This window comes from Camponotus vicinus, unplaced genomic scaffold, assembly GCF_025532165.1.
Source record: "Camponotus vicinus isolate PSW18456_S1 unplaced genomic scaffold, iyCamVici1.0 SCAF_6, whole genome shotgun sequence".
Taxonomy (NCBI): domain Eukaryota; kingdom Metazoa; phylum Arthropoda; class Insecta; order Hymenoptera; family Formicidae; genus Camponotus; species Camponotus vicinus.
In genome coordinates this window covers 15432148-15576326 of record NW_028141978.1, presented here as the reverse complement: position 1 = coordinate 15576326, position 144179 = coordinate 15432148, and the positions used below count along the sequence as shown (strand labels likewise).

The window sequence follows — 144179 nt, the reverse complement described above, 5'->3', positions numbered from 1 at the left end:
TGGGGCGGGTAATATAAAAACCTTGTAAATAATAAAAAAATTTGACGTATAGTTTAAATGTTCAATTAAAAGGAGATTCTGTTAAATTCGTTCTCAAGAATAAAATATTTCCTTCAATATACTAAATAGTTTTCTTCACCGTCTCATTTGGTAGATTCAATATATCTTCTTTGTAACGGTGCGATTTTCGGTGCAAAATGCGGATAGTTCATCGGATGCAGGGAAAGAAAGAAAATAAAAGAGAGCGCGAGAGTGAGCTATATATCGTGAAGTGGATTTATTGCAGCAAATTATGTATAAGGCTGACAGTGTACGTATGTGTGTGTGTGTGTGTGTGTTGTGTTTTGACGCGCTCGGGATCGGTCGACGACCGCGCGTATGCGTCGACGGTGTTTTGTCGCGTTTTTTTCCGCCGGGGAATCCCGGTGTTCCGAGAATCCCGGTATACGCCGAATAGCCGGTCGCTTACGGAGAAACGCGTATCGCTGGTGTTTTTGCGAATGCGACTGCGGGTGTCGCGTTATAATTTGAGCGCAACGCACGCATGAATGCAGCGGCCGTGATACAGAAAAGACGCGGCAGAAGATTTCGTCGCCGCGGCGGATGCTGCGACGCGCTTCGATATCTCGAACGACGGCGGTGAATGCCGCGTTACGTGGTAATTCGCGAGATAGGATCGTAGCGCGAAGGAATCGCGAGGTTCGCAGCTGGATTGAAATCTCTCGACTCGGGGAGGCTCTACCTCCACCTTCCGCGAATTTCCAGCTGGGGATGAGGGAACACCGCGCGGTATTGAGATCACTCAGCTAAGGAGGAGTTCTCTCCACTTTTCGTCTGGGGCGGTAGTGCTTCTTAGGATTCCCTGGATATTGCTCAGAAGCGTACGGCTTAGAGCGGATCGGGAGAATGATGATTAGGTGCCGAAATGTGACCTTTTTATACCGGCTAATTGCCCGCGTCGGCGCGCGGCGGTATCACCCCTTCCGAACGGTTTTTTTTTCGGAAACGGTGCGGTCGGGCCCGCTCGGAGGGATTCGGGTTGTGCGCCGAACGCGGGTTTTCGCCGGTCGGCGGTTCGGGCCACATCGGCTACGATCGGCGGTGTTCGGTCGATTTGAGCTTAACGGCTTAGGGCCGTATTTGCGGTGGATTAAAAAAGGTGGGCGCACCGCGCCCCTGCCTATGCCCGGCGGGTGTTCTGCCGGGCGGCAGCTTCCGGCGGATGACATTGCCGGGAAAACGTAACGATGGCGGGATGCTTCGTTACATCTTTCATCAGCGCAAGTATAACAACTTGTGCTTTTTATTATTATTACAATTACCTTTCTTTTTTTCATTAGTTTCTATATTTTTTGTGGAATTCCTTCCCGGAAATTTAGGAAATTGCGGAACGTTTACTACTCGCTCGTCTTCTGATTCGGTATCTTCATCGCCGCTTCGAACATATATGGCCCTTGTTTTTCTCGTTTATTTCAAAATCTCGTCTCTCTCAGAACCCGTAGGTACATCTGAGAAAATCTCAGCATCTTCATTTTTTGTCGAGCTTTCTCGTACGATGCTGAAAGTTATTTAAATTATATATATTTTAATATATATAAATTCGATAGAGCTCAATCTTGCGAGCAGAGATGGACAAAATTGTAATTAACTGAGCTAAAATTGACAATTATATTTTTAATGTGATTGGCAGTTGACATATTAAACATTACTATTAACATTTATAATTTATCACCGACTTATTAACAATTACATATTTAATTAAAATGGAAATTTTAATTTTGATTACATTATTTGAACAATTAAAAAAGTAATTGAGGCTTTTCATCAATTACTTATTAAAAAAATGTTAATTGGCCATAGATGAAATGTTAAGAAAGTAATTGATAATTGACGGACTAAATTGATACTGATCACCCTGCTTGCAAATATTTGAATCATTTGGTAAAGTATTATGAAGTTTAGAACGTTCGGTGAATGCGAATTTCGTAAATTCTTTTAGACGTTATAGGTTTTTTTAGAATGTTCAATTAAGACCGTAGATTTTACACGTCAAATATGACTAAAACTTATTTACTCATGCCACTTATTTATAAACTTTTTACAAACTTTATTTTTACCATGTTCTAAACTTCAATCGGACAAAAATAGTGACTTACACGTGCTTCCTATAATTCCCTTTAATGGAAATGTAGGCCATGACTTTTGCCACTCTTCCATTTCTTTGATTGCTTTATCGAATCGTTTATGTGAATGGAACGGTGGCCAACGAACTTTTGTTACGTCATCATCGATCCACGATTTGGATATTATCTGCATACCATCGTGAAATTCGGCAATGACATAATTTTGTAAATCAGTCATTATCCTGTAGTTACAAATAATAAAGCGAATAATTTAATTAGTATGTAATAGTGTAAATACTGCAAATTTATTATTCCAAGCCGGCAATTTGACGTATTTCTTTGTAATACTTGTCAACGGCCACGCTTTCAGCTCCGATAATTTATGGACTAAAAAAATTCCAATCTTCGAAGAATCACACAGTACGGAAAAGAGGTTTTCCTTCTTTAAAAACGCGTTATCAATAATTACATAAATTTGTTGCCTTGGACAGTACGCAATATTTTGTAACGAAACAATAGTTCCATCATTTAAGCCACAACAACCATCAGCGCGGGACTTAGCGCGTAATTTCATAGTAGCTGATATTATTACTTTGTATTGCGGATCAGTATAGCCAACCAGAAGCGGACCATCGCACAGTGGGCCAGGCGATCCAAATTCTTGGCCAAAATTCGCAATATCAGACGACTGGGCCATAAACTCTTACTCTGTGGTTTTGGGGTCGCTGTATCGGAATCTGATGTCAGATTTTCATAAACAAAATGGCGGATCCAATATGGCGGACCAAATCAGCAAAATGTTATTCTATTTTGAATGAATCCTCATACTCGGAGGTTTTTGAGGTTAATGAATCCGAATGTGATGTGAAAATTGTAAAATTACAAATGGCGGATCCAATATGGCGGAGCAAGAAGTAAAACATTTTGTTTGAATGAAACCTAACACTCGAGGGTTTTTGAGGTCGTTGCGTCGAAATCTAACAGATTTTCAAAATTCACAATGGCAGATCCAATATTGCAGATGAAAATTCGAAAAACACTTAGATTTCTATAAAAATTGGTATCGTTTGGTCTATCTTCTTGACGGTGTCTATCGTATATATGCGCAAAAATTAAAGTTTCCATCAGTATGTCTGACGCTAATATGCGTCATCATAAAAAAAAACTAATGATAACCGATTTCCAATATCGCGAATCCAATCAAACTTGGTTTCTCTGGGTTTTTGGGGTCGCGGAATCAAAATTTGTCTTTGAATGAAACTTGTCTTCCACATCATTTTCGCTCAACTAAACTCGATTTGTGTTTACTGAATTTGAGATGATATAGTTATCTGTAGGTCGGCATTAGCTGGAAAAATTATATAAAAAATATTTCTCGGCCCCGGAGTGTACCACCAGGTTGCCTAACAAAACACTCCATTTTTTCTTTTTCTTCTTTTTTTATATTTTAATTTTTTTAAAACTATTTTTTAAATTTTATTAGTATTTTGATTTTTTTGTTTTTTTTTACTTTTATATTTTTTGTTTTTTTTTATTTTAGAATATTTTTTATTTTTTTCTTTTACCTCTCTTTACCACTCTTCACCTGAAAGCTCTATGTCATCCAAACGATTTTGAGTCTTAGAAAGCTCTTCATATTCAGGTGATTCTTCTTCAGTATCTGACTCTAGCTCTAAATCTGTTTGACTAACATTAGTTACTTCTGAAACTGAAAGTAACTTTCGCACTGCTTTCGGGAGGGTCAGATGTTTCTTCATACGTAATCGAGATCCGATATTCATTGTAGATGCAATAGGGTCCGTAGAATCCATTGCTCTATTGAACAAATCTTCAAGATTATTCAATTGACTATTCTTTCTGCCATGATAGCGTCTGTATACTCTATAATCTTTATTTCGACTCTCAGAAGCTTCTTCCCCGAGTATTCCTACCGGCAACACACTATTTTTGATGATTTCTCCACTATGAATTAATATCTTGTGCACTGTAGAAGGCATGGGATACCAATTATAATGCAAAACATAAATTTTAGCAGTGGAAATGCAAAGATTTTCAAATTCAGTTGCATCGATAGGAAGTTGACACGACAAAGCTATCAAAATCGTTTGAAAATTTTGAATAAGCTCTTGATTCAAACCAAGAGAGTTAGCAAAAAGTTTTGGTTTACGAAATGCTCTACGAGCAGTGTTTCCATCATTCGTATTGCCACTGCCCCCTGCTTTTGGCTTATCGACTCGCAGACCAAAATTTTCCCTCATAACTTTCTGGATATAGCTTTTGCGGTCACCCAATTTCTTTTTATTTTCGTCGCCTATAATTTGCCACTTTTTGATGGTTAATTTATAAGAAATATGTAAGCAGCAATCTAGAAATCTAATCCATGCGTGAAGGGAAGAGATACCATAACGTAATGATTCCGAGTTTGAGGTGAAATATCCAGGCTTCCTATTAGACAGATTATTGAAATTTTTGGGTGTCTCATGACAAATTGGACAAGATTGGATTGAACGTGTATTTGTTATTATGTTTAATACTTTGCCATCAATTAGAGTCAGATGCAAAGAAAAATGTATAGTAATACGATAAGAGCCGGAAACAATTACAAAAGGTTGAAGCTTATCTATTTCATTTTCTACTGTCTGTTTTTGCTGCAAGATGACATCTTTGGATTCCTTTACATAACGTAACTGAATTGGACGACAAAATCGAGGTGACTGAGAGCTTCTGTTATTCCATACTACAACTCCATGTTCAGAGCTTAAGCGTAAAGGAATTAATGTGGTTGCGAATAAGCTTTCGTCGTTGATTGTATTTTCATTTTTATATTATAAACGTATCGCTGCTTATAAGCGGAATGGCCTGTACTGCCATCAAAACCTCAAGAGCATATTAGAGTTAATTTCGATTCAATATATTGTTTAGCATCCATAGCACAAAATATCACTTCTTCTTGCATCTGAACTATCCTTTCAGCAGTATGATTTAAAAGAGCTTGAAGAGGAACTTGAGCTACAGAATCATCGATATGGATCAGTTCTTTCGGAGGTCTAAGTTGCGATTTTGATTCACGGACTTCATTATATGAAAGCCATATATCTGCACCACACACCAAAGATTCTAAACGCAGATGGGTATATGTTGATTTCGTTAAATTGTTATCTAACAAAATTACCAGAGCTTCTAACGGAGTTTTTCTTTTTGAAACTGGTGCTGATGTTGAAGCCAACTTTCTCATTTTTGCAGAAGCTTCTGAATCGTTCGTCAGTTCATTAAGAACTTTTTTCAGGTTCTTATTTTTTGACTTATTTGCTGCGTAAGAAGAAGCCATCATCAATTTTTGAGTGTCATGATTGTGTTGAATACTAATTGCAGCAACTTCTCGACGTTTTGACCGCGAAGATTTATTTTTAAATTCAAGAAAAGGACGACCAGGACCTGAACTTGAACTGCTTCCCTCTATATCCATATCACATCTTAAATGAGGGATTTCAAAATCAGAATCAAGCTATCGAGCATTTTGTGATTCAAATCTATCTTTTATTCTGCGTGCTGCTTGAAATTTAGCATTACGTTTCGCATAAAGACACGAAACCGAATTTTTTAGCTTGGTCAATGACATGCGTCCTACATGGGAAATCGGAATATTCAATTTCTGAAGAATGTAATTGATAGCTGATTCGGTACTTCCATTTTCAGGATAAAATCAAGGATTTCTAGCTTCGTAAATTTTGACATTTTTTACCGGGAGTAGGATTTTATCTTATTTATGAGAAAAATAAAACAATTACGTCTCGTATAAATTTTTTATTACGAAATTGTATCGGTAGCCGAACACACTATGAACTCTTAATCTCTAAAGTACTGCTTATCTGGAACGTGAGTGAGATTTCTTAAAAAAAAAAAAATGAAAACGAGCAAAATTGAGCAGGTCAATGACAATGCACACATTTTATCGAATAAAATGATACTTCATTTTTCTCATTTGAGTGTGAAGTTCAAGTGTGGCGATAATCGGCAATACGCGTACATGGAAAATATCAATTTACGGGTGAAGAAATTTTACCAGACACATTAAAGTCGCATATTTCTTTATAGCTATTTTACTTATTTTATTCTTTTTCAACATTTATAAATGCAAAAATACAAAAAAAAACTGTATATGACAAAATTTTTCGAAAATATATTTTAGTCAATGCACTATGCTTCCTATTACTGATTTTATGTGGTTTTCTAAGTTCAAAGTGCCGCCCAATGATATTAATCGATGAATATGTACGTTAGAGTCGATTTTCAAGTACTCTATAGTACCTACAAAAACGTGAATAGTTTCTGTTACTTAAATTCCATACTTGGTTTTTGGCCAAGAATTTGGGTCTCCTGGCTCACTGTGCATCGGCGTGTACAGATTCGATGTGCGGGCAAAATTCGGCAACCATCGGTACCAGTGGTGTCAGTACTGATATATTCTTTTCCTTTTCAGCACATCTTCGTATGATTTGTTGTAGTGATTGGTTTGGCTTTCTCATCATTTTTTAAAATGTTTGCATATGATTTTCATATATATACGCACTAAAATGCTGAATCTGACCAAATTTCTTCACACAAGAAATGAGGTGCACAGCTTGGTGAACGTTTGCTGATACATTATGAGTTCCATACAATAATTTAAATGACAAAATAAAATGTTCCACGAGTTCTTGTGCATAATCTAATAATTCGTGGCATTTTTCGTCGCTCATAATTCATACTGCCACATGCAGTGTCATGTAATGGTTATAGATGTCGCTGTGCAATGGTCGCAATACCACTGGCCCTGTGTATAGAAGAATTTGTCTAAATTCAGTAGCCTTCCACAACTTGATAAATTTCAGTGATCTTGGCTTTCTTGCAAAATGAACTGGAATATATGATTCAATCTCACCCAAACGAGAAGATATCCGTTCTACTTCGATATGCGAAAGCCGATATTCCAAGTCGCCGTCTAATAATAGATTTAGCATTCTACGCATGATACCTAAATCTAGTAAATGCATGGGATCATGTGGAACGTTCGTGACTGGACCAAACCCCGGAATTTCTACCAAACAACTAGTAATCCCTCGGTGATGGTATTTTTCGTCGGTTTTATTTCGAAAATCATCATTCGTTCTTGCAGGAGCATGGATTTGTGGAAATCACACCCTTCTGTTAACTAAGTCGCCTTCGACAATGCAAGTAGGACAGCTTGAATACTCCGAATGTCCTTTAGTGCATAAAACAAATGACTTAGCGGGCATGTCACATATTAAGGAGTCGATGGCACATTGTATACGAATATTGTTCACAAGTATTCTTTCCATACATAATTGTTTCGCTTCAGTCACGAAATCTTGTAAAAAATCGTTACCATTTGTAGGTTTTTTTCTCCCCGCAATATATACCGATTACAAATACGTTTTTATACGGCTTTACTGATCCCAATATAGGCCACAACTGTTTTGACGATGATTTCGATAATGGTAGACCGTCGATATTGATGGATATTTTGATCATGCCTTCCGGAACAATCGACGTATGCTTTACGATAGATTCAACGCCCTTTAATAGACCTACATGGCAATATTCTCCGGGAGAAACAATTTTTGTTTCTGTATTTCTCGGTGTGTACTTAATAATGACCGCGGATCCGAAGGCAAATTTGCATGTACAGGATATCGTTTCAATTTCCGTAGCAGTGGTTTCAACGCTACGTGTGGTATGTTATACTGAACAGACCAATTCGAAAGAAATTTTTTCAAATTATTTTCTTCAAGAATATCGTAATCACTTTCAGACTCATCCGATGTGTCTTGCGCACTTTCATCGTTTACTGCATCCATTTCCTGATCATCATCAGCCGCTATCACTTCTTGCTCCCGTTCTTCTTCAAAATCCTGGTCTGCTTCCTCTTCTAGCTCCCTTTTAACCTCTTGAGTATTTTGCTGCTCTTCAATCCCTTCCATCTCCTGATCATCTACTTCCATACCAAGTTGTTCTTGCATTTCTAGCCTCTCATTGTTAACTGTAGTAGAACTAGTTTGTAATACATCCCGCGGAGGCGATTCAAAACGTGAATCCATTAATGCGTTAGCTTCTTGTTCTGCAAGTCTTCGGATGTGTCGGTTAGAAATATTCCAAAAACTTTTCCGCATTTTACCTATTAAATTTTATTGCGGTATAATCAAATTGGAATGCTATGAAATATGCTATGCTATAAAATCATAATGACTAAGTATTTGTTATTTAGGATGATAACAATGAGTTTGTATTTCTCATCACTATTCTATAGACAGGGACCACTGTACTCATAATGATAAGAAATACAAACTCATTGTTATTGTCCTAAATAACAATTTTCCGACAGATTTGTTTATTATATATATTTCCACTTCATCAATAATATTAAATAAATAAATTGTATTTTATTTTTTTCTATAAATATATATTCTCTTCTACAACATATAATTATTAATGAAATGATAAATGCAATTCTTAAAAATATAAAAGTTATATAATCAAAATATATTAACATATAATAATATTAACATATAATAATATTAATATAAAATCAAAATATATTAACATAATAATATTAATTGAATTTAATGAAAACAATTTTTTCCATTCAAAAAATAAATTTATATTAAATAATAAAAGTATTATAGTAATAAAAATATTATAGTATGAAAAATAAAATAATTCTATAAAATAAAAAGTTTTATAAATAAATAATATAATATAATAATTTAAAATTAAAATTAATATCTTTGATATTACAAATCAAATTTTTAAAAATTTAACTATTTAAATTGAATTGAAATATTTAATTCTAAAATTAATTTAATGGAATTCAATATCAAATTATTAATAAATATTTGTTAATTATAATTGAATAATTTTTATAATTTAAAAAAATGACGATGACTCACAATGATAATGTATATCGTATTCAGGATAACAATCATTTTATAATTCTCATCTTTGGGATTACCATGCCATATTGTGTAATGTAAAATGAAAGAAATGTGTAAAAGCACAAATATGTAGTTGTGGCAATCCAGGCCATAAACTATTGTTTTTTCAATGTTGTGGAAAAATTATAACCCAAAAAACCTGAAGCTTTGCTAGTAAGTCTATTCTTATGATCCTAATATAATGGAGGATTCACACTGCCTCCGATGGTACGATGACTGAAGCAGTTCAAATTGTACACGATTAGCAGTTCCATGTGGTCTTGTAAACTAAAAAATACATAGTGAAAATAACTAGATAGAAGCAGTGAATTGTCGCGACGGGTTAGTTTCGCTCTATTGATCGCAGTGTCGCAGTTTTTATTGTTAGCAAAAAATAAAATGAATAATTTAATACTCTTAAAAAAAAGAGGAGACTATTAAATTTGTTATTAAAAATAAATCAATTGAAAATTATTCAATTAAAAAATAAGTGCTCTAAAAAGAAAAAGAAAATATGGATTAGAACATGTATTCTTGGACGAGAAACGAAAAGAGAAGCTTCAACAATGGTGCAAGAAATGCGTTTCCGAGACTTGGAGTGGTATTATAATTATACACGAATGATGCCTGAATCTTTCGATGAATTGCTTAATTTAGTTGAACCAATAATACGAAAACAAGAAACAAATTTTCGAAAACCAATACCACCTACTATTCGGCTGTTAATAACATTGCGGTATGTTGATCTTACATATTTTATTTATTTTATCCTGAAATATATATTTATTTGTTTACTTTTATATAATGTCAGTATATACATATATTTACAGATACTTGGCATCTGGTGATTTGATGTCATCACTCGCGATATCATATCGTTTAGGTAAAAGTACCATTTCTGGTATCATTCAAGATACATGTCAAGTTATTTGGGAGGTTTTACAACATCGTGTTCTATTTCAACCCTCTCAACAAGGATGGAAGAAGATAGCAGATGGTTTTTTTAGACGATGGAACTTCCCACATTGTATAGGAGCTATCGATGGGAAACATGTTGTAATACAAGTATGACATATTATTAATTTTGCATAATTTTATCTATATCAATATATACTATCTATTTGTAGAATAAAAAAGTGTGAATTCGTCCTAACATTTTTTACAGGCACCACCACATACAGGATCGACATTCTATAACTATAAAGGACAACACAGCATTGTACTTATAGCGGTAGTATCAGCATCTTATGAGTTTTTGATGGTTGATATTGGCGCCCAAGCGAGACATAATGACGGTGGAATTTTTAAAGGCTCCATTATGGGACAGCGATTTGAAAATAAACAAATGGAATTACCACCTCTATGTTCATTGTCAAATTGCAGTTCTGTATTTGTTCCATACATGCTTGTAGCTGATGCTGCATTTCAGCTGAATGAGTATACCTTAAGAACATATCCCGGTAATCGATTGAATAAAACTAGAGAAATATTTAATTATAGATTAAGTCGAGCCAGACGTGTCGTAAAAAATGCGTTTGGCATTATGGCTAGTAAGTGGAGGATTTTCAGAAAACCGATTAATGCATCGTTAACAACAACCGAAAACATAGTTAAAGCAACCGTCTGTCTCCAAAATTTTTTGTTATCAACATCACAGTATGCAAATATTAATGATATGTATGAAAATGTAGAAGAAAATGCAGCTGCCATTGAAAATATTCGTTCAATGGGAAGCAATACACACTCACGATTAGCAGCAGAGTTTAGAGATACATTCGCTCAATATTTTGTAGAAAAAGGCTCTGTACCTTGGCAAGATATGCGTTAAATGCAGTAATTCAATATATTATATTTAAAGAATCACAATAATTACAAAAAAAGTACGACAAAATTCAAATATTTTCAAATATTATATTTTTCAAATATTATATTTTTTTCTTTTTTATTACAATTTCAAACACTCTATTTTTTTCCATTTTCTTATTTTGAAACATTTTCTCGTAAATAAGTCTAACTCTTATTTTGAAACATTTTCTCGTAAATAAGTCTAACTCCATTGTACTCTACCAATACTCTAACAATTATTGCAGTATGTATCGATATAATTTAACTGTAGAAATAATATAAAACAATAATAAAAATGTAGAGTATATTAGAATACAAAGACATTTTTATGAATACTACATATGCTTCTATAAATAATTTAACTATTTTTTAATCATTTACTCTAAATTATTCTATATAATATAGATAAAAAATTGTAAGAACATTATGTATTTAATAAAAATAAATTATGTAAAATAATATAAAAGAGAGAAAAACACCCAGAATATATATATCAACAGAAGTAATCATTTTAATATTTTTAAAATATTTCTTTTAGAAAAAAGGTATAAAAAAATGTATATATATTGTATATATAGGAAATAAATAAAAATGTTTTTCTGTAATAAATATTTATTTTAATATTATATTTATTTTAGGTAATATTTTTGGGAGGGCTTCAGTTGCCTAAATTCCCGATTGCCAACTGCTTCGTTTGCGCACAACATTTTGTCGACAGCTTCTTTTGCCGACATTCCCGATTGCCTACATCCCGATTGCCTACATGTATTATTGCACACACGAAAAAAATGAAAATACGAAAGTACGATTGCACACATGACATTATTACGCACATACACATTGCACACATGACATTATTGCGCACATACACATTGCACACATAATATTATTACGCATATACGCATTGCACACTGACATTATTGCACACATGCACATTGCACACATAACATTATTGCACACATAAAATAAGAAAGTCGCATAAACACTTTGCACACATGACTTTATTGCGCATATACACATTGCACACATGACATTATTGCACACATGCACATTGCACACATAACATTATTGCACACATAAAATAATAAAGCCGCATTAACACTTTGCACACATGACTTTATTGCGCATATACACATTGCACACATGACATTATTGCGCACATACACATTGCACACATAATATTATTACGCATATACGCATTGCACACATGACATTATTGCACACATGCACATTGCACACATGACATTATTGCGCACATACACATTGCACATATAATATTATTACGCATATACGCATTGCACACATGACATTATTGCACACATGCACATTGCACACATGACATGATTGCGTACATACACATTGCACACATAATATTATTACGCATATACGCATTGCACACATGACATTATTGCACACATGCACATTGCACACATGACATTATTGCGCACATACACATTGCACACATAATATTATTACGCATATACGCATTGCACACATGACATTATTGCACACATGACATGATTGCGTACATACACATTGCACACATAATATTATTACGCATATACGCATTGCACACATGACATTATTGCACACATGCACATTGCACACATAAAACAATAAAATCGCATTAACACTTTGCACACATGACTTTATTGCGCACATACACATTGCACACACGATATTATTGCGCATATGCACATTGCACACATGACATTATTGCACACATGCTGATTGCGCACATGACATTATTGCACACATGAAATTATTACATACATACAGATTGCGCACATGATATTATTTCGCACATACACATTGCACACATGATATTATTTCGCACATACACATTGCACACATGACATTGTGCACATGCACATAATATTATTTCACGTAACAAATAAAAATTAAAATAGACGTTCTCCATACATTACATGACCTTATTGCGCACATGCAGATTACACGCATGATATTGAACACATACACATTGCACACATAAGATAAGCAAATGGGGCTTTGCACAATTAATACCTATGACTAAAGTGCAGACTGATACCGAATTGATAGATACAAGGATTCATAGAAACTTTAGAGTCAATCTGATAAGTAATCTTAAGTAATCTTATAATTGAGAGAATTATACGTTTGTGAGTGATTATATGACAAGGTGAAAACAGGAACTGAATAAATAACGGTTAAAATTTCCATTTATATAAGCGATATATATTATGTATTTTCATAAAGAAATACAAAATTATACATATATATATAATAATAATAATAATAATAATAATAAAACAAAGTGTGTTATAATATATATATTGCGCTTCTCCCATATATATTAGAGCTTATAAAATATATTTTTTATAATACACATATATGAGATCATGTAAGCATATTGAATTCACTTAACATATAAAAAGGAAAAACAATATATTATCAGTCTTTGAAAGTAACAATGTGAATATTGATTAAGCGGATTACTATTTAGCTGCAAGCCAACTTTAAAAATAAAATTCATATTACTTAAATTCATATTCATTATTTTAACTCATATATTACTTTAAAAGTATTTTTAATATTACGTTACTTTTATACTTTAATATAATAAATAACAGAAATATAATTTTCCCTGTATTATTAAAATAAAAAATTCGTACTCTGTACTATTCACACTATGCAGAAGAAGAGAGTACTACGATCTGCATTCGATTTTTTTCAGCATTTTCTTTGTTTAAAGTACTCGAGGATACGGAATCAAAGCAAAAAAAACAGCATTATGAACATAATGATAATTTATTTTTTACTTAACTAACTGACTCCGTACTCTCGAATACTTTACAGAGAAAAATGCTGAAAAATCCTAGCAGCAATTGCAAAATCAATCAATCAAAGCAATAGGCATTCTCGCGGGTTCGGAAGATACCGATTTTCACATTTAACTCGTTATAGCGCGAATACAATTTGTGTATTCTCTTCGACATAATGGGCATCTGTGATCTTCCAATCGTTCTTGGCAATTATCGCAAATACATAAATGTCCACATGGAACAAATATGTACTCAACAGTGAAATTTAAACATGTACAGCATATACCATTAGCGCGTTCGCTTACTACTGTATCTGGCATCGTGGTAACAAGGTAGGAAGGCACATCTGTCTGTTCGTTATCGCTTAAATCAAGAGTACCTAAATCATCTGCTGGTATGCATTTTGTTCCCCTAACGATTAACATCAATATTATAATTTAAATATAGTATCACTTTTGTTAGAACTGTAAAAACTTAATCGGTATAAAGAAACTGACGCTACAGTACACAAAATGTATCAAATAAATGTAAATATAAAAAAATTATGCATTAAGATATATTTAACATGTAAAATTAACACAGTTTTATTATTAATGTTGTTTTAAGGAGTCGAACGAACTTCATTTTCAGAAATATACCTCATACATGTGTGTGTGCGTGCGTGCGTGCGTAGTATCTATAATATATAGATATATCTTGTAAGATATGTATATCTATATTTTAAAATATATCTATTAGAAGTTATAAAATTATATAAAATTTTGCATGTTAATAATGTTATAAAACTAAAATTATAAACATAGATATCGAAAGATATTGATAGGTTGCTCGTTCTTACAGTATCTTCATTGTCTAATGGTTCTGGCTCTGACTCGGTGATAGTCGGTGCTATCAATTGAATAAAAAAAAAATACCCATACAGCACAGGTAGATCCTGAGTACATACGCAGTATATCACAAACGTAGATTGTGTATATCCCATTAATATTCGAGATACGTACTATAATATTTTGGGAATGTACGGAGAATGTTCCTATGTCTGCCTTAGAAACCTACTCAGTATATACTGAGAATATTTCTTGGTATATTATAAGTATATTAATAAAATATTTTGAGTATATTATCAGTGTCTACTAAAAATATCTCTTGGTATATTATCAGTATATTTGTAGAATATTATAAGTATATTCCTAATAAATTATATATGGATATATAAAGGATATATAGAGGATATAGTTGGAATATATAGGTGTAAAATAGATTCTTCATGTAAAAAATAAATAAAAATGTGAAATTGTTTGTTTTATAAATAAAGCTTTAGATAAAAAATGTTATTTCACACTTTTTATTTATTTTTTATGAAGTATCTACTTTTTGACAGAAAAAATTTCTCATTTTTATATTGCACATATATTTAATATGCTAAATTTGTTATATTTTATAATATTTATTTAATATATTGTTATATATATTATTTTTATATATATTTTATATATATATTATTTTATATATATTTTATATATATATATATATATATTATTTATATATTAATATATTATTATATATATTCTCTGCATATTTATAGTAACAAAAAAAACATGCGATAAATTACATATTGTACGTAGAGCACGTATCGTACATGAGCAAACGAAGTTATATTAACAAGAAAAAATAAACTTAAGAACTTAGAAACTTTACTTTGAAATCAAAATATTACTTCAAACTTAATACTTAAGTAATAATAATAGGAACTTCCAATATATCACATGTAACAGTATTTCGAATATCACTTTTTTCTTTTGTAGCACGTTCTTTTGCATGTGCTAACCATATTTTTATGGGTGTTGATATTTCGTCATCTGTTGCATCTGCATGAGAGTTTCTTATCACACCTGTGAAACATATTAATTTTTATACATTAGTAATTTGTAAATATCATTTTCAAAATTTGTTTAAATTTGAATCGATTACAAATGTAAGAATAAGTTTGTTTTGATATCAATATATCAGTATAAATAAAATTACTTAAAATATCAATATTTCTGTAAAAAAATATTTCTTTACTTAATTCAATAAGTAAATTGCTATAGATATGTTTATAAATTTTTATTTTTATTTGTATACCAAATTATGCCATTAAATAATTCAAAATTGCAATTCTGAATTTATTGTACTTACACATAATTACTTTACATAATTGTAAGTTTGAGAAGATATTTTTCTTCTTTGCTCCGTACCAGCTATATTTCATTGCCAATTGGTTTGTAAAAATCTGCCTCATAAGTCGAATGCACGAAGTTTTCGTATCTTGGCACATAATTCGGGCCAATTGTTTAATCTGAAATATAATTACATTATTATCAGTTGGATGTTTTACCTGTCATTTATTGATTGATCTTTTACTTTAAAAAGCTTTTTAATGATGCTATAATGAAGACATACTTTGATGAAAAATCGAATCTTGAGAAATGCAATAGAAAATTATTAGGAAGAAAAACTTTATATATACAAATAAGCTTTTAGATAAGAAAAGATTAATATGTTAGTCTTAAAATAATATGCGATTTTAGAATATTTGTAATAAAATTATCTTGCACTAATATTTATCGATTTATATTATATATTACTTTTTTAACGTTGCAAACGTTTACATTATATTATCTCATTATTTTAATATTGAATTGTTTTAATGTTGAATTTATTTTAACTTATTGAATTTATTGAATTACAATTATTTTCATTTATTTTATTTTACTTAGAACATCAAAGCATAGACTTAAAGAAATAGACTGCGCATTCCTATACAAAAGACTGTCTTAAACATTAGAAAGAAAGAGCGATAGCGGTCAGATTTCTTTCTCTCTCGCACAATTGAAGGAGAGAAAGAGATCCGACCGCTATCGCTCTCTTTGTAATGTTTAAGACAGTCTTTTGTATAGGGATGCGCAGTCTATGTCTTTAAGTCCATACATCAAAGCTATATAATTGAAATTATTCTATATTTAAAATTAATTTATATAAAAACAGAAGTATAACTTACCATATGTTTTCTATAAGTTGAATTGTTGTTTAACTTTGTTTCGATTATTTCGAGTTCATTTTCATTTTTTATTGGTAGATTTTGGAAAATGTCTTCTTTTTCTTCTGAATCCACGGTACTAACTAATAGTTTCTGTGATATTGACTTTTGATGTCCTTGGATTATATTCATTTTTATCTCTAAACTTATCAATTTTCTGATAACAAATCGGCGAAAATTTTCAGTTACTGTAAATTAATAAAAATATGGTTCTGCTTATAAAAATATATGCTTATAAAATGTTAATTTTACACAATTATAAAATTCACGATAATTAACGAAGAAAATGTGACTATACTAAACAATATTACACAAAAATGAATATTACAGATCAAAAGTATATTATAAAGTATATTATACATTCAAATAAAAAAAATATAAGTTAATAATATACCTAAATCATCATCAATGTTTAAATCGGTAATTTGTTGCTCGCTTCTGGTTGACCAGTTTTCTAATGGTTGAAATGCTCCTGATTGTGATTCTGATTGTAATTCTGAAAAATAAAAGAATTTATTCTACTAATATTAAGAAAAGAAAGAAATTTTACAACATCAAGATAATTAATAAGTGTAATTCATATTGAATAAATTTTTGAATCTATCAGAAATTTCTAAACAAAAACTATACACCAATCAGCATTATTATAAAAAGCTGATTTGTATTGAATATAACTATTATTTCTTTATATTTATTCTGTAAATGTAAGAACTAAACCGATAAGATATTTTTTGTCGATGATTTTCACAAAAGTAAAAATAATGAAATTGGTCATCAAATTCTTATGCATTCTAAAAAAAAGTTTATATTTTGCTTAGTTTATAAAAAAGGATTAGGAAAAGTGTTACATAAAAGATATATTTAATATGATCATTGTAAAAAGATTTTAATGAGTTTTATCACTATTCAAGTCGTTATATATCATCTTCGAAACGAAATGAAAAAACAAATGAGACTATTTGTTTTCGTTAAAATGAGTTGAAGAGTCCTCCGATCGTGCGCTATTACATAGGATATATTACGATTTTAGAAATTGTAATACAATTGTATCAATTTATGTAGATTTATTTTCTGCTGCGGGGTGCAACAACATTTATCCTCGAGTACTACAGGTAGTACACGTTTTATTTGTTTTATATGTTATATTATTCTAATCATAGTGAAAAATATTAATGTATTTATAAACCTTGTACATTATTCTTCAAAGTATGCACATCTAATGTTGATTTACCAAAACTCATACATTGCTGTAATTCTGAAAAAAAAAATTTAATAATTTGACATCAGCTTATCTATTTTCATTATTTTATTTATTCATTATTATTTTATATATTCACTATCATTATTATTGGATTATTTTTTGATAATAATTTCCAATTTTTGTTAATTTATTTTTATTCCTTCTCTCTTTACTCTTTCCACTTTCATTATAATTTTACATTTCTGTATTTTCTTTAAAAAGGATTATACTTACGAAAATCTTTGTTTGTCATTTTCTTAGAGTACTGCTCGGTATCTTCCATTTCAAACATATTTTTATTTATTTCAACTTGTTTCTTTACACAAGAGACATTCGCATTTTCTATAAATTAATTTTTTAGTTTATTATATACTAAACTACTCATTTTTAATATCTATTATTGCTATATCATTATATTTTTACCTTTTCGCATAACTTTTCTTATTTCGCTATGAGTAGTTATTTGTTTCTCCGGAATTTTTGGAATATTTTTGAGTAATTCATCCATTTCAGATAATTCATCCAATTCATCACTACTATTCGATGAGTCACTCTTTGCTTTAGCAGCTCTGATTTTTCGTGTCTCTTTTAAATATTTTTCTGTTTCAGTGCAAGAATTTATATCTGATAAATCTTCGGCATCCTTTAATTTTTTCCTTGCCTTTTCATAGGAAGCTAAAAAAGAAAAACAATATTATATTATTCTAATCAATCTATTAACGTTTCCGACTAGACTCGATAAACTGTTAGTAAACTCGATAAATTGAAAATTATATCTCTTCGTATACATCTTGAATCTTTATAAGTTTCTTTAGACCATTGAAAATAACTCTGTTTATTAATATATAATATTTTAATGTAAAAAGTGTTATAATATAATATATAATAATATATAGCAACATTAAAAAAAATATTTATTTATACTTGAAATTACTATCACTTCTATTTATAAAAAGTGGAGAAAATAAGTTAAAACAAATAAATAAATAAAATATTACTTACAAAATGTCCCGAATATTCTTTTGATTGGGTGTTCCAACCATGTAGATTCCGGTAATTCCATTAGTTTAACTGCTTTTTCATATCTTTTATTATTTGTATAATGTGGCCAAAAAGCATATTTAAAATCTGCACTTAACCAAATATTTGGAATAACTTGGAGCCCATCTTCAAATTCAACGACTGAATACAATTTTTTTTCAGCCATCCTGATATCATATCAATAAACATATTATATTTCAATATGTAATAGTGGAAAAACTGCAAATGTATTATTTCCACAAGGTAATTTTACGTATTTCGTTATCACAGTTTCTAATGGCCACGATTTTAAATGTGACAATAAGTGTACACAATATATTCCAAGCAAAGAAGATGGACAAGGAACGTCAAATAGATCCTTTTTTTCCAAAAATTCATATCCTATAATCATAGGAATGTTTCGTTTTTTACAGTGCGCCACATTTTCGATACATACAATAGTACCATCGCTTAAGCCACAACAATTATTTGCTAATGTTCCAGCTTTGAATGTGATTCCATTATATTTAATAACTTTGTATTGCGGATTATTGCAATCAAATGTGAGTGGACCATCATAATGTAATGCTACTAAATCTGGATGTGTTAAAATAGAACTTGACGAAATATTTTGTAATAGTGATGTATCTAAGTTTATTTCTTTCTCTGTGCATCTCCGTACTACTTGTTGTAATGGCTTTTCGGATTTTCTAAGTAATTTCTTTAATGTTTGCATATAATTTTCAAATTTAAATGCGCTGAAATCGTCAAGTGGTCCAAATCTTCTAACATCGTCTACAAGATGAAGAAGACTATGCACATTGTGCGACACATTATGAATTCCATACAGTTTTATAAATGTCTTTATAAAAAAGAAAACTAATTCTTGCGCATAGGATAAATATTCATGTAAGTTTTTAGAAGACATAAATCTTATTATCACGTGAAATATCATAAAATGTGTATATACATTTATTTTTAAAATAGATTTGAAAGCCACTGGTCCTGTATATAGAAGTATTAATCTGTATTCTGTGGCTTTCCATAACCTTATACAATCCATCCCTCGTGGTTTTCTAACAAATTCTGAAGGTATCGATGGTTTTAATTGTGTTAAACGTGTAGAAATTTCTTTTACTGCTCTATGTTGCATACGAAAATGTAGATCTCCATCAAGCCAAATATATTAATTTGCGCATAATTCCCAAGCATATTAAATGCATGTAATCTAAAGGAACATTTGTGACAGGTTTAAAATGAGGTATTTTTAACAAGCTAGATGTTATATTTGGGTTATGATAATTATCATCAACCTTCTCTATAAAATCCTCATCTGTTCTAAGTGGCGCATCCATTTGTGGAAAACATATCCGATTTTTTATGTATTCTCCTTCAGTAATGCATTTAGTGCAACTGGAATACCCTGAATGCCCTTTTATACATAAAGCAAATGCTTTGGCTGGTGTATCACATATTAGTGCTTCAATTCTACATTGTATATTACAATTATCGATGCAAATGCCATTCTCACATATTTCTATTGCTTCATTAATAAAATCTTGTAAAAAATCATTTGCGTTGGCTGGTTTTTCATTTCCATAATAAATTCCGATGATAAACACATTGTTATAGGGAAGAATTGAGCCTAATATAGGCCAAAATTGTTGCTGTGACGATTTCGATAATGGTAATCCATCAATGTTTATAGTTATTTTGATACAATCAAAATTATCTTTTTGTAATGTTAATCTTTTTGTAATGATATCTGATATGATATTAAATAATCCAAAATGATAATATATTCCTGGTACTACTACACGTATCGTTTGTGTTCTTGGTGTTTTTAAAAATGATCGTGGATCTGTTAACAATGTTGAAAAACAAGAATGTTGTTTTAATTTCAAAAGTAGTGCTTTTAGAGCATTATGTTTAATTTGATACTTCGTAGCCCAGACAACAAGATCTTTTTTAAAATTGCTGTTTGCCAAATGTGCATTTTCAGATGTCACATGAACTATTGATTCTTCACAAGGAATTCTTGTAATGCATTGTGAGGAATGTAAATTGTGTTCATTTATATATGCATCTGTATTGAAATGTTCATAATTTATTAACATATCGTTATTCTTGTTCTTTGTAGAAACATTATCTTTTTCGATTACTTGTGCATCGTTTTCAATATTTGTTATATCAGAATTAATTTTTAAAATGTTTTCCACATTGTTTGTGCGCTTATCATTAATATTTGTATGTGATAGAGCAGTATTTAACACAGATTTAGAGATAAATTCTGATTCTTGTTTAATCAATCTATTTAATTGTCGTTTTGACATATGTAAGATGTCTTTCCTTGAACGCTTTCGATTCATTTTAACTCTGTTTAAGTATATTATTATAATCGTTATTATCTCACAATTATCATAGACATTATATGTATATTACGTAAAATGCAGTATTTAAAATGTTATGGCAATGATGAAATGATTATGAATAAAATGAAATTTAAAATATATATAACATATATATTTATAATAATATCAAAATTCATATTAATAAAATTAGAAACGGAAATATTAAACAAATGCAAGTATATTTTATGTAAGTATTGAACGTGAGAAATTAAAAATCAGAGTATTCCTTCTGGAATTATATTCTTATAATGAAAATATTTTTATCGATTACAAAATGTTACAACTTTAATAAATTTTAATTAATATTATTATTGTCAAATTTTTCAATACTATCACTAGAATTCTTTTATGTGAGAAATTCATGTACATTCATGAAATTCATGAAATTCATGTACATTTTTAAAAATGTATGACATTACAACAAAATTCTCTGGTTTATATACTCTGATTTTTCGTTCTTTAAAAAATATTTAAATAAATAGAATAAAAAAATGCAGAATAAAATAAATAGAATAAATAGAATAATTAAAAATAAAATGAATACGTTGCAATTACGTACAAGGTGTTTCAAGTTTTTCTTTATAAACTTTAGTAGCAAGTTCTATGAACAGAAATTTAAAAAAAAGTTACATAAACATAGGTCTCCAGAATAATTTATTAAAAAGTTATTACAGAAATACGAAATGTGTAAGAAACAATTTTATTTAAATTTGCATTTCAAAGTATTACCCGCTCATGTCAATATAAGTTATACATCAATATTGAATTTATCACTCTAGAACTTTCGTGAATTTATTTACTCTACAAATTTTGCTTTATCTTTATCTTTGCAGCTGCATACAAACTTTTAACTTTTTGGGACAATGTTCTACATGATACACTCGTTGCTATTATAGTTGCTCATATTCATTATCATGATCACCTATCATTTTAAATAATAAACACGAAAAGAAAGATAAGATAATCTTATTTATAATAAAATTACTATTTTTTCAATACAAAATTCTAACTTTTGCAATAACTTCCTAATAAAGTATTTTAAGACCCATGATTGTATAACATTCTTTTTATTTCTGCTTATAGAATATGCTACTAAAATTTGTACAGACAAACTTGGGATACCTTGTATATATGTATACAACGTGTCCGGTAATTCTCGTATCTCCTATCGTATGCAGATAGAGGGAATTAACTTCTGAATGAGAAGAAACGCATTTAAACGCGCATAGTCTGGCGCTAGCTTAACAATCGTTTAAACATAACTGCACAGGATAAATGATACGGAAATTACCAACACTATTTAAAAGATGTTAAATATTATAATATAAAATAATAAATTTTGTAGAATACTATTACATATTAAAATATTAACTTTGAAAAATTAATATTAAAGTTAGAAGATAACTTAACCTTTTATAACTGAAATTCTTTTCTGTGTCTAAGAAAGAATTATATAATAACAAACAAATATTAATCTTTGGATATAAGACTAATAATTAGTTTACGATTTTTAAATTACTCATAAAAGAACAATTTGTAACTTGGAATAAGATTTTATGTTTCAAGAAAATAATGTTTCCCATATATTTATCATTTTATATCATAAATCGTTCAACATAATGCAATAATGTATATTGACTTACGTGTCCACAATGCACCTTTAGTAGAATTGTTGATATAGTTTCTGCTCAAATATTTGTGGTAGTAACGTCTACACATATATAGTAAGTATCAAAATATATTTGAATATTTGAGTATCAAAATGCAGGAACTCCGCAAAAAGTAGTCTGACAACTTTGAAGAATGCTGCAACATAAAACATTTAAATTATATTATCGATACTTACAAACAATTGTGGTTCATGATTTTAAATGTTATTACATAAATAAATACTATGTAATATCTCTTGATTCAAACTATTATATACATATATAACTTATACATGTCCACAATGCACCTTTAGTAGAATTGTCGATATAATTTCTGCTCAAATATTTGTGGTAGTAACGTCTATATATCCAAGTATCTAAATATGTTTGAATAAACTATTTGAGTATCAAAATGCAAAAACTTTGCAAAAAGTAGTCTGAGAACTTTGAAGAACGCTGCAACATAAAATATTTAAATTATATTATCCATACTTGCAAACAATTGTGGTTTATGATTTTAAATGATATTATATAAACAAACACTATCACTGTATTTCCTAACTATTTTTATCAATTATTAAAGAGTGCTTGATTATTAATCAAATAATAAGTAAATCTTTCTATCGCATATTTTTAAATGTTAGAGCTTGAAACTTAGGATTGTTTAAAGCAAAGATTAAATCTTAAATCAGCTATTATAGATCGGGACTTATACGTAAATCAATTACACAAATATTATACTGCACATCATACTGCAGTAACTGATATTCACGTATGAAGTTAAATTGTATACTTTTCTTAATACATTTTAGAGGTTCGATTTATAAAAATTAGTAAAAAATATACAAAAACTAAGCCATTTGTTTCAAAATGTAATGGAATATAGAATTAGGCATAAAGAATTTATGATGCAACGTGATCGTTCTTAGAACACATAACCTAATTACTTTTAACAATGATTTGACAAGATATTAAATGAATATTGGTAAAAAAATATAAGTACAAATCTTAATTTGATTATCATTTGTATATATGTTGTACATATGAGCTGATTATTTAAAGAAGATAAGAAGATTACCTTTGATATAAATATTAACCGTCGTTCCTACTGTGTATGTCCTCATGAATCAAACCGGAAAAGAACTATCTCCGCATTCTCCGTAATACCATTGTCTATTTCCGTAAGGGCTCCTGCACACAGGACGCGGCAACACTTGCCGCGCGGCAGAAGCCGACGCGATAGCCAATCAGCAGATACGTAACATCTACCGCGCGTCAAAGTTGAACTCAATCCAACTTTTGTATTGGCTTATCGCGTCGGCTTCCGCCGCGCGGCAAGTGTTGCCGCGTTCTGTGTGCAGGAGCCCTAAGAAGTTTGCTAATTGATATCAAACAAATTGATATATATTTGTATTCTGTGTTTGCTGGGAATGCTTCATACATTCCAAAAATATCCGATAAAAAATGTAATATTGCTGATAATTTTAGTATATTCTGAGAATATTCGATAAATATACCAAATATTACTGATGAGTTTCGTATATTCTAAGAATATCAGAAAAGTAATATACTACAAAATACGTTATAGAGATATTATCTGTATATCTTATATATCTGTAGTATATTCAGTAGCAATTCAGTATATACGAATAATATCATGTGCTGTGTGGGTATGGAAAATGAGGGATTTCTTTTTATAAGTATACTTTAAAATGTAAATATATATCTCATACGATATCTACATATATCTCTAAATATTATTATAAGATATATATTTATATAACTTTATAAAATGCATAGATTGTTTTACCTATCTGCAGGTTGCGACCGCGTCCACGAGGTCTTCCGCGACTACGTAGAGGTAGGTTGCTCGTTCTTACAGTATCTTCATTGTCTAATGGTTCTGGCTCTGACTCGGCGATAGTCGGTGCTATCAATTGAATAGAAAAAAAATATGAAAAATGAGGGATTTCCTTTTATAAGTATACTTTAAAATGTAAATATATATCTCATACGATATCTACATATATCTCTAAATATAATATATCTTTTGTTCTTACGGAAAGGTTGTAAGTTGATTGGCTATCGCATCGTTTCTTGCCGCGCATCATCAACGCGTCCTGTGTGAAGGAGCCTTAATAGGTAGGCTTTGGTGCGACACGTGCGAGAAGCATAGGCGAAGAGAGATATATATTTTGTCTCAACTGTAGCAGTATAGTAACTATGTGCTTTGATTTCCTTTATTTCTTTAAAAGTTTTTTAAATGCGACATTTACTTAAATTTTGTTGTCTAATTAAAGAAATATATGTACAGTGACGATAAAACCTACAAGTAATGAAAAGTATGAAAATGAGTTCATAATACAAATTCTGATAACATCAGAAATGGTTAATACATAATTGTTTTATCATCATTGTACGTATATTTCTTTAATTAGACAACGAAATTTAACTAAATGTTGCATCAGGAATATTTACAAAGAAATAAAATAAAACAAAGTATCAGAGCATGTAGTTACTGTATTGCTACTTGAGACTTGAGACAAAACATATATCTCTCTTCGTCGATGCTCCTTACACGCACCGCCTCTCTATTACGATATACTCATGTTCCTGAAGGAGGAATCCTTCTCTCACTCTCACTTTCTTTCTCTTTGTTTCTCACGATTAGCGAATAGATTGTCGCGCCGTGAACAGAAGATTCGAAATAATAGCCAATAAATATGTGACCATATCCCAACTTTCGTTATGCGTTCTAGGTAAATATTATACCAAGACCTTGCAATTTCACACTCAGTACTCAGTACTTCCGATTTCCGATCGTCGTTCGCGAACGTTCGTAGTTCGTAAGAATATAACAGAGGTCTTATTGTAAGAGTTATAATTCTTCTTTCGATGATAAATAGTTTTGTTTTATTTAACGGTACAAAATATTTGTCGACTCTATTAATATAAGTATAGTTTCTCGTCTTAGTTTATCTCATAATATATGTACAGTACATGTACGTAAAATACACGTTCTATTATGGAGAAAGTTATGGGTAAACGTAATGGTACTGTTATATCTGTATACGAAGGACATGTTTATCATATCGATAAACGATGTAATGCTATATATCGGTGTGCATCGCGGCGAAGTCTGAATTGCTACGCAGTATTGATAAAAAATCGGGATGAGACATACACTTTGAAAACATCGCACAATCATCCAGCAAACGAGACAATGTTGCAAGAGATTGAAATGAAGAAGGAAATGCTGCGAATATCTCAAGAAACAATAATGAAACCGAAGGATATATTTGATATGATGTGCCGACGGTAAATATCTCTCACTCTCACTCTCACTCACACACACACACACTCTCTCTCACTCTCTCTCTCTCTCTCTCTCTCTCTCTCAATATGTTAAAATATGTTTGATTTATAAATAAATGTGTGCATATAAAATAAAATGTCTGTATATAAAAATAGTTAACGATAAGATTTATATAAAAAATAATTTCGATTTCTTGTTTATGTTATGAAATTTCAATACTATATTATTCAATTACAATACTAAACAAAAAATGACGATTCTACAATTAGAAAATCTTGATAAAGACGAAGGAAACGGTGTTAGAGTGAGTCTCGATAAACAAAAATCATTTTGAGAAAATATAACATATTTAATGCTTTCTATATTTTTGTTTGATAAGGATTTTTTATAACAATTTAATTTTAATTATTCACTATATGTATTATACATACTATATGTATAATATGATTTGCATTCCGAAATTACTATCGGTGCGTTGTCTTTGTTTAACATTCGGTAAATAATAAAGATGACAATATGCTGGCAGTTTCAAATTTCACAAGCCATGTTTTTTATTCAATGGACAAAGAATATTATTTTGCTAATTGATATAATAATGTGTGATTATGCATAATTTAAATGCGAAAGTGTTATAAGTTTTGTGTTACTTTAAAAATGGTTGGTGTTTTTTATGCATTTGAGGCAACCGGATATATATACGGAAATATATATTTAAGCAAATTCTAATCGAAGAAACACGTTTTACCGATCAGCTTTTTTTGTTACGTTTCTGTTTGTATTTTTGAGATATTACGCATCATTTCGGAATCGACTTCTTATTACTATATGACGAAACAATAACGGTTTTTTCTAATCGCGACATGAAATCTCCTGTTAAATCATGTTCGAATCGAAATAGATCTTCCGTTTGCACGTGAAGTATCGGAATTATTATTTGAAATTATTTAATTATTTCATTCGATCGAATCGAATATTATTCAATAATGTTCGTAATAAGATATTTAATAAAAAACATTCACGAGAATCAGAAAGTTCTTTTTAATATTTATACGTTATTTATAAATTATTTCAATATTTATTTTTTATAGGATATTTTGTAATACTCGGGACGTATTTCAAGAACAGATGAACTTTTTAATTATTTTTTGGTCCTATATTTGCATGCCTGAAATGAGTTATGAAATATCGTGTCAAGATAATATATATAACTTTCTAACAATAATCATTTTATTTTTTTTTCAACAATGCACGTGCAATCGCCTTCGGTATATATATATATATATATATATACATATATATATATATGTATATATATATATATATACATATATATATATATATATATATATATATATATATATACTTAATACTTATACTTAAACTTATTTTTACATTAGCATAATGTAACATTAAGTATATATATACTTAATGTTACATTATGCTAATGTAAAAATATAAAAGGCATTTCTTTTGAAAAATTAAAAAAATTTTGAAATGTTAAAGCTGAGGAATTATAATAATATTTTGTTAATCAAAATTAAAAAATCTTTATCTTTTTTATTCTAATTAATCAATTAAATCAATAAATACGAGGCATATTCATAAAGTAAGGGCCGTTTGGTCATTAAAAAAAATAAACTTGTGAGAAAAGGTTTTTATTGACAGTTTTAGTTTACTACATATCTACTTCACTTTTCCACATAATCGCCATTCAGTTCTAAGCACTTTTCGTAACGCTGCACCAGTTTCTTTAACCCCTCTGCATAGAAGTTCGCCGCCTGGGAATTGAACTGCGAAACGCTCACCAAACTGAGACGTGCGATCCAAAATCGACGACGCGAGAAACTGTCGTCCGGCGTAATCCTCCTTCACGACAACGCGCGTCCTCACACCGCTGCCGTAACCAAGAAGAAGATTCAAGATTTTCGTTGGGAACTTTTTGACCACCCTCCATATAGTCCCGACCTTGCACCTAGCGACTACTTCCTCTTCTTGCATTTGAAACGGTGGCTTGGTGGACAACGGTTTGAAAACGACGAGGAACTCAAGACTGCCGTTGTCAACTGGTTCAATTCCCAGGCGACGAACTTCTATGCAGAGGAGTTAAGGAAACTGGTGCAGCGTTACGAAAAGTGCTTAAAACTGAATGGCGATTATGTGGAAAAGTGAAGTAGATATGTAGTAAACTAAAACTGTCAATAAAAACCTTTTCTCACGAGTTTATTTTTTTTAATGACCAAACGGCCCTTACTTTATGAATATGCCTCGTATAAAATAAATATCAGGCAATTTTATTATTCGTAATATCAAATTAAATATCAAATCTTTCAACTTAGATAATTTTATTTATATTGCTTTTTTGCAGGAATCCAGAAGCTGCGAAAAAGATATCTTATCGTACCATGAGAAGTTTTCTCTATAGAGAACAAATACGTCACAGACCAGAAACACCACAGACCATTGTTGAACTTGAGGTAGCATTAATGAATTATTCGCCGATCGAACGATTTTATAAAAGTACCATATTATCCGATAATGGCTATAGAGCAGTTCTATTTACAACTGATATCCTGTTAAACGCTCTAGCAGCAGCTACAGAAATATTCATGGATGGTACATTTTCAGTGAGTAAAATATTATATACAAATTTAATAACTTTTGATCTGTTTGTGTCTAGTGATGTTTTTATGTTATAGATTTTTTGATATAGATTTTTGCTCTTTATTTATTAGGGTATACCTATCCTCTTTGCATTGTGTGAGAAGCGCACGATGGATGTATATTATGCGATTTGGCAAAGATTAAAGGAACTCCATCCGAATGCATTAGAAGGAGTGCACTCAGTAATGAGTGATTATGAGCGCGCGGCAATGACAGTTGCAAGGGAAATTTTTCCAGAAGCACGTATAACTGGTTGTTGGTTTCACTTTAATCAGGTATATATATATATATGTATATAATATCTGAAATGACAAAAACATCTAATAATTTTGTGATTTTTATAAAGCTTCTTTTTACATCTGCTCGTTAAATATGATTCAATGTTACATTCAATATTATGTTACGCAGGCTGTATTAAGACGTTGGAAAGCCTTAGGTTTAACGGCAGCCCCTAGGAAGGTTCTTGGGCCTACCATGGCCTTGCCATTGGCACCGGTCAATGCATTTGAGGAAGGATTACAAATCATTCAAAAAGAGGCTGATCTGATATCGACAAACTATCCCGCCGTGTTACAATTCAATTGTTTATTTAAGGCGCATTTGGCTCCCTTTAAAAGAAAAAATTTCCGTTTATGGCACGCCTATACGAACGAACAATTTTGTGGAGTTTCCATCACGTACTTTTTCATAGATTTGGTGGAGCTCATCCTAATATTTGGCAATTTCTTCGTACGTATTGTTTATTACATTGCAACAAATTGTAATCTGTACATTGTATAAATGTATTTCTACAACACAATCTTTTTATGTTTTATAGACAATTTAAATGAAATACTTCTCGATCAAGAGATAAATATTGAGAGATTAACGGAGGGATGTAGCGTAAAGAGAGTACGAGTCCGACATAATATAATACGCGACAAGCGCATTGCTGAAGCACAAGCCTCTTTAAGTTCAGGAAGGTAATTAAATATCTGCTTTAAAGGCAATTTTACTTAAAAATAGAAATAGAATATGAAGAATATACATATTTAAAAATTATATTACATTTTTTAAATACATATTACGTTAAATTATGGTAACTTCTTATTTGCGTATATTTTCTATTGTTACAGGCTTTCCTTGAGAGAATTTCTGCAAACACTCAATAAAACATCGGACATGCCCGAGGAAAATTTTGGTTTGTATTTAAATTTATGCTACATAATATGTTATAGTCCGAAAGACTATAACTTTATTTTACTTTACCATTAATAAATTTTATACGATTAAAATGCGATAGAATGTTCGCGAACCGCGTAAAACCGCTACCTCAGCGAACCACGCGCGAGTTCGCCGGAAACGTAAAAATGCCAACGAAAGGATTCGACTTTGAACCTCCTTCGTTTGCACTTGGACTTGACGGCCACGAAAATCTTCCATGACCATATATGATCATGTCGCTAGGCGATCCCCTCCAAAATACCCCTAAAAATGAGGTGTTAAAAACCGTCCACCGCGGGTCCGCGGCGGACAGTCGTTAATAGAAAATTAATCAAAGAAGAGTACGAATCCGGAGCTAACCGCTAATTTACGAAATCTAATTGAATTGCTAACGAGGCGACATAACGATAGTAAGGAAGAAGGCTTAATTGAAATCGAGCAAATTACTATAAGTGACTATATTTGTGAAAATCATAATAAAAAATTAATAAAAAGTGTAAAACTAAGTGACGGTCCGAGGCATTTTTTGCAATCTCCCGGCTACTCCACATCCCGTGCCGCTCCTGGCACAACATTTTTGGTGGCAGCGGTGGGATTGCCGAGAATGAGAACCGCCGAAGAAAAATTCTCCTGGACCTTTAACATCTGCAACAAAGAGAAAAAATAAAATTAATAAAGCGGACGGAGCAACTGCTATATTAAAGCAGACGGACTCAAGCAGACCGCAGCACATATAACGCATATAGCCAACAAGTGATAAATGACCACGGTCAAGCATCTGTATCTGAAAAGGAGCACCAGCGCCCAAGGACCAACGTCGATCTACGACCTTCGCCAAGGCAACGCATCGCCGACGGACAACGCATCGCCGACAGACAGCGCATCACCGACGGACAACGACCCGTATCTACTAGCAGCGTCAGCAGTCAAGCGAACCGATAAGCGACTATGCGATTCACCGTACTACTACTGTAAGTCGAAATTCAATTTAAATGTCGGAACCGTTAAACCGAGTTCGATTTAATAGCCCGCGATTTTTGAGCGTGCCAGCACGATTGGTAAATAGATTAGGTCTTGTAACACCGCTCCAAGTTGCGGAAGAAGCTACTCGCGATATACGAAATAGCGTGCGAAGAAATTTAGAGAACGAATATTCGAGTTCCGAATCTTCCGAAGCGCGCGAACAAGACGATAACGATAATTTGGAACAGGACCGACAAAGCGTTAGTCGAGTTACTGTCAGGAGAAATTATTCACCGATATCCGTCGATATTAGTCTCTTTGAGCCAAATCCCGCGATAAATATGGATAACGAAGCCGTCGATAGAGAAATCGAACGCTTGCGAGAGCAACAGGCCGGACAAAATGCAGCCGCGAATTATGAAGACGCCGGTCGTCCGGTCGAAAGCACTAGTAACATATTATTAGCCGAACTCGTACATAGTTTTCGCGAAATGCAAGAGGAAATGCGAGATTTACGCGAACAAGTGCGAAACGTACATATTAACCAAGGAAACTTTAACGAGCCACGAGCAAATATAAACGATGTCCCACACGACGTGACGTACGGACGTACCGAACGCGAAATTAGAAACAGACGTAGCGCAGCCTCGCACTATCTACCATTAAAAGAAGCGCGATCAATGATTCCCGAATTTGACGGATCATCGCGACAAAAACTACAAGAATTTTTAAACGCATGTACATACGCGGTACAAAATATTAATCCCGCGGACGAAGAATCGCTGATGCAAGCCATTCTATATACTAAATTAAAAGAAAAAGCCATGCAAAACTTCGAGACGCGAAATATACAAACGTTCGAAGATTTAAAACAACAACTTGAAACGTGCTATCAAGCGAAACAAAGCACGACACATTTGCAAATAGAGTTCAATTCGCTAAAACAAAAATCAAGCGAAACCGCACATGCATTCGGGCAACGTGTCGATACACTAGCTATGAAGTTATATGAGTCTATGGTGGAAGGAGAAGAACGACCTCCTTCATTCAAACAAGCTATACAAGAAACCATTAAAAAACAAGCTCTAATAAACTTCCAAATAGGATTATGCGATGAATTAAAAATTCTCGTGCGATCACAACAATATACTTCGCTCCAAGAAGCGATAAACGGCGCGAGCGCGGAAGAGAAGCTTATCGGACCGTCTGTCACACGAGCACCCGGCTTCTCTAATAAAAATAAATTCGACGCTAAACACACGCGACCAACTCAAGATACAAACATACAATGTTATAAATGCGGAAAATCTGGACACTACGGACGCGATTGCCGTAGCAGTAATAAAAATGCATTACCAAAACCGGAAAAATCTACGCGAATAAATATTATAAATAAATTCTGCAAATATTGCAAAAAATCCGGACACAGCCGCGACGAGTGCTGGAATTTAAATGGACGACCAAAAAATAATATTAAAAATAGTAAACAATCTAATAAAAACAATTATAAAGATAATACGCGTGAACAAAAGACTTCGCATCGACAGCGGAAAAAGAGCGCCGACTCTGCAAGTAATAGCGAAGAGGAGCAGGAAGAAACGAAGAAACAACCGCGACCTGCCCTAGAGTATCGCGTAACGCATGTTAAAAATATGCATGCACCATCGAAGGACGAATTACTACAAGTTACACTACCAATTCGCAAAGTAAAAGGAGAAAAAATAAACATGTACGATTCCGGATCAACAATTTCCTTAATAAAATTAAAACATTTAAAGGACGAAACATTAATATACGAGAAGAAGATAGCACTTATAGGAATAAGCGGACATAAAATATATACCTTAGGCAAAATGTACGCCACGATAAAAATCAACAAACATAAAATTGAACATGCATTTTATGTAATAAAAGACGATACCGCCATAGAACACGAGAGAGTTCTAGGACTAGACTTCCTTAAAAAACAAACAGCTAAATGTGATTATGAAACTAACGAAATAAAAATAAAAGACAGTACATTAAAACTCCATCCTTGCAACAAAATAATTTTAAATCCGCGTAGCGAAACAATAATAAAAGCTGCGACTAATCAAAATCGGATAGAGATAGTCCGAACAGAAGAAACCATACCGAGAGTATACATTGGAAGCTGTCTAGTAAAACCAAAAAATTTTTCATGTCCTGTGAGCGTAATAAATACGACCGATGAAACCATCGAGTTAGCAACTCCCATCGTCACATTAGAGGATATGGAAGACAAAATTAGCACTGCCAAAATAAATACAGTAAAATCAAGAACGAAGAATAAAACCAACACTCCGCGAGTCCAGCGCATTTGACAACTACTGCGAACTCAACACTTAAATAAGGAAGAGAGGCAGACACTCTTAAAAATCTGCGAAGAATTCAGCGATACATTCCACTTGGAAGGAGAACCACTGACTTGCACCGCGACGGTAGAGCATGAGATAAACACGCGTGCCGACACCGCGCTGGTGAACGTAAAGCCGTATCGTTTACCCGAGAAACATAAGACAGAGGTAAATAGACAAATTCAAGAAATGCTAAAGGACGAAATTATTCGAACTAGCATGAGTCAATGGAACGCACCGTTATTAGTAGTGCCGAAAAAAGCAGACGCATCTGGAAAACCGAAGCTCCGAGTAGTAATAAATTTTCGGAAGCTAAATGAATTAACGCGATTCATACAACGCGATAAGCGATTCATTTCCATTGCCTAATATAACCAATATCCTAGATCAGCTGGGAAATGCGAAATATTTCACCGCGTTAGATTTAGCATCAAGATATCACCAAATCCCAATGGCTAAGAGGGATAAAAATAAAACAGCTTTTTCAACTCCCTACGGGCATTACGAATTCAATCGAATGCCGTTCGGTTTAAAAAATGCGCCAGCAACATTTCAACGACTGATGAATTCGGTCTTAACAGGAATACAAGGACTTAGATTCCTGGTCTATCTCGACGACATCGTAATATACGGATCGAGCTTAGAAGATCATAATAAACGTCTAAAGGAAGTACTTCAAAGACTACGAAAAACTAATTTAAAATTGCAGCCGGATAAATGCGAATTTCTACGCAAAGAAGTAATTTATTTAGGGCATATTATTTCAGAAAACGGAATATCGCCAGACCCGTCAAAGTTAACTGCAATAAAAGAATTTCCAACGCCGAAAAAGGTAAAGGATATCCAATCCTTCATAGAACTTGCAGGAAATTTATTACAGGAAATTTATTGAAAACTTTTCAAAAATAGCTAAGCCGCTAACAAAATTAACGAAAAAATCGGAGAAGTTTGAATGGACAACGGAACAGCAAGCAGCATTTGAACAACTAAAGGAAAAATTAATGACTGCACCAGTGTTAAAGTACTCTGACTTCACACAAGAATTCATAGTGACCACCGATGCCTCCGACTATGCGATCGGAGCAGTGTTATCACAAGGAAAGGTAAGCAACGACCGACCGATTGCTTACGCCAGCAGAATATTAACAAAGGCGGAGCAAAATTATAATACCATTGAAAAAGAATTACTAGCAATTGTATGGGCCGTAAAACATTTTAGACCATACGTATATGGAACAAAATTTAAAATTGTGACCGATCACAAACCGCTAATATGGTTGTTTAACGTAAACGACCCCGGATCAAGACTAATCCGATGGAGATTAAAACTAGAGGAATACGACTATAAGATTATATATAAGGCCGGACGAGCAAACGCCGAACGCCGACGCATTAAGTCGCAACGCGATACCGGGACCCTCAAATGAAAATAATAACCATGAAGTCCTAATAATAGAAGAAGAAGAAGAAGACGAAGAAGAAGAACAACAAGACGAAGCAAGCAACGAACAAACAAAAACATATACAGAAGAGGAGAAAAAGCAAAAACTCTCCGAATATCATGATGCACCTATAGGAGGACATCAAGGAATAGAACGGACAATAAGAAGAATCCGACTTCAGCACAATTGGAAAGGCTTGAGAAAAGACGTCGAACGATATATTGCAAGATACGAATCTTGCCAAAAAAATAAATTATCGCGAAAAAATAAAGTACTGTTAATTATTACGGATACGCCTAATAAACCATTTGAAAAATGCGCGTTAGACATTGTCGGACCGTTAACGATTACTAATAATGGAAATAAATATTTACTAACGTTCCAAGATAACCTAACTAAATTTAGCAAGGCAATACCGATTCCGAATCAAGAAGCGAATACAATCAGTAAAGAATTTGTTATAAAAATAATACTTGAACACGGAATACCGGAAAAAATTCTAACGGACCAAGGAACTAATTTCATGAGCGAAATATTTAAAAATACTTGTAAACTATTAAAAATAAACGAAATTCAAACAACCGCGTATCATCCGGAAAGCAACGGCGCGTTAGAACGATCGCATCACACATTAGCCGAGTATCTACGACACTACATAAACGAAGATCAAACAGACTGGGACGAGTGGATACCGTTCGCGATGTTTACCTATAATACAACGCCGCACACCGCTACAGGATATACACCCTTCGAATTGGTGTACGGACATCAAGCCGAAATTCCGACAGCACTAACAAAACCGCCTAAACCGACGTACAATTATGACGATTACGCGCAGGAATTAAAAGAAAGATTAAGAGCGACAAATCAACTCGCGAAAGAATACATAAAAGAAGAAAAATATAAGGCTAAAAATCAATACGACAAAAGCACAAAGGAAACACAGTTTAAAGTAGGAGACAAAGTTTTAGTATATGACGAAACACTACGACGTGGAAGATCAAAGAAACTAGAATCACTATGGACAGGACCATATACAATTCTAGAGAAAAACTCCGATGTTAATTATACAATAAAAAGAGGAAGAAAAGCGATACGCATGCACGTGAATAAATTAGTTATTTATAGAATATTAAAAATATAAAAAGTACTTACCCAGGCGAGCAACCATGACCACGACCAATGGGGGGTACCCTCTCCCGCAGCCTGGGAAGAGGCACCACCGGCAGACGATAGCCGCCCACGCCGAGCCTTAAAAGTCGCTCAAAGCGACGACTTCCCCGCAAGGCGACAAAATCCTGGGCCTCCTGCGCTCGGAAAATGTCTAGGAAGTCCCACACCCAGTGCAGGGTATCCCTCGGGTAGGACACCACCTCACGCACAACACGTTCACCCGTATTAACATCTAAAATAATCCGCAAGGATAACGGGCCGCTCGCATAGACGCGCAGACACGCCCGCTCAAACCGGTCGCGCGGCAGAGGCGGGCCACACGAAATATCGTCGGATAACTCCTCCGACGAGGCGGGATAACTCGTATCAGACATCCTCACTGGTTACTTATAAACAACGAGTTTCTTAATGAAGAGACAGCGAGAGACTGAAGCTCGCAAAAGAATATAAAGTATAGTAAAGCTAGTCGAGAAAAATTAAAACCAATCCCACACTGATAAAACTAGCAAGAAACGAATAAATATGACACTCGCAAAGTGCATAATATAATACTTAATACATATTATTACAGAACACTAACACTAGGGATCAACCCCGTTCTCACCAAGCAAGACGAAACCCGTCTTCCGTTTGAAATTGAAGAATTTAAGCACAACCCAGGAATCTACTACGAGAAAATCGGATATCTACATCAAATTAAGAAGACTTAGAAATTAGTAATTAAATTAGACATAACTGAATTAAATGACAAAACCTGGCAAATAAATAAATATGTGCAACAAACGAACGAAATGTGTAAAAACATAAAATCCGAAGATTACATTAAAAGAACGTGCGAAAATTTAAACAGCATTATGTCAATAATGACTCCAATACACTAGCTAAAATAATAAAATGAATAAATAATCTGTATAAAACATCATCAGACAGACGCAGAGGTCTGATAGATGGAGTAGGCTCAATAACTAATACGTTATTTGGACTTATGGACGCGAATGATAGAAAACTAATAAATGAATAAATTCAACTATTACAAAATAATCAATAAACACTAAAACACGTCGCAAAAAATCAAATAAAAATTCTAAACACTACCATAATCCATTTAAATAAATTAGAAAATATGTTAAATTACAATGGTAAGTTAATGAATCACTATATTAGAGAATATACGACGCGAGAAGAAATAGACAAACATTTCACTGTAATTACAGCGATGATAACAAATCTAATCAGAGACGCGAAAGACATTTTGGAATACCTTACATACATACGTAAAGGCATAATGCATCCGCTATTAACACCAATAAATGAAATAATTTCCCATTTGAAAGAAGCCGTCTTACAGTTACCGCGAGGTTCGTATTTTCCGTTCGAAATAAAATACGACGAATGGTTAACAATAGAAAATTATATGAAAGTAAGCGCGTACTGCGACAAAACAACTATATACACAATACTAAAATTTCCAATAGTCGCGCAACCAATGTATGATATTCTGAATGTAATATCGTTACCAACATATAATTATGTAAATAAATTTGCGTACACGAAAGTAGAAAATAAATTAATTGCAATAAATAAAGATATGCGTATATATGTAATTTTAACAAAACAAAATCTAAACGATTGTATAAATAATAATAACCAATATCTATGCGAAAAAAGTCAACCAATATATCATGTAAGCAAAAATACACCGTGCGAAATTAAAATGTATATACGAGCACAAGATTATCGCGAACAGTGCAACATAGACTATACGATAACGAACCGCACTATATGGATTACGTTACAACAGCCACACTCTTGGCTATATTCGACTGCATCCGAGCAGCAAATTGTAATAAATTGCGATAACCATCCTGAGTATAAAAGGATACTCACAAAATCAGGTCGAATTATTTTAAACGACAACTGTAAACTGACAACTGCAGACATGACAATACAAACAGAAACGATTACATACAGAACGAATATAGAAACATTTTTACCAGAATTCAATATAACAATTTCCCGAAACATTAACGAATCAAATGACGAACGAAAATTCAAAGACGTAATCAATAATCCTCTAGAATTAAAAGAACTAAGTAACAAATTAGAAGAAATAAATAAAGATTTAAACAATAACAATTTCTTTAAACAAAAGGAATTCATTTACCCAATGGCTTCCAGTGGAATAACCACTATAATTATTATAATACTAGTAGTATGGATAATTGTCCAACACAAGAAAAAGAAATCCAAACGACCGACTGTCACAATAATAGACGAAACTGACAAACCATACGAAATGCCTAGACCAATACTAAAAAGAAGCAAGAGCACACGATTCTAGAATAAATAAATTTTAACTTAGAGATAAGAAACGATTATAATAAACATTGTAAACGGGGAATATATTGTATTTAAAACAGGGATAGATATATGTATAGAAAAACTCCGTTTAGAACCTCCGTTTTCTTTTTCCAACGGGGAAGGGATGTTATAGTCCGAAAGACTATAACTTTATTTTACTTTACCATTAATAAATTTTATACGATTAAAATGCGATAGAATGTTCGCGAACCGCGTAAAACCGCTACCTCAGCAAACCACGCGCGAGTTCGCCGGAAACGTGAAAATGCCAACGAAGGGATTCGACTTTGAACTTCCTTCGTTTGCACTTGGACTTGACCGCCACAAAAATCTTCCATGACCATATATGGTCATGTCGCTAGGCGATCCCCTCCAAAATACCCCTAAAAATGAGGTGTTAAAAACCGTCCATCGCGGGTCCGCGGCGGACAGTCGTTAATAAAAAATTAATCAAAGAAGAGTGCGAATCCGGAGCTAACCGCTAATTTACGAAATCTAATTGAATTGCTAACGAGGCGACTTAACGATAGTAAGGGAGAAAGCTTAATTAAAATCGAGCAAATTACTATAAGTGACTATATTTGTGAAAATCATAATAAAAAATTAATAAAAAGTAAAACTAAGTGACGGTCCGAGGCATTTTTTGGAATCTCCCGGCTACCCCACATCCCGTGCCACTCCTGGCACAACAAATATATAGTTCTTTACAACATATATTTTGTAAAAAATGAAAAGAGAAATAATATATTCTTATTGCAGATTTGCAAGACGATCTAGATGATGATACTTTAGGATATCAAGATGCATTAGAGAGCAGTCTGTTAGACGCATACAGGTAATGTATATATTTTAAATTTGTCATTTTTATCCAACTATACTTTAAAAAATGAAACGCAGTTTGTGTGTTTCCGTGTATGCGTGTGCGTGCGTGTATGTGCGTGTATAAACAATAGCAATTTTCCGTTCATGCACATATTCTGTTTTAATTTTATTAAGCTCTCTCTTTTATTCAATTTCTTTCTTTATCATTAAAAAACGTGCATATTATTAATTGTTCATTTTCTTATTAATCTTTTCTATTCAATTGATAGCGCCGCCTATCGCCGTGTCAGAGCCAGAACCATTAGAAAATGAAGATACTGAACGAAGAACGAGCAACCTACCTCTACGTAGTCGCGGAAGACCTCGTAGACGCGGTCGCAACCTGCAGATAGGTAAAACAATCTATGCATTTTATAAAGTTATATAAATATATATCTTATAATAATATTTAGAGATATATGTAGATATCATATGAGATATATATTTACATTTTAAAGTATACTTATAAAAGGAAATCCCTCATTTTCCATATTTTTTTTCTATTCAATTGATAGCACCGACTATCGCCGAGTTAGAGCCAGAACCATTAGACAATGAAGATACTGTAAGAACGAGCAACCTACCTCGACGTAGTCGCGGAAGACCTCGTGGACGCGGTCGCAACCTGCAGATAGGTAAAACAATCTATGCATTTTATAAAGTTATATAAATATATATCTTATAATAATATTTAGAGATATATGTAGATATCGTATGAGATATATATTTACATTTTGAAGTATACTTATAAAAGGAAATCCCTCATTTTCCATATTTCTTTTCTATTCAATTGATAGCACCGACTATCGCCGAGTCAGAGCCAGAACCATTAGACAATGAAGATACTGTAAGAACGAGCAACCTACCTCTACGTAGTCGCGGAAGACCTCGTGGATGCGGTCGCAATTTGCAAAGAGGTTAAATAATATGTATATCTTATCGAGTATATACATATATAAATATATTGTTAAAAGAAAAAAGGAATAAGCTCCTTATAACATGGACATTTTCTCTACGAGAAGTGATCCATTTGAGCATAGCGCTTCTATACGAGAGGCATTCTCTTAAGATGGCGCTTCTCTACGAGAAGCATTCTCTTGAGATGGCGCTTCTCTACGAGAAGCTTCTCAAGCGAGCTATCGTACTGATAAGAGAGAAGCGCTGCGGTCGCTCTCTGTATCCGTTGGCGAGTGACGTAATTCCGGTGTTCCTTCTTCTTTGTTCGACTACCGCTTGCTGAGCTCAAGAAACGACTGTTTTTTCTTCTAAATGTGCCTTGGATCTGTGACTCGAGTGCAATCATCAGGCAAGCTGAGATATCAAGCAAACTAACGTCAGAGACATCAATTCAGAATCCTGAATAAGAGCGGTACAAGAAGGACAATTCCATCAAACTGCCTGGACAGCGTATCAGCTATCTTGATACAGGAATCTTCTAAGGAGATATACTTATCCACGCCTCATACTGAGGATAAGATCGGGATAAAGGGAGTGCCGACCATCTCGTCTGAGGATCGGGGTGATCTTCTCGTCCGGAAGGACTTGATCTACGATCAAGTCTTCCAGACTGATCAAGTCTTACGGACTGATCAAGTCTTCCGGACTGATCTTCGGACGCGTGGCCAAGGCCCCCCTCTTCTTGTCTTTTGTTAACTGTTAAGCTCATCTCATAAGACTATACACAAAATTACTTGATTCCAATTCATATTATTAATTAAGTTAATTGCATTCATTTTCGTATTCGTTTTTTTATTTTATTAATGATGGTCATGCATATTGCTCAGTTTTCGATTAATGAAATATACAGGATGATTCTGAATAACTTTATGTTTTTGCAAAAACATAATCTTGACCGAATTCTAAGACGATTTTTCCTTTGGCAAAATTTCGTGCAAAGCATAGTTTTTGAATTATTAAAGGAAGTAGTTAACGTATGACGGGTCGAATACAAGAGGCAGGCAAGGGTGGCGTGATTCACCGTCAGACGCGGGCGCTCACGCGGGGCGCCTTCGGCGATCAGCTGGTCGCTATACTATGCACGGACATACATGCGAATACATACATTCTCTCTCACTCTCTCTCTTTCTCTCTCTCTCATTCGCTCACTTACCCGTGGTTTTTTTTTTTTTTTTTTACGAGGGGAAAATGCATTTTATGCATACTCACCGGTCGGTCCGGTGAGTTATGTGGGACTCGAGTACCAAGTCGAATTACCAACTCGATACTCCCTACCCACTAAAAACCCCTCTCTTTTCACGAATTTCCTTTGACACACTGTCCCTCTGACTTCCCGAGATCTGTTTTCACATAACGTCAAAAAATAGTTATTATTACCTTGTTCGATGACTTTTGATGTATTGCTGTAATTGCTTGAAGGAGAAATGAATTTTCCGATAGATCGTACGTTCTCAAATTTAACGTAGATATCACGTTGCAAAAGACAAGAAATCCACACTAAATTATTAACTGAAAGTTTTTCTTCTTTCATGAACTGTATTCTTTTATAAACTTTAACGTAATCACATTTATTTACTCACTCGATGAGACGAGAAATTTACTAATGACTCTATCACTAATCACTATTAATCACTGTCGAATAATAACTGTTGGCGATTAAAAATCACTCGATGAAAGAAACACGCGCGGACACGTTACTACACGACGCGACGACGCGACAATGCGACGATAATTACTCGGCGACTGCAAGCAGTTTTTTGTCATGGTAGGTTGCGGTAGGTTAAGGTACTACTGGCGCAATCGAACGCAATCATGTGTTCGATTGAAGAATGCGGTAAACATAATAAACATTTAACATATTAATATTATTATTATCATGAATGTGTGTGATATCCATACATCCTATGATATCTATTTAAAAATTAATTAGATTAAATAAGTGTTTTTAAAATATTTATTACTTTTACTATTATCTTAAATAAATATTTAATATTAAATATTTATTTAAGATAATAGTAAAAGTAATAAATATTTTAAAAACACTTATTTAATCTAATTAATTTTTAAATAGATATACGATGTATGGATATCACACACATTCATGATAATAATAATATTAATATGTTAAATGTTTATTATGTTTACCGCATTCTTCAATCGAACACATGATTGCGTTCGATTGCGCCAGTAGTACCTTAACCTACCGCAACCTACCATGACAAAAAACTGCTTGCAGTCGCCGAGTAATTATCGTCGCATTGTCGCGTCGTCGCGTCGTGTAGTAACGTGTCAGCGCGTGTTTCTTTCATCGAGTGATTTTTAATCGCCAACAGTTATTATTCGACAGTGATTAATAGTGATTAGTGAGAGTCATTAGTAAATTTCTCGTCTCATCGAGTGAGTAAATAAATGTGATTACGTTAAAGTTTATACAAGAATACAGTTCATGAAAGGAGAAAAACTTTCAGTTAATAATTTAGTGTGGATTTCTTGTCTTTTGCAACGTGATATCTACGTTAAATTTGAGAACGTACGATCTATCGGAAAATTCATTTCTCCTTCAAGCAATTATAGCAATACATCAAAAGTCATCGAATAAGGTAATAATAACTACTTTTTGACGTTATGTGAAAACAGATCTCGGGAAGTCAGAGGGACAGTGTGTCAAAGGAAATTCGTGAAAATCGAGGGGTTTTTAGTGGGTAGGGAGTACCGAGTTGGTAATTCGAGTCCCACATAACTCACTGGATCGACCGGTGGGTATGCATAAAATGCATTTTCCCCTCTCTCGTAAAAAAAAAAAAAAAAAAAAGAAACAGGTGAGTGAGCGAATGAGCGAGAGAGGGGGGGAGAGAGAGAGAGAAAGAGAGAGACAGACAGACAGAGAGAGAATGTATGTGTTCGCATGTGTGTATGTATGTGTATAGCGACCAGCTGATCGCAGCAGGCGCCCCGCGTAAGCACCCGCGTCTGACGGTGAATCGCATCACCCTTGCCTGCTTCTTGTATTCGACCCGTCATACGTTAACTACTTCCTTTAATAATTCAAAAACTAAGCTTCGGACGAAATTTTGCCAAAGGAAATATCGTCTTAGAATTCGGTCAAGATTATGTTTTTGCAAAAGCATAAAGTTATTTAGAATCACCCTGTATATCTTTTGTGTTGTGTGAATTAAAAGTTTTATTCTGCATTAAGCATTCATGTCTTTTCGCTGCTCTCCTTCTCTTTTTAAATCCTCTGCTTATATACTAATCATAAATATTTTTGGTCCTTCGAGCCGGATACGGCAAGCAGTTTGGAGAGCAGAATGAGAGTCGATCATATAGAGAGACATATCGAACAACAGATCACCCTTAAGGAATTGATTGAAAATGCTTACGACAATTTTGCAAAGGTTGGATACTCCAACATTACTTCTCATCGAGTACATGCACGACTCGCTTCTCTCAACGAAAACTGGGCAAAGTTTTCACTTATCCATGATGCCATCATATTGTCTATGACAAAATTAAGCTTAGAGGAAAAATCATGTTTAAAGAATCATTCTTACTTTTCAGAAAACTTATTCTCAAATACGCATGAATGCTATCTCGAGGCAGTCGAAAAAATATCTTCATTACTTGATTCTGAAAATCAAGTTACATTAAGAACGTCATCGACTCCTTCGGAGTCTCAAACCTCTGGCGTCCCTGTGTTTTTTCATCATGCGAGACTGCCTCGAATTGATATTCCCAAATTTAACGGAGCTCCAGCTGATTGGTTATCTTTTAAAGATTTATTTAGCTCTCTTATTCTAGCAAACCCTACTCTAACCTCTGTCGAGAAATTGCAATATTTGAAGACTAGTTTGATCGGATCTGCTTCTCATTTATTAAAAAACACCACGCTGACGGCAGATAACTTCCAAAAGGCCTGAGATGCATTAATTGCATTTTACGAAAATAAACGATTGTTGGTTAATGCAGCCCTCCATTCGTTAGTAACACTCAAGCGAATGACGAAGGAATCTGCTAATGAAATGGAACAATTATATACAAGCATCATGCAAATATATCGCACCCTGGAAACTTTACAACGACCTGTGGAGACATGGGACGATTTTTTAGTCTTTATCGCCGTACAGCGATTGGACTCAGAATCTGTCAAGGCATGGGAGCATCATCTAGGACCGTCCAAAGATCCTTCAACATGGAAGCAATTCAGTGAATTTCTGATAACACGCTTGCTATCACTCCAAGCTTTTGAAAAATCCCGGACAGGTAAATCATCATCTCAGAGTGTTATTAAGTCTCATTTTCAGGACAAGGCTAAAGAAAGCCATTCCAGCAAAGCAAATTCCTGTATAATCTGTTCTGCCAATCATTATGTGGCAAAATGTCCACAATACGTCTCCAAAACGATTCAACAACGATTGGCAATCATCGCAAAGCATCAATTATGTTATAATTGCTTAGGCTCTCATCGAGTCTCTGCCTGTCGCATAACAAAACGCTGCCAAAAATGTGGGCACAAACATCACTACGATCCACCAACATAAAGGAACAGCATCCGCTACTGGAATTAACCCTGAAATTCATCCGCTACAAATTCTAAATCCACCGAAGCTCATGTTTTGCATGCTGCAAAGCAACCGAAAACCGCGATATCATCTATACTTTTGGCTACCGCTCAAGTGGACATCATAGCACCGAACAAAGAAACCATAAGAGCAAGAGTTTTAATCGATCAAAGATCTGAAATTTCGTTGATTTCCGAACGCCTTGCACAAGTCTTGCGACTTCCAAGAATACGATCATCTATCCCGTTAGTTGGAATAGGAGGAAAAAAATCCAACAAAACAAGAGGTATCGTCTCCTTTAAACTCAGACCGCACTTCAGTTCTAAACCAGAATGTACTATGACTGCGCATATATTGCCAAAACTGACTGACACCATTCCATCCATTAAAATTGAACAGCGCAATTGGCCTCATTTAGAGGGACTCCAATTAGCGGATAAGGATTTCACTTCTCCAAATTCTATAGACATAATACTAGGAGCAGATGTTTACGGGCAAATTATCGAAAGCGGACTTGTAAAAGGAGACAAGAACTCCCCTATCGTACAAAAAACGAAACTGGGGTGGATCTTTTCAGGCCCGGCTGGATCAAGTGTGAATCTCAATAAAATACAAGGGTATCACGTCTCACTTAATCGAGAGCTTCACGATTTAATTTCTAGATTCTGGGAATTCGAAGAAATCTCGACAACCTCTACATCTTCTCTATCTAAAGAAGCTCAAGAGTGTGAACAGCATTTCATCACCACACACTCTCGGGATGCTGATGGAAGATATGTAGTTCAACTTCCTTTTAAACAATCCACAAACAGCCTTGGTGATTCTCGATCAAAAGCTGTTCGAACTCTCAATAATCTTTCTAAGAGATTAAAACAAGAACCTACCTATTCATCCTCCTATTCAGTATTCATGAAAGAATATGAAAGCCTTAATCACATGAGACGTGTTCCAGACGATGAGCCGGAACTTCCACTTTCGTTTTACTTACCGCATCATGGAGTGGTACGAGAAAACAGTCTCACCACGAAATTACGAGTTTTCAATGGATCAAGTCGCAGTAGCACAGGTGTATCCTTGAACGATTTGTTACATACGGGAGCAAAATTACAACTGGACTTATTCGACGTTCTTATTTGGTTTCGCCAATTTTGGTACATGTTTTCCACTGACGTGGAAAAAATGTATCGTCAAATAAAAGTACATCCCACCGATTGGAATTTTCAACGTATTTTATGGCTGGACGAGTCTCACCATATTGTTACTTATCAATTAACAACGCTTACCTATGGATTGGCCTGCGCTCCATTTTTAGCTCTTCGTGTACTGAATCAACTAGTCGCTGACGAAGGAGCAAACTTTCCACTCGCTGTTCCAGTTATACAACGTGGAAGATACGTTGATGACTTGTTCGGAGGGAGTAACTCAATTCAACATGTGTGTGATATTGTCAAACAATTAAATCAGCTCTGTATGGCGGGCGGTTTTCCCTTACATAAATGGATAAGCAACAACTCTGAACTCCTTGATTCTATTCCAGTTGAAAGAAGAGTTAACTCGACATGTCTACAAATCGAAGAGACGACTGCGATTCAAGTAGAGATTTTAGGGGGAGATTAGGGTTTGTGTTTTACATAGTGTAATGGTAATAATTTTTATGATTAATGGGGGTGGAGCAGAAGAGTTGAGAGAATGAATAAATAAAGTTTTAATGGAATTTATTTAAGTAATTAAATATAAAAAAAATTTAATGAATAAAAAAAATAATAATAAAGATAAATAGTTAATTTTTTTATGTAAACTTATTTGAATAATTTAAATATAAATAATTTTTTAAGATAATTTGATTAATTAAATTTAAATAATTTAATATAACTATTGATTAATATTTAAAATAATTGTGTATTAATGTGAATTAATAATAGAAAACTATTAGGATTATTAATAAAAATTAGTGCCAGCAATTGCGGTTAAACTAAAAATAATAAATAATTTTTTTAATTAATAAAATAAATATTATCTATTAAAGAATTAATTTTAAAATTAATTACTTATGGTGAAATATAGGTATAAATTTAAAAATTAATAAGAAAAATATTAATTTTAAAAAATTTAATTATAAATTAGGATTAGATACCCTATTATTTTTATTAAATTAAATTTAATTAATTATTAAATGTAAAACATTAAAAATAAAAAATTTGGCGGTATTTAATATTTAGAGGAACTTGTTTGTTAAATTGATAGTCCACGAATAGAAAAACTTAATTTTATAATTTTATGTATTGTTGTTGGAAAATTATATTAGTAGGTGAATAATTAGAAAATTTAATTAAATTATAAATCAAATCAAAATGTAGAATAATTAAGAATTTAAATGAGTTACAATTAACTAAATAATTAGTTTTTATAATTTAATTTATAAATAAAAGTGGATTTAAAAGTAAATTTATATAAATTTATAAGTTGAATAAATAATTTAAGTATGTACAAATTGCCCGTCATTTTCAATATATGAGAAAAGTCGTAACATAGTAAATGTACTGGAAAGTGTATTTAGAGGAATTTAAAATTTTAGTTTAATAAAAATAATTCATTTACATAGAATAGATTAATTTAATTTAGTATTAAAATTTTAATTATTGAAGAATTAATTAATAAATTATAAGTAAATTATATTGAGTAATAGGAATGGATTTTTAAAATTAATTAAAATTATAAAAAAGATAAATAGTTAGAGTAATTAAATTAAAATAATTATTAATATTATAAAAAAAGTAATGTAAATGAATAATATAAGTAAAGGTTATTACTATCATATAAATTAATATAAGTAAATTTAAATTATTGTATCTTTGGTATCAGAGTTAATTAAATAAAAATTTAAGATTTTAAAATATCTCGAAAAAAAAAGAGTTAAATAATTGTGAAAGTTAATGTTGTAAAATTATTTTAAATGATTATTTAGGGAAGATATTTTAGTCAAGTTTTTTGATATCTAGTTTTTTTTGATTAAATTTAATTTTAATATATAAATAAGTAATAAAAGGTTAATTAAATGTATATATTACATATATTATATATAATATATAGTTAATTAAAAATTATTGATAAATAAAAAGTTTAATTTTATATAATAATAATGATATATATTAAAAATTTACGGGATAAACTGTAAATTTATATTAGAATTAATTTTATAGAATGATTTTAAAAATATTCATAAAATTTGAATTTTTTATAAATAATTTAATAATTTATAGGGCTGTGCTAGGGCTGTGCTGGAAACCTGCGGCGGATAATTTTCAATTTACGCTTAATTTAGCATCATCCCCAGTAATTACAAAACGAAGCGTTTTATCAATCATAGCAAGGTTGTTCGACCCGCTCGGTTTGATATCACCAGTCATCATTCAAGCTAAAATCTTTATTCAGGAATTATGGACTATTAAGATTGATTGGGATGATCCGTTGCCTCAGCACCTCTCTGCTAAATGGATCAAGTTTATTGATCAACTTCAAACTACGTCAAGTTTAACATTCCCTCGTTGGTTGAACACTCAATCTAATCAATAGAATAGAGATTCATGGATTTTGCGATGCATCTCATCAAGCTGTATCTGCATCTCTATCCGAACCATCAACGACCAAGGGGAAACAATTTCAAGTTTAGCATGCTCCAAGACGAAGGTCGCGCCGTTAAAAAGAATGACTGTTCCACGGCTTGAACTTACCGGAGCCGTAATTTTAACAAAATTAATGTCTCATGTTCTTCGTATTCTAGAACTCTCAAATTCTCCATTATACAGGGTGAGCCATTTTAATTAACGCACGCAATTATTTCGGAAACAAAGCATTTTAGCGAAAAATGTTTCAGACAAAAGTTTTATGGTTTCGAGGGGGCCATAAGATAGTATCATTGGTTTGACACTGAAGAGTCATTTGAAGGTCACGTGAAGGTCACTTCAATTTTTTTAAATGGAACACCCTATATATTTTTGCACACTCTTGTAGCTTATCTCGAGAGCTTTCCAAAACACTATAATTAAGTACCTTTTCGTTAAGTACTTTTTGAGTTATGAGGCTTGAAATAATTTCTTAATTTTACATAAACCGTAAAATATCTTGTAAAATATTCATTTTTCGATTATCTTACCTTAATACTTTTACGTACAAAATAATGAGAGGAATCAATTGGTCTAAAGAAAACACATAGTTGTTTTAAAGAAAAAATATGTAATTTGCAATTAACAATTCCATATTTTTTCTTAAAAACAACTATGTGTTTTCTTTACACCAATTGATTCCTCTCATTATTTTGTACGTAAAAGTATTAAGGTAAGATAATCGAAAAATGAATATTTTACAAGATATTTTACGGTTTATGTAAAATTAAGAAATTATTTCAAGCCTCACAACTCAAAAAGTACTTAACGAAAAGGTACTTAATTATAGTGTTTTGGAAAGCTCTCGAGATAAGCTACAAGAGTGTGCAAAAATATATAGGGTGTTCCATTTAAAAAAATTGAAGTGACCTTCACGTGACCTTCAAATGACTCTTCAGTGTCAAACCAATGATACCATCTTATGGCCCCCTCGAAACCATAAAACTTTTGTCTGAAACATTTTTCTCTAAAATGCTTTGTTTCCGAAATAATTGCGTGCGTTAATTAAAATGGCTCACCCTGTATATGTGGACTGACTCTACCGTTGCATATACCTGGATCAATAACCATCCTTCTAGATGGAAAGACTTTGTTTACAACAGAGTTTGTTACATTCAAGAGACGTTACCACAAGCAACCTGGAAATTTGTTCCTGGTACTGAGAATCCAGCTGACTGTGCAACCCGAGGATTAACACCCTCGCAATTGTCTAAACACTTGATGTGGTGGACAGGACCTCGTTGGCTTTCGCAACCTCCATCAACCTGGCCGCAAGATCCGCAATTGCCATCTCATAAAGACAACCTTGAGGAGCGACCCACGAAATCCTACGTCATTAATAAGGCACAATCGATGGAACCTTGGAATCTTATTAATCGATATTCTAGCCTTACACGGTTGTTGCGCGTGACTTGTTGGTGCTTGCGAGCGATTCGTCGATTTAAAAAACAATCAAATATCAAGAGACACGGTAGTGTCTTTGCTAAGTCCCAGCGTAAGCAAAAAAATGCACTCCGTGTATTATTACGCGGGTCGGATTGAGAGTATAACTCGATATTTTTATTTCTCATATAACCACTCAACGGATCGAGTTCTTAGTAGAATTAATCGATAGCTTGGGTTTAAATTAAATAATAAAAGTGTTTTTATTTTTGCGCTACGTGCTCTGTAAACGGAGATATCATGATGCAAAGTCTGAAATGTGAAAATTTCGATTAAGAAACGTCGTCATAGTCATCGTCAACTCCTCTTAATGTAACAAAGAATATACAGAAATACGTTTCCAACGTCTGCCACAAGAATGCGCTAGCAGTGATTCACGCGACGCAGCGTTAGTAGCGCTCTGTGGCGTTAACGGTGCTTATAAATATGTTGTAAAAGGTTAAGTGTGTCACTTCAGGTAATTATATAAAATAATAATATACATATAACATTTATATATTTAGATTAGATTGTATCTATATTATTATTTCAGATTATATATATATATATATATATATATATATATATATATATATATATCAAGAGACACGGTAGTGTCTACTTCACTACAGCTATAACATGGACGTGGACACAGCGAGTGACAATACATCTATCGACGACAAGATAGATGACTTTTGCGAAAATCCGACGCGGGATGCATTAACGGAAGGTCTTATGAGTCTCTTGAAACCTACGGTGGATCAACTGGACGAGAGAATTCGCGCCACAAGGTGACGTCAAGTTTTCTGTTCAGCGCGCATGCAATAATAGTAACATTTATTTTTCGCGTTTCTTCTTGCAAATTTACGTATATTTATTATTCTTATATTTCTTTCACAGTACGTACTATTTATTGCAAAATATATGTTTATTCATCGAATTGTAACGATAAAAAATTGCGATTTACTTACACAAGCAACATATATATCTTATTGTTACCTATTTTACAAGAATTCTTGAGCATTTTGAAAATCATTTTCAATTTTCATATATAATTATTGGAATGTTATAAAAAATTGTGCTTCTATCATGTACTACAAGTTGCGTACAAAAGTTGCGAAGAGTATTATTTTTTATGCATAACTATTCTCTTTGTTATAGGATATGTCAAATAGAGCTGAAGCAGCGGATTGTTATTACTTAACATTGATTACTTTGCAAGTTTTATAAAAGAAATTTCTTACAATTTTCACCATAAATTATGGAAACTCCAGTAGTTAATTTATCAGATGAAGAACTCAAGACAGTTTATGATCCTTCTGAGGATTCGTATCTTTTAATAGATACTTTGGAAGAAGATTTAGACATTCTGCATGCGATGAAACCTGTGATTTGTTTAGAAATAGGTAGTGGTTCTGGTATAGTCATCACAGCTCTAGCAATGGCATTGAAAAAATATAATGCTCATTTTATTGCAGTTGATATAATCATTATAACATAGAATATTGAAATTCAAAATTTCAAAATTAAAAGTAGCTTATGCTTTGCAAAAGAAAATTAAAAATAAAAAGTAGTTTATGCAAAGCATAGAAAGAAAAAACGAAAAAACACATTTATAAAAAAAAATATTCTATGTATGATGATGTACACACACACACACACACATATTTTTATATCATCATAACATAGAGTATTGAAATTCAAAATTTCAAAATTAAAAATAACTTATGCTTTGCGAAAGAAAATTAAAAATGAAAAAAATGAAAAGTAGTTTATGCAAAAGCATAGAAAGAAAAAATAAATACTCTATGCTCTGATGATATTACATACACACACGCACACGCATGTACACATATACAAACATATTTTTATATCATCATAACGTAGAATATTTAAATTTTCAAAATTAAAAATAGCTTATGCTTTGCAAAAGGAAATGAAAAATAAAAAGTAGTTTGTGCAAAGCATAGAAAGAAAAAACAAAAAGACACATTTATAAAAAATATTCTATGTATGATGATACACACACACACGCGCGCGCGCACACACACACACACACACACACACACACACACACACGCACACGCATACACATTTAAATATTAATAAAAATTAAAAATATTATTTCTATAACGGGCTGAGGTTCTTGGATTGGAACTTCGGCCTCGGCCTCGTCCTCTCGACCGTTCCGCTCTAGCCCATCGTGCACGCGGTTGTTCTACAATAAAAGAAATATTTTAATGTTATTTTATTTGAATATAATATTTAAAGAAGAACTGCACGGATTAACTATATTGAAAGTTAATAAATCTAATTTTAATATATGTACATTCAGATTCATGAATTTAACATTACGCAAAATACTTTTAGCCTTTTAAAATATAAAAATAATTATTTGTGAATTAAAAATTTCTTTTGTAAAATATAATTTATACGACACAAAAATTCATGAAAATACAAATTTTAATTCTATAGAAGGCTAAAAATACTTTGGGCAATGTTAAATTCATAAATCTGAAAATGTAATAGATTTATTAACTTTTAACATAGCTGATTCATTTAGCTGATTCCTTTATAATTAACGTGCCAATTATATAATTCAAAATTATTTACCTCTTACTTGCCCCGCTGTCGTTATCGGTGACAGCGGTGACGACGCTGACGGCGATGGCAGCGGTGACGACGTTGACGGCGGCAGTGGCGGTGGTAGTGATGCCATCGTTGGTGGAGGCGATTCTTTTTGTGTTTCCATTAATTTTTGTGTTTCCATTAATTTTTGTATTTTTTTTTTTAAGTATTATATTTTCTTTTAAAGCCGCTTCAGCCTCAACACGTAAAAAGGACGACAATTCAATTTCTGGCTCCATTTCTTCCATATTGTAGGTTCTGAAAGAATGGAAACATATAAAATACATATTATAAAATATGTTTAGAAATGATAGTAGAAATGATAGATAATAAATGATTAATCTTCATTTTAATCTTTTATTGTAATGCATATATGTATTGTGTGTGCAACACAAATATGAATTACAATAAAAAATAAGTAATTACAATAAGTGAATTACAATAAAAATAGTAAAATAAATTTTTATTCCCTTGTTATCTATCATTCCTTACGCATATGTATTAATAATATAATGTGTTACACTTACTTTTTAGGATTTTCTTCATTTTCCTTTTCGTTAGATCTGAAAATAGAAATGTATAAAATATATTGTACAATATAAAATATTTTTATATTATGTATTACAATAAAAGATTAAAATAAAAATTAATTCTTTGTCATCTATTTTTATTATATATTTCTATATTTTTATTATATATATGTATTACAATATGTATTACAATAAAGTGTTAAAATAAAAGTTAACCAAGTATTGTGTGTGCAATACATATGCATTATAATAAAAGATTAAGATAATAAAATATTAAAATAGATTATAAAATTTTTATAATGAAATAATAGATTGTTATCTATCATTTCTATAAAAAATTTTATAATATTTTATTATTTTATATATTTTATTATTTTAATCCTTATTGTAATGCATATGAGTTGCACACACAATACTTGGTTAACCTTTATTTTAATCTTTTATTGTAATACATATATATGTGTTATACGCAGAAGTACATATAGTTACGTATCGCAACAACTAATGGTTAGTTTTAATTTTAATGATCTATTTTAATTTTTTATTATAATGCATTTGTATTGCGCATGCAACATATAGTAATATATATGTATTATAACAATCATTAGTTATTGCGATGAGTAATTATATGTATTTGTATGTATAATACATATATGAATTATAATAAGACATTTAAATAAAAGTTAAACAGTATCATGCGTGAAACATATATAAATAGAAGATTATAATAAAAGATTGAAATAAAATATATAAAATAATAAATTATATTATAAAATATCTTTATAGATATTATTAATAATCATTGCTTACCTTTTGTGAGTTTCATTATCATTAATTGTTGCTGGTTCTTTTTCGTTTCTGGAACTGTAAATGTATAATATAAGTTATAAAATATTTGTATAAAAATGATAGAAAACCCTTTCGATCAGTCCCATATAAAAGAATGTTGTAATGTATCAACAATAATTTCGTGAAGACTGCTTCATATTCTGCATTATTTATGAACTGTGAAAAAATATTTAGGTAAGTTGCCAACACTACCGTGTCTCTTGATAATTTGTCTTTATTTTCCTTACTATTAAAAATAGAATTAAATAACTCACTTTTTCTCCGTTCCATTTATATATTCAATGATGAATTAGATAAGCAAAGCAACGATTATTCATTAATGGATTTATAAGTATTAATTGTGAATAATAAATGTAGATTTCTAATGACATATTGATTTATAATTATCCGTTATTTTTGCAATAAGAATAGCAAAGAAGTTTGAAGGATCTGAATATCTATATAGTAAGCAAAGAGGACCGTCGAATTTTAATGAAATATGACGGGGGTGGTGGCGGGTTCTTTGCTCATTTATTTAAAGATGTTTAACATATAGTACAAAAAAGAGTGATATCCCTAAAAAAATTACCCTTTTAAAAAAAAGGTAAAAAAAGGTGCTAAGTCCGCGTAAAAAACAGTATATGTATTTGCAAAATAGTGTATTATTAACTGTAAAATACTATTGTAAAAAACCTGTCTCCAAAATAGTGTTATTTTAAAACTGTAAAAAACTACTGTAAAAAACCTATCTTCAAAATAGGATTATTTTAATCTACAAAATAGTTATTTTAATCTGCACAAAATAGTGTTATTTTAAACCGTAAAAAATTGTTCTACAAATTATTTTAATTTTGTGTAAAATTGTATATCCTACAAAAATAATGATATCAAAAAAATTGCGCTAAGTGAAAATAAAAACTTATAAAAATATTTTAACCAAAAAAAGTTATACAAAATAGTTTTAATTTTCTACATTATATCCTAGAAAAATGATGATATCCAAAAATTACGCTAATTGAAAATAAAAACTTAAAATATTTTAACTAAAAAAAATTGTACAAAATAATTGTTTTAATTTCCTACAAATAATATTAAAAAGTTGCGCCAACTGAATAAAAATTTTCACTATAAAATATACATTTCTTTTTTATTTCCAATATTAAAAGAAAAATGATATTAAATGAATTGTAATATATCTATTATAAAAAATCGTTGAAAATATGAACAATCATATACATTGCAATAATCATATGCATATATCGTGAAAAGTTTAATTAAAAAAAAAAAAAGGAAATGATAATACAAAATACAAAATTAAAAATTATTAAAAAAATTAAAAATTAGAAATTAATAAAAAAAAATAAAAATTTATTTAAAAATTAAAAATTAATACATATAAAAAAATTTTAGTTAAAAAACTTAGCGCTGCTAATTTCATTAGCACATTATTCAACGTAGCAGCGCTAAGTTTTTTAACTAAAATTTTTTTATATGTATTAATTTTTAATTTTTAAATAAATTTTTATTTTTTTTTTATTAATTTCTAATTTTTAATTTTTTTAATAATTTTTAATTTTGTATTTTGTATTATCATTTCCTTTTTTTTTTTTTTAATTAAACTTTTCACGATATATGCATATGATTATTGCAATGTATATGATTGTTCATATTTTCAACGATTTTTTATAATAGATATATTACAATTCATTTAATATCATTTTTCTTTTAATATTGGAAATAAAAAAGAAATGTATATTTTATAGTGAAAATTTTTATTCAGTTGGCGCAACTTTTTAATATTATTTGTAGGAAATTAAAACAATTATTTTGTACAATTTTTTTTAGTTAAAATATTTTAAGTTTTTATTTTCAATTAGCGTAATTTTTGGATATCATCATTTTTCTAGGATATAATGTAGAAAATTAAAACTATTTTGTATAACTTTTTTTGGTTAAAATATTTTTATAAGTTTTTATTTTCACTTAGCGCAATTTTTTTGATATCATTATTTTTGTAGGATATACAATTTTACACAAAATTAAAATAATTTGTAGAACAATTTTTTACGGTTTAAAATAACACTATTTTGTGCAGATTAAAATAACTATTTTGTAGATTAAAATAATCCTATTTTGAAGATAGGTTTTTTACAGTAGTTTTTTACAGTTTTAAAATAACACTATTTTGGAGACAGGTTTTTTACAATAGTATTTTACAGTTAATAATACACTATTTTGCAAATACATATACTGTTTTTTACGCGGACTTAGCACCTTTTTTTACCTTTTTTTTAAAAGGGTTGCAGTAACAGGGCCGATAACTACTCAAGAATTAGAAATAGCGAAATTTCATTTGGTTAAGATCACACAACAATCGTACTTTGAAGAAGAAATCTCCAGTATATCTAAAGGACAATCACTACCGAGACTCAATTCTCTTTTACGCCTAATACCCTTTCTCGATCCTAAAGGGTTATTACGTGTTGGAGGTCGTCTTCATTCGTCTCAATTACCTGAATCAGCAAAACACCCGCTAATCCTCCCCAAGAAGTCTACACTCACCTCTCTCATTATTGCTGACGCTCATTTAAGAACCCTTCATGGAGGAACTCAAGTGACCGTGACGTTTCTACGAACCGAATACTGGATTATTGGAGGGAGAAGTCCTGTACGTTCCTTCATCCTTAAGTGTGTACGCTGCTCTCGATACCGCCAAAGAAGAGCACAGCAAATAATTGGTCAACTACCGTTCGAGAGAGTTACACCATCTCGCCCATTTTTACATACCGGAGTTGATTACGCGGGGCCATTTCTGCTCAAGAATTGGAAAGGAAAAAATTCCCGAAAATACAAAGCATACATTGCTCTGTTCGTCTGCCATGCAACTTCTGCAATTCATTTAGAATTAGTCACAGACTATTCGACTGAAGCGTTCATTGCAGCCTTCAAGCGATTCACCGCTAGAAGGGGAATATGTGCCACTCTTAGAAGTGACTGCGGCACTAATTTCAAGGGAGCAGATTCTGAACTTCAGAATCTTTTCTCGACAAATTCAAAAGAATTAGGAGATCTGGCCACTTTGCTAGCGAACGATGGGACTCAGTGGCTATTCAATCCTCCTGCCGCCCCACATTTCGGAGGCCAATGGGAGGCAGGAGTTAAGTCAGTGAAATACCACTTGAAGAGAGTCGTCGGCGATAATCTCCTCACATATGAGGAAATGAATACGCTTCTAACCCAAATAGAAGCAGTGCTAAATTCTAGGCCTCTCAGTTCTCTTTCTGACGATCCAGAGGATCTTAACGCATTCTCCAGGACACTTTCTTACAGGAAGTTCTCTAACAACAATACCTGAACCGTCGCTTTTATCACTAAAAGGTTCTCGCCTTTCGCGATGGCAACTCACCCGCCAAATGCTGGAAAGTTTCTGGATACGTTGGTCAAGGGAGTGCTTGCAACGACATCTTGCCATTTATATAAGTGGAATCGAATTAGTCCTTCCTTACAGGAGGGTTCTATCGTTCTAATTGCAGATGAACGATATCCTCCCTCGAAGTGGCCCTTAGGCCGAATTATCCAAACTCATCCAGGAAAGGACGGTCAGGTACGAGTAAGTTTCTATTCGCACTCAATCCTCTATTATAAAACGACCAGTTGTCAAAATCTGCCCTCTTCCCATTTCGGTTAACTCTACCTAACCTTTTCGCCAACACTGGTTGACGAAGGCGGGCGGAATGTTAAAAGAAAAAAGGAATAAGCTCCTTATAACATGGACATTTTCTCTACGAGAAGTGATCCATTTGAGCATAGCGCTTCTTTACGAGAGGCATTCTCTTAAGATGGCGCTTCTCTACGAGAAGCATTCTCTTGAGATGGCGCTTCTCTACGAGAAGCTTCTCAAGCGAGCTATCGTACTGATAAGAGAGAAGCGCTGCGGTCGCTCTCTGTATCCGTTGGCGAGTGACGTAATTCCGGTGTTCCTTCTTTTTTGTTCGACTACCGCTTGCTGAGCTCAAGAAACGACTGTTTTTTCTTCTAAATGTGCCTTGGATCTGTGACTCGAGTGCAATCATCAGGCAAGTTGAGATATCAAGCAAACTAACGTCAGAGACATCAATTCAGAATCCTGAATAAGAGCGGTACAAGAAGGACAATTCCATCAAACTGCCTGGATAGCGTATCAGCCATCTTGATACAGGAATCTTCTAAGGAGATATACTTATCCACGCCTCATACTGAGGATAAGATCGGGATAAAGGGAGTGCCGACCATCTCGTCTGAGGATCGGGGTGATCTTCTCGTCCGGAAGGACTTAATCTACGATCAAGTCTTCCAGACTGATCAAGTCTTACGGACTGATCAAGTCTTCCGGACTGATCTTCGGACGCGTGGCCAAGGCCCGCCTCTTCTTGTCTTTTGTTAACTGTTAAGCTCATCTCATAAGACTATACACAAAATTACTTGATTCCAATTCATATTATTAATTGCATTCATTTTCGTATTCGTTTTTTTATTTTATTAATGATAGTCATGCATATTGCTCAGTTTTCGATTAATAGAATATACAGGGTGGCCCATTTTAATCCATCCAGTCGAATATCTCGAAAATCAAGCCCGGGAGAGAAAAATGTTTCAGACAAAAGTTGTTTGGTTTCGAGGGGGCCATAAGATGGTACCATTGGTTTGACCTTGAAGAGTCATTTGAAGGTCACGTGAGGGTCACTTCAATTTTTTTAAATGGAACACCCTATATATTTTTGCACATTCTTGTAGCTTATCTCGACAGCTTTCCAAAACACTATAATTAGTACCTTTTCGTTAAGTACTTTTTGAGTTATGAGGCTTGAAATAATTTCTTAATTTTACATAAACCGTAAAATATCTTGTGAAATATTCATTTTTCGATTATCTTACCTTAATACTTTTATGTACAAAATAATGAGAGGAATCAATTGGTGTAAAGAAAACACATAGTTGTTTTGAAGAAAAAATATGTAATTTGCAATTAACAATTCCATATTTTTTCTTCAAAACAACTATGTGTTTTCTTTACACCAATTGATTCCTCTCATTATTTTGTACGTAAAAGTATTAAGGTAAGATAATCGAAAAATGAATATTTTACAAGATATTTTACGGTTTATGTAAAATTAAGAAATTATTTCAAGCCTCATAACTCAAAAAGTACTTAACGAAAAGGTACTTAATTATAGTGTTTTGGAAAGCTCTCGAGATAAGCTACAAGAATGTGCAAAAATATATAGGATGTTCCATTTAAAGAAATTGAAGTGACCTTCACGTGACCTTCAAATGACTCTTCAAAGTCAAACCAATGGTACCATCTTATGGCCCCCTCGAAACCAAACAACTTTTGTCTGAAACATTTTTCTCTCCTGGGCTTGGTTTTCGAGATATTCGACTGGATGTATTAAAATGGGCCACCCTGTATATCTTTTGTGTTGTGTGAATTAAAAGTTTTATTCTGCATTAAGCATTCGTGCCTTTTCGCTGCTCTCCCTCTCTTTTTAAATCCTCTGCTTATATACTAATCATATATATTTTACAAAAAATATTTATACATGTTTAAATATTTATAGATTATCTAAAATTTAAAAATCTATAAGTAATCTATTATAAGAAAAAATGTATTAATTTTCATTTATTTTTTTTTGTATTTAATTGATAACGTCGATTATAGCCGGATCAGAGTTAAGTTCGAGGCCATCATTGGACAATAGAAGTACAAATAACTTACCCCCACGTCGCAGGAGGCATCGTAATCTGCAGAGAGGTAAAATAATCTGTATAAAATAAATATAAATATAATATAGATATAATATTGACTCAATATCTTTCGGTATCTATGTTTCTAATTTTAGTTTTATAACATTATTAACATGCAAAATTTTATATAATTTTATAACTTCTAATAGATATATTTTAAAATACAGATATACATATCTTACAAGATATATCTATATATTATAGATACTACGCACGCACGCACGCACACACACATGTATGAGGTATATTTCTGATAATGAAGTTCGTTCGACTCCTTAAAACAACATTAATAATAAAACTGAGTTAGTTTTACATGTCAAATATATCTTAATGCATAATTTTTTTATATTTACATTTATTTGATACATTTTGTGTACTATAGCGTCAGCTTCTTTATACCGATTAAGTTTTTACAGTTCTAACAAAAGTGATACTATATTTAAATTATAATATTGATGTTAATCGTTAGGGGAACAAAATCGGGATTATGTACAGAGAATGATCAAAGAATTTCAGTGCGAACTCTATAGAATCGATTAACAAATTTATCTGAGAATTCTTCTCTCAATGATTACCATTCTCTTTTATGGTTTTTATATTTTTTAAACAGTAGCTTTTTTGTCAACATTAAATTTATTGGCGGCAGAATTATTTGATATCAACATAAAACAGGCTAATGCTACACAAAATACATCGAGACCGACGGCGATTACATAGAAAAGTTATGTCTATGTTACAGCATTTATAATTTCTAACAAGAGGTTTTTAATTTTATATATTTTATTCTCGTGATCGATCGATAATAATTAAACGCGCATCGTGTATATATATGTATGTATGTGTGTGTGTGTGTGTGTATGTGTGTATACAGGGTGGGGCATCTAAAACAGGCCACCCGAATAACTCCTACAATTTTAGTGATAGGAAAAAATGTTTGAAGTAAAAACTTTGCAATTAACAATTACATATTTTTTCTTAAAAACAACTATGTGTTTCTGTACACCAATTGATTCCTCACATTATTTTGTGCATAAAAGTATTGAGGTCAGATAATCGAAAAATAAATATTTTATTTTATATAGATATATATACGTACACGCACGCCGCGTTTCCCTGACATGCATAAACATAATCTACAGTAAAAAATCTTCTTTGTCACACGTTATATTGTTAAGGAGAAACAATCTATAGTTTTTATGATGCGTGCGTGCGTGCGTGTGTATGTGTGTGTGTGTGTGTGTGTGTGTGCACGCGCGCGCGAGATTGTTTTTTTTATTGTAATGTGATATCTGGAAATAGAGCATTCTTTTACTGTAGATTATTATTATGTGTATTAATGGATATATTGGTTAGTATTGTCATTATTTCTCAGAAGAAACAAGTATTGAACAAAAAGATGAGACGGAAGAGATTGCGAACACATGCTACCAGAATGACATGAAGCATAATGAAAATATTTCCCATACATTAGAAGATTGGGTGCTAGAGTCTAGTGGAATAGGCCTACTGGGGAAACCATTTAAAAAAAAACGCACCAACAATAGTACCTTATGGGTAATGTAAAAACCTATTCTCCTTATTATATTATTTATATAATTTTTTATATATTATATTTTATGTAATTTTATTATTATTATTATTTATATAATTTATTTATGTAATTTTTTATATATTATTTTTTATATAATTTTATTATTATTATTTATATAATTTTTTATATATTATTTTTTATATATATTTATTATTATTATTTATATAATTTATTTATATAATTTTTTATATATTATTTTTTATATAATTTTTTGTTATTAGATCGCTACATTACATTTGTGACGCGCACGTGCCTGAGGTTACCGCCGCGCTCCTTAGTTACGAGCGTTCGGCAGCGCGATTGCTAAGGCGCGCGGTGAGAGGAGAGCGGTAGGCGTGAACTAAGAAATCCGGCCGAAAGTTGCAAATAATTGACAGCACTGATTTAAGCGGTAACGAACAGACAGATGTGCCTTTCTACCCTGTTACCACGATGCCAGATACAGTAGTAAGCGAACGCGCTAATGGTATATGCTGTACATGTTTAAATTCCACTATTGAGTACATATTTGTTCCATGTGGACATTTATGTATTTGCGATAATTGCCAAGAACGATTGGAAGATCACAGATGCCCATTATGTCGAAGAGAATACACAAATTGTATTCGCGCTATAACGAGTTAAATGTGAAAATCGGTATCTTCCGAACCCGCGAGAATGCCTATTGCTTTGATTGATTGATTTTGCAATTGCTGTTAGGATTTTTCAGCATTTTTCTCTGTAAAGTATTCCAGAGTACGGAGTCAGTTAGTTAAGTAAAAAAAAAATTATCATTATGTTCATAATGCTGTTTTTTTTGCTTTGATTCCATACCCTCGAGTACTTTAAACAAAGAAAATACTGAAAAAAATCGAATGCAGATCGTAGTACTCTCTTCTTCTGCATAGTGTGAATGGTACAGAGTACGAATTTTTTAATTTAATAATACAGGGAAAATTATATTTCTGTTATTTATTATATTAAAGTATAAAAGTAACGTAATATTAAAAATACTTTTAAAGTAATATATGAGTTAAAATAATGAATATGAATTTAAGTAATATGAATTTTATTTTTAAAGTTGGCTTGCAGCTAAATAGTAATCCGCTTAATCAATATTCACATTGTTACTTTCAAAGACTGATAATATATTGTTTTTCCTTTTTATATGTTAAGTGAATTCAATATGCTTACATGATCTCATATATGTGTATTATAAAAAATAGATTTTATAAGCTCTAATATATATGGGAGAAGCGCAATATATATATTATAACACACTTTGTTTTATTATTATTATTATTATTATTATTATATATATATGTATAATTTTGTATTTCTTTATGAAAATACATAATATACACTCACCCGCAAAAAAAGCGGTACACCTAAAATTTGAGAAAATTTCATCAAATTTTAAATGATCATAACTTGGTAAATAATGATGATAAAAATATGTTTAAAAAAACAAAATGAAGGCTGTAATGTCCACTTTAAGAATATTTAAGTGGCAATTATGCTCAGCCATTGTTTTCAAAATGGCGGATAAGGAAGTGAAAGGATGTAAAATTGATTATTAAAGGATCGAGTTTGGGACGGTGCACGGCGTAAATCAGGTAACGCAGCCCAATGAGACCAAATGCTCGTGAAAGTGTGGAGTGTTATCTTTAAAATGTTTTTTTACCGAGCTCGATACGATGATTTTTCGCTGAGTTATTCCGAATTTAATTAAAAACGCTCTTTTTTCTTCTTCAATTTGCAGCTCAGCGAATAATTATCGTATCGAGCTCGGTAAAAAAGCATTGTAAAGGTGATACTCCACACTTTCACATGCATTTCGTCCCATTGGGCTGCGATACCTGATTCACGCCACGCACTGGAGCAAAGCGGGAACCTTTATTTATCGGTTTTGTATGCTTTCATTTATCCGCTATTTTGAAAAAAAATGGTTGCACATAATTTCAATTTAATTTAGGTGTGTGTGTGTGTGTGTGTGCTCGTTTATATACCACAAGGATAAGGACCCCGTGGTTCGTCAGCTCCACAGTATTTAAAGACTCCAAACCCTCCTTGTGGCGTGTGTGTGTGTGTGTATGTGTGTGTGTGTGTGTGTGTGTGTGTGCTCGTTTGTATACCACAAGGATAAGGACCCCGTGGTTCGTCAGCTCCACAGTATTTAAAGACTCCAAACCCTCCTTGTGGCGTGTGTGTGTGTGTGCTCGTTTGTATACCACAAGGATAAGGACCCCGTGGTTCGTCAGCTCCACAGTATTTAAAGACTCCAAACCCTCCTTGTGGCGTGTGTGTGTGTGTGTGTGTGTGTGTGTGTGCTCGTTTGTATACCACAAGGATAAGGACCCCGTGGTTCGTCAGCTCCACAGTATTTAAAGACTCCAAACCCTCCTTGTGGCGTGTGTGTGTGTGTGCTCGTTTGTATACCACAAGGATAAGGACCCCGTGGTTCGTCAGCTCCACAGTATTTAAAGACTCCAAACTCTCCTTGTGGCGTGTGTGTGTGTGTATGTGTGTGTGTGTGTACGGGCGCACGCATGTGTGTATTAATAGTGGGTATGACCTCCTCGTGCGCGTATTACCTCATTCATACGATCAGGCATACTCTGTATTAGTCTTTTTATTTCATCCTGCGTAATTGCATCCCATGCATTTTGAAGAACTCTTTGAAGTTCTTGCAGTGACTGAGGTGCAGGTACGTGATTTCGTACTTTCTTGCCGAGATTGTCCCACAAATGCTCAATGGGATTTAAATCCGGACTACTTGCTGGCCAAACAAGTCGATTTATGCCAACTTCATCGAGGAAATCAAACACTCTTCTCGCAGTGTGTGGTCGAGCATTGTCTTGCATAAACAAGAAGTTCTCTCCGATAAAGGGTGCATACGGAACAACATACGGAAGGAGTATGTCTTCCACGTATACATCTGCGTTCATGTTCCTGTCAAAAAAGTGCAAATCTGTATGAGCGTCCGCTGAAATACCTGCCCAAACCATCACAGAGCCTCCATTGTAGCTGTACCTTTCACTTACAGTACAATCTGCAAATCGTTCTCCACGACGACGATAAACTCGTTCTCGTCCATCTGGAGAATAGAGACAAAAACGAGATTCATCGCTAAAGAGTACTTTGCCCCAGTCTGCGTAATTCCAGTCTCTATGCGCAACTGCAAAATTGAGTCGAGCTACGCGATGACGACCTGTAAGAAAAGGTACAGCCGCTGGCCTGCGCGAAAACAGATTTTGTTCCGCTAATCTTCTCCGAACGGTGTCAACGGATACATTGCAATTGTGGACATCCCTTAAATTGTTTCGAATTTGAACAGCTGTTCGATGTCTGTCTCTTAATGAATTTAAAACAATAAATCGGTCATCGTTTTCATTGGTACGTCGAGGGCGCCCAGAACCAGGCCTCCTCTTGAAAGAATTGGTGTCTAAGTACCTGGCATAAGCACGTTGCACAGTTGACACTGACAGATCAAGTGCCTCAGCAACGTATCTTCGACTTCTGCCATCTTCAATTAAAGCAACAACTTGAGCAGCTTTTTCTGGAGTTATCGTTGCCATAATCGAGAAGTAATTTCGAGAAGAAGTAATTAATTATGGTTTCAATAGATGAAGTCGCAAGGAGCAACGCGTCTAGAGAGCTAGCAAATCAATCGCATAACTTGTACTATAGTCTTTCAATGTTTTTTCCGTTTGAGACGTGCTTATGCCAGGTACATTGAAAGACTATAGTACAAGTTATGCGATTGATTTGCTAGCTCTCTAGACGCGTTGCTCCTTGCGACTTCATCTATTGAAACCATAATTAATTACTTCTTCTCGAAATTACTTCTCGATTATGGCAACGATAACTCCAGAAAAAGCTGCTCAAGTTGTTGCTTTAATTGAAGATGGCAGAAGTCGAAGATACGTTGCTGAGGCACTTGATCTGTCAGTGTCAACTGTGCAACGTGCTTATGCCAGGTATTTAGACACCAATTCTTTCAAGAGGAGGCCTGGTTCTGGGCGCCCTCGACGTACCAATGAAAACGATGACCGATTTATTGTTTTAAATTCATTAAGAGACAGACATCGAACAGCTGTTCAAATTCGAAACAATTTAAGGGATGTCCACAATTGCAATGTATCCGTTGACACCGTTCGGAGAAGATTAGCGGAACAAAATCTGTTTTCGCGCAGGCCAGCGGCTGTACCTTTTCTTACAGGTCGTCATCGCGTAGCTCGACTCAATTTTGCAGTTGCGCATAGAGACTGGAATTACGCAGACTGGGGCAAAGTACTCTTTAGCGATGAATCTCGTTTTTGTCTCTATTCTCCAGATGGACGAGAACGAGTTTATCGTCGTCGTGGAGAACGATTTGCAGATTGTACTGTAAGTGAAAGGTACAGCTACAATGGAGGCTCTGTGATGGTTTGGGCAGGTATTTCAGCGGACGCTCATACAGATTTGCACTTTTTTGACAGGAACATGAACGCAGATGTATACGTGGAAGACATACTCCTTCCGTATGTTGTTCCGTATGCACCCTTTATCGGAGAGAACTTCTTGTTTATGCAAGACAATGCTCGACCACACACTGCGAGAAGAGTGTTTGATTTCCTCGATGAAGTTGGCATAAATCGACTTGTTTGGCCAGCAAGTAGTCCGGATTTAAATCCCATTGAGCATTTGTGGGACAATCTCGGCAAGAAAGTACGAAATCACGTACCTGCACCTCAGTCACTGCAAGAACTTCAAAGAGTTCTTCAAAATGCATGGGATGCAATTACGCAGGATGAAATAAAAAGACTAATACAGAGTATGCCTGATCGTATGAATGAGGTAATACGCGCACGAGGAGGTCATACCCACTATTAATACACACATGCGTGCGCCCGTACACACACACACACATACACACACACACACGCCACAAGGAGAGTTTGGAGTCTTTAAATACTGTGGAGCTGACGAACCACGGGGTCCTTATCCTTGTGGTATACAAACGAGCACACACACACACACACACGCCACAAGGAGGGTTTGGAGTCTTTAAATACTGTGGAGCTGACGAACCACGGGGTCCTTATCCTTGTGGTATACAAACGAGCACACACACACACACACACACACGCCACAAGGAGGGTTTGGAGTCTTTAAATACTGTGGAGCTGACGAACCACGGGGTCCTTATCCTTGTGGTATACAAACGAGCACACACACACACACACACACACACGCCACAAGGAGGGTTTGGAGTCTTTAAATACTGTGGAGCTGACGAACCACGGGGTCCTTATCCTTGTGGTATACAAACGAGCACACACACACACACACACACACACACACATACACACACACACACGCCACAAGGAGGGTTTGGAGTCTTTAAATACTATGGAGCTGACGAACCACGGGGTCCTTATCCTTGTGGTATACAAACGAGCACACACACACACACACACACACACACACACACATACACACACACACACGCCACAAGGAGGGTTTGGAGTCTTTAAATACTGTGGAGCTGACGAACCACGGGGTCCTTATCCTTGTGGTATACAAACGAGCACACACACACACACACCTAAATTAAATTGAAATTATGTGCAACCATTTTTTTTCAAAATAGCGGATAAATGAAAGCATACAAAACCGATAAATAAAGGTTCCCGCTTTGCTCCAGTGCGTGGCGTGAATCAGGTATCGCAGCCCAATGGGACGAAATGCATGTGAAAGTGTGGAGTATCACCTTTACAATGCTTTTTTACCGAGCTCGATACGATAATTATTCGCTGAGCTGCAAATTGAAGAAGAAAAAAGAGCGTTTTTAATTAAATTCGGAATAACTCAGCGAAAAATCATCGTATCGAGCTCGGTAAAAAAACATTTTAAAGATAACACTCCACACTTTCACGAGCATTTGATCTCATTGGGCTGCGTTACCTGATTTACGCCGTGCACCGTCCCAAACTCGATCCTTTAATAATCAATTTTACATCCTTTCACTTCCTTATCCGCCATTTTGAAAACAATGGCTGAGCATAATTGCCACTTAAATATTCTTAAAGTGGACATTACAGCCTTCATTTTGTTTTTTTAAACATATTTTTATCATCATTATTTACCAAGTTATGATCATTTAAAATTTGATGAAATTTTCTCAAATTTTAGGTGTACCGCTTTTTTTGCGGGTGAGTGTATATCGCTTATATAAATGGAAATTTTAACCGTTATTTATTCAGTTCCTGTTTTCACCTTGTCATATAATCACTCACAAACGTATAATTCTCTCAATTATAAGATTACTTAAGATTACTTATCAGATTGACTCTAAAGTTTCTATGAATCCTTGTATCTATCAATTCGGTATCAGTCTGCACTTTAGTCATAGGTATTAATTGTGCAAAGCCCCATTTGCTTATCTTATGTGTGCAATGTGTATGTGTTCAATATCATGCGTGTAATCTGCATGTGCGCAATAAGGTCATGTAATGTATGGAGAACGTCTATTTTAATTTTTATTTGTTACGTGAAATAATATTATGTGCATGTGCACAATGTCATGTGTGCAATGTGTATGTGCGAAATAATATCATGTGCGCAATCTGTATGTATGTAATAATTTCATGTGTGCAATAATGTCATGTGCGCAATCAGCATGTGTGCAATAATGTCATGTGTGCAATGCGTATATGCGTAATAATATTATGTGTGCAATGTGTATGTGCGCAATAATGTCATGTGTGCAATGTGCATGTGTGCAATAATGTCATGTGTGCAATGTGTATATGCGTAATAATATTATGTGTGCAATGTGTATGTGCGCAATAATGTCATGTGTGCAATGTGTATATGCGCAATGAAGTCATGTGTGCAAAGTGCTAATGCGGCTTTATTATTTTATGTGTGCAATAATGTTATGTGTGCAATGTGCATGTGTGCAATAATGTCATGTGTGCAATGTGTATATGCGCAATAAAGTCATGTGTGCAAAGTGTTTATGTGACTTTCTTATTTTATGTGTGCAATAATGTTATGTGTGCAATGTGCATGTGTGCAATAATGTCATGTGTGCAATGCGTATATGCGTAATAATATTATGTGTGCAATGTGTATGTGCGCAATAATGTCATGTGTGCAATGTGTATGTGCGCAATAATGTCATGTGTGCAATCATACTTTCGTATTTTCATTTTTTTCGTGTCTGTAATAATACATGTAGGCAATCGGGACGTAGGCAATCGGGAATGTCGGCAAAATGTTGTGCGCAAATGAAGCAGTTGGCAATCGGGAATGCAAATGGGACCCCCCCATATTTTTTATATAATAAACTATTATATAGAATTTATAATATAAAATTTATGTATGAATTGTTAACTTCATTTAAAAAGAAAACTGTATTTTTAACAAATCATTTTTTATGAAAAAAAAACTATTTTTAGTGAACTTAATTGTTAATGAAATAGAAAAAACTGTAAACATAGATAATATGCACATATTTAGTAAATATTCTATGTTATTACTCAACGTAAAATAATTGTATGTTTGACTCTTAAAGCTCTTGTAATTATAAAATTATGAAAATAAATATTTTTGCGAACTTTGCACATTATAAACTTAACATTTGGTTTTTGATTTTATATAATCAATTTATAGATATTTCTCAATTATCTTGAAGTTCAAATACAAATGACATTTTCCTTTGACATTTCGTAAAGGCATCCTGAGATAATGTACGAAGCTGGGTTGTTAAATAGTTACAAAAAGCCATCACTGGATCAGATGTATCATTTATAGATTTATCTGTCGCTTTTATTTCTGACATTATAGATTGTTGAAATAATGATAACTCATCATTCTCTTTGTTAGTATTCATACGTCGCTTCTTTCCTGCTTGTAGATATTTTAACACACATGCACACATAAATATGTCATTGGGATATATACAAAATAGTAGGGATGTAAACATTCATACCTGACAGTAGATATGGGCCACTATGGTGCGTCAAAACAAACCCCCACCATTCGGCCCCTGGCGCCGTGGGCGTGGCCAAGTGAAGTGGAGGGAGGCGTTCTGATTGGTGGAAACAATGCCCCACCTCCCGAAGTCTCGATTTTGATTGGCTTGCACCATAGTGGCCCAGAGTTTGATTGGCTTGCACCATAGTGATCCAGAGTTTGATTGGCTCGCACCATAGTGGCCCAGAGCTGCGATTGGTCGACGCCGGCTGTGTCGCCGATTTATCAAATTTTTATTTCCCTACCTCCGCGGTACTAGACTCGAAGAAGCAATCCTCCTCCCACTCCAGCCCTGGCCCATCTGTATAGGGTTCCGAGTCAAATTCCCGTTACCTAGCCCTTAGTCGCTCTCGCTACGTCTTGGCAGAACGAACCCCCCCCCCCACCTACCGACTTTCGGAGGGTAGCCGGCGGTATATGTCTCGAGGAAACAATCCTTACCTCCCCACTCCGTCTCGGGGCCCGCTATGGAATATCGAAACAAGCCCCCTCCGCTCGAACGGTTCATGACGCACTTTATCGGAAAAAGAGACAAAGCATCTCAGTAGGAGACAATAATTATTATAATTATTATAATTATTATAATTAGACTACATTGCACTACAGAGGTAAAAAGATGAACATGCGGATGATTGAACGCGAGGCGGGGGTGTTATAAAGGAAGAAGGGAAAAGTTAAAAGTATTAAACACGAATTAAGATAAAAAATTTTCACATTTATTAATATACCCGCATACAATTCGTAGTACTTCGCAAAAATTTTTTTTATATCTTCTTACAATTAAACACGCTATTAATTAACATTATATTTTTCATGTTTTTTTTCGCGAAGAAAAATTTTATAAAATAATTCTACGATTAAATGATCGTTATATTTGCAATTTTCGGAAAAAAGACTAAGAAATCCATCGAGATCGTAACCGCTGCACATATAATATAAAAATACACAACTGTAGAGTCCGCAGGTTTGAGAGAAAAGCCCTTGTAGTTGTTCGGTATTCCATCGATAAATGTTGGAATTTCGTCGGAGACGTAGGAAAAAATCCGGATACAAGGGCGGTATTCCGTAGCTATCGAAGTATGTCCCTGTACCGTCTTCGTCGAGGAAGAAAGCGATCCAGTGTTCTCCAGGGCGATTATGATTGTCCGTATTAGCGACGATGGCCGTCGACCTCGTCCACGCCATCGGCAATTTGTCGGCAGGATAGACTCCCACATGTTTGACATCTAGCTGGCGCAATGCTTGCAGAATTTCGCGAGAGTCCATTTGTTTGCAGCGAAGACGAGCGAACAAGCGGTATTATTTGAATAATTTCTTTTGGTAGCTTGTTTTCGGGTTGTACAGCTAACGGATTTTCTGTTTGCGCGGGGCGGTTAATAGCCGCACGTTCGATTTTTTGCAGATTTTTCTTCTCTATTTTATTATTTGATTGTGCTTTAATATTTTCATTTTCATCGTCGTCGTCGTCGTCGCTTACTATCAAAATTTCGGGAGAACTGCAAGTCGTTTGAGTAATGCTATCTCCGTCGCTGCTGAAATTATTTTGCGCAACAATCCAGCTTTTTAATTTGTAAGCGTTGCGTAATGCACAATGAAAGATTCCGAATTTTCGAAATCCGTGATGTCCGCACTCTTCTTCTACCGTCAGATTTTTGAATGCCGGTGAGATGCCTTCCAAATTATATATATTTCTAGAAAGTAGATTCCTCAAATAACTCGCTTTCTCGTTTCCTCTAACATAAATGTGACGCACGCATCTTGTAATTTGCCGCAGTTGCGATGTAAAATATTTCGGATTAGTTTCGCCATCGAACCATTCAATGCCGTGATGATTTCGCGTGAGCCAGTTGTTTTCTTGTCTTATTTTTTCAGGTAATTCGGCAAACGAATGCGTCGGTATCATAATCCAATGATCGACGATTGGAGCGTCAATCGCTACAACAGCAACCTCCTTAGGGATAAACTTTTTCTTCGCATCGCGGAAACCCTGAATATCGACGACTATATCCATCTTACGAAAAAAACTTATGTGATTCGACGCGAGGCTCTATGTAAAACAACGACGCCGAGCGTGTCTCCAACGAAACTGAATATTTTTCGAAACGTTGCGCACTGATGTCGGAGTTTTGAGCGAAGTAGAGGGGGGACAATTTTAAGCGTCTATAAAAAATTTACCCCGAAAAATCGACGATGACCTGACGAGACGAGTCGATTTCTATGACATTATCGAATTCGGCATAGATAATACAATTAATCGTCTCGGAAAGTGCTCTTACGAATCGCACTTCTAATCGTAAACTACCATGTTTGACGAGATTCCAATGTCCAGCGCAATTAGCGGATAGATCGGGAGTAAGATCAAAAGCGAATAAAGTATACCCTTTGAAATAGTCGTCTCTGCTTATAGAATTTCCCTCGTTCAAAAAATGAATACCTGTTCCCGAGAAAAGCGTTTGATAAGCTTCGATGTAAAGCGGTTCCTCCTCGGAGAAAGCTGGTTGCAAAGACCTACTGGGGATTTGCGTGCCATCGACGTACAGCGAGAAGAAATTTATTCCGTAGTTCTTGAAATTAAACGGATTTAATTTTCTGTCACCGTTAAACGCTTTATTATTAACGAAACCGACTATTACTCGCTTCGGTAATTGACCGAGTATTACATTATCTAACGATTCACCCATAACGCCGCTATGAATCGTGAATGTTTTAACCTCGACTCTCGTGAGCGGATACTTGGCTGTAACTTTACTCATCATTCTAGCATGCGCGAGTAACAAATCCGAGCTTATTTTCGCCCTTCTAACGAGCAAGGTAGCGTCGAGAATGTGAATTTTCGATGTTCCGCTACTTTCCATGAGACAGAACGAATCTTTCGGACGAACGAATCTCAACCGTACTTCTACACCGTTAATTAAAAATTTGTCTTGATTGAAAACGTCGCAATGGAGATGTCCTACGAGATCTAACGCCTTTCCTCCGGAAATGTAACGAGCGCGTCTCGCGAGAGCGGGATTGCCGGGATTTGTTTCCAACAGATCGTCCATGTGTCCGGGTGCATCCATGTCCCATAGACAGGAAGTTAGATGGGAAGTTTTTGCGGGTGAAGAATAATTTAACAACGCCTCTATGTACGCTCGGTACGCGTAAGCGTTGTTTGGAGGCGACACGAGCTTTTGATTGAAATACACGTCGATTTGATTGAAGATAGAATGAAGCAAATGATTTACAGGGCCTACGGCTATTCTTTCGGCGCTTGTTCCTGAAGCCTGTCTCGCGGAATCGGCGTTTGTTTCTACACGTAGACGAAGACTCAGCATGGTGTGCGTGAGATCTAAATATTCTTCTCCGTGTCCGGGGATGACGAATTCTATCGGCGAGTTGTCCGAGAGAAAGGTCACGGGTTTGTAATGAATCCATTGCGAATTTTCGATGCTAGTTTGCGTAGGTGGTAGAGAGAAGAGATCTAGTTCGCTCTTTAAACACTCGCTCGAATGCGTGTGAAGAAAAGACATATTTCTTTATCGCAAATTGCTCGCTGTCGTCCGTCGCTCGCCACCGTCGTTAAATTAGAATGCTCCGAATATAACCGCTTAAGAAAATATATCGGATACGGTACGTTTTTTACCGATTTTACGTCGTTTCGCAGACGTCTTAAGTCTTTTTTTCACAACCGTACGACTTTTCTTCTTCTTTTTATTTCTCTGCGCTTTTGTACTCGTTCTTTTTTTCCCAACCGCTTTGATTTTCTTACTCGTCCGTCGTCGCTTGCGAGCCGATGTTATTGCGGATCGTGCGATGTGATTATCAAGCCCGACAAAAGGGAACTGAGCTACATGCATTTTCGCATCAGACTTATATCCCGAACCCTTCATTAGACTACTTATTTTTTCTTTGGCTTTTCTCTTGAGTTTGTCTCGCGATTCTTCAAAACGGTGTTTGGCCGCTACCTTAAATGGCGTATTGTTTTCGACGTCTTCGATTACATTAACGCCAGCCCGTAAAGCTTCTTTTCCCACAGCTCGCGCGGCTTTACCTAAATATGGTAGTACGCGTCTGAATAATCCCCCGAGAAAACTGCCGATTCCGTGACCGCGCTGATAGGGCGATCCGACGAAAACTCGCGGGATTCCGCCGCCGCGACCGCCTCCGTTCTGTAATTCGTCGCGATATACCGAGTAATAGTCCATTAATAATAATAATAATAATGAACGGTCAAATGCGTTTTTCTCTTTCGCGGATTCCGTGTATTTTATAATATCTAATCGATACACCTAAAATGCAAAGTTACCGTCAACGTTCCGAATTCGAATGGTATGCTCTTCCCCAGCTGATCTCTTATATCTATTTCGATCGTACGGAAACTCGTGAATCGTATCTGAGTGGATGCAAACGGATAATCGTTTCGTGCATCGTGCGCGACTATTCGAAGAAGAGGCGATTGTACATCGCCCGTAATATAAGGTTCGCAAATGTCGCAGTAGACGAAAAGTTTGTCTGGAATACCTCGCAACAAACTAGCTGGTATGTCGGCTATTATATAGTCGTCACACGTGAGTACAAAAGGAAATTTTGGAAAAGCAATGCTCGAAGAAGGAGGAATGTCAGGATTGTAGTAGATCGGTAGTAGATCGTTCGAACTTCCACAGCGTGAATCAAAACCGAGCATACGACAAAGCTTGTCGGAAAAATGCACATGATGTTCCATATCGCCTTTCCTCTCTTTGCAGGAAAGTCTCATAACAACTTTACCACCAGCTTTTAATTCCCAAACGACATGGGCTTTTACGGGTTTGTACGCGTCATTCATTGTCTCTATAATATCGCGTACGCTCGAATAAACGCCTGGTGATACTTCGACATCCGCATGAAAAAACGCATCGATGCTCTTATTAATATCGATAAATTTTATTGTTCTTTCTCCAGGGCGTATATATAAAAAGCTACACGGAAACTGGATCTCCGTGAGCGCTATTTCCCAACGACCGCTTAAGTCTATACGCTGAGGTAATTCGGTGGTGAAACACGTTGTTTTATTTTCCGGAAAGTAGCGCATGCTACTATTACTCGGGAGGATTATGTGAAATTCTTCCCTTCTCATTTTGATATTAAACTCGAGGCTGATATCCAAGAATCGAATTTAGAAGGATATCCCCGCCAACTAACTAGTAATTGTTTATTGTCGCCCCGTCCCTTGGTTTTTATCACGTGGTCTACGATAAATTCTCCCTCTCGTAAGTCTTTAATAACTTGCGTTAATTCCTGCTCGTAAAAAATCCCGTCTATAACCTCGCCCTGTAAATCGCTTAGTTCGTATACAGGAGGTCTTCTCCATTCGAGAACGCGATGAATTCGAAATATTTCTTCACTCCATCCCGCCTCGTATCCTTTCTCAAACGCTGCTTTTGCTCTACTAATGCGTACGAGCTCGCCCGCTCTGTATTTACACTTTTGTTTGCGCCCGCGATTTTTTCTTCCTTCAGCATCTTCGACATTGATATTCCAACGTCGATTCATATTTTCTCGCGCGATACGCGCATTTTCCAACGTAACGATCGCTGGTTGCATTTTAATGCTAGAATGACGAGTATGATTGTAAGCGTGAACAATATCCTGCAAAATATCGATATAACGGCGAGTATTTTTATGTGTAAAATAGCGCCACATCCTCTCCTTAAGTGTTCTATTGAAACGTTCGACTATAGCTGCTTTGATATCGGGATTTCGCGCTACACGAAATCGGATGTTTTTTTCTTTTAAGAATTGTTTTTGTATTTTGTACAGCGCTCGCGATAAATTCTTTACCTTTGTCGGTTTGTAGGTAAACGGGTAAACGTTTTTTGTTTCTCGAGAATATGTTCTGAAAGGCCTTTATCACGCACGCCGAAGTTTTATCGCACAAAGGTTCTACCCAAGCAAATTTGCTAAGTACATCGATAACCACCAGTAGATAGGAATATCCGTCGTTATAACTCTTAAGATTACGAAGATCGATTAAATCAGCCTCCCATAAATCATCGATATTTGTCACGTTATAATGTAAACGCGGAAATTTTCGTCGTACTGGATGATGCAGCGTGTACGCGTCTTGCGATTTAAGCCAGTCGACAACCTCGTTACGCGAGAAATTCGGCTTAGCCGCTCGTGATAAATTGACCGTCGCTGAATAACCCGCGTAGTGCGAAGGATCGTAATATAATTTTTCGAGTTCCATCTTATTAGAATTTGCTCCAACCGAATAAACCTCTTGCTTTCTTCGTCGGGGAATTCTCGTCCTTACTTGCTAATGTTTTATCGGCCTCATCCTCATCCTCATCGGCAGATATAAATACCGTATCTCCTTCGGATACAACTGTCTCGTTTAACCTGCTGCGTGAACGACGAGTTTTCGGAGTGGAAATAACAGCTGCTAATTCGCTGCTTTTAATACGACGAGCTATTTTGCCTACGTGTAAAAAACTACGATTTCCTATGAGACTGGAAGGTGTGTTTATGTCCTGCAGTAATCGCGCAAACTGAACTCTTCCGATTGCTTTTACTGTTTTTCTCTCGCGTATCGCGTCATTTATGAGATCGCTAATATTCGAACCCGTTACAACCGCACCGTTTATAGTCACGAGTCCTTGTCTATCCCAACCGATCTTTGACGACGGAGCATCGAGTAAATATTTCAATAGCGTGTGAGCTTTGTAGCGATAAGTTTTCGGCACACTTTCGATTATATTTTTAATCATTTCCGCCGATTGATCGCGTTTTTTTCCGAAACTATTAGCGTCACCTCCTCCTCCATCTTCAACACTACTAATTAAAGTACGCGTAAATTCTTCGGTATCGTCATCTTCCAAGTACATGTCCTCGTCTTGCTCAGTTTTATCATCGGCGTCGCCGTTTAAAGCCCCACGCGAATCTTTGCGAAAACGCTTTTTTGCATCCCGAACAAAGTAAAGATAACGTTGAAGTACTTCTTTATACATTTTCCATCTTTCACCCTCGTCGGCGGGAGTCGAGAGATTGAGAATACGACACATCTCCGCATCGAGTCGCGATAAAGGGGTTCCCGGTGTCCGTACAGATTTATTATTGTCATTTTCCGTATTATTAACATTTTCCGACTGTTGATTTTGCTGCTGCTGCTGCTGCATTCGTTGCATTTTTTCGAGATTTTCCGTAGAAATTAAAACCATTTTTTTAGCCTTTTCCATTTTTAATACTTTTCCAAATATTATTATTTTTCCTCACAAAGAATATAAAGAATTGTATTTCTTTTCACTCGCCGATAATCCGTGATAATAAAGCTCCGAGTATAGGACCGATAATATAGGGTAAAAATCCTCCGCGTTGTACCAATAGTTTTCTTTTAGTCTTCAAATTACCCCGCTTTGCCGCGATGCGCCGTAAAGTCGTTTTATGCTTGGACAAGCGCTTTTTTTCGCTAGATTCGAGCGGTACGTTACCTTCGAGCGTATTGAAAATACACTCCTGAATACACTTTACAAATTTATTGTCGGCATCGCGTAAGAACGCCGCTCTTTGATTTTTTTTCAAATAGCATAGAGTTTTTAAGAGACACAGGTTCCTCTCTCCGATGCAACGTTTTGCAGTCTTTATTGCGCTATTCGGTAAATTCCTCGCTGTCGCTGTCGATGATGTTTTGTTAGGGTCTGCTTTTTTCACCATTGCGTCGTAATCGCACAACTACAACTCGCGGCTGCGAATACCTTTCTTTTATACGCTTCCGGCTCTAATGACAGATTTACGTGGTATGTAGACGTAATGTAGAGTATCCTCCGGAAAGATACACGTGCGAAATCGGTATTCGTCTGGAGTCGATTGTTTCAAATCGAGCAATAAATATCCATGCGGCTTCGAGGTAGCGTCGTAGTACGCTTCTTCCATAAATTTTGGATCGTCGGGATATACCTGACGCGCTAAATGACGAATTTGCGCACGATCGCGCGGATTTTTGAAAACTACTATATAATTCGCGTTGAGAGATATGTCGCGCTGTCCACGTCCCTGATGGAAAAAATTTTGCGAAATGAGTATAACGCTGAGATTCTTATGATGACTTCCTTTCGTAAATAGATCCACGATAGCGTCGCACGAAGACGATTCCCTCATAAGATCGTCGATTATCACCAATTTCGGAGAAAGCGCATCGTTAGAATAATCCTCCGGACGCGGTAACCCTTCGCGAAATTCGATTATATTTTTCCTCGATTTTATTAAAGCATTATCGCTATATTTGCTCTCGCTTTTCTCTTCTTCTCTCTCTCCCGTGTCGCAATGTAAGCACTGATACGCATCTTGCCACTCGGCGTAATAAAATAAAATTCTCTCGAATCGGACATCGGACATGCGGGATAAATGTCGAAGAAATGTTTTCACGAAAATTGTTTTCCCGCATCCCGTAGGACCGCAGACGATCGACGTCCAAGGATGTTTCCAGCGCACGTCCATTACACAAAATAATCGATTTCGCGTTTAGGAACAATCTCATAAATAAAAAAGTAAACGACGATATTTAACAACAATAATCTAAAAAAGAAAAAAATGCGCATGCTCCTCGAATATTATACAGGAATGTAAGAAGAAAATAAGCTTATTCGCGTGGGGCCCCATCCGCGCCGGCCACGTGCTCGCGCTAGCGTTCTCTGTTACGCGTGCGAGCGGAAAGCACCGCTGATTAGATGATACACGACGCGCGACCGCGAGTAAGCGTATTCGCGCGAGGGTAGGCTCGCATCGGCGACTTTCGCGAGCACCAACGCTAATGAGCTTATAATTGATTCTCCATATACGCTTATAGTAAAAATAAAATGCTTAAATTCTGGAAAATATATTTTAAATCGATGTATCGCCTAAATTACAAAATACCTGTACATACTCGTATTTTATGAATCAACTGATAGCTGACTCAGACAAACACTATCCCCCCGTGATATAATAATAATATCTAGAGATTCTTAAAACCCTAAACACACGTTAAAAAACTAGAGACATTCAATAAAATAATCTCATCTTAAGATAACCGTCAATGGTTTTCATTTTAAAATAACCCCGCTATATTTGCAATAGTGATTAAGAAAACAATTCTGTTTCCAAATAATTTAGGAAGATATGGAAAATATTCTCACCTTGAATCTACCCTAGCGAAACCCTCATCCTAAATCCTCAACCTATTTTTTTCTCATGCTGAAACAGCATATATACCGTATCGACTAAGAAATCTGATAAGATTTCACATTTTTTTTAAATTAAACATTCAGATATACCCCCGCCCGTAATATCTATAAATTTATCATTCGAATCTTCCTTAATAAAACATCCCCTAAATATTTTTCCCGTGGTGAATCACTCGAGATATAGCTTAGAGAAAATTTTTAGAAGTTTCTAGAAACGTATATAGAAGTTTCTCGGTATTTTTCTTTGATTATTGTAAAATATTTTGTTTGAATACGCATTTATGCTCACTTCTGCCCATATTATTTCCCCCCACTCTTTTTGCTTAGATTTTTTTTAGGTGGGAGAAGCAGTAATATAAGCGCGAGGACAAACCGTGTATTCATTCGAATTTCGTCGTTAACAGAAGTTAAGTCTCGAGCGAAGAAGAAAAATTCTACGCAAATACGCTAACGTTGTTGTTGTGATTATTTTTTGCACAGTACATTTTTCGAGTTTGTTTCGAGTGGTTAATAGTAATGGCTGGAACGACGGAAATAGCCAGTTTTGTGAAATCCTCGCATGTTTGCGATATTAAGGAGCCGGGAAATGGAGACAATAAAATCGGCAACGGTGGAAGAAACCGACATTTGTTGCTATCAACAACATACGGACTTAATTCATCCTTCACTAAGAAGATACAAGTGGGATTGCAATCGACGAAGGAAGACTGTTTTGTTCCAATTGTTAAATTAACGAGCAATAATGCCGATGGGATTTGTCTCGACTCCGACACGTGGCAGCAATTTCAATCCTGCATGGAACATATGAGACAGTATTTGAACGACGATCAAAAAAGAACGGGAGGAATAAATCCGATTATTATTAACAATATCACCATCAACTTTACCAGCGCTTATGGCTCGAGGGCTATTCTAGTGGCATACAAGGAAACCAACGAATATTCCGCGAGTAATGTCGAGAAGGAAGAACAACCTCCGTCGAAGAAACGAAAAACTTATAACACCGCTATCGTGATGCAGAAAGTTACTTTCCTCGGCTTGGAAAATATAAAATGCATAGATACGCATTTGTCGCAATTAATTAATATCGTTGATACTGTCAATACATGTGCTAACTATATAATAAACGAAATAGAATTAAAACTTCCCTCAACGTACATAGATTGCGAAATTATAAAACTCACAATTAAAGGAAATTATGAACAAATCGAACAAAGTGTTCGAACTCAAATTAATAATTTAACATTTTTAGATGTATATTTCAGCATTATATTTGTAGAGATACTTTCGCTTAAATTTAATGAAATTTCTCGTGCGATTTTACAAAAACGAAAATTTTATGAAAACCAATAAATAAATGTACATCGATAAAATATAATAAATAACATGACAAGTTTTTCTTAAAAAAAAAAATTCACAGAGTACTTTTTACTACGTTTTCAACATATTTCCCGATATCTCCTTCTGTCCTTTACTGCGAACACGCAGCAACACGTCGTGTATTATTATTATTATTAGCATTAAACGTGTATTTTTTCTTATAAAGAAACAAATAATTTTAAAAATTTATTATATTCGTGCAATAGCTATGGTCGACGCAAAATAAAAATCTTTGACAAATAAAATAATTACAAATTTTTTTTTTATTACGCCTAGTTTTTAAGAAATCATATGCGTAAACCATTACTTAATTAAGGTAATTAGCAAAATGTTTAGCGTCAGTTGCTTTCTCGAAAAACAAAATAAGAAATGAAATAGATTATTCGCGCTACGGTGAAAAATATAATTACAATACGGTATATACGACTACAAGAAATTTCAAACTTCTACATTTTTTATGGACTTCTCCGTGCGCTGATAAAGGTTTGTTTGATTTTCCTTTTTGAGTGGGGAGGAAAATATATAAAATGGACAACGCTTAACCGAATATAAGCATTTTCGAGATTTTCTTTGCCCGAGGAAACTTGTACGATTTTCACTCGTGTGTTATTCCTTTAAGAAAAAAAATGGCGTGTAATAAAAATTTGATATCGAGTTGTGCAAAGTTGGCTGCGAGTTTATCTCCAAAGATAAATTCCGCGAGCTACATTTCCAAATTAACGGAAACAAGTGAACATAATTACAGCGTATTTTCGAATTTCGCGTGTGCCTGCTCCGATACATTGCTTGCAATTTTATATAAATTGGAGCATTTCGGCGGCGACGCGAAATTACTAAATATTGCCGGCGAAATAATTAGTGCACGAAGAGCCTTGAGCGAAGATGAAAAATATGAAGAAGAGGAAGATGTAGGTGGACATATAACCTACCTACTTCAAAACTACAGTAGGATCCAGTCGACGGGTAATTATTTTACTTATTTTATTTATTTTTGCTTTCAAAGAAAAAATACGAAAAATCGCGATTATAAAGTTAAATATTTAATTACTAATTAATCACAGGAAACAATAATCTCGCGAGAACAGCGATAGTGCGACCTTCACGTAGACGCCGCGCAGAGGAAGAACCCGAGGCAGGTCCTTCGCGTAAGTTTTGCACGTAATGAAAACGAGTGCTAATTTTTCTCGGATAGAATGTTCGGTAGTAATAAAAATAATCAATACTAATAAAAAATATTCTACATTTCAGGAAGACCGTGATTACTCGAGGAAAATCCGGCGATTCCCGTTGTTTTTGACGACGACGACGACGAGGAAAACATGAACGCTGACGACATCACATATGCAATCAGTAGCCCTGATAGCGAAGTGTTCTCGCCGGGTAAAGATGATGATTATGTAAAAAATAGGCTAAAACGAAAATTCAAATATAAAAATAATTTTAGAACTGTTTTAAATTTTGTTTCTATAATATTAAATATTCGAATCTTAAAATATTATTAGAATTTCCGCGAGAGATGGAGGAGCGCGAGAGAGTGGAGATTAACGAAGAAGAGCCAGAAGAGAGTGGGGAAGAAGAAGAAGAAGTGCAGGAAGAGGAAGAAGTGATAGTGCTGGAAGAAGAAGAAGAAGAAGAAGAAGAGACTGTGAGAGAGGAAGAAGAGGAAAATATATACACTCCCTCCAGAGAAGGTAACTTTAATAATTTATTTCTCGATATATTTTTATGCTCGAATTTAATCCAAATTCTTAATTTTTCTTTAGAAACTCGTCGCTGGGGGATTAGCTATTCCCCAGAATATTAGTAGCGGAATAAAAAACAACAAATATTGCTAAAAAGGTGAGATTATTTCGTTGTATTATAATATTTATAGTACGGATTACATTCGAGTATAAAAATATTAAAATAATAAAAATAACAAAAATAGTATTTATAATTTATACGGTTTTTTAACAGTACAATACGGAGGTGGTGTTGACGGCCAACAAAATTCAGCGCTCTCCCACACCAATGAGGAAGAAGAAGCGGAAGAGGATGAGACTGAGGGGGAGGTAGCCGAGTTACCCCGCTCGGAAAATATTTCATCCGAGACCGAGGAGGGTGAAGAGGACGAGGAGGAGGAGCATGAGTACCAGCAGCAACAGCAACAACAACAACAACAACAGCAATAATAACAGCAACATCAGTAGCAGCAGCAACAACTTCACCAACAGGTCGGAAATAATAATTTTAATTTTGTAAATTTAATATCGGAAAATGCGCGACAATTTAGAAGATTCCGGGTAATCGGTAGAGAAGCGAGTTTCGCGATACGTCCGTTGACTGAAGGCAACGATATATATCACTCGTTAGAAAACGCGTTTCGCGAAATTCACGCGTATGCGTTAAATTCATGTGAACCGGGCGATTACGTAGGATTATCGTTTGATTCGCCGAATTTATCGCACGGTCCTGCGGGTATATCTTTTCGTCCGGCGCGTGATTTGAGTTACGAGGACATTTGGAGACTTGTGAGTTCGTTAGCACAGAGCGCCGGTGGTCTCGATATCGCCGACCAATTTAACATACGGGTTTATAATGTCTCGATGCCTTCGGGTCGCGGTCGCATCACGTTAACACGGGAGGATGTCGCGAAACGTTCGATAGTCGAAATTAATAATTCCGATAACCTGTGCTTCCTTCGAGCTCTCGTAGTAGCTCAAACTTATAGCGAGCGCGGTAATATCCGTACGGGTGAGCTGCATGAGAAATGGAACGCGATAAGATATCAGCATTCTTCGTTATAACGCGAATGTGCATTGCAATTAACGAGAAATGCCGGTGTCGCAATACCGGAAGAGGGTTGTGGAATTCGTGAAATCGAACGTTTCCAGCGTTATTTCGCCGCCGACAATATCGCAATTATTGTGTATAATTTTAATACTTTCGGTCGCGGCGAAAAACCGATGTATGACGGTGCCGAAATACTCGCTTCTCTCGGACGCGAGTCCTCGCGGCGATTAAATATCATGTATTACGAGGATTCGCGACATTATAATCCTATTTTAAATTTAAAAGCCGCCGCTGGTACTCGCGATTATTGCGTAGCGTGTAATGTAGGCTTCCGAAACGATAGACCCAATAGTCACCGGTGCTTAAATAAATGCCCGCGATGCTTATCCGCACCACCGTGCGATTCCACTTACGCCGAAATAAAATGCGACGCGTGCAATCGGCTATTTTACGGTGCAAGGTGTTTCGAGTGTCATCGTAGCGAGAAATCGTACGACGGTAGAACACGCGCTAATGTTTATAGCATCGTGCGATTTTGCGATAGTTGCGGGCGTATCGTTAAATCGAATTTAAAACACGAATGCGGCGTTTCTTATTGCAAATTATGCCGTTCACAACAACCGCGCAATCATATGTGTTATATGCAACCTCTTCGACAACGTGTCGATATTTCCTCTGCCGGGCCATCTTCATCAGCGATGGTACCGGATGAGGTAGATATATCTAGCACGAGAGAAGAAGCACGGAACATATGTGATAACGCGGAAAAGAACGAACGTGCATATGAACGCGGAAAAGGACGTGTGGCTTTCGTATTTTACGATTTCGAAACGCGGCAGGACGAGACGGTCGAAGGAACGGGAAATATAAAAAAACATATTCCGACGCTATGCATCGCGCAACAGATTTGTGAAGCATGCGTGGGGGAAAATAACATGTCCGTGTGGTGTCGTTGGTGCGGAGTGCGAGAGTTCGTATTTCAACGCGATCCGGTTAAACAGTTTGTAGATTTCGTTACGCGTCCGGTAAAATATTTTAAACACATAATTTGTATAGCGCATAATGCGAAAGCGTTCGACGCGCAATTTATTTTGAAATATATCGTGGAAAATTGTAGGGATATTGAACCGAAAGTAATTTTAAACGGCACAAAAATTATTCTTTTAACCGCGGGACATACAAAATTCATCGATAGCGTTAATTATATCCCGATGCGCTTATCCGAATTACCTAAGGCTTTCGGGCTAAAGGATACTGAGGATAAGGGCATTTTTCCGCATTTATTTAATACTATCGAAAATCAAACGTACGTCGGACCGTTACCCGATGTACAATATTATTCTCCGGATAACATGAAATCGCAAGAGCGCGAACGCTTTCTCACATGGCATACCGAAATGAGGGAAAAAAATACCGTGTTCGACTTCCAACGCGAGATAGTGCGCTATTGTCGTAACGATGTTGATATTCTTCGACGAGCGTGCGTAGCGTTTAGAAAAATTTTCCTAGATCGCGGAAATGTATGCCCGTTCGAGGAATGTACAACTATTGCTTCGACCTGCATGACGGTTTTCCGGAAAAACTTTTTGCAAGCCGATACGATAGGCATTATTCCTACGGGGGGATACAGATGCGCGAGCAATCATTCGCGTAAAGCCTTACAATGGCTGATATGGATGGAGCGCGAACTCGACCGCCGTATAAATCACGCGGGGCGTGCGCGGGAATATCGCACGATCGAGGGTACGCTCGTCGATGGTTATTTCGAAACGTCTGTTGCGGGAAGGACGCAGCGTCACGTGTTGCAATTTCACGGTTGCTTTTGGCACGGATGTCCAACTTGTTTCCCTGTAAATCGCGATAAAGCGCTTTCATCGGGGGAGGATCGCGGAGATACATTAAATTCGCGATATGAACGAACTCTCGCAGTTTCATGGCGCCTTCGTCAGCGGGGATACATAGTGTCGGAAAAGTGGGAGTGCGCCTTCGACCAAGAAATGCGCGACAATCGCGTAATGTATGATTTTCTCGCGAATCATCCGATGGTAGAAACACCACCGCTCGATCCTCGCGACGCGTTTTTCGGTGGGCGTACGGGAAATATCGCAACTCAATACGAAATCACAGGTACGGAGAAAATACGCTACGTCGACGTATGCTCATTATACCCGTTTGTATTGAAGACGGGCGCTTTTCCGATCGGTCATCCGGAAATTTACGTCGGCGATGAATGTAGCGCGTTAGTCGGAAGGTCACCGAATTATAATTTCGACTCGCTCGAAGGCCTCATACGCTGTAGAGTACTCCCTCCTCGTGATTTATTTCACCCCGTACTTCCGCATCGCGTACGAGGAAAATTACTCTTCGCGTTATGTCGTAGTTGCTGCGAAACATTTTCTCAGACACCGTGCACTCATAATGATAGCGAGCGTGAATTCGAGGATACCTGGGTAACCTGCGAATTACGCAAGGCCGTCGAGAAAGATTATTTCGTAACGTCGGTAAGCGAAATTTGGCAATATAGAGTTAGCCAATACGATCGTGCGTCGCGGCAAGGTGGATTGTTCGCCGAATATATTAATACGTTTTTACAGCTTAAACAGGAAGCCAGTGGTTGGCCGAGCGAATGCGGGGAAAACGACGATGAGGCAAAAGAGCGATACTTGAGGGAATATGAAAAAACTGAGGGTATCGTTCTTGATAAGCGAAACATCGCGCGGAATCCTGGTTTACGCTCGGTTGCGAAACTGTGCTTAAATTAATTCTGGGGAAAATTCGGCCAACGATCCAATTTGCCGACTACCGAAATCGTAAAAACACAACAACGTTTCGCGACATTACTAACGAGCGCCGAATACGAGATAACCGACATATTACCCGTGAATGACGAGGTAATGTATGTTTCGTGGCGACTGCGACAAGAGGCTCTCGTTCCCTCGCCGATAACAAACGTCGTGATAGCAGCGTATACGACTGCACTAGCGCGTTTAAAATTGTACGAGTACCTAGAACCTTTAGATCGTCGTGTATTATATTACGATACGGATTCGTGTATTTTTATAAGCACCGGTGATTCGAACGAATACATGCCGCCTACGGGAAATTTTCTAGGCGATATGACGGATGAACTCGAAAGCTACGGCCGCGGTAGCTATATCGAGGCGTTCGTGTCCGGGGGCCCGAAATTTTACGCCTACATCGTGCGAACACCGGAGGGTAATACTCACGAGACTTGTAAAGTTAAGGGTATTACTCTCAATTACGAGAACTCGCGACGAATTAATTTTAATGCTATAAAAAAGCTACTATTAGCGAGAGAAAAAGACACACAGGAAAACGAAGAAGAAGAAAATAACGAAACTTCGATAAATCTACGCTTTAATGCGATTCGACGTACGGCGTTTCATGAAATTGTTACGCGAAGTGAAACAAAAATATGTGCGCCGGTATTAGTAAAGCGTAGATTTATCAATAGCAGATATTCGCTACCATACGGATATGTGGCGGTATAGCAATATTCTTATTTCTTGGGTGACTTTTTCTTTTTTAAATAAAAGTCGCGCATTTTCCGATTTTATTTTAAAAAATAGAATTATAAATATTGTAAGTAGCATAAGAAAAATGTAAAATTTATAACAATATAAATATAATTCTTCTTTGTATATATTTCTGTATATTAATAATAAGCAAAAATTTTATTAAAAAATGGCTGGTTTTGAAAAATATTAATAAATGTAAAAATTTTTTATCTTAATTCGAGTTTAATACTTTTAACTTTTCCCTTCTTCCTTTATAACACCCCCGCCTCGCGTTCAATCATCCGCATGTTCATCTTTTTACCTCTGTAGTGCAATGTAGTTTAATTATGATAATTATAATAATTATAATAATTATTGTCTCCTACTGAGATGCTTTGTCTCTTTTTCCGATAAAGTGCGTCATGAACCGTTCGAGCGGAGGGGGCTTGTTTCGATATTCCATAGCGGGCCCCGAGACGGAGTGGGGAGGTAAGGATTGTTTCCTCGAGACATATACCGCCGGCTACCCTCCGAAAGTCGGTAGGGGGGGGGTTCGTTCTGCCAAGACGTAGCGAGAGCGACTAAGGGCTAGGTAACGGGAATTTGACTCGGAACCCTATACAGGTGGGCCAGGGCTGGAGTGGGAGGAGGATTGCTTCTTCGAGTCTAGTACCGCGGAGGTAGGGAAATAAAAATTTGATAAATCGGCGACACAGCCGGCGTCGACCAATCGCAGCTCTGGGCCACTATGGTGCGAGCCAATCAAACTCTGGACCACTATGGTGCAAGCCAATCAAACTCTGTGCCACTATGGTGCAAGCCAATCAAAATCGAGACTTCGGGAGGTGGGGCATTGTTTCCACCAATCAGAACGCCTCCCTCCACTTCACCTGGCCACGCCCACGGCGCCAGGGGCCGAGTGGTGGGGGTTTGTTTTGACGCACCATAGTGGCTCATATCTACTCCTGACATTTTAAGATTTTTTATAGCTGTATTCTTACAGCTGCTATTTGGTATATTTTTAGATATTTCAGTCTCTTCTATCTTCATCATCGAATTTACATTTTGTTGTGTTGATGAATAATCTGATGTTATTGCTCTAAATTTACGTTGGTTACAATAATCAACGTTTTCTTGCAAAGAACTTTCTGAAGCTCCTGTATCACTTAAATTTGGACTTGATGTTATATATCGGTTTCCTGAGAATGTACAATTTTTATTACTGTTGCTTCTGCAAGTTGTTAGACTCGTATTACTATTTAGCTTTTCTAATTGTTGCTCTATGTAACGTTTATCACTATTAGTACTGCAAGATGCAGGTGGGCTTATGTTACTAAATGTCCTGGAAATTAATTAATATAAACATATTTACTTAAAGATTATGATATCATATAATGACTATGATATTATTTACGTACTTTCTACGCATTACTGTTGGTCTTAAAAATCCTAACAGTTCAAAATATGGCCATGATACTTTAGGCTTAGCTTCAGCAGCACTTCCACTTGGAATGTACTTTTTCTGTTCACTTAATTTTCTGACATAAGTATCTCGTAAATTACGCCATTTAACATTCGCGGTACCTGGACGTAAATCTTAAAAAGACATTTATAGCAATTTTAAAATATAAAAATATATTCTTTTTCTTCTTTAAAAATTGTAAAAATTGAACAACTTACTTAGTCTTTTATCAATCTCTGACCATAACAATTTTGTCCTGGCTGGACCTCGTTTTTCATAAGTAAAGTACTGTCCCACAATGGTGTTCGCTTAAAGACTTCATTAATTAATTCTTCTATATTTTGGACTTCGGTCAAAGTTGTTTCAATTGGTGACGATACCAAATTTGAATTATCATTGTTTGTATCCGGCAATTCACATTCATGATCGTCATCAATTGGATATTCACCACAATCTACGCAAAGTTTGAACTAAAACAAAAAGACAAATTAAATGTTACGTAAACTAATCCATTAAATAATATAGATGTAAAATGACAAAATAAACATAACCTAGATTTAAATACATTATTTTATATTAAACTTTATTAATTACCATATCGTCCTCCATTATGTAATCAAAATTACGCTTTCTGCAAGATAAATATTATTACTTTCTTTCAAAATAGGTATTAATAAACGTTTTACGTCGAGTGAATGTCTCTTCTTTTAAGCTATATATTATCCATCTCTTTTGTGACTAGACAGTCGTATGACGTGCTTCGTTGTGCCTGTCGTACGAAAAAGTTAAATCTTGACAAAGTTTTTCGTACGACGAACAGTATCGTACGACAAAATATCACTAAATAGAGTTTCTAGAAATCTCATTCTCTTATTGGATATCGGATGTCGTACGTCGGACATCGGAGGCAGTGTGAATCCTCCATAAGACATACGCAATTGTAAAAAATTACAAAAATTGTAAAATTTTGAGCGCATTCGATGCACTTTGACGAAAGTTAGGCCCTGCACACAATAGAGGAATAAATATTAAATATTAGGAATAAGAATTATTTTAAAATAATAAAATCAAAAAAACTGATATACAAATACAAATTTGAGTATAAAGAGTTCTTATTAATTTATTAGCCCTTTATATTCAAATTTGTATTTGTATATCAGAGTTTTTTCAATTTTATTTATATTAAAATAATTTATATTCCTAATATTTAATATTTATTCCTATATATTTTCTCTATTATGCGCAGGGTCTTATGCTCAAAAAACCTGAAGGTAATATTTGGCCGGTATTAAATATGTGATCATCAATTTAGACAAAAATAAAATTTATTATCGCGATTGTATAATATCACTAAACGTTTATCAATAATGGTTCTTCTAATTTATCATGATCGTAATAGATGACAATTAAAAAGCAATTAATGTATAAGCAACAAATGTAAAATAAGTGATTCAAACATATTTTACAACATATTTTGATTCATTAGATTATTAGATATACACAAGTGTGTATGTATGTCCTAAGACATTTAAAAAACAAAGAGGAAACTATATATTATAAGAAAAAAATGCGAAAATTATTTTTCTCACTGTGTTCTTCCCGATTTATTATCTCGTATTGTTTATAATATATCTATTTGAGACAGTCTATTTTGCACTTCTAATTCACGCAAAGAATAAGAAACACTTTCTGCATTGCTGCTTTCGCTTGAATGCTGTTAACAAGAAGTGAATCATCCTTTTAAAAACTTCAGCGCATACGCTTCATGTGTTATCATTTTTCAAGGATAACAATTAAATGGTCTCTGTCAGGATATGGTAAAGAGGATTCAGCGTTATTTTTAATGCAATTGATGGAAAGAGGACTCGGGACTCATCTATCGCGACTGTGAAAATTCTTCAAAGATACTTTGCAATTTGTGATACAATCCTTTCCAACGATCAGCATCTATAATAGATCATGAAAACGTTACGGTTGAATCATCCGAGGAACGAGATTGCGTGAATGATATTAGTGAAACATGAGAGAAAGTCAATGAGATTGATTGATTGACCTTTATTAGCTTTCTCAGCTATTTGTAGTATACAATATAACATTAAATAATATATATTCCTTTAACATTCGCTTAAATGATTCGATCCTATCACAATGTTTCATTTCGGCTGGTAAATCATTATATAATTTCACTCCTTCATAAAACATACTCTTTTGCGCACTTCTTGTTCTGCGAAATTGTATTGCAATATCTCCGGCCTGTCGCGTTTGTCTTTCACTTACATTTCCTACTATTTCTAGTCTATTTCGTAGCTGCTCTGTCAGCAAATTCCTTACAATCTTAAAAATAAGTAAACATACATTATAGTATAGCCTCTGTCTTACGGACATGAACTGCAACGCTTGCAGCATACCCAGATAGCAAAATGATGCAAACTTTACGTAAAGTTTGCAGCAAATTCGAGCATGCCTTTGTAGCAAAATTACGACAAGGTGTGTCCGCAAAAAGTTTATCTTTTGCTGACAATGCTTGTCGCAATAGCATGACGCATATTTTACGTAAATAATACGGCAAATTTTGCGATGTATAGTACAACAGCAAATTTGTAGCAAGAACAGGGCAAACCTTGCCACGCACGGCAGGATAACAAATTTATGGCAAGAATAGAACAAACCTTGCCTTGCATAGCATGACAGCAAATTTGTGGCAAGAATAGAGCAAACCTTGCCACGCACGGCAGGATAACAAATTTATGGCAAGAATAGAACAAACCTTGCCTTGCATAGCATGACAGCAAATTTGTGGCAAGAACAGAGCAAACCTTGCCACGCACGGCAGGATAACAAATTTATGGCAAGAATAGGACAAACGTTGACTTGCATAGCATGACAGCAAATTTGTGGTAAGAACAGAGTAAACCTTGCCACGCACGCCAGGATAGCAAATTTGTAGCAAAAATAGACAAAGCTTATCGTAATAATGCGGATCGTATAAATTAATGAGTTCCATTAAACAGGTTTTAATAAAATTAATTAAATTTTACATCAACAAATAAATAAAAATAATTAGATTAGAAATGTTCTTATTTTTTGTTTTCTAATTTAATTATTATTTTTATTTATTTGTTAATGTAAAATTTAATTAATTTTATTAAAACCTGTTTAATGGAACTCATTAATAATTTATACGATTCGCATTATTACGATAAGCTTTTATCTATTTCTGCCACAAATTTGCTATCACGCCGGGTATGACAAGATTTGCTATTTTATATATTGATAAGAATTATATTATTGATAAAAATAAATAAATAAATATATATATATATATATATATATATATATACTTTTCAAACACACTATGTGTGTGTATGTATGTATATAAACATATGCATATACACATACAATGCTATCATTTGAAGAATATTATATCTAAAAAAAGGCATATTATAACAATTAAATAGAAATCAGAGATACTATAACTAGGTACATATAGATCTATACATCCACATTAACATATTGCGTAACTTTTACATCATATCTATATTTTATTTTTTTCTATGTAAATAGTTATAAATCTCATGGAGAATTATTATAGATTCTGCTGCATATAAATTACATACATTATTTAAAAAATGCGACTTATATTTAACACATTATGCTGTTACAAACTTCCTCTTCAATGGGCTTAAATGTTATTGTGTCTTCATTATAAATTTTTTAAAAGTGAAACCTTTTATCCCTGCAGATTTGAATTTTCCTTGATAATGCGTGCCATCTTCGAATATCATTACTCCATGACCCTTCAACAGACACACACAATGTCAATATATATATTTCAATTATCAATATAATTTATATCTTCAATGTTTCTTATATTAAGAAGAGATTCGTGAATGTATAGTCACCTTAGGACATCTTGCGTAAAAGCTCCTTCATAATAAATGCCATCAAGTGTTACAATTAAACCATTGCCATGTTTCAAATCGTTATTCCATAATCCAAAATATTTTTCGCCTGTAACATCATTGAATAATAATTTCGATATTGTAATTTTAATTTATCTTAAAAATCATATCAGATTATTATTATTATATTATATATATTATATATATATATATATTATATATATATATTATATTATATTATTATTATTATATTATATTTATTTCCAGGACCATGTTATATTTTATTTCTTTTTTGTACCTGTCATGATATCATCCGTTATTCCACAGCCTTGTTTAACACCAGCAGCATTCTCCAATATAGATGCAACTAATGCCATAAATAAATGATCTTCTTTTTTGACACCATGCATGATCATGAGATAATCCATCTTTAAAGTATCTTTTATAAAAATCCCCATTAATGTATCTAAAATATTGCATATAATTAATGTTTTACGAGAATATAATAAAATAAATTTTTTTACATTATGTTATATGACATATAAAAGATATATATATATACATATATATATATATATACAATATATATATATATATATATATATATATATATACGTATATTCGCGCTACGTGCGTTATTTATTTCTGCAGCACACATATATATAAAATGCATTTTTTAGTCATGACTTTAAAAAGTGCCGATATAAAGAAAAGTGATTTTCCTGTTAGTGGCTCTGAAAAGTGTCGATATAAAGCGAATCAAGCGGTATTCCATCGTAAAATAATTAAAATGGCACTTTTCAGTGCTTATTTAAAAGCCAATGAAAAGTGCTAATTGGCATTGAAAAATGCCGTTTTTTTTATGTGTCTTCATATCAGGTCACTCCGCTTCTGCTTTTTCTTCTTTCTTCAACCTGTAATATTAGGAAAAACGTATATTGCAAGGTGTTGCTGAACAGGCTGAGTATTTCTGCACATACGCATGCGCAGAAAAATCCAGCCCGTCCAGCAACACTGTGCAATATACGTTTTTCCTGCAATACCTGTAACAGAGTTGAAAAAATAAATCGGTTATTAATATTGCAAAATGTAAATGATAAATTAGAAGATAAACACTGCTTAACAATGATATGTTCAAATTTTCTAACAAATTTATATATGTAAAATATATATATATATGAATTCTTTAAAAGAATGGAACTAATCATTGTCAATCGGTGAACAATATACGGGACTAAATGTTATATAAAATGTATGTTATAAAAGATATATGTATATTCCTACAAAACTGACCTAATTTTCTTCTGTTCCTTCTGATTGTGCTATCTCATCCTCGTCCTCGTGTTCGTTGTGTTCGTCGTGTTCGTCGTTCCACAGATCGTGTGCTCTTTTATTTTGATGGCCTCTTTGTGCACGATCTAAGTTGTTACGGACTTTATTTCTGTTTCTTTGTTTGGCTGTTCGCACAGCATCCCTCATATACATTTGGAATGTAGCCCGCATCGGCTTTTCAAAATTTTTATTTTCGCATACAGCATCTGCAAAACATTGTATTAAAATATCATTGATAACTTAAATTTAGTATCAGTATAATAATATCATACCGTAAATAGCTTTAATCAAGCGCCCAGCAAACACATTTTATAACTATGTTATAACGGTTACATAACTCAGTGTAACCGAATGTAACAAGTAATATTACAGGATTATAACATGTAATACTCTCATTCCTTGTAATTTCCCACTCAAGGAAGCAGCAGTGTTATATAATAGTTACACATTTAATTGTAACAGTTATGTAATGTAATATTATTGTTACATTAAGAATATAACTGTAATAAAATTAAGATATAACATTATTGCTATTGGTTTGACATTTATATAATTATTATATAAATGTTACATCATAATTTTCAAATGTTTTTGAATATACATGTAATATTTATATAACAACTATATAAATATCAAATTAGTAGCAATATTATGTTATATATTAATTTTGTTACAGTTATGTGTTTGTAATGTATCAATTTATATAATTGTTACAATTAAATGTACACACACACACACACCACGCATCTCTCAAGAAAAAAAACCCTAGTAACTCAACAATTTTATAAATTTCTTTTGTTGTAGAATCTGAATGTGAAAACATAGTGCACGATATCAATATAGCTTTTCTGTATGCATGTTTCAAAGAATGTACATTTTATAAGAAAGTTATGTTGACATCGTGCACTATGTTTACATTCATATTCTATACAACAAAAGAAATTTAAAAAATTGTTGTTATTACAATTTTTTCTTCTTGAGATGCGTGATATATATGTATATGTGTGTGTGTGTGTGCGTGTGTGTGCGCGCGCGCACGCACACACGCGCATATATACATTAAAACATAACAATCTTTTATTATAATTACTTTTCAAATTTCGATACTATACAAAATTATGCACATATATTAAGATTATTATAAATAAATCATTTAATTGGTCTATATATTAAACTTAATACATAATATTAATTTAATTTAATACATATCTTAAAATATAAAATCTTTTATATCCTTTATTATTTTTGAAAAGTAATTATAGTAAAAGATTGTATAGATAAAATATAGGTCGTAAATTATATTTGGATTTATAATTTTCATAGACAAAATAAAAAGCTTCTAAATACGTTATATTATTCTTATTATTATAATTGTGATGAAATGAAACAATTTTATGTGTGTACCCTAATGATGTGTCCACAAAAACATTATATCACAAAAATGATAATTATATATACAGGGCGATCCTGAAAAACGTTATGTCTTTAAAATGACGTATTCCTGACACCATTCTAAGACAATTTTTCCTTTACCAAAATTTGATTTGAAGCGTAGTTTTTGAATTATGAGCAAAAATAGTTAGTAAATCACGCGTCGGGTACAGAAGGCAGGCAGGAGCGGCGCGGCGTGCCGCGAGCGCGGGCGCAGCTGACCGCCCGACGGGTGATTATCACCGCATGAGTCGCTAACTATTTTATCTTATAACATAAAATTATGCTTTAAATAAAATTTTGGTAAAGAAGAAAATGTCTTAGAATTACGTCAGAAATACGTGTTCCTTAAAATAACGTTATTTTAATAATGAAAAGTTGTTCCGGATCGCCGGCCGTCCGACGTTGCAATCAGCTGATTGCTACACGCGATGTGTGTATGGCGGAGTGTGTGCGTAAGAGAGAGAGAGAGAAAGAGAGAGAGAGAGGGAGGGTAGGAGGGACAGACATTCATACACACGCACGCACTTTTTTCTCGCTCTCTTTCTCTCTTTTACGCAACACTCATACACTCTCTCATTCAGTCTCTCACTCACACTCTCTCGGTCACTCACTCACTCACTCACCTGCTTACTCACTTGCTCACTCACCTTGTAACAGCGTAGCGAATCTTCATGCTATGTATTGTTGTTATCTGCTGCACGGTTATGATTGCTAGAGATGCGCGACACATCGAAATTTTTTCGATTATTAATCGCACACTCGATTGACACAATACAGATTACACGATAACGAGTTTACTGCTTATTCACTCACTATTGATTTATCGATACCAAAAATTACTTTCAAAGAAACGCGAATGCAAACAACACATGACTCGACGCGAAGCGACGGACCGCGGAAACTGCGCGACCACAAGAGTTATGTTGCCAGAAACGCGACACGCGACATCTAACAAACGACTTGCGCGTGGCGCGTGATTGACGCGAGATAAGACGAACGATCGGCTAAAACCTTCGCATTGCGAATGCGGTAGAAAACATGAAATGTATAATGACATACTTAAAAAATTAATTATTTATTATAAATAATAACTATTTCTAATTATAATAAATAATTATTATTTATTATAATTAGAAATAGTTATTATTTATAATAAATAATTAATTTTTTAAGTATGTCATTATACGTTTCATGTTTTCTACCGCATTCGCAATGCGAAGGTTTTAGCCGATCGTTCGTCTTATCTCGCGTCAATCACGCGCCACGCGCAAGTCGTTTGTTAGATGTCGCGTGTCGCGTTTCTGGCAACATAACTCTTGTGGTCGCGCAGTCTCCGCGGTCCGTCGCTTCGCGTCGAGTCATGTGTTGTTTGCATTCGCGTTTCTTTGAAAGTAATTTTTGGTATCGATAAATCAATAGTGAGTGAATAAGCAGTAAACTCGTTATCGTGTAATCTGTATTGTGTCAATCGAGTGTGAGATTAATAATCGAAAAAATTTCGATGTGTCGCGCATCTCTAGCAATCATAACCGTGCAGCAGAAACAACAATACATAGCATGAAGATTCGCTACGCTGCTACAAGGTGAGTGAGCAAGTGAGTAAGCAGGTGAGTGAGTGAGTGACCGAGAGAGTGTGAGTGAGAGACTGAATGAGAGAGTGTATGAGTGTTGCATAAAAGAGAGAAAGAGAGCGAGAAAAAAGTGCGTGCGTGTGTATGAATGTCTGTCCCTCCTACCCTCCCTCTCTCTCTCTCTCTTTCTCTCTCTCTCTCTCTCTCTCTTACGCACACACTCCGCCATACATACATCGCGTGTAGCAATCAGCTGATTGCAACGTCGGACGGCCGGCGATCCGGAACAACTTTTCATTATTAAAATAACGTTATTTTAAGGAACACGTATTTCTGACGTAATTCTAAGACATTTTCTTCTTTACCAAAATTTTATTTAAAGCATAACTTTATGTTATAAGATAAAATAGTTAGCGACTCATGCGGTGATAATCACCCGTCGGGCGGTCAGCTGCGCCCGCGCTCGCGGCACGCCGCGCCGCTCCTGCCTGCCTTCTGTACCCGACGCGTGATTTACTAACTATTTTTGCTCATAATTCAAAAACTACGCTTCAAATCAAATTTTGGTAAAGGAAAAATTGTCTTAGAATGGTGTCAGGAATACGTCATTTTAAAGACATAACGTTTTTCAGGATCGCCCTGTATATATAAATATAACGAATTTTTCTGAACAAATGTAACATATATAATCCTTCTATATATATATATATAAACTATATATATATGTATATATATATATACATATATATATATATATATATATATATATATATATATACAGGGTGTCCCTGAACACTTTATTGTGCACTTGTTAAGGAGGTAGAGCGCAGTAAATTAAATAAAGAAATCCTATACCGTTTAACAATTTTTACAATAATAATAGAAATATTAATTATTAAAATCGGACGAATGAGAGAAGCGCTCGATCGCTCGAGCTATAGCACGGCCTACCGTGTCAGACATTGCCTGCCGACGTGCGGCGAGGGGAAGGACAGCGCGCCGCTACCCGTGGTTACCGTCATCGTCATTTTCACGTTTCGCGCGAAAGATGTAGATTATTACAGATTATTTTTTTTTCTTCCCGCGCTGCTCGTTGCTTAGCAAATCGGAACCATTCCGCAACGGTTATATCAAATTCGGCTTCAGTTAAACCTGAATGTACAGAGCATATGGTATCTGTAAAATAAGTTAAAACTTAATTAACAATATTAATGTGTGTGCGCGTATATAAAATAAAAATCACTTTAATAATTAAATAGTATCTATTAGAATAAAAAAAATGTACGTTTGTGTAATCTAAAAACTGAGAATTTAAGAAAATAGTTAAATATAATTTTAAAATATTTACCACGTATATTCTTAATAAATGTTAAATTACATATTTTATAATTTAATCGAACGCCTTTCCAGGAACAGTTCATAGCGCATTTATTGCTGATAATTCGTTCTAAAGCACGATGAATGCTATTTCGTGAAGTGTTGCCTCCAATTTTTAGAATCAATTTTTTCTGAAATTAACAATACGTTTATGTAAATAATATACAATAAAGACAATATCATATCAACTATATTAAATTCAGAAGGAAGTAGTTTGATATTTATTGAAAAGTGTATAAAGTGTCTGAAAGATTATAAGAATGGTTCTATATAAAAAATGAAAAAGTTCTATATAGAAAAAGAATGTAAATTACTTCTCTTTACTACTTTTTACTTCATTTTTTTCAAAAAGTAAACCGATTCTTATTCCATGGATAACTGCATTCACTGCAAAAGATTTGATGATTCTATAACTCAATCTATATTCATTTTTCTATATGGAACTTTTTTGGTATAAAAATGAAGTAAATGATAGACTATTTATTTCATTTTAATATCAATAATATAGATCTCCATACAGATTTGGAAATAGTTGCAAATAAACATAACTTACAAATTGCGATGCAGCAACTTCGTTTGATATGATTAAATTTTCGAATTCTTTTATGGATTCCACTGTTTGTAGTGGCAATAATGGTATTATCATTACCATATCATTTTCTGTCAATTCTGCATTATTACATTGACGGGATTCCAATTTATTTAATCTTTTCGAGACTCATTAGCTCAAAATTGGTAGTAACGTTTGCACGTTTGCATAACTTTATCTAAACCTGCTGCAATTAAAAAGAAACATATAGCACGTATACATATATTTTTATATATAATTATGCAAACATTATTTATAGTTGACACGCGCGCGCGCGCACACACACACACACACACACACACACAAAGCTAAACATTTATTCAAAACTGTATGCATATAATATAGGTAAATAATTTACTTTCTATCCGTTGTAGAATATTGTAAACATCTTGTACTTCTGAAATTTCTAAAATAGGGATACTGTCAATATCCATTGTAACGGACGATGAGAACTTATCAGGATATGGAGTTTTTTGAATTACTCTTTCATTAGAACTACATTTGTTGATATCTGCAAATTACAATTGTCTGTTTTAATATGTTTATACATTTATATTATTGAAGTTGTAAGGTATAAACTTACTTGTGCGTGATGATGAAATCTCAGTATCGGTATTTTTGGAAACAAAATTTAAATTTTTATCGGTACTGGAAGCATTGACAGATTGGCAGCAATTATCTATTTTCTGAGAATTGTATTCAGGCATAGGATTAATAAAAACAGGCGGACGACTAATACCTGCAAACAAAGTAAAATAACAATAAGAAAAATAACAAAAATTAAATAAGCATCTCAAATATTCAGTATATTATATAAATTTCAAATTCAAAGTAAATGTCAAAACTTACTATGTTTCAAGTATTTAATTGATTTTTTTGAAGTATTTTTTTCATTATCGTAATTTTCTTTATCATACACATTTCTTTCTTCATCATTCGAATCATCAGTATAATCCTTTTCATCGTGCTCCTGAGAAAAATAGTATTCATTTTTCTTTAACTTTCTTTGCCCTCGGCCACATTTTTCATCGTCAGTCGTAGTATAGTGAGCATCTGCAGCTGATTTTCGCGCCGATGCAAGTGACACTACCCAAATAATAATAACATCCGTAATAGTAATCATAATAATGTTAATTTGACATATAATATAAATAATATGCATTTACACGTTAAGAGATTAAATAAAATAATGAAAATATTGGAATTAAAATATAAAGTTTATAAAACTATAACTTACAACAATATTTTATCACTGTTATGTCAAATATTGACCATAACTTCTTATCCGGTTCAGCTCGATTTTCAATAAGCAAACTGATATTTTTTGTGTTAGGCCACCAACAAATGAAGCCATTATTTTCATCATTTTGATGAATCCAATTTGTTGGAATCTCTGAGAAGGATTCATCAATTGAGAATTGCACAACTGTATACAATTTTTGTTCGGACATTTTCTTTGAAAAAAAGAAAAATTATATATACAGGGTGTCCCATTCGCACACTACTCGTAACGTTCAGATTAAATCTAGAAAAGTCATCTCGTTTTGCTATTTTTAATGATTAACAAGAAATTAATTTTAAAAAATCGGCGAATTCGTGCGAGTAGAAGTGCACGGCGAGAAGACACCTCCTGCTGTAACCTGATACAAAGCGCACGGCGAAGCGATGGGAGGAGGCGCTTTACAAGGACAATAGTTATGTCTATGAGTTTGACGCTCCACTCGTATGTGTGTACACTGTCCGACAATAATTTGTTCCGTTTATATAGGATGTTACACAACCTATATAAACTCGCTAGGGGAATGGAACGAATTATTGTCGGGCAGTGTACATAGCTACTGTCCTTTGTAGAACGCTTTTCCTATCACTTCGTCGCGTGCTTTGTATCAGAATATAGCAGAAGGTCTCTTCTCGCTGCGCGCTTCTACTCGCACGGATTCGCCGATCTTTTTAAATTAATTTTTCGTTAATTATTGCGAAAATAGCAGAACGGATGACTTTTCTACTCGATTTAACTTGCTCTACCTGAACGTTACGGGTGGTGTGGGAATTATGGGACACTCTGTATATATATTTTACTCGTACACGGTGGTAATGTCTCAGCACAATATGAAGTTTATCATAAATTTTCGCAGAAAACCATAAATTTTTTATAATACAAGTTCGTAATTGTCAAATTTTTTATATAGTTAAAAATAAACTTTAAAGTTATAATAATTCACAGAAAAAAGCTATTAAATAATAAAATACTATGAAACTGGATAATTATTTTATAATAAACAGAAATAGAACAAATATAGAAATAAAAATAAGTAGGAGACTTGGACTATGTCAGTGGCTGATGAGAAGGTTTTACGGACTTTCGAACGAAAGGTATTAAGAAGAATATACGGGCCTATAAAAGAAAATAAAGGATGGAGAATAAGAACAAACAACGAAATAGAAGTAGCCCTAGAAGGAGAAGACATAGTCAGGTTTATAAAGTCACAGGCTGGCCTGGCTGGGACATGTAGAGCGAATGAACGAGGAGAGAATCCCCAAAAAACTCTTGCATACGAATGCGACAGGGAGGAGAAGACGCGGAAGACCGAGAAAGACATGGAAGAAGGATGTGGAGGAGGATTTGAGGATCATGAGGATTGCTGGATGGCGGGAGAGAGAGCGCAGAGCAAGGAGGAATGGAGAGACATCGTGAGGGAGGCCAAAGCCCACCTGGGGCTGTAGAGTCGTGGAACGAACGAATGAATAGATATAATATCCAAAACATTTATTCAACTTCAGCTAAAACCAGGCATACACAGCAACATATTAAAATCAAATCGAAAAAGCTGCAGATTATTCTTTAAAAAAACACACTTGCCTTTAACTTGGTAAAACCCATTAGAAAGAACATAAAACCATTGCAAAATAAGAATAAAAATCAAAATAAGAATAATTATGTGCATGCATGTAAAAGTGGAATTATAACAAATGTGTCTTGCAACTCAAGATGTTTTAATTTCAAACATTTTGTTTTTATGTTTGTTGCCGGCAATTTTTCAATGTTAAAAGGACTTGTTTCCGTAAAAATTTGTATACCTAGTAGTTCCTTAGAATCACATGGAATGCTAAAAAATGGTTCGGTAATTAAAATTCGCTTTACATTTATGTATGGAACATCATTACTATCGAAAATTATTTCTAAAATAAATGCCAAAGAATTGTCGGTTAACAAACAACAGTTTTCATTTTCTTTTGTAAAAATAGTGAAGCCATTGAACTCTAAATGAGATATAACATTAGTGTTTTGAAGTGTTTTTTTTTAAATGAACAATAGGATATGACTTTAAATAATATTTTTCAGATGGAAGTTGGTTTAATTCGAAAATTCTATTAGAATATTCCTCTAATGGTTTGCCACAATTTTTTATTCGCTTTTTAATTTTTTGCATGTGATTTTCAAATTTAAAACAACTAAAAGCGTCTAAACATCCAAGAGTTTTAACATCATTTGCAAGATGTTCTAAATTATGAACGTTATGTGAAAGATACTCGAGTCCAAAAGCATTTCTGTAGTGTGAAATAAACCAGATTATCAAGGAATGTGCAAAATCGTTAAGAACTAAACATCTTTTTGGATCTGCGAATATACGAATAGCTATAATTAATGATAAAAAATGATTATAATAGTCTTTAGACAAAAATTGCTTTAACAAAACTAAACCTAAATAAAGCAAAAAAAGGCGAACTTCCGTAGCTTTCCAACTATCAATATATAATAAACTTCTTGGCATTCTTGCAAATTCTTTAGTTATAAATTTTCTTGTGTCGAGTAGATGTTTATTAATGGAATCAATTGCAGCATTAGATAATCTTATACCTTTCTTGCCCCTGACATAAAATTGTAATAAACGTCTCGATCCTAAACAAACAAGATGCATGTAATCCAAAGGAATTTGTGAAATCATATCTATAGGAAGAATTTCTAGAATTGAATCACTTATATGATGCTCATCTTGACTACGAGTACGAAATGATTCGTTTGTTCTTAATGTACAATTAATTTCCGGAAAGACAACTCGATTACATACAAAATTACCTTCTTGCAAGCATTTTGAACATGAAAAATAACCTGTGTGACCTTTAGTACATGTGATTAATGATTTTGCAGGAGCATCGCATAATATTGCATTTAATATGATTTTACAATGGAAATTATTATCTAATAATACACCTTCTCGAAGAACAATTTGTGCTTCATTAACAAAAGGACGAAGAAAATCATTTACATTATTCGGTTTTGACATCCCGTGAAATACGCCAACTGCGAAAGGTTCGGTATAAAGATCGTTAATTTCAATTGATGTAAGAATAGGCCAAAATTGGCTACCTGAGCTTTTAGTTAAAGGTAAGCCATCGATATCAATATTTATTTTTACTTCACGAGGCATAATTTTACAATATTTTGATATAGAGCGTTTTATTCCCGAAGCTAATCCAAAATGAATGTATCTGCCACCACTAACAGAAGATATATTTCGGAAAGTATTACGTGGTGTTTTCATTAAAGTTCTACACGTTTCGGGTAAATCACTATGACCATGTTTCTGCAGAATTAGAAGAAGTTTATCTACAGTACCTTGAGGAATACAACATTCTGAAACTAAGATTTGCAAATCTTCTTGTAAACTTAAATTTTGTACATCTTGTACCGAGATTTCATTATTAAAATCGATTGATTTGGTAAAAAAATTAGATAATGAAGAATTATCTTGATCTGATGCAATAGGAATATCGAAAGTATTAGATGTTGAAGAACTATAATTATTCATTGATAGATTTGGGATATTATTAGATTCGGATGAATCGAAAATGTTATTACTAAGAAGGATATTAGTTTCATTTGAAAATGTCGTACTCTCTGAATTAGAGTTACAGATGATTTCTACATTAGAATTAGTTTTAAAATGTTTTTTGGGAACATTTGATGTAATTGTAATTTTATGTAATTGTGACATATCAAATGAAATTAATTGATTTTTACGCCTTTTTGATTGAAATGGTGATATGTTTTCGGCATATTAATAATTTATCGATTATTAAAATTAAAACAAATAATTATAATAAATTAAGTTGTAATTTAGTTGTTAGCAAGATAATAACAAAATATTAGGAAAAATAATCGAAGTATTAGTACTTAAAAAGTAAAATTTAGATAGAAAGAATATAAAAATGTATGTAAACAGACAAATATATAAAAAATGAGTATGGAAATGTTAAAAAAACAGTAAATTAAATACAACTTGAAAAATACTAACTATAAGAACTAAAATCTTATGCAAATATCAATAATGAAATAAAATAAGTAATAACTTTACGTACAAATCAATTAATTTGAAACAAAATAAATAGATAATAAAATGAAGTATATGCAAACTAAAATGAGCTCTCTTAAAATGAGCAGCTTTAAAAAGTTAGTATACACTTGACAATGACCTACTATACGATAAATATAAAAACCAAATAAAAATGTTTATATCTCGATGCTTCGAGGAAATTTTATAAATGATGAATAAAATATTATTTTACTGATTGAATCTAATGTTAATATAAAACATATACAAATATTGATAATTATAAAATAAAACAATATATATATATATATATATATACAGGGCGATCCCGAAAAACGTTCTGTCTGTAAAATGACGTATTCCTGACACCATTCTAAGACAATTTTTCCTTTACCAAAATTTGATTTGAAGCATAGTTTTTGAATTATGAGCAAAAATAGTTAGTAAATCACGCGTCGGGTACAGAAGGCAGGCAGGAGCGGCGCGGCGTGCCGCGAGCGCGGGCGCAGCTGACCGCCCGACGGGTGATTACCACCGCATGAGTCGCTAACTATTTTATCTTATAACATAAAATTATGCTTCAAATAAAATTTTGGTAAAGAAGAAAATGTCTTAGAATTACCTCAGAAATACCTGTGTGTTCCTTAAAATAACATTATTTTAATAATGAAGAGATGTTCCGGATCGCCAGCCGTCCGACGTTGCAATCAGCTGATTGCTACACGCGATGTGTGTATGGCGGAGTGTGTGCGTAAGAGAGAGAAAGAGAGAGAAAGAGAGAGAGAGAGAGAGAAAGAGAGAGAGAGGGAGAGAGAGAGGGTAGGAGGGACAGACATTCATACACACGCACGCACTTTTTTTCTCGCTCTCTTTCTCTCTTTTACGCAACACTCATACACTCTCTCATTCAGTCTCTCACTCACACTCTCTCGGTCACTCACTCACTCACTCACCTGCTTACTCACTTGCTCACTCACCTTGTTGTAGCGTAGCGAATCTTCATGCTATGTATTGTTGTTATCTGCTGCACGGTTATGATTGCTAGAGATGCGCGACACATCGAAATTTTTTCGATTATTAGTCTCACACTCGATTGGCACAATACAGATTACGCGATAACGAGTTTACTGTTTATTCACTCACTATTGATTTATCGATACCAAAAATTACTTTCAAAGAAACGCGAATGCAAACAGCACATGACTCGACGCGAAGCGACGGACCGCGGAGACTGCGCGACAGAGCTGCCAAGTCCGAGACGCAAGCAACGGGCAACACGTAGTGGAGGGGGTAACGGGCATGTACGTGTGAGCTCGGCGCTTCGGCTAGCTTCGGATAGTAGAAGAGGACAGAATACAGTTTTCTGTCTCCTTCCTACCAAACTGGCAACGAAAGACGGGCGACGCTGCTCGCGTCTCGATATCTCAATACGATAGCGTTAAACGTTTTTCTCGTTCAGCTTGTTATATTAGATATTTTTTATAACTGATAAATATATTATATATTTGCTAATTGTAAGAAAATATATATTATTCATATTAAAAAATCAAATCGTATAATTCTTAAAAATGAATATATGTATATATATATATATATATATATATTTGTTTATAAGAATTATGACATTTAATTTTTCATATGAAAAAATATATCGATATTTTCTTACAACTGATAAATGTATAATATATTTATCAGTTAAAAATATATTAAATATATTAAATATATTTAATAGATTAATATTTATCAGATAAAAAATACATTTATCGGTTAAAAAATGTGTATAATATAAAAAGCTGTAAGGAAAAAACATTTAATGCTGTCGCACGCATTGAGATATCGAGAAGCGAGCAGCGTCGCCTGTTTCCGGCTTGGTAGGAAGGAGACAGAAAACTGTATTCTGTCTTCGTCCTATCAAGCAGACAACGAAAGCGACGGGCGACGCGCGACGCGCGACGCGCGACGCTGCTCGCTCCTCGATATCTCGATATGCGCTCGATCGTTTTTCTCTTACAGCTTTCCTTTATGTTATAAATTTTTTACAATTAGTAAATATACATATATATACATATGTATATATAAATATATATATACATATACATATGTATATATAAATGTATATATGAAACGTAAAAATATATTGTAAAGCTATAATATTTAATATAAATATTTTTAATATAAATATTTGACTTTTTTTTTACATATATATACGTATATATTTAAAATAATAAAATAATAAAAATGAGTGGCGATTTTCCACACCACCCACGAGGTATCACCAATGGCGCGTTAGGTTTCTTTTACGTGGACCTTTGCCTGGAGCCCTATTGTACCACATTGTATTGTATTATATTATCTAGAAGGAAAAAAGGATAAAGAAAATATTTGGAAAGGAAAAAATAAATATTCCCTGAATTATTTTTTAATATTTATTTTCACAAAAAATATAATTAATAATAATAATAATTATTTATTATATTGCCTCCCCTGCCTCGGCCGCCTCCCCTGCCTCGGCCGCCTCCCCTGCCTCGGCCGCCTCCCCTGCCTCGGCCGCCTCCCCTGCTTCGGCCGTCTCTCCTGCCTCGGCCGCCTCCTCGGCCTCTTCTATTTGGGGCGCTTGCGCCGCCCCTGATGCCCGTGTTCCGCCAGGCGTACCAGAGGACACGGGATTTCCCGCCTCCTCTTTTTTTTGGTTTGTTTTCTGAAAAACAAAAAATAATAAATTATAACAAATAATTAATATATAATAAACATAATAAACATAATAAACATAAATAATAAATAAATTATAATAATGCATATATATACATATATATATATATATATATATATATATATACATATACATACGATCAAGCGTATATCGAGATATCAAAGAGCGAGCAGCGTCGCGCGTCGCGCGTCGCCCGTCGCCCGTCGCTTTCGTTGTCTGCTTGGTAAGAAGGAGATAGAAAACTGTATTCTGTCCTCTTCTACTATCCGAAGCTAGCCGAAGCGCCGAGCTCACACGTACGCTTACGCGTACATGCCCGTTACCCCCTCCACTACGTGTTGCCCGTTGCTTGCGTCTCGGACTTGGCAGCTCTGCTGCGCGACCACAAGAGTTATGTTGCCAGAAACGCGACACGCGACATCTAACAAACGACTTGCGCGTGGCGCGTGATTGACGCGAGATAAGACGAACGATCGGCTAAAACCTTCGCATTGCGAATGCGGTAGAAAACATGAAACGTATAATGACATACTTAAAAAATTAATTATTTATTATAAATAATAACTATTTTAATTATAATAAATAATTATTATTTTAAAAAGCATGTGTTATACGTTATTACGTTTTCGAAATTATTGCATTCACGATGCGAAGATTTAAGTCAATCGCAAGAATAATGTAATTAAAATTACATTTGGAAAAATTTATTTTTATTCTGCTGAAATATTCCAACGTGAAAATGTATTGGTCGCTCTGAAAAGAGCGGATTGACTAAAAAAAATTTTAAAGCAGATGCTCAAAATGCCCGCCATCCATCCTAATGCAAGCTCTCATGCGTTTTAATAAGTTTCTTTCGACGTTTTCCATTATTTCTTCGTCAATATTCCAAATAGCGAATCGTAATCTTGTCTCCAGATCTTCAATATCTTCGGGAAGCGTTTTATAAATTACTTCCTTGCAGTATCCCCATAAGAAAAAATCTAGAGGATTGAGATCCGGAGATCTTGCGGGCCAACGTATCGGGCCGTACCGACTCATCCAGCGTCCGGGAAAATTCTCGTTTAAGTAATTCGTAACGATCCTGGCGTTGTGTGGCCCAGCACCGTCTTATTGGAAGATAATATCGTTTCTTTCAAATAATGACACATCTTCTAAGAAATGTGGTAGATTTTCTGTTAATAAATCGACGTAGGTTCTTCCAGTTAAAATATCTGGAAGAATAACTGGACCAAGTATTTCAGTGCCCATTATTCCAGCCCATACATTAATCTTCCAACGAGTTTGAAAATTTCGAAATCGCGTGACTCTGGGATTTTCTTCGCTCCAAAAGTGCATATTATGCACATTAAAAATTCCTTCTTGTGTGAATAGCGATTCATCGCTGAATATCACACGAGAGGAATATCTGGGATCTCGATCGACGTTTCGCAGAAAATTTTCGCAAAACGTTCGTCTTGCAGGGTAATCTGCTGGTCGTAAATACTGCACGCGTGTATAATGAAACGCGTGTAACTTTTCTTCTTTTAATATTCTTTGTAATCTGTATTGTGTCAATCGAGTGTGAGACTAATAATCGAAAAAATTTCGATGTGTCGCGCATCTCTAGCAATCATAACCGTGCAGCAGATAACAACAATACATAGCATGAAGATTCGCTACGCTACTACAAGGTGAGTGAGCAAGTGAGTAAGCAGATGAGTGAGTGAGTGAGTGACCGAGAGAGTGTGAGTGAGAGACTGAATGAGAGAGTGTATGAGTGTTGCGTAAAAGAGAGAAAGAGAGCGAGAAAAAAAGTGCGTGCGTGTGTATGAATGTCTGTCCCTCCTACCCTCTCTCTCTCCCTCTCTCTCTCTTTCTCTCTCTCTTTCTCTCTCTTACGCACACACTCCGCCATACACACATCGCGTGTAGCAATCAGCTGATTGCAACGTCGGACGGCCGGCGATCCGGAACAACTTTTCATTATTAAAATAACGTTATTTTAAGGAACACGTATTTCTGACGTAATTCTAAGACATTTTCTTCTTTACCAAAAAAAATTTTATTTAAAGCATAATTTTATGTTATAAGATAAAATAGTTAGCGACTCATGCGGTGGTAATCACCCGTCGGGCGGCCAGCTGCTCCCGCGCTCGCGGCACGCCGCGCCGCTCCTGCCTGCCTTCTGTACCCGACGCGTGATTTACTAACTATTTTTGCTCATAATTCAAAAACTATGCTTCAAATCAAATTTTGGTAAAGGAAAAATTGTCTTAGAATGGTGTCAGGAATACGTCATTTTACAGACAGAACGTTTTTCGGAATCGCCCTGTATATATATATATATATATATATATATATATATATATATTGCGACGCTTTTTTTATCTTTAATTTTTCAATCCTCCTCAGGTGTTGGAGAGGAGGATGTAAAAGGGGGAGCGAAAACGCCGTCAAAAAAAAACACAAGGCGGATAGAGATACTCGCACTCGGAGGAACTAAGATGGAGGGTGTTCTCGCGCGAGCCGCGGCGAAGCGAAGGCCGTCTCGAGATCTCGAAGTTGGGCACCAGATACGGTCTTTCACGTATCAATTCGCAAAATCGTCAGAATAACGCGAAAAACGGTAGCCTGTTTCGCCACGGGCCGACTAGCTCACCTAACGGTAGAGGGGCAGGGTCCGTTGAAAAGGATATTGACTTATTTTATGCGAGGTTGTCGGTAATTGCAAAAATTGATAAACACAACGGAATTTAACACTCACGAAAAACGAACACTCAAATAAATTACGCGAATTTAATATAAAAGAAAATGTAACAAATTTATTCAAGAATAGAAATATAATAAAAATAAGAATATAAAGGAAAAAAAATAGTGAATCCCAGAAAGAAATAATAATGACAATAATTAGCAAATCAGAATTAACGAACTATAACTGCGGTTAACATAAATTCGAAAATTTGAAATAACGTACAACAGATACTTCTTCGACAGCGGTGATAACAATAACAATACGAGATCGAGATCATAAGAAAGCTGTGATATTTATCGTCCTCCAGGCCCGTTTTTATGGCCGGACTTTGCGAAACCGAACGGCGTTTCGAGATCGTAACGGAAATTTCGACAATCTCCTTAATGACTCAATTTTACCGATCTCTATGCATTATTCTTTCGCTCGCTCATTTAGTCGACAGCAATAGGTTCGAAAAGAGGCTTAACATTTGAGCGAGAACAATCCAGCAATCTGCGAAGACGAGAAATTGTCGCTCGCGACGAGCGCGTTCGATTCGATCAATACTCGATAGCCGTCGGACGCCGCTTCACTTCTTTTCGGCGTAACGTTTTTTATCTATGCGAAACCTTCGAATTTCGACACTTTCTTAATTCGCTGAAATTTATTGTACACCGCGACACACTCACACGTACGACAAATACCTCGCGATAAACGCAATTCATACAAGTACCGAGTGCGACGAAGACAGCACTACATTTGCCACGTCGCGATACGCACACGGTCACACACTCACATACACGCTAATTACTAACGAAAATTGCCCGAAGATCGATTGCGGGGACGTCTTACGCGGTTTCGACAACTCTTTTCGACAGCACGGATAGCGAATGCATTCCCCGCGATTTACCGCGCACGTGGTCGATATACGAGAGCCGGTCACTACGCGTTTTACGACACCCCGAATCCCGGAGAAAGACGAACGGTTCCTTATCAGTTACGGCCGACGTTACGATCGTCCTTGATGCCTCGGTCGCTTGTCTCCGGTCGCCCGAAATACACGAAAATCGCGAACTCGGTACAAAGCCCGAGCGACAACGAAACACGAAAATGGCGACGGCGACAGAGCGGCCGGTCCGCGAACAGAATCGCGTACGTGGCTTACAATTAGCGATGGGCAACCTCACCGATACTTTCTCCCGTGACCAGGGGATGATCCTCGGCTCGTCCTCTCAACTTGATCTCCTCGGCGACAACGACACGCTAAACGATAACGACAACGACAGAATCTCTCGAACACGACTATCTGTTGAGAGTGCCCGCACCAGAATGATTCTCTGGATCTCGCGATCCAGGGTCGATAGCGGCGTCAATCCTGCGCGCAGGGGTGTGCGGATTCGCGGCCAATAGCGCCGCGACACGCGAGGTATTACTGCGCCCCGCGACAACGCTGTATCGGGGGCCGTAACGGCCCCGATAATTTAAAATTCTGAATTTCGGCGACCCTGCTATTCGTGGTCTTCCGGAGGCAGGTCTTTCGTCCTCTGTCCTCGGAGGGTGGCGCCGATCCGGTCCGGTTATCCCGGTTCAAGACAACTGGTCCTTTGCCGCTTTTCCGCCTTTAATTGAAGGGGGCAAAATCCACCCGCGACTCTGCGCTGCCCTGTTCCTCCGGCGTCTTCTCCGTTCTCAAATCGGAGGCAGGAACTGTCGTGTCGGTTGTCGTATCAAGGATTCCTCTTGGGCCTTTTCCGGTTTCCTTCCGGCGGGTTGCCCGACGTAAAGAAAATGATACAAAAAAATAAATTAACAACAGCGCGAAATATACTAATGGCTCGTCTCTCCGGAGATTTCGATACGGCTCTCCCAATCTTTTTCTGGCGCGGCCGCTCGGCTCGCACCCCGTCAAGATTTCCGGGGCGGATGGACGCGCGTCGGGACGGCAACGTCACAATATATATATATATATATATATATATATATATATATATATATATATACAGGGTGAGTTTTAATGGTTGTGTCAATCTTTTTATCATGCGGGAGATTACCGATCGCAATTTTAACAAATTGATCGATACATAGATGTCAGTTAATTGGATCGACCGTATCGAAGGCCGAAATATAATGTATACAATTAAAGCAAGTTAAAAGCTGAAATTATATAGTATGGATTTATTATTATTGTTAAAGCTACGCACTTATTATTATTATTATTATTATTATTATTATTATTAAATATATATATTATTATATTTATTATTATTATTATTATATTATTATTATTATTATTATTATTATTATTATTAAGCTACGTATACATATATAATATATTAAAGCAGTAAGAATACATATTTAAAAATTCAGTTCAAATTTAACACTTTAACGTTTTATGTAAAACTTTATTTCAAATTCCGCATTTATTTTTATGATAAAAATTTTTAATATTGTTATACGCTAAAGGTATGTAGTATTTCTGCCTTCTTGAAATAAAATCACGCAATTGTTCCACAAGAAATACATTCTTATGAAACAATTGCGTAATTTTATTTTAAGAAGGAAGAAAATTTTTTGCTCCATATTTTTAGCATATAAAACAATAAAAATTTATCATAAAAATAAATGCGGAATTTGAAATAAGGTTTTACATAAAACGTTAAAGTGTTAAATTTGAATTGAATTTTTAAATATGTATTTCTTCCGCTTTAATATATCGAATACGTATAATAATAAATCCCTAATTTGATCACAGTAAAATAATAATAATAATAATAATAATAAATATAATAACATATATATTTAATAATAATAATAATAATAATAATAATAATAATAATAATAATAAATGCGTAGCTTTAATAATAATAATAAATCCACACTACATAATTTCAGCTTTTAACTTGCTTTAATTGTACACATTATATTTCGGCCTTCGATACAGTCGATTCAATTAACTGACATCTATGTATCAATCAATTTATTAAAATTGCGATCGGTAATCTCCCGTATGATAAAAAGATTGACACAACCATTAAAATTCACCCTGTATATATATACAGGGTGTCCTAGACCACCCGTACACCCCTTTTCTTTCAAAAACTAAGCATTTTAGAGAAAAATGTTTCAGACAAAAGTTGTTTGGTTTCGAGGGGGCCATAAGATGGTACCATTGGTTTGACCTTAAAGAGTCATTTGAAGGTCACGTGAAGGTCACTTCAATTTTTTTAAATGGAATACCCTATATATTTTTGCACATTCTTGTAGCTCATCTCGAGAGCTTTCCAAAACACTATAATTAAGTTAGTTTTCATTAAGTACTTTCCGAGTTATGAGGATTGAAGTAATTTCTTAATTTTACGTAAATCATAAAATATCTTGTAAAATATTCATTTTTCGATCATGTTACCTTAATACTTTTATGTACAAAATAATGAGAGGAATCAATTGGTGTAAAGAAAACATATAGTTGTTTCGAAGAAAAAATATGTAATTTATAATTAACAATTACATATTTTTTCTTAAAAATAACTGTGTTTCTTTTACATCAATTGATTCCTCTTATTATTTTGTACATAAAAATATTAAGGTAAGATAATCGAAAAATGAATATTTTACAAGATATTTTATGATTTACGTAAAATTAAGAAATTATTTCAAGCCTCATAACTCGGAAAGTACTTAATGAAAACTAACTTAATTATAGTGTTTTGGAAAGCTCTCGAGATGAGCTACAAGAATGTGCAAAAATATATAGGGTATTCCATTTAAAAAAATTGAAGTGACCTTCACGTGACCTTCAAATGACTCTTCAAGGTCAAACCAATGATACCATCTTATGGCCCCCTCGAAACCAAACAACTTTTGTCTGAAACATTTTTCTCTAAAATGCTTAGTTTTTGAAAGAAAAGGGGTGTACGGGTGGTCTAGGACACCCTGTATATATATATATATATATGTGTATATATATAAAGTTATTTTAAGCAAGTGAACTGACAACGTACTACAGAAAATATCGATTAAATGCAACAAATAATCAATTGATATAACAAAATGCAAATGAACTAACAATGTGTTGAGTAATTGAGAAATTAAATAAAAACTATTCAAAATCTAATATTATTTTATTACTATAAAATATTACTGTAAAAACTCTATTAAATAAAATATATCAAATCTATTCGTTGATAATAAAACAAACTAAAAACGTATAAAACTTTGCTAATTAAATTAAATGAGTGACAATGTAAATATTTATTTTTTATGAAGAAAATTTGCGAAAATTAACTAGCATATCTATTATAACCCATAAAAGTCTGCAATATTATGTTGTTTTCAATTAATAAATAATATTTATACTTCCCGGCTTTCTCAATATTGTGATTCGATAAAAATCAAAACTCCATACAGCATTCCACAATAATTCTGTACTTGATAAACAAACCGATGAGATAATAGCTCAGGCTTGAGACAATGTGGCAATCAATTATTACTTTTCTGTAATCTTTGAATTTCTGGAATCTTTTATAGGAGAGTTTAGTCTTTCTATAAGAAAAAGCATAGGAATGGCGAACATTAGTTACATAGATATATATACATCTTTTGATAAACACTTTAAATATACTTACAATCTTTGGCTTGTGTAAAGCGTTCTACAAAATTATTGTCTGTACAATTATTATCTTTGTCAGACAATTTGTTGCAGAGTTATTAAGATCAAAAATTCATACAGCACATTCAACACTCCACAATACAATTGTGTACTTAATGGAAGAAGAGTAAAAAAGATAACTCTGAACTAGTGCGCACTAGTTTTTTCTTCGAAAACGAACAAATCTATAGTCTTTTGTAAGAAAAAGTGTAAGAATGGAGAACATCAGTTATATCGATATATATACAACGCAGTCAGAGTCTTTTGATAAACACTTTAAATATACTTACCAGTCTTTGGCATGTGTAAAGCGTTTTCTAATTAATTGTCCGTACAATTATTATCGTTGTCAGACAATTTGTTGCAGAGAATTGAGACAAAGAGAACAAAAAAAGATCGCACCGAGAAAGAATTCAGCACACATACATATATTTCTGCGATATACGTTAAGAATACTCTGCTTGCTCTCGCAGAGTTCACTGCAGAGTATTAATAATTAAACACACAACGGTCAACGGACTCTGAGCATCAAATAATTCTTGATACAACCGATCACTTTTGGAATCGATCACCTTTGGAACACGAAGGCACAGCACAATGTGTATTGCGTTATTGCGTACTTACTTTTTGCCCGCTTTCCCGCCAACAATAATTCAACCCTGAATCGCATCTTATCTAGATAGGCAATCACGCGTTACCGCGATGTCAGCGCTATTGTAACACTGGTTTTTCGTTGTCGCGACATTATGCGTTTGGGAGGACGTGGGAAAAGCCGTGCGTATGTAAAAAGTCACGGAATTTAGCAGCATTGCACAAAATACGCAAATGAAGAAATATATATAACTATCTACGCATACATTATATAACAACAGTTAACAGATAATATGTAAATTTATATAATAAATATTATATAACAGCTGTTATTTTAATTTTTTACTCTAATATTATATAAATGTTATAATACATATTTACTAATATACTACTACTAATATAGCAACAGCAAACAGATGGTATATAAATTTATATAATAAATATATAATAGTTGTTATTTTAATTTTTTTATTCCAATGTTATATAATTGTTATAATATGTGTGTGCTAGTATATTATATAGCAACAGTAAACAGATGATATATAACAATTATATAATAAAGATATAATGCTGTTATTTTAATTTTTAACTCTAATGTTATATAACTGTTATATGTGTTTGCTGGGCGGGTATTAAATAATGGCCGTTGATTTTCACGACCAAACCAAGTGTATGAAGTCATTAAGCGATCTTGAAAAATCTCTTTTACGCATAAATGTATGCTCTCTTTGGCATTGAAGCCACCAATAAAAATCAAATAATTCACCTATTTAAAAAATATTGTTACATTTATATTTCTATTTATATATGTGTCTTTACGTCTAGTTTACTAAAGTTTATTATACATAAGTATATATGATAAACTTATTTGTTTTACATACCAATGTCATATATTCTTCATTATTAGCAGTTTCAAATTTTTCAACATCCGCTATTGATGATATTGGTAAAAATGCTGGCTTTTCAGGTGTATGCTTTCGGCTTCTATTGCTCGTCTGCTGTAATATCTTGTCCAATTTCTGATGTATCTTTCTGTAAAGATAATATAGATAAATAATTAGATTACATAATAAATATAAATAATATACACATAGGTCAGTATTCAGAATGCACTTACAAAGATATTAGCGTGTTGTTATTCAATAAAAGAATCTGTATTATGTAATACAGATTCTTCTATTGGATAACAACATGTTAACACTTTTGTGTGCGTTCTGAATACTGACTATAATACATCTAAATAGTATATCATGTTTAGATATAAAATAAATGATATTTAGTGTTTATATGTACATATATGTATAATGTGCTTCAAAACTTACTTAATTTCCGAAGCCAATTGATCCATTCTTCCATGTATTGCTCTGTGAATATTTATTTGCATATACAAGTATAAGTTAGGTATATTTAGTACAATGTATGTATATTTAGATATTTATAAAAATTTTTCTGCTTAATTCTATTATCGTACTCAATTTCCGGCTTAACATTGTAAAAATCTCCTGAAGTTTGTGATGATGGTGGTACAGAACTTAGACGATGACTGTCATTTGGCCAGATGTTGAAAGGCTGAAACTTAGGGTCATATAGTGTATTCAATCCACTACGAATATGTTGTGTATGAGTAGATGCATGTGGATCGTGTGTGAATGTTTGTGCTGTATTATAATTTTGTGATGCATAGTTTAATTGTTGTAAACTATTGTTAGAATGTGTTTGTGTCGTGTGATTGACATTTAACAGTTGTGTGTAAGTTATTGGTGCATGTGATGTGACACTGGGACTGAATGTTTGTGTGGTCTGAGTAAAAGGTTGTGTGCAAAATGAATGTGTTGTGTCATTGACATGTGGTGTATTACTGATATGTTCCTTATAATTGTTAATTGACGATTGTGTATAAGTAAGTGGTTGATTGGGATGAACATGCATAACTCTATTAGGAGAATCATTCTCTAATACTCCCCGTAACTCAGCGACATCGTCGTCTAATTGGCTGCTCTGTTGTTGCTCCATCGGTGTTTTTCTTCCTGAACTTCTTTCTACTTCCCTTTCCTCTGAAGATGTCGTTTGATATCGTCGCGGTTTATGGATGTTCTGACGTTTGGGACGATCCGTCATTTTTCCTATAAATATATACATATCATATAAACATAAACATACATACACACACCCCCATATATATATATATATATATATATATATACATATTTATAGCATTAATTACAACACCTCAAGGAAAGAAAATTGTTAATAAGTTATTTGTCCTACATTGGCGTTGCAATAATGTCCACTTAATATTATGTTAGCCAATGACAGAATGATTATAATCATTTTGTCATTGGCTAACATAATATTAAGTGGACATTATTGCAACGCCAATGTAGGACAAATGCAGAACAGAGATGACACGTAATGTATTATTCAGATTTCTATATATACTAGATAACCATTTAAATAGATATTTATTCATATGATAAAGATGTGAAATAAAGGCAATCATTTATAAATGGATAAAATAAAATATAATCATATTATTCTTATGGCAGCCGCGATTACGGAATGGTACATGACTTATTATATATTGGCAATTCTCTCTTCTTGAGGTGCTCTATTAATTATAAACAGAAATATATATATATATATATATATATATATATATATATATATATATATATACTGAAATATCAGTGTCAAAAAAGAAAAGTTAATTGAAGCAGTGTTCGAAAAAAACATTATATACAAAGAGATAGAATATTCGACAAAATCACTATATACAATTCTTAAAAAAATTATTTTGGATCGTATGGACTATTTTGTGAAAAAATAATTATATAAAATAGTAAATTAAATAAGAGAGAAAGTAAATTATAATATTTCGTATACTTACATATATATCGTTATATATTTTAAGAATAATTTCTACTTTAATAAGAGCAGAAATGTGATAACATCTAAAATGTTTTATGAAAATTTAATTACTATTGCTATTTTATTAAGCTAAACGAAAAAGATGATAAATATACTAACCTGTATTTAATTAATATACTAACTGTATTTAATCATCCTGGATTCTATTTCTTTTTTATAAATTATGGTCTGTATTCCGACGCTTACAAAGATGTTAGCGCGTTGTTATCCAATAGAAAAACTTGTTTTATATAATACAAACACTTCTGTTGGATAACAACGCGCTAACATCTTCGTAAGCGCGTTCTGAATACGGACCTATATCTACAGGAATAGCTAAATGCAACGTTATTATTTTATAAATCTGTATGTATAATCGCAGCAACTACATATTCGCTAATTTCGGGCTCATCTTCATCACTATTATCATTTATCGATAAACCACCCCAATAAGGCATTTTGTAACATTTGACACGAAATTGATTTAATTGAACACAAAAAACTTCATTACTTAATGCGGAACATTTAAATATTTGAACTTCTGTGGATAAAATACCAGCATCGTAGAATGAATCTATTTTTTTTAAATTTCTTCACAACCAGATAATATGTGGTTTTGTCTACTAAGATATTGACAATGAGGCAAATTGATCCGTCGTGTAAAATACAACAATTATTTCGTATATCTAAACTTAGTAAAATTCCGTTATATATCATTTTGCGATACTGACAGCTGTTGGGATTAACGTTAGACGGAAGAGGACCTCCATTATACGCTGTATATACTTGTGCAGACGAAAAATGAGTTTGGCCACGATTTGAATTTGTTTCACGACCTTTTAACTCTGCCATTCTATTAGCAAACTGTTGAAGAGGAAAATGAGGTTTTCTGCAGTATTTTCTAAAAAGTGACATATTATTTTCATATGGGAAAGCAGAAAATGTATCAAGAGGACCTAGCTGTCGCACATCATTTGTAAGATACAGAAGACCGTGCACATTATATGAAATAAATGATAAGCCATAAAGATTTTCACATCGAGTAACAAATTTTTGTAAAGCAAGTTCAGCAAAGTTTAAATGTGTTTTTGATGGTGATGAAGAAACTAATATTCTCATGGCAGTATGCAAAAACAAAAAATGAGTATATATTTGTTGATTTAAGACACCGTGCGTTACGACTGGACCTGTATACAATAAAAATTGACGAAATTCAGTTGCCTTGTATTTAGTAAATGTATGAATTGCTCTAGGATGTCTTGCAAATTCTGCTGGACAATATGTTTTAAGATTTTCTAATCTCTGAGATATTATAGAGATGGATCTTGCTGATAATTTTGAGAGACGTGAATATTTACCACTTATCCATGCAGATAAAAGTTTCTTCATCACTCCCAAGCATACTAGATGCATGTACTCAAAAGGAATTTGTGATACCATACCCATAGGTAACATTGACAATGGACTTCTGCCATCTTTATGATGATCCTCATCTATACATCTGAAATATTCTTCATTAGTTCGAAGAGGATGATTAATACCACCAAACGTATACCTGCTATCACATCGTACACCAGAAACTTTACATTTTGAACATGGACTTGCAGATGTATGGCCTTTATGATTAAGAATAAAGGCTCGAGCTGGTGCATCAGCTATAAAACATCTTAAACGTATTGCTATTGAAAAGTATACCATTTGTTATTACAGCGTTAACATCAGAAACAAATTTTTCAAAAAATAAATTAGCATTATGTGGTTTCTCAGCACCACAATATATTCCAATTACAATAGGCTTTGTGTTTGTTATATTTGCAAGTCTGCATTGTATTGGCCAGATGTGAATATTTCCTGATCTGTCTAAATTACATCCATCTGTATTAAAATCTATTTCTAATTCATGTGGTACATTAGATATTAAAGAAAGTGATAATGTTTTAATAATTTCTGCCTCAAGAGAGAAATGAATATAGTTTCCTGGATCTACTTTTGATACGACAGCAGGTGTACGTGGAGTTTGTAAAAGAGTTCGAACATCTTTTGGTAACGAAGAAAAACATGTGTGTGTTCGAAGAATAGATAATATATTATTGCACTGCACATGAGTTAGATTATTGTTAACAAAACACGTTGCCAAACGATCTTGAAATGTTTCTTCAATGAAAGAAGTACTGAGAGATGAGGAAATCTTCGCTGTCATCATAATTAAGAGATAAATTAATATCCACATTAGTATCTGTAATATTGTTTGCAATATCGCTCAAAGGAATTTCGTCTGCCCAAGATGAATAATTAATATATGAACTGCTAGCAACATTAATATTATTAGATAAAGCAACATTATCTGACTGTTCATATGTAACCGAATTATGTGAAATATTTAAACGCAAAGTATTTCTAATTTCGGAAGTAATCCGCCTTTGTTGTCTTGCAGACAACCGGTGGAAATGTTTACGCGAAACAGAATGTTTAAACGGTTTCATACTTACGTCGAAAGCCTCAGAAATCTTCTGCAAACTTCTACGATGACTTAACCTTGCGGCAGTCACGTTGAAAATTTTCGAAAGAACTCACCTGGAAAGTTACAAATCTTCTGCAAAAAAATATCTTCTGCGATATTCTTGTCAATCACGGTTATCCTCAATATTATATAAGAGCTCGCTTCCAAATCTTCTCAGAATAATATCTTCTGTGGCAATCACCTCGTGGTAGTCACAGTCGTTTTATTCAAAAGAATAACTGAAAAAGCGCGAACGACACGACAACGCTACGCGGGAAAAGTTTTGATTGGCTACCGCGGCCATAGACTGCCCAGAATAAAGAGAGGCAAGTAACATATAAGCTACGAATCATTTTAGAGAAAAAGATTTCAAACAAAAGTTGTAGGGTTTCGAGAGGGACATAATAATATAATTATTATTTGAAGGTAATAGCGATAATAGAATAATAATACTTGTTTGAAGGTAAAAGTAATAATTAATAAATTAAAAAATAAATATTTTTCAAGAATATTTTGTATTTCTTTCAAAATGTTGAAACTTTTAATCCTTATAACTCAAAAAATTCTTAATGAAAAAATATTTTATTATATATTATTTTGGAAAGTTTTCGAGGTAAACTATAAAAAAATGCAATGAAAAATAGGGTGTTTTATTTTTATTGAAGGTGATTTTTACTTGACCTTCAAATAATTATTCAAGGTCAAACCAATGACACCACCTAATATCCCTCTCGACACCCTACAACTTTTATTTGAAGCATTTTTCTCTAAAATGCTTTATTTTCAAGAAAATTATGTGGATTGATATAAAAATGACTCATCCTGTGTGTATATTATACATATATACAATTGCAATATATATATACATATATATATATATATATATATATATGTGTGTGTGTGTGTGTATAATGCACAACATTATCAATAATATTTTTTTAGATGTTCTTTAGACGTGCAATAATGTTTTTAAATATGTGTATTACATTAAAAATGTTTTTACGTACTATATTAGTGCAAGTAAGGAAAGATTAATTTTTTTTTAATTTTAAATACTTAAAATTTGTTGCAATTTTATTTTAATTAAAATTATTTAGGCAGTGTCTATTTTTTACAAATGGTTAATTAAATTTAATATAATAATATGTATAATTAATGTATTTATAATATGTATAATTAATAGTTTTATAATAAAATTTAAAAAAATATTAATAAAGATAAAAAAGAATAAGAATAAATTTCTGTTGTTGCTGGCTTTTAATAAAAATTAATCCAATTATATAAATTTCTATTAGTGAAGTTACACATTAGAGCTTTAAATTAGATTTTTATTCTTTAATACGATTATATAAATTTAAGAACAATTAGATTTTTTAATATTTAAATTATATAATTAAAATAAAATTTTAATTATTTTTATTATCACATGCTACATGCACGATATATAAAACCTGCTGCCTGCTCTTGCCATCAATTTATTACTGTTGTACCGTGCACGGTAAGGTTTGCTCTGCACTTGCCATCAATTTACTGTTGTACCGTGCACGGTAAGGTTTGTTCTGTTCTTGCCGCAAATTTGCTGTTGTATCGTGTACGGCAAAGTTTGCCCTGTTCTTGCCGCAAATTTGCTGTTGTATCGTCTACGGCAAGGTTTGTCCTATTTTTGCAACAAAATTTGCTACTATGCAGTACACGTCAAAATTTTCTGTTATTTGCGTGAACATATTGGGTCTTGTTATGTTAGAGCAAATCTTATCATGTTCTTTCCGTAAATTTGCTATCTTACCGTATATAGTAAGATTTGCCTTGTTCTTATATCAAATTTGCTAATATACTGTGTATAACAAATTTTACTGCTATTGACGTAAAGTTTACATTACATCGTTAATAGCATCATTATGTGCTGTTCTGTGCATAAAATTTAGGGACAAGTCTTTCTGTGTTATTTACAGCATCATATGATGAAAAAATTTTGTCACAAATTTGCTCGAAACTTTTTGACAAGACAAAGCAAGACAAATACTTGCCAGACAATTGTTGCCAAAATTGAAACAAACTTTGCTGTAAAGCTTCAACCTAAACGTGATTTTAACATTCATGGCTATCTGGGTATGTTCCACTTTGGTATACCTATCACACTGTAATATAACCCTCATTGCCCGATTTTGCGCTACTTGCAATTTATCCAGCTGTGTTTCTCCCATATCCATTAACAACGTTGCACAATATTCGAAGTGAGGTGCTATGTGTGATTGCCTTATATACAATACATCTAGTATATGCCGATATACAATTTCCTATTCTATTTAAAAAACTCGTCTTCTTTCCTATCTTTTTTAACATATAGTCACAATGATCTTTAAATCGAAGTTTATCATCAATAATTATTCCTAGGTATTTCATTATCTCTACTCGTTCTATCTCTGTTCCGTCCAAGCATTTCAATACAATATTTCCTTTCAGTTCCTTTCTTACACTCCTAACTATCATATATTTCGTTTTTCCTGCATTCATTTTCAATTTATTCCTATTCATCCATTTTTCTATCATATTAAATGCCATATTCATTTCTGACTCTATCTGCTCACTACTTTCACCAACTACATATATTAATGTATCATCCGCAAACATTTTTATACTACATCCTTCAGGGCAAATTTTAATTATATCATTAATATATACAATAAACAACAAGGGTCCTAGTACAGATCCTTGCAGCACTCCATATTCAGTGGCAATTAATTTAGACCATTTATCGTTGAAACGAACCTGCTGCGTTCTATTATTTAAGTATGATTTTAACCATTCTAAAACCATCCCTTTAATTCCATATTGATATAATTTTTCTATTAATCTTTCTCTATCTGTTTCGAAAGCTCGCTTAAGATCCATAAATATTACTCCAACCATTTTTCCTTCGCTAACTATTAATTTCCATTCGTCAACAACAGTTTGAATTGCCGTTTCACACGAATACTGTTTTCTAAAACCTGATTGATGTTCTGTTATAATACTGTTAGATTCCAGATACATTTCAATTTGCTTCTTTACCACTAATTCTAACACTTTCTCATATATTGGTAGCATATTAATAGGTCTATATTCACTTGCTTTTTTAGCTTTTTCTATTTTTGGAATCGGTATTATCGTTGATGTTTTCCAACTCTCTGGACAGCAACCTTCCCTCAAAGAATTATTTATTACTTCAACAAACTCTTCTTTTATTACATTAAACGTTGACTTTAATACATCGCTAGTTATTCCTTCTTCCATCCCTTTCTTTTTTGGTAATCTCATAACAATTTCCTCTAAATCCTCTACATTAATCATCTCAAAGTTTTCTACAATTCCTGTATTGTCAATAGTATAAACAATTCTTCTACCCGTGTCTCTAGATTTATCAATATTTATAGATTTCACTATGTTACTAATACTTTGTACGTAATATATGTTGAATTTATCAGCTATATTACATCCGTTAATGTCGTCTATTATCTCAAAATCTATATTATTTATATCTTTTGTACCCCTTGATTCACCTCTAATTAATTCTTTCAAAGTTTTCCACATTTTCGTAGGGTTTTCTTTATTACTATCTATCATATCTTCATAGTATTCCTTCTTCTTTTCCCTGATTAATTTAACTATCGCATTTCTTTCAGTTTTAAACTGCAACCAATTCTGTTCCATATTGTCGTACACTGCCTTATTATACGCTTCATCCCTTTTATTTGCTGCTTCTCTTATATCATCTGAAAACCATTGTTTCCCTTCCCAAACTTTTGGAATTCTAAACTTTTTCTTAGGTGCTATAATGTCCAGTGCCTCTACTATGCTATCAACAAATTTTTTCGCTCTCCAATTTACTTCCAAATCTTGATCTTCCCCCATTCTGTTTTCCACTAGACTACTAAATTCATCTATACTAAATTTACTATAGTCTCTGGCATTAAATTCTCTATACTTACTTTTAATTTTATTTAAATATAACACGATTTTTAGCCACGCATGATCTGTTATTTTAGGTTCATGAATTACCTGTAATTGCACTTTATTATTAGCAAAAAGTAGATCAATAATTGTTTGACTATTCTTAGTGACTCTCGTCGGTTTATTAACATACTGTTTCATACCTAGACTCAACATTAGGTTTTGCAATTTCTTTGTATAGAACGAGTCTACCATAAAGTCTATATTAAAATCTCCTAATACCATACACTCTCCCTTTGTTGTTAGTTCCTCTACAGTATCCTCTAAAAATCTAACAAAATCAGCGTCTGATGCACTCGGTGAGTGATACACTACCATTATCGTACCTTTATACATTTTTTCTTTTATTTCTATTGCAACACACCAGCAGTTCGAAATTATTTTTTTCGTCAGCAATATTTCATACTTAACATCGCATCTTACATATAAAATTACTCCTCCTGTATTTCTATTTTCTGCATCGCATCTAATTATACTATAACCTGGAACATTCACCTCACTATCTTCAATTTTAGCAGTCAATCTCGTTTCAGATAATGCTACAATTGCAGGATTCAATCTCTTCATAATCTGATGCTGTATCTCATCTTTATGCGCTAACAGACTTTGCGCATTTGTATATAATATTAATTCTTCTTTCTTCTGTGATTACTATTTCGTATCCTCCCAGCCGGCTCTCCTCTTCTCTTCCTGTATCGCCCTCCTGAATGTTGGACATTGCGGATCAAGCGCATCGTGCTCATCACTTATCTCCAAGTTGTATGCTTGAATTTTAAACATACAGTTTACGCATCTCTTCTTGGTTTCCCTGCATTCAAATGCTTTATGTTTCCCGGCACATTTGTGGCAAGTTTCATCTCGAGTACAATTTTTCGCAATATGAAAATAACCCCAGCATTTAAAACATCTTTTAACACTAATATGATTAAACACAGGGCACTTATTCCATCCTACACTTAGTTTACCTTTACTCAATATTAATTCATATGTTTTTTTATCTGTTTCAATTATTACAGAACCTCCTTCCTTTCCTCTTTTTCGTGATTTACTATCATCATTTTGCTTCTCTTTAATTATTCTCTTCACAATTCTCATTTGAAATCCTTCATTCGCCGCCATTTTATTTTGCTTTTTAATTGTATCTATTAAATTATCATCATTCAATTTTATTTCCTCTTCACTAATATTGACAATCTTTATCTTCGGTTTTATTTGCGGTGACTCCGTAACCTTGAAATTCTCACCCAACTTGGCTTGTACCGTATTCTTTAATTTTTCCATCTCCTCTTCTGTCTCACAACCCAGAATAACTGTTCCTTTGCTTCCTTTTCTTAACTTTGTTATTCCCACAGCCATGTTCTTGATATCTACTTTTTCTTTTATCATTTTTTTTGTAGCTTCACTTTCCTGTTGCATCTTAGGTTTAATAATTATAATATTTTCATTTTTCTTCTCTTTCATTGCTTCACTATAGCTTCTTTGTGTTCTTTCAAGGGGAGCGTTAGCGTCTCCTTGTATCATTCTTCTAAAATCTTCCATCCACTCTCGTTTAATATTTTCCAATTCCTCTTGTACTACTTCCTTAATCAGCATCTTAACTTCTTTCTTGCATGCTACTTCATTTTTCATTTCTTTCACTGTTCTTACAATCCAATCTATTTTTACTTCAATACTCGAAGATCCACTCATACTTGTCGTTTTGCTTCCGCCTAGTGTTGTAATCGATTCCGCAGATCCTGTTGAACCCAGTCTATCTCTGGAGTTTCCCAATGATGATGTCTTCTTCATGTCTGCTTCCTTATCACTTTCAATCATAAATTTCTCAAACGGGCCTTGGCATGGCACATATTCATAATTTTTGTCATAAATTTTATGTTTACTTACACATCCCGGATGGTAAAAAAGTTTAACACATTTTTTACACGTCACTACTTGACTTTTTATTGCCTTCTTACATGCCGAGCATCGATATTCAACATATTCATCGTTCCATACCGACCAAAATCGCTAATATCAGCGTGGCCGATCATTCACCTATATGTCCACCTTCCACACGTCAGCACTTTTGTCACCTTTAATGTCTACCTGTCGAGACTTCAATGTTCCGTCCCGAGAAGAAAAAAATACTTCGTACGCTCATCAAACTGCATATCCCGGCTAGATAACACTTATGGTTAATCTCCGCCCATGCAGCTAAGACTTAAACAACTTTTTATCACTTTCCCTATCTATTTAACCATTTAATAATTAAAACTTTTACGGAGCGATGTTTGACACGTCCTCTCAATGGCAGAGAGAGAGAGAGAGAGAGAGAAAGAGAGAGAGCGCGCGAAGATCCACTTGCGGACATAAATTTTACAAGTAGTGGCGAGGGCTCGTGAAAAAGGAAACAATATATATCAGAGTTATATCAGAGTTGATATTTTATCTGCGACGCTGATCGATACTTTTGAACCAGTACGAGCCCTCGCCACTACTTGTAAAATTTATGTCCGAGTGGATCTTCGCTCATTAAAACACAAAATAAAACAGTGTTTAAAAACTATCAAAATTACGACTTTTTTGTTACCTGCAATATATATTCTCTACTACTTCAATTGCCTCAAAATCAGTGCAATGAATATAAATGATGATCCTCCTTTCCACGTTTCCTTTCCACGTTAATTCTTTTTTGTCTTAAGCGCACAGCTTCTTATATCTTTTTGGCTGGTTGATAAACGCACAGCTAAAGGCAAGACAATTGAATAGAAACAAAAACTCGTCGCGCGACGTGCCTCGTTGCGGCCATGCACCTCGTTGCGGTCACGCGCCTGCGCGCGGCGCAGCAGCATGCCAGAGAATCCGCATTCAACAGACTCAACAGTTGGGCAGCGTTATTAGGGGTGCTTTCCAATAAGAACACAGTGTGACACAGAGTATCATTCTATCTTTGTTGTTCACTGGTATTGAAAGAAGATAGAATGATACTCTGTGTTGTGATCGGACGACTTATTAATGGGTAAAAATGTCCGAGGATGTAGTTCTCTTACCTTTAGTTATTACGGTCGCCAGCTTGTTTATCCACCAACAAGCAAGGATTTTGAGTTGTGATAATCCCAATGCCCGAGTCGAGGTCCCTGGAATATGACACCGGCCTCGCTTCGCTGCGTCACGCCACCGTATTAGATTACAAGATGGCCGCTGACTGCGCTTCAACGACGGAAATTTACGACGTATTCCCGTCGAATTTCCACTCGTTCTAATACTTCTTTTTCTGTTTCAGGTCGTCGCTGGACGATGGACTTCGCTGTTGGACAACGCTGGACGGATGACGTCACCGTTATGGATTTCCCCTCAGGTAAGTCACCGTTGTATTGGAAATATTCGTTTGACAAATATTTCTTTTCAGATCACTCTCGGATGGACTAATCACTACGTATCAAGGATTTTGGAATTTATCACTTGGATAAATGATAACTGCTACCGTTCAAATATATATTTAAATTAATATATTTAATAAAATAAAATATAAATGAACTTGGATTATTAGTTATTTCTCGTTTTAATGAACAATGTTTATTTTACACTATATCGCCGTGTACGCGAAACAACTTTCGCGTCGTCTCGTTATTTTAATGGAAAATTTCGATACTCGCGCTACTAGCTATCCATCGAAAATTCGCAACGATCGCATCCGGGAAAAAGCTCTCGAATGAGCTCTGCAGCCCATTATATAGGCCTCCCCACTCTTCGCTATCCCCACCAACAGCGCTATCTGGGCGGTCCAGTGTGTTCGTATTCTCTACGCGCTGCTATTTTGGTCGGTTTCCTATTGGTTTTCGCATTTCTGCTATGCGCAGACGCATTGCGCATGCGCACTTCGGTTCTCCATCTGCGCAGACGCTTCGCGCTTGCGCAGTCGCTCTTTTACACTTTGTTCCTATGCGCAGTTGCACTATTCATGCGCAAATCATTTTTTCATATGCGCGTTACTCTAATTTTTGCGCAATAACTCTTTTACAGTTCTTTTTCCTTAATACTACTTGATATTAGTATAATATGTGTTGATTTACTATTCTAAACATATTTTAACATTTTAACTCTATTTTATTAGAAGTAACATGCTAAAGTGCACTTTCGATGTACACTTTCTACACTATCGCTTTTTTGGGCTGTTTTTCTTTAAAGTGCTCCCCGATTCGCACTGTTTTCTTAATATTATAGGTTAGGACAATAGTTTTATAATTCTTTTTAACATAATTATAATGTATATATTTTATCTTTAAATCTACAAAATATATTTATAGTTTTGAGGATCGGACGTATTTTCATCCTCTTTCCGGTCCCCGTCATCCTTGATTACCTTGTCCAGAGTTCTGAACGGGATGAGTTTTCCCTCTGGGCTTAGGATCATAGCTCTTTCTGTGGATTTATATTTTTCCACGGTCTTCATGGTCCCTGACGTCCCCGGTGTCAGCTCCGTTGTTCCCATGTCCTGGGGAGTTGGGGTGCTCTTTAGCGTCGGTTGCAGTGTCACACTGTGTCCTTATTGGAAAGCACCCTACATTTTCCGCTGAATCTCGACGTTGATTTGTTGGTTCTAAAAGTAAGAGCCAATCACATTCGATTGCCATAAAGCGGTTTGTTCTGCTGAATTGCCTGTTGGTGTTGTCTTTCACTAACAAAGCACCAGCATACTTATTTATTACACAATTCACATTTCTACAAAATATTAAACGTGATTTACGACGTATATTTATATTTACATTATTATTTCGATAATTCACATAATTTGTGTGCGATATCCTCAGAATATCCCCAGAATATTACGTATATATACGAGATATTCGGGATAAATTACAAAATATATGCAGAATCTACGATATGAATGCAAAATGTGATATTCTGTATACGATATCCTCAGAATATACAAAATGTTCTTAGCCCATTATATACTGCTTACGATAGAGTGAGTCCCGATTGCGCACATTCTCGATCGGACACAGCGACATTTCTCGATCGGACACAGTCCCGATTGGACACAGATCCGATCGGACACAGACCCGATCGGACACAGTCCCGATCGGACACAGACCCGATCGGACATAGTCTCGATCGAACACAGACACGATCGGACACAGACCCGATCGGACACAACTCCGATCGGACACATACGGTTGCAATCGGACACAGTCCCGATCGGACACAGACCCGATCGGACACAGTCCCGATCGGACACAGTCCGGTCGGACACAGTTCCGATCGCACACAGTTCTGATTGACCACGGTGATATTGACCACATATGTACACACACACACACACACGCGGGGGGTGCAAGGGGGGCCTTCGGCCCCCCTCCCGCAACCACCCCGCCGGTAGGTAAGGTGGACAACCGCAACGTGGTCAATATCACCGTGGTCTGTGTCCGATCGGGACTGTGTCCGATCGGGTCTGTGTCCGATCGGGACTGTGTCCGATCGGGAATGTGCGCAATCGGGACGATCCCTTACGATATCATCAGTATATTCTCATAATGTTACGTATATGTATGGGAGATTCCGTATGAATTCAGAATATACGGAGAATATTATGTGCTATCTGGGTATTTACAGGGGGTCGCGTACAACTAGGCACGGACGCGAACGCAAGATATTTACAGGGTGGTTGCGTACGGTTCGTGGCGGACGCGGATCAAACGCAAGATGTGCACAGCACGACGCGGACTTTATCCTAAAGACGCAGAATATTTACAGGGTGATGCTTAGGCACGGATGCAGGTCGGGCGCGAGCCGTGAAAACGGCTGTTTGTCCCAGAAGCCGTGAGAACGGCTGTTTGTTCCAAGAGCCGTGAAAACGGCTATTCGTACCGGAGCCGTGAAAACGGCTATTCGGTCAGGAGCCGTGAAAACGGCTATTCGGTCAGTGCCGTGAAAACGGCGGTTAGGTCGTCGAAGATGTGAGCCGGACGGTTCCAGACGTCGGTTGCAACCGACCGAGTACGAGAGCGCCCGTACCCTGGACCGGATCGTCCATGGCTCGACGGGATGCTACTGGTCGTCGGGTGCACCCGACCGGGCACGTTAGCGACCGTGCTCTGGACCAGAGCAGGGATAGGAGCTCGGTAAGCTTTGAATGCCCAGAGTGCGCCCTGTGGCTTCAAGCGTCCCGAGAGTCGGGACAGGAAAAGGTATCGGTCTGCCGGAGCGGTCGGCTTATATACCCGGCTGGATACCCCCACGCGATACCCCCACACAGGCATACGTGTCGAAGTGGGGTAGGCCGCGGCTCTCAATCCGCGGCTCGGCAATAAGGCTCTAAACAGTGGCGCTCAGCGCCAGTTTGCGCGGGCGGGTGTTCGAACCGCGCGATTTAAAGTTGTAGTAACGGCTCTGCCGTTACAATATAATAGTAAATTTAAAGAAAATAAGTATAATGCATATCAAAATTGTAAAATTATTATTTCAGAGTTATTTGATATAAAGTTGTACTCCAAATTCGCAAAAAGATAGAAAAGAGAAAATATTAATTTAAAAGCAAAGTAACAAAACATTAGAATTTTACCTTCAATAACTGTCCACAGATTGAGTGTTTTAAAGCCTATTTTCTCATCATGGCCATCAAAATTATAATTTTTTCTTCTTCTTCTTTGATTTATTTGGCCACGTCCCTACTAGTTATAATTTTTTGCCAGCGAATTATACATAACTTTTTGCATAATTGTAGTAGCAGCTTTTCTTTCATCGCTAGTGGAACCGAAAGAGGTGAGATAATCACACTGCAAAAATAATGTACACAAGTTAAAAGATATGATAAAAATATGCATTTCAAAATCACACAGATACAACTAGAATTCATTAATAAAAGTTTGGTAAACCACTTTGCATTAATTAATCTATTAAGTAATAAAATTTATAAAAGACGATTATACAGGGTGATCCAGAACAAACGTTTGTCTTTAAAAAAATAAATTGTCGAGTCTATTCTAAGACGATTTTCCCTTTACCAAAATTGTCTACGAGGCTTAGTTTTTAAATTATTAAATAAAATAGTTTGCGAATTACGGAACGAGTACAAGAGGTAGACAGGGACGGCGCAACTCACCGTCCGATACAGGCGATCATGTGGGGAGCTCGACGCGATCAGCTGATTGCTGCACACGATGAGTGTAACAATCAGTGTGTGTGTGTGTGTTATATTTCGATCTCTCAGTATGCATACCCGGGAAAAAAAAGTCCATATAAAATTGGCCATATATGGATTTTGTCAATATCTAATTATGTTTTGCCAAATATATTCATATATGATATCATATATGAATAAATATTATCAGATCTGAAAATTAAGTACCACTAAGAGTACATCAAAAAAATTGTATTCTTAACTTAAGAATATGCCACTTTTCTTTAGAATATATACCACTAAAATAGGCGCCAAGAAGATCCTTTTAAGTTAAGAGGAAAATCTTCTAGAGATATTCTTAATATACAGAGAAAAATATTTCTTTGGATTTAATAAATTTTGTTGAAGTCAAATAAATTTAATTATTGGTCTAAAAATTTTTTTCCGCCTAATTTCAAATAATCTGTTTAATATTCTGAATCCCAACAAGGAATCCAGATTATTAAATAAATTATTTTAAATTCAGTTTGAAATTAAACTGATAAACAGTGATGTCAGAAAGAGGATGCGGCTCACGTGCACACAGAGAACCTGTGTGTGAGCAGCGTCCTCTCTTTCGCACCACTGCTAAGGGAAAAAAATATACTTTAGATCTTACGTTAATACAAGTCCTTTATATACATTTCATGATAAATATTAAATACGAGAAAAATTAAGAGTGGTGTCGCCGCGTAGCGGCAAATGAAGAAACATGTCGCGCACACGAAAATCGAGTTGCGGCGTAGAAGTCGCAAATTAAGAATATATTCTTATTCATTAAGAATATATTCTTATTTATTAAGAATATTTATTAATAGGACTTATAAAGAGGACTTTTAATTAATTAAATATATAATGCAAGATATAATTTTTAGGAAAAATTATATTTGTCTATATAAAGAAAGGTAAAATTATATATAATCTTAAATGATTATATATAATATCATATATGATTTATATCAAAGCATACATGAAACTAACCTTTACTTTGGTTTTATACATGCTTAGATATGATATCAATATCTGACTATGTCTGATTGTACAAAATGACGTGAGTTATCTAATATCATTTTTTATGATCAGAAATGGTCAGAGATGGACATCATATCTAAGCATATACAAAAACGTATGCTCTGATAAAATCATATGTGATATTATATATAATTATATAAGACTATATAATTTTACTTTTTTTATATAAATAGACATGGATTTTTTTTTCCCGGGTATGCATCAATTCAATTTGGTGCTCCTGAGATTGTTTCTTTAGTGAATTTGTAGCGTTAATAACTTTGTTGCTGGAAAATGATTGGGGAGACATTTTTTTCTGAAATTGTTTTGTTGTCTTTTTCCTTGCGTCCAATATATTTTGCACAAGTAAGGCCTATGGCAGAGAACTAAACGTAAGCGCTTACGTCTGTCGTAGTCGTAGACGTAAAGTAAGGCAGAGAAAATACGTAACTATGTAAGTCGTGTACGAAAAGTGCAAACAAGTGTGTTTTACATCAGACAAGGTAAGTAAAAACATGTAAATATATATTTTAATAATTTATAAGTAAATATACTAAAATAAAATAAAAGTAGCTTTACTTATAAAGGCAATGATTTATTTATCTCTATATCTTTTGCCCAATATAATCAAAGTAATCAGTAATTGCTAATTTAGGTTAATCGATATTTTTATTTGCTCTATTTCGAAGTGCTATTATTACAAAATATTATAAAAATAATAATCTTAAAATAATATTTTTACAAGTATGATGGTAGATGGTATAAATAAAATATTTATATAATAAAAATAAATACTTATGAATTAAATATGATTTATTTATTGTTTTAATGAGAAACATATAAATATAATTAAAATTTATATATTATTTTTCCAACGTATTCTTATATATAATTTACAGTGTACTTCATCAAAATGAAGAACAATAGTGAATTTGTGATTTATGTGACATACTGGATAAATTTGTGTTTTTTGCTAATTCGTAAGAGAAAACAAATCAAATGGATAAATAGACGATGGCTTGTGAGACCTATAAATGAAATGAGGATTCAACATGGAGATTACGATAATTTATTTCAACAAATAAAAAATGATCCTGAATTATTTTATCGTTATACCAGGATGACATTGTCACATTTTCAACAATTGGTACAAATGACAGAACCACATTTAACCAAAAAAAGTGCTCGTGCTTTAGTCCCAGAACTATGACTTTTAATAACTTTACGGTATTTATGTACTACAATTATTGAATTATTGAATTATTTAATCATTGAAATATTTATTTCATGCTTAAATGTCTAATAACTCTGTCTTAGTTTATATTATATAATTAATATAAATGTATTATACTTATACTTTGCAGATATCTAGCTACAGGTGACCTACCATTTACTATAGCTTTGGCATTTAGAATTGGTGAATCTACAGTAAGAGAAGTGGTAAAGGAAGTCTGCCACATTTTAATAAAGATTATTGATTATTTTAGAACCATTGTATCTTTCTACACCTATGGAAAAAGATTGGAAGAAATGTGCACATGAATATTGGAAAAGATGGAACCTTCCAAATTGTGTGGGTTCCGTTGATGGACAACATGTAAGATTACGCTGTCCTCCAAACTCGGGAAGTTTATATTTTAACTATAAAATATTTTATAGTATAGTTTTATTGGCAGTTGCTGATCATCTATACAGATTTACATTGGTTGACATTGGAGCATATGGAGGTAAGCAATAACAAAAATAAATAATTTTACATATGTACTATAATAATAATATATTTTTTATAGGAAACAGTGACGGGGGCATTTTTAATGAATGTGACATAGGAGTAAATTTAATTAATAATCAGTTAAATTTACCAACGGAACAAATAAATCTCCCTGGTAGCCATTTAAAAACATACACCTACTTTGTGGCTGATGATGCTTTTAAGTTATCGAAACGAATAATGAAGCCTTATTCTAGCAGAAACTTAACATATAAACAAAAAATTAGCAATTATCGACTGTCTAGAGCACGACGAACAGTGGAAAGTGCTTTCGGAATTTTTTCGAGTAAATGGAGGATATTTCAAACAGCAATTAGTATGCTACCAGAAACCGCAGATTTAATTACAACAGCTTCAGTATGTCTACATAATTATGTAATGAAAGAAGAGCAACGCATTGGACATAAAATATATAGCCAAGAACCAATTTCTAATAATGATGCTGATCAGGTAAAAAAGTTAAATAAAAATAGAATGTAATTTTTCAAACTAATAATTTTTAATGTTCAATATTCACCCTGGATCACTGTTTCAAATTATCTTGAAGACAATAACGTACAAAGTGCTGAAGCTCAAAGGAATACTTTAAGCGATTATTTTGTTTCCGAAGCTGGAAAAGTAGAATGGCAGCATGATTATGTCCAAAGAGGTGTATATGCAGACGAATGAATGTGTGTGTAATATGTTTTTATATCGTATAACAATAATAATAAAAAATTATCTATTTAAAATAAAAGTTTTTATGTAAAAAAAGAGAATAATATATATTATTTTTAAAGAACTTTTATTATATTATATTTATATTTCAACCCATACAAAATGTATAAATTGTTTTGATTTTCAGTTTAAAAAGTATTAATATATACTACAGATTTAGCGTGTATGTGCGTGTGCGTGTGGATGTGTACATATATGTTAAAACTAATATATATTGATACTTTTTCCCATTTTTTTTTGTTTCTAAGACATTATTAAAATATTTTATATATAATTTAAACATGATCAATGAAAACATTTGTCTCTTAACATATTATAATTTATAATTATATTTAATTATTCGCGTAGAATGAATATTATTGGTGTGAGAGCATGCTTATTAGCAATTTCTTAAAAAGAATATTGCATTTGCAATCTTTTTGATGGTTTCTGTAAAATAATATTATTCTAGAATTAATATAACTTTATTATAAACTGTATGCATACATTACAAATAATCTATTATATTAAACATTACTTGTATTATTCATAGTTAATATAATGAGAAGAATGCACAACATAAACTTTATAATCTTATTAAACTATTTAGATTATACATTAGAATACAGCAATACAAAAATAATGTTAAAATACTTTTTGGTATTTACAAACTAGGAACTAGTTTGAAACTTAAAATATTTTCTTCTATTAAATTTTTGAAATAAAACAAGATTATCACAGAATGAAAAAAAAACAATCTTATATCTATTTGTACTCTAAAATGCATAAAATAAATAAAATAACTTCTTTAAAGAAAACAAATTACGTTTCTGGTAATGGCGCGGTCAGAGTATCTATCATCATCTTTCTTCTTATATTTTTTTCTTTTTCTGGAATACCGTTAAATTGTGTTTTTAGAAATTCCATGAATGCATCATCTGCTGCCGAAACTTTATTTTCCATGTAATTCGAAATTCTTTGACCCATTTGAATTAATGTTTGCTCTAATTCTTTTGTTTCGTCAATTTTTCGTCTTTTCATTTTTGGTGCTACATTTTCTTTATTAAAATTTTTTAATTTGTAACTGTGCTGATTATTTTCATTTTCATTAATTTCATTATTTGATTTATCACTTTGTAACTCACAAGTACTATTATCTTCATCATTTATTGGTTGAGATTTAATACTATTAGTGTAACTTCTGAAAATAAAAGACATGATTAAAGCAGATATAATTTTTAAAAAATAATTTTATAAGTTATATATAATATATAAATACCTTCGTCTTTTAATAACATGGTCTAAGAATGCCAACTGCGAAAAAAAAGGAAATCGAGAAGCTTTAGCAGCAGCACTTCCACTTTTGGATTCAATTTCTGCTTTTTTTTTCTCTCTATTATATTGATCTCTTAATGACATGCATCTTTTTTGACAATAGGAAGGAGTGTACATATCATCTAAATAGAAAAAAATTTTAGATTAAAAGAATGAATACATACATTATCCATTATATATTATTATTTTATTAGTTATATAATTTATTAATTTATTGCATAAATAAAATTTATTACTATTAGTTTGGATCATTATTTTGGAAATTTCGATCCAAGCGTTTTGTTTAATTAAAGAATCCTTGAAGCTGGCATTACTCTTATCGTATAAAAACGGACGTTCTCTGTATAATTCGATAAGAAGTTCATCGCCACTCTTTTCTTCTAAATTATCATGTAAAAGTTCACAACCATTATTCCAATCATTTGTATTCTTGTTTGTAATTAGGTAAATATCCTCTTCTTTTCACAACATTTAATACAAACACGTTTCCGTCAATTGTCATAAAACAAGAGTCTCTCCGTCCAATCTTTAAAACAACATCACCAATGGAAATACTTTTGAAATGAGAACCTTCAATAATCTCGCCACTATAATAATGCCTATGTGACAAAGTAACTTCTTTATCATTTATTGGAAGATGCACTAATACTGACACTGTTTTTTCTAGATTACGACGCGCAGCTTGCTGTAAAGGCTTGTAACCTGATTTAAGTGAATTCTTGGGATTTTAAAAGATTCTCATAAGGAAAAGCACTAAAAAACAATGCTGAAAAAAGGCCAAAATTTGTAAGCGGATTGTATGAAATCGGTATATCTTTATGTTTTTGAACTCGAAAATGAAGCTTAAAATTGTCCAAACACCGGGGAAAATTGTGAAAATACAATTTTTTTTACAAAAAAGCCACGTTTTGCAGCAAATGTTTTTTAATGAACAAGTGGCAATTGTAAACGAAAAATGTCTTATTTTATTAATGTTTTTGAGAAAAAAGGGAGAGAGGAAGGTTGTGATTACTCATTTTAATTTAATTAAAAAAAACTAATACTGATACTGACTGTGATTTGTGATTTATATCGTAAGACGTAAGTCAATGTCTGAGCGCTCCTCGCACATTTTCAAGAATACGTAAACGCTAACTTCGGTGCTAACTTCACGTACATGTGAACGCTCGACCGCTGCTGATTCTCGCAACAATAGAAAACGATTAGTTCATAAAGCTATCGCTTGACCTCTTTCGTCCTACATTCCATTCGACTCTTCTTACATATTCTCGCACACTTTCAAATCATATTATTGTAGTTATATTTCTCACTTGCATATTATTTCCACAAACACTCAAGCTTACTTCATTTTCTGTTATTTTTAAACTGAGTTAAGATTAATAAATTCCGTGATAATGGTTAACTGTATTAAGTGCAACGTTTCTCTGGAAAAAAAATCACGTTCATCCTACACTTTGATATCTCAGAACAGTGTATACTGTAAACGTTGCTACAAAAAATGTAATAAAGAAAACACCGCTGCATCTGCGACAGCTCTTACAAACAGCGGAAGCGTACTACTTTCTAACCCCACCAACGATGATTCTTCTACTTCCGATACCCAATCTTCGATTTCAGTCACTATTAGTCGTAGTCATTTAAATCATTCTCAGTGCATTTTCCAATGCAAAAAGTCTCAATTACTTAGACTATTAAGTAAAGAAGAGTGTTTGAATATTTATATTAAAACTATTTTTGTTAAGTATAATGCTCGCATATGTCGTTCACATGGAAAGAATGATTCTTTAAACATTCCTGACGACTTCCATCCTCATTCAAACAGCGTCTCACTAACTTCTTCTGAAGTTTATGATTTATTAGAGACTTTTAAAATAATATATACAAAAAATACGATTCCATCTAAGATTTCTTTTCTGGATATGAAAATCGATCTTTTACTTTTCGAAACTGGTTTGAATATTATACAATTCAAAGAAGTTTTATCCTTTATCGAGCCATATGAGTTAGCAGTTAAAGACAAAGAGTTAGCATTAGGTATTTATTTATCTCGATTGCGACGAGGATACACTTTTGAGGAAATGGCAATTCGATGGAACGTTGATAAAAACACGAGTAGTAAATATTGCAAGATTTTAAGAGGAGTTCTTGAAAAAACGCTTGTTAAAAAATACTTAAGTTTTCCTCGTAATCGAGATGAAGCACTGAATCATTTGGTTGAAACGTCAAAGATTTTTTATAGTCCCACTGGTGACAAAATAATAATAATTTTTGGATGGAACGTATTTATTTATACAAAAAGGTGCAGACTTTTCTTTCCAACGGAACACATATTGTTTACATAAATCGCGAAATCTTATTAAACCAATGATGGCCGTATATCCAGATGGTTACATTGCTAGTGTCTACGGTCCTTACCCTGGTAAAACAAATGATGCTTCGATAATGAATGAGCTACTAGAAAAAGACTATTGGAGTGCATTTAAAGAAGGTGATGTTCTAATAATTGACAGAGGTTTCCGTGATTCAATAGTCCACATTGAAAAAAAAGGCACATTTAAAAAATGCTATCTTTTGCAGATGGTCCTAGGCTTCCTCTCACAACCGAATAAGCCAATGTTTCTAGGTTAGTAACTAGATTGCGATATCAGGTTGAAAAAGTCAATGGAAACGTAAAACTAAAATATAAATACTTTAGTCAAGTTATTTCGAACTTAGTTGTGTCAGAGCTTTTTAACGATTTTAAAGTGGCCTGTGCATTATACAACTTAACGTTCTCTCCTTCTGTGGTTACTGAGTTAGAAAAAGATATAGCCTATACCATGTTAGAACGTTCGAATCAACCAAATCTTTTACAAATACTCATCAAAACAGAAAACTTGAACGCTCGGCACTCCAACTTTGAATCAATTGAAGATTCTCAAATAGATTTTTCCAGATTCGATCTCAATGATTTATATCGCTATGTATGTGGTAGCTATCAAATCAAAATGGCAAGTAGATATTATTTTGACCATTTAAGTTATGATGGAGACTTTTATTTCCAAATAGCAAAAGAGACTGCGAATATAGATTTCCGTAAATACGGTATTGACTTAGATATGAATAACAGCTTATTGCTGAAAACTCGAATTCGTTCAAGACATTCAAATAGCGTCAAATACTATGTTTACGTACTTTTAGATACACGTTTGTTTGGTCTCCAATCAATTGTAGGACAAGTTGTGGGTATAAAATAGGTAATAGAGTAAATGGTTGTTGCTCACATATTACTATGATAATTTGGTTTTTCAGTTACGCGAGATTCCGAAATATTAATAAACCAGGAATACATGAAGACGATGTCTTTCAATCTAATCTACAATTAGAAGAATCGGAAGATGAAGATTTATAAACATTTAAGTTATTTTTTCTCTTACGTTCAGTTTTTTATGTATCTCATTTTTTTCTGTATCTTATTTCATTTTCTTTTGCTAATGTTCATAAATGTTAAACATTTTGTAGTAAAAGATAAAAAAATCTCTTTTATCTTTTTTGAATATTATAAATAAATAAATAAAAAAATAAAAAATAAAAAAAAATAAAAAAAAATAAAAAATAACTATACCAGATTAGATTAAAAATAAAAAAAGAGCTATTGCATTAGAAGATTGATTACGTTCAAATAACACATTCTGCATACTATTTAAAAAAAAGATTATTTTTGTTTACAATTGCCATTTGTTCATTAAAAAACATTTGCTGCAAAACGCGGCTTTTCTGTAAAAAAATTGCATTTTCACAATTTTCCCCGGTGTTTGGACAATTTTGAGCTTAATTTTCGAGTCCAGCAGGTTCAAAAACATAAAGATATACCGATTTCATACAATCCCCTTACAGGCAAATTTTGGCCCTTTTTCAGCATTGTTCTTTATCTAATGATCCATAAGATAAACATTCCTGAGCTAAGTGAGCAAGTGCATGCACATTATATACCACAAACATTTTACCATAAATTACAATAGAATGATTAATGAATGCTCGTAGCAAATCATCAGCATAATGACACATGATCTCTGATTGATCAAGTATGGGACTGGAAAGGATGGTAAGAGCGCCATGCAACATCAAAAAATGATGGTACACATTTTTTTGAAGATTATCTTTAAAAACTACGATACCATCATAAAGACACAGACGACGTTCTTCAGTAGCATTATACATGATCCATTCTTTTAGTGATCTTGGTTTTCTTACAAAATTTCTTGGACAAGTGTCCGCTAAGGAAAGAAGAAGAAAAGATATATTCCATCTTACTTCTCTATGTAGTTTCCACGGACCATTCCATGTGTGCCACACCTCAAGCAATCGTTTAAACACTCCATGCCAAACCAAGTGAAATGGATCAAACCTGAATTGAGAAACCATCCCTATATTAATTTGTTCAAGAGGTGATTGACCACAATAATGAAGAGATTGTTCTCTAATTTTAAATGATTCGTCTGTTCTTAGAGGTTCATTGAGTTCAAGATAAACTCGTCTTGAATGTACAGTCTCTCCTATAACAGTGCATTTTTCACATGAACCATATCCTCCATGTACTGTACAGCATTTCACCAATAAACGCGCAGGTGCATCAAGAATGAAATTCCTTATAACAAATGGATATGTAATCCCATTGAAAGTATAATCATTTTGAAATAAATCTTCAACTTCATTAACAAAATCATTTAAGAAGCTTCTTATATCTGTAGGATCTGTTCTTCCAAAATAAATACTTATAACGAATGGCTCATTTTCTGAACCAATAAGATGACCTAATATTGGCCAAAATTTAAGGAGTGAACTTTTAAAGATTGGAAGTCCATCCATATTGACATCAATGCAAATTTGATGATATGTCTTTAAATATTCTTCCAACAACATAGCATCAAGATTAAATCGTATGCTTTTGTACCATATTTGAGCTTGTTCTATTTCTACGATATTTAAATGAGAAGGGGTCTTCAATAATGACTTATAATTCTTCGGTAAAGTAGGATGCACTACATGCAGTCTCAACAATAAATTGTTAAGTTTTTTCATGGAGAGAATTTCCCCTCCAATGCCCACTCACGGATTGCTTCTGTAACATACACTTCTTTAGTTTCATTGTTTGGAAATTGAAAAACATCATCATTGTCACTCGTAGACTCAGACTGCTCATTTTCATTATAATCAGTTGTATTATTATCGCTACTAGACCATTCATCTAATTCTTCCTCACTATCAGCAACAAAGTTATCATTATTCATTTCATACTCTGAGTCATGAGATTCTTTTGCATGTTCTCTAGCATGTTCAATTCTGTTACATAAAAATCTATTGGAAGCAATCACAGTTTCTTGACTTTGTTCACAAAATATCTCAGATTCTAATGACTCGTCTGAGTTTTCATTTAAGTTTTCATCTAATTCACTTGACTCCGAATGATTTCTGAACTTGTCACTATTCTCTTTATTTCATTACGTCTAATTTTTTTCTATCTCTCTTTCTCTATTTTTCTGCGTAGCCTGCGTTTATAACATTTACTCTGTATCTGAAGAACCATCAAGTACAAGAAATAATAGAAAAAAATTAGAAATATATTCATGGCACTAGAAATGTTCAAAATTAGGTATACGATGTTAAATGCACAAATTTAAAATATTAAATATTAAACGACAAACATCAGAAGTGAGAAATGCTAATCAAAGAACAAGGAAATCTTTAGTTAATAAGAGATCCTTCTTCAAAATACATCTGCTCAACGCAATGGCCTAATATATTGCATGATATATTGCATAGTTTTAATATTACAAAATTGATGTGGCAATTTTTGTGAATTTCGAAACTTATCAAAGAAAAAAGTGTAACATTATGTCAATACAATGTACAATTCTGTGTACATATATGGAAATTAGAAATACTATAAATTATAAAAAATGTTTTTGGAATATTAATAAAATACATTAAATTATCATTTACTAAAATAAAAATAATAGTATACAAATATATATTTTATAGACCAAAAAATCATCGACACATTAGCTAAGAGCTGTATTTAATAGATAACATCTAATATATACATGAAATTTATGTTCTCAATACAGCAAAGAAATTTTTGACTTTGATATATAATTATAAATTTATAATTTATTATTTTATATAACTTTTATTTATAAATCACACGCAGTGAGAAAATGTTGAAAAATAGATGAACAGTATATGCGATATCATGTTCGTACTTTCTTACAATAAAAAGAACGTAACAAAATAGTAAGAATGTGTTTCTTACTGGAAGATCAGCCATACTATATGTATATGTATTTCTTATTCTTTTTTTTTTCTTTATTATTATTATTGGCACACTTGATTTCCGAAACAGGCACGATACTGTTCTTTGTGATGTATAAAAAACTCGTTGAGAGTACAAATCGGATGACACTAATTAAATACGAAAACTGAAAAACGAAGTACATGTTTGTGAGCGTGTGCAGTGTGTGTGTCTGCAGAGACAAACTCGAGTTTATAACAAATTTATTTATATACCATAATTTAGGTTCGTTAAAGCCTATTAAACGATTGTGCGGATCGATTCTGTTTGTAGGGCGATTCTATAACTCGTTAAACAGATAATGACATTGTTACGTGTTATTGTGCATATATTTTTACATGTTAAAATGCACAACGATACGTAACGATATCGTTATGTGTTTAAAAATTTACAGAATCATCCTACAACGGATATTAAATGTATTTCAGCAAAATAATACCTCATATGATATTATAAAACCACAGATATAATAAATTTCACAATTTCAGTATGTTAATACGTGATAAGATGAAACTTGTTGAATCAAGCTTAGGCTGCGTTCGGAAATTACTGCCAGTACTTTCCGAACGCAGCCTTAGGTAAGATAGCATAGAGACCCTGTACTAGAGACTGGCCATCTGCTCAGAAAATGGCGGCGATAAATCGAAATATGAATAAGTATCGAATTCAATATATGTGTGTACATTTGTTTTTTTGCTGTCAATCGTTGCAAGTTCAAATTGTGAATTACAGCGTTGTGTAAGTAACATGATTTTTTATTTTTTTATAATATATAATATAAATATATACATTTATTAATATAAATACTTGATGATATCTTTATTCGTCCCCTTGAGGATTGAAGGCGCTTTTTCGAGGAGCGTACCCGAACCTCTTACAAACCTTTCACATAAAAAGAATACAGAATCCGCAAACCAAAATAAACAGAAGGGAAATAACAAGAAAATATAAAATAAAAGTAAAAATAAAAATAAATACAGTATAATACAATAAACCACAGTGAAAATAAAGATAAAGGAAAAACGGAGAAAAATAAAAATAAAACAAAAAATAAACTAAAAATAAAAATAAAAATAAACCATAAGCATACTGCATCAAACATAGCACCTATGCTGTGATTCGCCGCGCAGAGAAGACACCGCCTGTCCAACAACCGCTCGCTTTGCTTAATACTAACTTATGACTATCCTCGGCTTATGACTGCCTTACATTCTACCTTACAAACTACCCTATCTAACCTAACTAAGAGAGAGAGATCTACCCCTGACTTTTCGACTTCCGGTTCCACATACTCTACATATTCTCCTTCACTCCACACCCCCCCCTCCATTCAACATACCCTCTCCTTCCACCTCTCCTCCATACTCCCCCTTTTCCTTCTCTCTTTCACTCTCTATCTCCCTCATCCACCATTCTCCTTCCCCTTCCTGACTCAAGATCTCTTCCATTCTTTCCCACCAATTCCCCTCTTTTCCTCCTCCTCTGCATTCTCCCAGTACATGCTCCCATGTCTCCTCTCCCCCCCCCCCACCGCCTACACTTCCTTCTTTCTTCTGATTCCCAATATCTCGCTCCTCTCATCTCGTTATTCAACCTAAATCTTATCACCCTCCTCCATCTACTCTCCCCCCATCCCTTTTCCAGATATACCGGTATTCCCTCCTTCACCTCCCCATACCATCTATTGTACTTTGAATCTCTAATCCTTTCCCATCTTTCCTCCTTTTGCATCTCTCTATCCCTCTGCTCCCACCCATCATATACTTCTTCTCCCTTCCTCTTTTCTCCTCCATCTCTTTCACTTCTTTTCCCCTGTCCTCAAAAAATTTCCTCCTCTCCTCTTCCCACGCTGTCATTTCCCCTCCATCTCGTATCTTCCTCTTCATTTCCTCAAAGCAACTCCTCGCTAAGCCTCCGCCTCTCCCTTCTTCCAGTTTCTTTTCAAATCCTACTGCCCTTTTCCCTGTCCCTATCCTAAACTTCTCCTTCCCAGTCTCCTCCCTTACCATATACCCCGGTGTGCACCAATCCACCCCTAGCGTCCACCTAATCCATCTTTCCTGCATTGCCTCCACCTCTTTCCATTCCCTCCACCCCCATATTTCTGCACCAAACTCCATTACCGTTCCTACCAACTTCTCACACAGCCAAATTCTTCTTTTCCAATCTCCCGTAAACCTCCTTTTACATATCCCCCACACCTGTCTTATCACCGCCCCTGCCTTCCTTACCCTGTCTTTCACATGCGCTTCCTGTCCTCCGTTCCTTTGCATTTTATATCCTAAATATGTGAATTCCTTCACCTCCTCTATCTCTTTCCCCTTCCATCTCCACTTTGCCGTCTTCCTCCTCCCTCCTCCTTTCCTAAACCTCATAACTTTCGTTTTCCCCACATTCACCTCTAACCTTTTCCTATCCATATACCCCTCTAATTTCCCTAACATGTGTGCCATCCCCTCTTCATTTTCTGACAACAGCACCATGTCATCCGCATATGCCAAGCAATATATTTTTTCCTCTCCTAGTT

The 144179-nt window shown here is 34.0% G+C and overlaps 11 protein-coding genes and 4 pseudogenes across 13 annotated transcripts; 7 read left to right on the top strand and 8 right to left on the bottom strand.

Annotated features, from left to right (window-relative positions):
* Positions 1 to 6865: 6865 nt before the first annotated feature.
* Positions 6866 to 8125, bottom strand: LOC145973715 (uncharacterized; annotated as a pseudogene).
* A 7292-nt stretch (positions 8126 to 15417) lies between these two features.
* LOC145973102 (uncharacterized) lies at positions 15418 to 19408 on the bottom strand. Its single transcript, XM_083102292.1, has 8 exons — positions 19065 to 19408; positions 18486 to 18737; positions 18297 to 18404; positions 18009 to 18077; positions 17217 to 17318; positions 16784 to 17010; positions 15922 to 16081; positions 15418 to 15635 (listed from the first exon to the last, which is right to left on the bottom strand). Exons 1-8 carry the CDS (start codon positions 19267 to 19269, stop codon positions 15475 to 15477), a joined length of 1284 nt encoding a protein of 427 aa, XP_082958418.1. The 5' UTR covers positions 19270 to 19408; the 3' UTR covers positions 15418 to 15474.
* Positions 19409 to 20160: 752 nt separating this feature from the next.
* On the bottom strand, positions 20161 to 24302 carry LOC145973103 (uncharacterized). Its single transcript, XM_083102293.1, has 4 exons — positions 24221 to 24302; positions 23451 to 23598; positions 23137 to 23299; positions 20161 to 21458 (listed from the first exon to the last, which is right to left on the bottom strand). The coding sequence occupies exon 4, from the start codon at positions 21449 to 21451 to the stop codon at positions 20255 to 20257; it is 1197 nt and encodes a 398-aa protein (XP_082958419.1). The 5' UTR covers positions 21452 to 21458; positions 23137 to 23299; positions 23451 to 23598; positions 24221 to 24302; the 3' UTR covers positions 20161 to 20254.
* Positions 24303 to 29229: 4927 nt separating this feature from the next.
* Positions 29230 to 30085, top strand: LOC145973064 (uncharacterized; annotated as a pseudogene).
* A 13677-nt stretch (positions 30086 to 43762) lies between these two features.
* Positions 43763 to 44371, top strand: LOC145973714 (uncharacterized). Its single transcript, XM_083103293.1, has one exon. The coding sequence runs from the start codon at positions 43763 to 43765 to the stop codon at positions 44369 to 44371; it is 609 nt and encodes a 202-aa protein (XP_082959419.1).
* Positions 44372 to 44449: 78 nt separating this feature from the next.
* LOC145973713 (uncharacterized) lies at positions 44450 to 46630 on the top strand. Its single transcript, XM_083103292.1, has 2 exons — positions 44450 to 44957; positions 45060 to 46630. The coding sequence occupies exons 1-2, from the start codon at positions 44450 to 44452 to the stop codon at positions 46628 to 46630; spliced, it is 2079 nt and encodes a 692-aa protein (XP_082959418.1).
* A 3829-nt stretch (positions 46631 to 50459) lies between these two features.
* LOC145973066 (SNAPIN protein homolog) lies at positions 50460 to 53375 on the top strand. 2 transcript variants are annotated; one of them, XM_083102229.1, is made up of 3 exons: positions 50460 to 50575; positions 50702 to 50888; positions 51259 to 53375. In XM_083102229.1, exons 2-3 carry the CDS (start codon positions 50737 to 50739, stop codon positions 51299 to 51301), a joined length of 195 nt encoding a protein of 64 aa, XP_082958355.1. In that variant the 5' UTR covers positions 50460 to 50575; positions 50702 to 50736; the 3' UTR covers positions 51302 to 53375. The 2 variants fall into 2 exon arrangements, with proteins under 2 accessions (XP_082958355.1, XP_082958354.1); XM_083102228.1 differs by having other exon boundaries at positions 50461 to 50575; positions 50651 to 50888.
* Positions 51763 to 54704, bottom strand: LOC145973065 (uncharacterized). 2 transcript variants are annotated; one of them, XM_083102227.1, is made up of 4 exons: positions 54066 to 54704; positions 53253 to 53288; positions 52711 to 52983; positions 51763 to 52315 (listed from the first exon to the last, which is right to left on the bottom strand). In XM_083102227.1, exons 3-4 carry the CDS (start codon positions 52971 to 52973, stop codon positions 52291 to 52293), a joined length of 288 nt encoding a protein of 95 aa, XP_082958353.1. In that variant the 5' UTR covers positions 52974 to 52983; positions 53253 to 53288; positions 54066 to 54704; the 3' UTR covers positions 51763 to 52290. The 2 variants fall into 2 exon arrangements, with proteins under 2 accessions (XP_082958353.1, XP_082958352.1); XM_083102226.1 differs by lacking the exons at positions 53253 to 53288; positions 54066 to 54704 and having other exon boundaries at positions 52711 to 53184.
* LOC145973712 (uncharacterized) lies at positions 54256 to 57438 on the top strand. The gene is made up of 2 exons (XM_083103290.1): positions 54256 to 54278; positions 56382 to 57438. Exons 1-2 carry the CDS (start codon positions 54256 to 54258, stop codon positions 57436 to 57438), a joined length of 1080 nt encoding a protein of 359 aa, XP_082959416.1.
* Positions 57439 to 71633: 14195 nt separating this feature from the next.
* Positions 71634 to 72974, bottom strand: LOC145973711 (uncharacterized protein F54H12.2-like). The gene is made up of 2 exons (XM_083103289.1): positions 72059 to 72974; positions 71634 to 71896 (listed from the first exon to the last, which is right to left on the bottom strand). Exons 1-2 carry the CDS (start codon positions 72972 to 72974, stop codon positions 71634 to 71636), a joined length of 1179 nt encoding a protein of 392 aa, XP_082959415.1.
* A 1582-nt stretch (positions 72975 to 74556) lies between these two features.
* On the bottom strand, positions 74557 to 75673 carry LOC145973710 (uncharacterized). Its single transcript, XM_083103288.1, has 2 exons — positions 75265 to 75673; positions 74557 to 75188 (listed from the first exon to the last, which is right to left on the bottom strand). The coding sequence occupies exons 1-2, from the start codon at positions 75671 to 75673 to the stop codon at positions 74557 to 74559; spliced, it is 1041 nt and encodes a 346-aa protein (XP_082959414.1).
* A 6475-nt stretch (positions 75674 to 82148) lies between these two features.
* On the top strand, positions 82149 to 86308 carry LOC145973332 (uncharacterized). The gene is made up of 4 exons (XM_083102610.1): positions 82149 to 82237; positions 83341 to 85297; positions 85391 to 85484; positions 85569 to 86308. The coding sequence occupies exons 1-4, from the start codon at positions 82149 to 82151 to the stop codon at positions 86306 to 86308; spliced, it is 2880 nt and encodes a 959-aa protein (XP_082958736.1).
* Positions 86309 to 86930: 622 nt separating this feature from the next.
* On the bottom strand, positions 86931 to 88385 carry LOC145973331 (uncharacterized; annotated as a pseudogene).
* Positions 88386 to 92971: 4586 nt separating this feature from the next.
* LOC145973330 (uncharacterized) lies at positions 92972 to 116091 on the bottom strand. Its single transcript, XM_083102609.1, has 6 exons — positions 115445 to 116091; positions 115296 to 115337; positions 114855 to 115005; positions 114603 to 114739; positions 93283 to 93305; positions 92972 to 93216 (listed from the first exon to the last, which is right to left on the bottom strand). The coding sequence occupies exons 1-6, from the start codon at positions 116089 to 116091 to the stop codon at positions 92972 to 92974; spliced, it is 1245 nt and encodes a 414-aa protein (XP_082958735.1).
* Positions 116092 to 126374: 10283 nt separating this feature from the next.
* LOC145973327 (uncharacterized) lies at positions 126375 to 133959 on the top strand (annotated as a pseudogene).
* Positions 133960 to 144179: the final 10220 nt, after the last annotated feature.

Excerpts from the sequence above, each read along its gene's own strand:
- LOC145973713 (XM_083103292.1), top strand. The coding sequence starts at position 44,450 with ATGACGAAGGAATCTGCTAATGAAATGGAACAATTATATACAAGCATC. Across the intron at positions 44,958-45,059 it reads AACAAAACGCTGCCAAAAAT|CTCATGTTTTGCATGCTGCA; the intron begins GTGGGCACAAAC and ends AATCCACCGAAG.
- LOC145973103 (XM_083102293.1), bottom strand. The coding sequence starts at position 21,451 with ATGAATCGAAAGCGTTCAAGGAAAGACATCTTACATATGTCAAAACGA.
- LOC145973102 (XM_083102292.1), bottom strand. The coding sequence starts at position 19,269 with ATGGCTGAAAAAAAATTGTATTCAGTCGTTGAATTTGAAGATGGGCTC. Across the intron at positions 18,738-19,064 it reads AAGAATATTCGGGACATTTT|CTTCCTATGAAAAGGCAAGG; the intron begins GTAAGTAATATT and ends TTTCTTTTTTAG. Across the intron at positions 18,078-18,296 it reads AATGACAAACAAAGATTTTC|AATTACAGCAATGTATGAGT; the intron begins GTAAGTATAATC and ends TTTTTTTTTCAG.
- LOC145973712 (XM_083103290.1), top strand. The coding sequence starts at position 54,256 with ATGAACTGTGAAAAAATATTTAG. Across the intron at positions 54,279-56,381 it reads AACTGTGAAAAAATATTTAG|GGTTGCAGTAACAGGGCCGA; the intron begins GTAAGTTGCCAA and ends TTTTTTTAAAAG.
- LOC145973332 (XM_083102610.1), top strand. The coding sequence starts at position 82,149 with ATGAGTACCAGCAGCAACAGCAACAACAACAACAACAACAGCAATAAT. Across the intron at positions 82,238-83,340 it reads AGCAACAACTTCACCAACAG|TTGCGGGCGTATCGTTAAAT; the intron begins GTCGGAAATAAT and ends ATTTTGCGATAG. Across the intron at positions 85,298-85,390 it reads AAGATTATTTCGTAACGTCG|CTTAAACAGGAAGCCAGTGG; the intron begins GTAAGCGAAATT and ends ACGTTTTTACAG.
- LOC145973714 (XM_083103293.1), top strand. The coding sequence starts at position 43,763 with ATGAGAGTCGATCATATAGAGAGACATATCGAACAACAGATCACCCTT.
- LOC145973711 (XM_083103289.1), bottom strand. The coding sequence starts at position 72,974 with ATGTCTTTTCTTCACACGCATTCGAGCGAGTGTTTAAAGAGCGAACTA. Across the intron at positions 71,897-72,058 it reads TAATAATAAAGCGTTTAACG|GTATTCATTTTTTGAACGAG; the intron begins GTGACAGAAAAT and ends TCTCGGGAACAG.
- LOC145973065 (XM_083102226.1), bottom strand. The coding sequence starts at position 53,012 with ATGTATTTTATATGTTTCCATTCTTTCAGAACCTACAATATGGAAGAA. Across the intron at positions 52,316-52,710 it reads GACAGCGGGGCAAGTAAGAG|AACAACCGCGTGCACGATGG; the intron begins GTAAATAATTTT and ends CTTTTATTGTAG.
- LOC145973710 (XM_083103288.1), bottom strand. The coding sequence starts at position 75,673 with ATGGAACTCGAAAAATTATATTACGATCCTTCGCACTACGCGGGTTAT. Across the intron at positions 75,189-75,264 it reads TTACCTACAAACCGACAAAG|CGCGAAATCCCGATATCAAA; the intron begins GTAAAGAATTTA and ends GATTTCGTGTAG.
- LOC145973066 (XM_083102229.1), top strand. The coding sequence starts at position 50,737 with ATGGACGTGGACACAGCGAGTGACAATACATCTATCGACGACAAGATA. Across the intron at positions 50,889-51,258 it reads GAGAGAATTCGCGCCACAAG|GATATGTCAAATAGAGCTGA; the intron begins GTGACGTCAAGT and ends TCTTTGTTATAG.
- LOC145973330 (XM_083102609.1), bottom strand. The coding sequence starts at position 116,091 with ATGACGGATCGTCCCAAACGTCAGAACATCCATAAACCGCGACGATAT. Across the intron at positions 114,740-114,854 it reads ATGAAGAATATATGACATTG|GTGAATTATTTGATTTTTAT; the intron begins GTATGTAAAACA and ends TTTTTTAAATAG. Across the intron at positions 93,306-114,602 it reads CAACGGCCATTATTTAATAC|GCGCTTGATTAAAGCTATTT; the intron begins CCGCCCAGCAAA and ends TGTGTTTGCTGG.